Source organism: Phaseolus vulgaris, chromosome 3 (assembly GCF_000499845.2).
Source record: "Phaseolus vulgaris cultivar G19833 chromosome 3, P. vulgaris v2.0, whole genome shotgun sequence".
In the NCBI taxonomy this organism is placed as follows: domain Eukaryota; kingdom Viridiplantae; phylum Streptophyta; class Magnoliopsida; order Fabales; family Fabaceae; genus Phaseolus; species Phaseolus vulgaris.
In genome coordinates this window covers 2,469,382-2,611,734 of record NC_023757.2, presented here as the reverse complement: position 1 = coordinate 2,611,734, position 142,353 = coordinate 2,469,382, and the positions used below count along the sequence as shown (strand labels likewise).

The 142,353-nt window shown below is 31.2% G+C and overlaps 15 protein-coding genes across 30 annotated transcripts; 6 read left to right on the top strand and 9 right to left on the bottom strand.

The window, feature by feature from the left end:
- Nucleotides 1-6,837: 6,837 nt before the first annotated feature.
- LOC137806238 (SUPPRESSOR OF GAMMA RESPONSE 1) lies at nt 6,838-11,112 on the bottom strand. The gene is made up of 7 exons (XM_068606243.1): nt 11,080-11,112; nt 10,904-10,973; nt 10,032-10,173; nt 8,813-8,999; nt 8,252-8,733; nt 7,159-7,536; nt 6,838-7,078 (listed from the first exon to the last, which is right to left on the bottom strand). The coding sequence occupies exons 2-7, from the start codon at nt 10,909-10,911 to the stop codon at nt 7,025-7,027; spliced, it is 1,251 nt and encodes a 416-aa protein (XP_068462344.1). The 5' UTR covers nt 10,912-10,973; nt 11,080-11,112; the 3' UTR covers nt 6,838-7,024.
- Nucleotides 11,113-16,159: 5,047 nt separating this feature from the next.
- LOC137805751 (pectinesterase PPME1-like) lies at nt 16,160-18,624 on the bottom strand. Its single transcript, XM_068605677.1, has 4 exons — nt 18,130-18,624; nt 17,024-17,230; nt 16,699-16,940; nt 16,160-16,325 (listed from the first exon to the last, which is right to left on the bottom strand). The coding sequence occupies exons 1-4, from the start codon at nt 18,622-18,624 to the stop codon at nt 16,160-16,162; spliced, it is 1,110 nt and encodes a 369-aa protein (XP_068461778.1).
- A 2,803-nt stretch (nt 18,625-21,427) lies between these two features.
- Nucleotides 21,428-25,885, bottom strand: LOC137806237 (probable lipid-A-disaccharide synthase, mitochondrial). Of its 6 annotated transcripts, none has more exons than XR_011080319.1 (9): nt 25,507-25,885; nt 24,787-24,886; nt 24,031-24,136; nt 23,717-23,940; nt 23,351-23,429; nt 22,792-23,030; nt 22,182-22,408; nt 21,767-22,043; nt 21,428-21,649 (listed from the first exon to the last, which is right to left on the bottom strand). XR_011080319.1 is itself a non-coding variant. In XM_068606241.1 (8 exons), exons 1-8 carry the CDS (start codon nt 25,776-25,778, stop codon nt 21,848-21,850), a joined length of 1,443 nt encoding a protein of 480 aa, XP_068462342.1. In that variant the 5' UTR covers nt 25,779-25,885; the 3' UTR covers nt 21,428-21,847. The 6 variants fall into 6 exon arrangements, 2 of the variants coding, with proteins under 2 accessions (XP_068462342.1, XP_068462343.1); XR_011080320.1 differs by having other exon boundaries at nt 21,778-22,043; XR_011080321.1 differs by having other exon boundaries at nt 25,481-25,867.
- A 4,501-nt stretch (nt 25,886-30,386) lies between these two features.
- Nucleotides 30,387-35,090, bottom strand: LOC137806236 (transcription factor bHLH30-like). Of its 4 annotated transcripts, none has more exons than XM_068606240.1 (4): nt 34,385-34,877; nt 33,517-34,162; nt 31,183-31,681; nt 30,387-30,703 (listed from the first exon to the last, which is right to left on the bottom strand). In XM_068606240.1, the coding sequence occupies exons 2-3, from the start codon at nt 34,108-34,110 to the stop codon at nt 31,193-31,195; spliced, it is 1,083 nt and encodes a 360-aa protein (XP_068462341.1). In that variant the 5' UTR covers nt 34,111-34,162; nt 34,385-34,877; the 3' UTR covers nt 30,387-30,703; nt 31,183-31,192. The 4 variants fall into 4 exon arrangements, with proteins under 4 accessions (XP_068462341.1, XP_068462339.1, XP_068462338.1 ...); XM_068606238.1 differs by lacking the exon at nt 30,387-30,703 and adding an exon at nt 31,040-31,127 and having other exon boundaries at nt 31,158-31,681; nt 34,385-34,876; XM_068606237.1 differs by lacking the exon at nt 30,387-30,703 and having other exon boundaries at nt 31,040-31,681; nt 34,385-35,090.
- A 22,413-nt stretch (nt 35,091-57,503) lies between these two features.
- On the bottom strand, nt 57,504-59,164 carry LOC137806235 (aspartyl protease family protein 2). The gene has a single exon (XM_068606236.1). It carries the CDS (start codon nt 59,024-59,026, stop codon nt 57,686-57,688), a length of 1,341 nt encoding a protein of 446 aa, XP_068462337.1. The 5' UTR covers nt 59,027-59,164; the 3' UTR covers nt 57,504-57,685.
- A 3,150-nt stretch (nt 59,165-62,314) lies between these two features.
- LOC137806234 (CRS2-associated factor 1, chloroplastic-like) lies at nt 62,315-65,796 on the top strand. The gene is made up of 5 exons (XM_068606235.1): nt 62,315-63,114; nt 63,969-64,096; nt 64,248-64,473; nt 64,558-64,685; nt 64,814-65,796. Exons 1-5 carry the CDS (start codon nt 62,337-62,339, stop codon nt 65,519-65,521), a joined length of 1,968 nt encoding a protein of 655 aa, XP_068462336.1. The 5' UTR covers nt 62,315-62,336; the 3' UTR covers nt 65,522-65,796.
- Nucleotides 65,797-69,769: 3,973 nt separating this feature from the next.
- On the top strand, nt 69,770-74,047 carry LOC137806233 (protein MOS2-like). Of its 2 annotated transcripts, XM_068606233.1 has the most exons (4): nt 69,777-69,859; nt 69,978-71,515; nt 71,734-71,814; nt 73,102-74,047. In XM_068606233.1, the coding sequence occupies exon 2, from the start codon at nt 70,054-70,056 to the stop codon at nt 71,458-71,460; it is 1,407 nt and encodes a 468-aa protein (XP_068462334.1). In that variant the 5' UTR covers nt 69,777-69,859; nt 69,978-70,053; the 3' UTR covers nt 71,461-71,515; nt 71,734-71,814; nt 73,102-74,047. The 2 variants fall into 2 exon arrangements, with proteins under 2 accessions (XP_068462335.1, XP_068462334.1); XM_068606234.1 differs by lacking the exon at nt 71,734-71,814 and having other exon boundaries at nt 69,770-69,859.
- Nucleotides 74,048-75,544: 1,497 nt separating this feature from the next.
- Nucleotides 75,545-79,893, top strand: LOC137806232 (uncharacterized). Its single transcript, XM_068606232.1, has 7 exons — nt 75,545-75,751; nt 76,246-76,308; nt 76,397-76,476; nt 78,172-78,280; nt 78,540-78,699; nt 79,081-79,244; nt 79,393-79,893. Exons 1-7 carry the CDS (start codon nt 75,749-75,751, stop codon nt 79,750-79,752), a joined length of 939 nt encoding a protein of 312 aa, XP_068462333.1. The 5' UTR covers nt 75,545-75,748; the 3' UTR covers nt 79,753-79,893.
- Nucleotides 79,894-81,230: 1,337 nt separating this feature from the next.
- LOC137806244 (uncharacterized protein At1g26090, chloroplastic) lies at nt 81,231-85,569 on the top strand. The gene is made up of 7 exons (XM_068606249.1): nt 81,231-81,476; nt 83,194-83,337; nt 83,434-83,508; nt 83,625-83,815; nt 83,895-84,066; nt 84,147-84,566; nt 85,194-85,569. Exons 1-7 carry the CDS (start codon nt 81,291-81,293, stop codon nt 85,323-85,325), a joined length of 1,320 nt encoding a protein of 439 aa, XP_068462350.1. The 5' UTR covers nt 81,231-81,290; the 3' UTR covers nt 85,326-85,569.
- Nucleotides 85,570-85,684: 115 nt separating this feature from the next.
- Nucleotides 85,685-92,107, bottom strand: LOC137806243 (protein CHUP1, chloroplastic). The gene is made up of 9 exons (XM_068606248.1): nt 91,358-92,107; nt 91,163-91,230; nt 90,191-90,928; nt 88,326-89,702; nt 88,095-88,226; nt 87,325-87,506; nt 86,753-86,864; nt 86,296-86,439; nt 85,685-86,026 (listed from the first exon to the last, which is right to left on the bottom strand). Exons 1-9 carry the CDS (start codon nt 91,440-91,442, stop codon nt 85,925-85,927), a joined length of 2,940 nt encoding a protein of 979 aa, XP_068462349.1. The 5' UTR covers nt 91,443-92,107; the 3' UTR covers nt 85,685-85,924.
- A 6,463-nt stretch (nt 92,108-98,570) lies between these two features.
- LOC137806231 (uncharacterized) lies at nt 98,571-103,815 on the bottom strand. Of its 4 annotated transcripts, none has more exons than XM_068606231.1 (11): nt 103,369-103,815; nt 103,218-103,298; nt 102,954-103,115; nt 102,354-102,439; nt 101,722-101,810; nt 101,507-101,610; nt 101,316-101,418; nt 101,167-101,242; nt 100,956-101,061; nt 99,957-100,488; nt 98,571-99,055 (listed from the first exon to the last, which is right to left on the bottom strand). In XM_068606231.1, exons 1-11 carry the CDS (start codon nt 103,571-103,573, stop codon nt 98,962-98,964), a joined length of 1,638 nt encoding a protein of 545 aa, XP_068462332.1. In that variant the 5' UTR covers nt 103,574-103,815; the 3' UTR covers nt 98,571-98,961. The 4 variants fall into 4 exon arrangements, with proteins under 4 accessions (XP_068462332.1, XP_068462330.1, XP_068462331.1 ...); XM_068606229.1 differs by having other exon boundaries at nt 102,945-103,115; nt 103,369-103,812; XM_068606230.1 differs by having other exon boundaries at nt 102,354-102,442; nt 103,369-103,806.
- A 1,691-nt stretch (nt 103,816-105,506) lies between these two features.
- On the bottom strand, nt 105,507-108,175 carry LOC137806230 (probable transmembrane ascorbate ferrireductase 4). Its single transcript, XM_068606227.1, has 4 exons — nt 107,987-108,175; nt 107,852-107,903; nt 107,376-107,572; nt 105,507-105,859 (listed from the first exon to the last, which is right to left on the bottom strand). The coding sequence occupies exons 1-4, from the start codon at nt 108,131-108,133 to the stop codon at nt 105,533-105,535; spliced, it is 723 nt and encodes a 240-aa protein (XP_068462328.1). The 5' UTR covers nt 108,134-108,175; the 3' UTR covers nt 105,507-105,532.
- Nucleotides 108,176-112,941: 4,766 nt separating this feature from the next.
- Nucleotides 112,942-115,799, top strand: LOC137805750 (clavaminate synthase-like protein At3g21360). Its single transcript, XM_068605676.1, has 3 exons — nt 112,942-113,439; nt 114,118-114,374; nt 115,232-115,799. The coding sequence occupies exons 1-3, from the start codon at nt 113,074-113,076 to the stop codon at nt 115,575-115,577; spliced, it is 969 nt and encodes a 322-aa protein (XP_068461777.1). The 5' UTR covers nt 112,942-113,073; the 3' UTR covers nt 115,578-115,799.
- Nucleotides 115,800-116,741: 942 nt separating this feature from the next.
- On the bottom strand, nt 116,742-123,184 carry LOC137806229 (protein decapping 5-like). Of its 4 annotated transcripts, none has more exons than XM_068606225.1 (9): nt 122,813-123,164; nt 120,593-120,693; nt 120,182-120,253; nt 119,333-120,104; nt 119,046-119,227; nt 118,142-118,213; nt 117,453-117,644; nt 117,235-117,345; nt 116,742-117,163 (listed from the first exon to the last, which is right to left on the bottom strand). In XM_068606225.1, exons 1-9 carry the CDS (start codon nt 122,958-122,960, stop codon nt 117,011-117,013), a joined length of 1,803 nt encoding a protein of 600 aa, XP_068462326.1. In that variant the 5' UTR covers nt 122,961-123,164; the 3' UTR covers nt 116,742-117,010. The 4 variants fall into 4 exon arrangements, with proteins under 4 accessions (XP_068462326.1, XP_068462327.1, XP_068462324.1 ...); XM_068606226.1 differs by having other exon boundaries at nt 117,453-117,641; XM_068606223.1 differs by having other exon boundaries at nt 117,453-117,641; nt 119,046-120,104; nt 122,813-123,184.
- A 10,658-nt stretch (nt 123,185-133,842) lies between these two features.
- LOC137806228 (protein decapping 5-like) lies at nt 133,843-139,836 on the top strand. Its single transcript, XM_068606221.1, has 8 exons — nt 133,843-134,293; nt 135,992-136,092; nt 136,429-136,500; nt 136,579-137,553; nt 138,617-138,688; nt 138,928-139,116; nt 139,225-139,335; nt 139,411-139,836. The coding sequence occupies exons 1-8, from the start codon at nt 134,146-134,148 to the stop codon at nt 139,570-139,572; spliced, it is 1,830 nt and encodes a 609-aa protein (XP_068462322.1). The 5' UTR covers nt 133,843-134,145; the 3' UTR covers nt 139,573-139,836.
- Nucleotides 139,837-142,353: the final 2,517 nt, after the last annotated feature.

The following is a 142,353-nucleotide window of genomic DNA, read 5'->3' as shown; positions in this document are numbered from 1 at the left end:
AATACAAAAAATTTAAAGATATATTAGTGGATAAAATATAGTTGCTTAATTATATTATGTTCGTTTTTATTCTTTTAACATAATATTATGCTGAAATAGCTAACACAGAAAGATTAAAGATATATTAATTGATAACATTTTGTTACTCAATTTTGGTGTGATAGTTTTTATTCTTTGCATATAAGCTCTTAACTAACACATGAAGATTAAATAAAATATTATTATGAGGATAAAAGATAAGTGGGAGGATATCAGCCAAAAAACTCTATAAAGAGAGGATGACCCCCAAAAACTAAAACAATTCATATTCTATCAATACTTACTACACTCATATTTTATGGTCCCACTGACTGAGCGTGCGAGTATTTTCTATAGGTGGAGCCTCCCTCATTCATTCGTAACTTCCAAACATCAAGAGTTGATGTTATAGGTAGATCGTCTCGATAACCACCTCCAATCATCCAAACTCAGATTAATGAAAAATAAGATAAATAGATTATGAAGCATCATTTCCATCTAAAATGACTTAAAGATTGGATGTAGATCCTTACCCAATGATCATGTTAACCAATAACCTTTTTCTTTCTCTTTGATTGTATGTATCTATGGGACAAAGTTTGCTTCTTTTTTAAATATCATGATGACAATTAAAAATGATGTTACATAGAACAATTAGGAAAAGTTAACATTTATGACGAATTCAGATGCTGCTATTTTAAAAAATTCATAATTTTGCTAACTATTACAACCACCAATAAATATTGAATACATATTTTCTAAAATTAATTTAAAAACGAGTAAAATCAACTTTAATAAATTAACTTATTGACAGAAACAAGGACAGTTAAAACTGTCAATAAACAACACACCTAACTCATTAACTCGTGTAAAAATTCAATTTTTTTTATAAGGATATAATACTTAATTAAGTTATGAAATTGATCAAAAGACAGTATTATTTATTATTATCCAAATGTAACTCTTTGACATAAAAAATTAAAATTAAGAGGTAACTCTCGGGATAAATTATGTCTATTCCTTAACAATACCTTTTAAGATAAATGCTATAACTACAAGTATAATATATCTTAAGCAAGAGAGTATTAATTAAATTTAGGAATTATGTTTTCTGATTCATTTAAAGTTGTATGGAGCACAATTTGGGTTGGGGTTGTGGGGGAAATCTGAAATCATAGAAACTCTATCATTTTCAATAGGAGGGTGGCTGACGCGTCAGAAGTGTGTGCGTTGGTGCAAGCAAATGTGTGGTCTTGAATTTCTGCAAAATGTCGTTCTACCTCGTTCTCCTTCTCTAACTGGTGCTTGGAACCTTTGGAATGTATGAGAATGGTTTCTTGAAGTATGTTAAGTTTTTAGTAAGATTCGTGTTTTGGGTTGGTTAATTTGGTAGCTTTAGGTTAGAAGTTGTTCTTTGTATATTTTGTATAAGGATTGAACCACCCCTGAAGTGGTTTGCATTTATTTTATTTATTTTTTATTGCGGATAAAAAAAATCTATTAATAATAATAATAATAATTTAAATATTTATTTTTAAAAATAATATATCAGTTGCACTGAATTTAGTCTATCCGAGAAATAATTGGAATCCATGTTAAAATATATAAAAATATAATATTCTTAAACAGAAATTCATTAATTAAAAATGTTATTGAATCGTGATACCATGCCCACGTGCGCACCTTTATTTTGGTAAACCCCACCACGTAGGTTTGTTTTCTTTCAAAATTGAAACACAACGTAACACATTGTTCCCCATTTCTCCACACTTTTTCATGCTATTATGCTACTTCCATACATCCCCCTCTCCTCATTTCAATCTTAACTTTTTTTTGTCCAATTCAACTTTTTTCTACTCTCCAATATTTGGATGCGAGAAAATAACACATGAGTTTTCATATGTGAAATATATATCCAACTTCACTAATTAATATATATATATATATATAATCTTTATTTTATATTGTAAATTGCATAATTTGAATATTGTTTTATTAAGATTAAGGGAAGTATGATTCCAAGATTGTTTTGTCTATTTATGTATATATTCAATGCATGTAATGAGAAATAATAGGTGAGAATCATTTATTTTTTTCTTGAGATGGTATTAGAATCTGTCTTAACGAGGTTTGATGGGCCTATCATATCGTTCGTTATCGGACAATTCATAAATATATAGTCTCAAGATATACATACATCGCAGATGAGTGTGTGTTAGAGATCTCACATCAACTAGAGATAAGGTCAACTCATAGTATCTAAGTGGTGCAAACTTCACCTTACAACCAATTTTGTAAAGTTCAATTAAGCTTGAAGTCTACTTCTCTAACCGTGTAAAATTTAGATACCGTTTTGGAAGAAATCACTTATGAATTTGAGAAAATGATTAAATATCTTAGTTTTTGTAATAAAAAGTATGTGAATCACCTAATAATTATTAGGGTGAAATTGATGAATGTTCACGAGACAAAAATTAAAAGAAATAGTGACTAATATCACTGAAAATCCATTCAAGATGAATTAGTATATTTGTAATGAAGTATATTAGTAGAGAATGTAAATCATTAAGTAGAAACTAATTTTACAGATAAAAATTATTAATTGTTATAGTGACTAAATTAAATATAATTTTAAAGACTAAAAATTATTTGTTTCTAAATTAGTTTCTATTATTGATAAATAGTTTTTAAATTGGTATTTAATTAGTTACCAAATTTAGAAACTATTTATCAATAATAAAAATTAATTTAAAAACCAATAACGTTTTTAGTCTTTAAAATGGTCTTTAATTTATTCAGTATAATAATTAATTATTTTTTGTTTTTAAAGTCGATTTTTATTTTATGATTTTTTTTAGTGAATTGTATTGATGAATTGGAATGTTGATAATAAGTTACACTTTTATTTGTAGTATACGCCTCATTGTCCTAGTTTGAATTTTTTTCAATAATAAATACCAATTTTCTTTATTTAGTGTTTAACTTGTATTTTTTTTTTCTTACCAGAATTTTGATTTTGTCCCATGTTTTGGATTACTTTCTTTTAAATTTATTTTATGTTTAATCTTATAACAATTGGTGAATTTTGAAGTGTTGGATGTTAAAATTCATAATAATGTCTAATATAAAAATCTCTTTTTTGGTAAATTTTTTTTATTGATGATCAGAACACTACCTGAAACTTTTGAATGTAATCAGAAAAATTAGTATAAAATTTATCAGAATTTAAATTTGAGAAAAAAATAGCAATGTATTAATATTTTAATAAATTAATGATATTGGTGGGAGTCTATATATGGGATTTCTTAAAAGATATTATCTTAATAATTTATAGAAATTATTAATTTTATAAACTAAAAAAATCAAATTAAAATGTTATTTTAGTTAAATTATTAAATTATCAAATAAAGCTTCGATGATTTTAACTGTACAAAGAAGTTTGGCGTTAATTTGATTGAATCTATAATTAATTAATAGAAGATTAGTATATAATTAATTAATAGAAAATTAGTATATAATTAATTAATAGAAAATTAGTATAATTAATTTAGGTTACACTTGGGAGCACAAACAAATTTGATGAGAAAAGAATGACATAAGCTTCTATCGTTTTTGCCAATGATAATATGATACGACTCAGCCTGCAATAATAATACCAATGGTGAAGATGATTTTATTTGGCAACACAACATTTTTTTTCCTATAATTAATCATGTCAAATAAGATCATTACAAATAAGAAATTTCTATATAAAAACTTTTAAGAGAAAAATAAATAAAAAATCACAACTTAAAATTAGTTCACTACAAAATCATCAAGTAGAAATCAATTTTTAGAAACCAAAATAATTAGTTGTAATAGTAACTAAATTAGATATTATTTTAGAAACTAAAACAAAATTTGGTTTCTAAATTAGTTTTTATTATTGTTAAATAGTTTCTAAATTGGTATCTAATTAACAACCAAGGTTTTAATTACCAATTATTTAGTTTCTAAATTTGGTAGAAAAATCTTTGTTGCTAATTAGATACCAATTTAAAAACTATTTAACAGTAACATAAACTAATTTAGAAACAAATTTTTTTTTTCTAAAATGGTTTCTAATTTAGTTACTATTGCAACTAATTATTTTGGTTTCTAAAAATTGGTTTTTATTTGATGAATTTTTTGTGGTTATTTACTATTTTTTTTTAAATTACATAAGAAACTTTTATAAATTAATTTTAAAATATGAAAAAATTTATTTTAAATTTTATTTATCTTTTAAAAGGGTTTTGGAAATAAACTTGTCTAAATATACTATTACAAAAATAACTCATATTAATTGAGTCCATGATATGTATGTGTATTATCACTTTTGTTAGTGGTAAATGCAGGTGATTGGAATCAAGAATATTCTATTTTTTATGCGGATAAAACTTACTCTATCACGATATGTACTTGTATTGTTTTACATTTTTTTTATAGTGATTTGAGATTTTTTATCTTCTAAAGTATATTGCTCTTTTAACAAACTTTAGCTATTAAATTAGTTCTTTTAATATTTAAAATATCATTATCTTGATCTTTTCATCATCTTTTTTTATCATATTCGTCCACCAAAAATCTAAAATATCACCACATCTATTTTTAAGCTATTCAAAAGCAAAGTGGTGACACGAACCTTTATTAAAAATCTAATTTAGAGATGAATAAAATATTTAAGTGATTAATTATCATGTAGACATGTGTAGTAGCATTTAAAACTTTAATTTTAAATAAGAATTAATTTAATTATGCATTTAATTTTGAAGGACTAAATTAATCTTTAATAAAATTGAACCGTTTATAATTATTTTTAGCTTTTATTCCCATACATAATTTTTTAAACATACTTTCTTTTTTGTTGATAGAAAGTAAAGAAATTACAGAATTGAACCCTCACTCACATCTTATTTATTTGATGATCTTCTCTTGTGATTTAAAATACATTTTAACAGATAAAATGTGTTCCAAAAAGTGTAATTGTGTTGCTAATATTCCTTTTCCAAAGATACACACTATGGTAAAAGCCCTAAACCCTAACATTGTGTTACCTCATTTTAATGATCATAAAGAACATATTTTTCTGTGACCCTTTCTCAAGTTCTGAGAGAATTGAAGTTTCTAGGGATTGAACTATAACTTTACCTGCACTTTATTATACAATCTTCATCTCACAGTAGGTTATGAACCTCTCTTTGTAACCAAAACAAAAGAAATGCTGTTGTGACTGACCAAGCAAAACTTTATGGAAAACTGTAGAGTAATAGGGAAGAGTGAGTAAGGTTAAGCTACAAACTTATGAGAAATGTGGCATGATTCCTTTGACTACTCTTCCATGTCTGAAATACTTTGTTGTGAATTTTGGATAAGATACAATGGATAATGCAATCTAGTTGAAAGAGTGAGCCTGGTCACTGTCAAAGCCAGAGAGGTTTTGATGTCCCTTTTTGTCTGTGCCGACTAGTGAACAGCAAAGCCAGCATTAAGCTTTGGTCCATCAGGGAATCTTTGGACAGTTCATGAACAAACCCTTGCCAAATTACAAGATTTTGGTGCCATGTTGAAGGATTGGTGTGAGTTGTAATTCATTTTGATTCGGATGTATCAGTTCCAAATGGTCAAAGTTTTCTTGTGGATGGACCTTGCATTTTCTGTATTTGTGGTTTAAAGAAAAATGAAAGCTAAAATAATCTAAAGCTACTGAAAATTAAAAAGAAAAGAAAAGACACAAGACTGTTTTTGATACACAAATGCATGAGTTAAGACAAGACAAATATAAGGCAAGCATATGACAAGTCATACTGCATTATATGTACAGTATAAAATACAGCTGCTATAACATCCCAAAACACTAGCAAAAGCAGGATCAGACTTCAGTAGAATGTTACAGGCATCCATTTTGCTTTTATTAACTTGTCACCCTTCAGCTACCCAAAATAATTCACCTATATTAGACACTCAAAAGTTGTATCTTTGACACTCATTTTTGTCAGATACTTGATGGAATAACTTAGATATAGCAAAAGCTTCAGATTAATCATGTAACTGACAGAACTTGTTTACAGCTCAAGTATTTGGAAGAGCTTATGAAAAAAAGTTGAAATGTCCAAATCCTTTTTTAGTTTATTATAATAAATCCTTTAAGATAGTTTATGAAAACAGCCACATTTTCTCTTTGATCATGAAAATTAGGTCCTTGATACTCTACAATATTTGTAATTGAGTGCCTAAAATTAGTTTGTAGAAACTTAAAATCTATTACAAATATTGTAACAATATTATTAGCTCCATAGAGCCTATAAAAATTGTAAGAACTTAGACTTAGTGCATCATGAAAAAAATAACCTCCCTTAATGTTAACATTAATTCTACTTACACTGCTTGTTTTAAACAATTATTATAGCTTTCCTTTAATTCCTGTTAATATTTGTTATTTCGAACCATAACACAGAACATCTTTAAAAATGAACCCAAAGGGTGTTCAATGCAATTAATTATCCCTAGCATTCATTTATGAAGAAATGTGGAGCATCATCAACTCTGCCACAGTAGTGACAATGCTACTGGGTTTGAAGGTGGCAAGTTTATAGAGTCGATTAGGTTAGATTTGTACCACTGTTTTTTGAGCCTATCCATGTTGCATGTCCTTGGGTGGATGTTTAGCTAGGATGCAACACTCAAATGTTTTGAATTTGTGACCATCAATAACGTACTTTATAACATTTAATGGTTAAAATGCATAATCTCTCTTACAATAACTCCAACAAGCAAAACAAGGTATAATTACAGCACCAGTTGATCAAAGTATCAAGCAGTAAAGTTCATTGTCTTTCATAACAGTCCAATTAGACATCGAGTAACAATTGAGTTTAACCCTTCAGCCAAAAAAGGAAAAAGTTTTAGCCCATAATTAAGATAGGACGCTTAACAACAAAATGCAGTTACAAAAGCACTGTTTCCCTAGCTGAGGTGAAGAACCAGATTAGTTCACTGCCTTGTATCCCCAGGAAATAAAGCTGTCCTGTGAACCAAATTCCTACAAAAACAAGATAAAACGTTAGAATGACATTAGAATTATTTCAATTTCACCCAATAGTTTTGGGAACACGGAAATACCAGCTGACTTAGTCGAAACTCTGAAGAGGTATCATTCTCTATATTTGCAGGATCATTGACAAGATTTTGACACTCTTCAATATCCTTCTTCAGACATTCTGGTCCTAGCTGAGCATAAACAGAAAGACCAGGATTGTTCTTATGATCTTCATGTTTTCCATCTCTACTGGGAGACTGGCTGTGGAGGAGATCGTCACACAAAGACAGAGCATCAACCAGTTGTTGTGAATCCAACAGATTCTGTGACTCACTGTCCCACCATTTTTGGCCTTCCTCAGCATTACTTTCTTTATTATCCACCCCTTCATTATGCTGAGATTCAGTTGCAAGTTCTTGGTAATCCTCTTGAATTTCATATAAACAATCCATCTGAGACAGCTTTGGAATGAACAAAAAGAACACAAAAGAAAGGAAAAATCAACTTCAGTAAGTGGTATGTCATAATTTCACTAAACTACATCATAGCAGGTGCTACCTGGTAAAACAAATACCATAACTGCATGACACAGAGTAATAGAAGTTTAGCTATATGGTTAATTTAATTCCGGGACACTAAGAAGAGTGTAACTAACCAGCATGTACTTGCTGAGATAGAATCCACGACGTATAGTAGATGTAATAACACTACATAATTGAGCATCAATCTTTATCCATTGTTCATGATGTTCTCTAGGAACGAATTCAACAATTGTAGTGAGATGAGATTTGTAGCCCAACCCACTTGACCATAACCCGATTTTGGAAGCCCAACCCACGGAGAAGACAACTTGGGCGACGGTTGGACAGTTTTATAATTATGACAATTATATTCTTTCTCAATTTCTCTATTCTCAACATGATACCAAAGCACTACCATCCTCTATGATCTATTTGGTCACTAACAGGAAAACAAATATTAAACTTTGTGCATGTAAAGAATTGCTACCGAGTACAAATATCTACCTACATTTTAAAATTGTACATTCATCATCTTACTATTTTATACATATCCTCTACCGATAACAAAAGCAAAACAAACAATAACAGTAGTGTTCATGGAAAAGTATTAATAGGTAACAAATATTTGATAAGAGAATATGGTTGAAGGTTTTACCTGTGGAATTTCATGCGTTTCTTGTCCTTGGTCTAGATCTGCACTCTGCCTTTCATTGCAAAGAGCATCAAGAGTCACTAAGTTGGGAGTGTTTGGAACCACCTCCACAATTGTTGATTCGATTGCTTCAGGAACATCTTGGTCATCTTTATCACCCAATTTGACTTGTTGTTGGTAAAACACTTTAGAGAAAATGTACTCCCCATCATGTTCATCTTCTTTTGTTCCTAGGTGATATTCATGCATAACCCAATTAGTTTTTTCAACTTTTCCTCCTCTTCCGTTGTTTTCATACAGAACCATAATCTTTTTCCAGCCTTTTTGAGCCCCATTGAAGACAATCGGTTTAGTCCTTCCAGTCTTGTGCCAGCGGGCATCACCAAAATCTTGACTTGTTATTTTTCTACGCTTTCGGTTGCCAGTGTTGTAAGCCTTGATTGCTCTATGGAAAAAGTAGGAAGCACTTCCATCTTGCATAATACCTAAAATTTTCATCATAGCTTATTGTATTGATTGAAAAGTAATTGAGAATTCAAAATTTGGAAAACTTACACTACCAACCAGGTAAATTTTGAGGATGAGTATAGCAAATTCCATTATCTTCTTCAAGATTAGTAATAAATTCATCAATGAAAGGATGAGGTTTAGAATCTTCTACCCCGACTTTTGCAAGCAAGTGCCAGATTATCTCTTGATCAGATGGATCAAATTTGACACCTTTCGGTAAGCCAGGCCACTCTTGTGCTACCTATCACGAGACAAAAATTCAGATGTCAAAGCATTCATACTGAATTGTTAGACTTACACTAGATTAATGGACGAACCTTGTTATGTTTTTTAAGTTTTAACTTTCAACTAAATGCTAAATCAAATTTTAGGACATCCTTCTAGGAATTCAAACATGTAGAATGAAAAGTGAAAAGAACAAAAAGAAAATACTCTAGTAACAAAGATTGGTAAGGACATTTAGTTCATGAGTTGGGAAATTCCAGCCCAACTCAACCCTCGGATGTATAGATCACATTACAACATTTCATTACATACTACTAAATGAAAAGAAACCTACTAAGCACCACAAAATGCATACTTTATAATCATCCAAATGCTCTATTTTCAATCTTCTGATACAGGTTTCAAGCTGTCACTCACTCATTCTATGCGCAATATTGACCTAATACATTGCCCTATTTCAATCCTCAGAGATGTTGGCTTCATACACTCAATCATAACCTATGATTTTTTGCATGATAACCATGACCATTTTAGTGCAGAATAAGTACACTGAGCATTTCTACATCCAGCAATGATATTCAACATAAAAGATGAAATAGCATCAGATAAGCATATCTCATACCCAAAAGTAATAGACTTACGCTGCAATAGTTTGAAACTGAAAATAAGGGCAAAGAACTTACACTTTATCTTACAAAAGAGAACACTAATGTTACTCCTAATGAGATTAACATGGAACAAAAGTTGCTATGTACATCTAAATTTATATTTAGTTCAGTTAAAACAGCAACTCCAATATTACGTAGTTACAATTTATTGAAGTCTCGACAGCGGAATAAGTGTACCACCACTCCATTTTTGTTACATAAAAATATTTAAATTGATCTTACTGAATCAGTACAAAGTACAAGCAAAACATGCATAAATATGATGAAAATGGAGTCCAGATAAATAGATGCAATGTCTAACAAAAGAAAATGTACTGAGCTACTGATGATATGAAATCAGGAAATAAACAGTTAAATTTTAATAAAGAAACTGCACATACATCACTGTTGTCAATATCATGTTGACAATTTGGGCAAGGCTTGGTAGGATTGCTGTTCCATATAATCGTCTTAGGATCACACGTTCCTGATGCACATTTTATTTTGGTCGCAATCCTACTTTTGTCCACCAACCACGAAGGTCTGCATAACCAAGGGCATTCTCAAGACAAAATGTTAATTATTTGGCTGTGACAGCATAACTGTATAAAGCCATTGTGTGGATTTAAGCATTTAATTAATATCAGAACTCAACACATGCTACTAGTTCCTTTTAAGTTTAGAAAAAACAAACAGATACTAGTTCATGACCTCTTTATTCCAACTTGGTGAAGTTAAATCAAATAATAAGGTCGACATCAAAACTGTAAAGAAAACCCAAAAAAAGAAAGATAAACTTTTAATTGCTTCCATGATCATCCAATTGCATTTCAATCTTAAAACTATTACCAAGGTAGTTAGGGAAGAACCCAACACTGAAAATCAACCAAAATATGAAGAAAAAGGATAACTTTCTTCACATAACCTCACTTAAAACCTTCCAATTTTAGAACAGTAAACTACAGAGAGACAAACCCACCAACCAGAAACTCAACTATTACACAAAAAGCTTTGATTTTTCGCATAAAATGAACCCATGTACGAACTTCCACTTCTTTTTCCTTCATAGAACAAGGAGCACCACAGAGATGAAGCAACACACCCAGAACACAAAAAAGACATAATTTTTCTTATGATACTAAGTAACCCTATTTAGATCATAATAATGGCATTGCTGCAAAAAACAAGTTTGTACTATGATGTTCCAGAAGGAAAATCCTAAAGAAAAACAGAGTAAAAAATCGAACTTGATAAGCAAGAGAAGGTTACATACCCAGCCATAGGAGAGTGGTTGATGATTCAGTTCAAAAGCCTTCTTTTTTCTGCTTTTCTAGAGTCTAAAACTGCAAACAAACCGCGTAATTTAATATGAAATAAATAATATAAAAAGTGATTTAATAGTTTTTCCTCTCTTCATTGAAGTTTCTTTAAAATTTGAAAGTTCTGTACCAGTGAATGTGAATTGTCTTAGAATATTAAATTACATTAATAAAAAAAAAGGACAATGATTATTAAAGTAGTGAATGAACTAGTTGTTGTTGCCATTGACTGACTTCTCATATGCCTACGTGTTGTCTCCGAGTATTTGGGTTTTGAATATGATTGGCGTATAAAGAATACAAATTAAGAAATAAAAATAAAATAAAAAATCTCCTTATTTATCTATACCATTTACATAGGATTCTCTTTATAATGTTTATTTCTATAGACATTTTTTTTTATAATTTTATTTTTTATATTTTATAACTATTTTTTATACTTTTTAACTATCTTTATCTTTGTAAACATAATTAACTTTATTAATTTTACAATCTATGAATATGCTTCCTATGAACAAATAACATTATAAATATTAATAAAAAGTGTCTTACTACTATTTTCTATATATACATTCTTTTATCAACTTAATATAAATTTTAATAATTATATTTTTTATTATTTTAAAATGTAGATACATACCTAGTCGTATATCTTTCTACTAGTTTTACTCTTAAGTCATTACACTACTATTTTATAAGTTTTTTGAAAATTTTATTATTTAAGATTTTTTTTTTAATTTTATTCTATTTTATGCTTTTTATATATTTTACTAGTTCATGTAATTTTTTAAATAACACTATTTCATTCTTTTATTTAGTTTTACAACATATTAGCAAAACACATGCATTATTGCACATGTGTATTCAAATTTTTATTATATTAAAATATATACAATTTTATTATTTTTTAACTTTATTATTTTTTATAACTAATTAATTAAAAATATAATACAATATAAAAATAGAGGTTATTTAGATTTTTGAAATAAAGAAGAATTATTCAATTATTTATTTTATTAAATTAATAAATAAATTATTTTTTTATTCATTAAAAGGTAAAAACGTTCATCTAAAAATAAATATAAATATTTTTATAATTTTTTAGATTTTTTTTTCATTTTGTTGGTACTTTCTTTTATATATGTAGCTATTTTAGTTTATAAAAATATTACTTAAAAGGTAAATTTTGTTGACATCAAATAGAAGAATCCTTTTTGTTAATACTATAGATTATATCAAATAATTATATAAATAAAATGGTTCACTATAAATATTTAGAATTTGATCATTAAAAAGATGATACATCTTTTTCTTCTAGTTAATCGTTCTTCAAAACTATGTTGGTATTAGAAATCTTCACCAAGTATTGAGGGACTTGAAGTCCTCTTTCACAAATTATGCATTGCACCATAACTATTTATATACCTCATGGTTTTAGTACTTCTTTATAGCCACAATCATTCAAGGTTGAAGTTCAAGAACCTTCCAAGAATGAACTAAGCTCCAAGAAACACTAGTGTGGCTTCTCCGAGGTTAGAGACAACTGAAACCTTCTGAGCGATCTTCTTGGGTGCCATTAAAGTTCTAAAATGAAAAGTTTGGCATAAGAGAGAACATGGAAGTAAAAATTTTCACAAGAAGGCAAGCCAACAATGAAAACCTTAGGCTATACGAAAGGTTTTATGAGAAAGAAATTTGAAAACAAAAAATATTGTTTATGCTTCCCTATCGTGCATGTTGAAGTGATGTTGTGCAATGTTAAATGGCATGTGACATTTGTACCTTGTTTGTTATTCATTTGCATGTAGTTGAACTCTTTTTTTTACAGTCTTCTTCTAACTCTTCTTCTAAGGATGAGATCTCAATATCACCATGGGTAATAATCTGTCACAAGGGATAATGTGTGTACTTCACGTACATTTCCATCTTATCTTTCAAAAAAGGAAAGTCTTCTCCTAAAAACTGATGAGGGCCTCTTAAGGCTCCCAAGATGCTAAGAAAAGTCCATTCCAAGCATGTAAGAACACAAGACGTAAAGGAGAGAAACAAGATTCCAAGAAGGTGGGTCTTGGAATATTATTGAATATTTTTTGTTATTTTTTTGTATGGTTTTGTTACGGAAATGTGGAGAAGTAATCCTATCTAGGTTAGGTGAAAATTGGAGGTGGTTTGGTGGTGGGAAAAGGGGAATGGTTGAATATTCTAAGTATTATGCTTGATGGAAAAAATTAGAGAGTTCTTTGGTGTTTTGGTGAGTGTAAGTGGATGATGTATATGGTCGAATGGTGTTTATGCTTTTGGGATGTATCTTAATGGCTAAAGGAAAGAAGGGTTGAAGCTCAACATGATTACACAACAAAAGGAGTAAGGAAAAGTGAAGTATTTTCTTACCAAAATGTACACACTCTAGGGTAGGGTAGCTATAATTCTTGAAGGTCTCTTGAGACTCTTTTTGGAAGCTCTAAGAAAACAAGAGGAAAGAAGGCTCTTGGTAAAATTCAACTAAGCTCACCATTCTCACAAAAGAACTTCACTCATAAGATTTCAAACTAAAGTGTATTATATTATCAAATGTGTGTTTTACATGAAGAGGCTCTTTTATAGCATAAGGAGTTGTACAATGCAAGCCTTAAAGGAAAGTGTGGGACTTCTCCTAACACATGATCTCTTTAGGGTTGCCATATTCTACCCTAGGCTAGACTAATCCCAGAAAACAAACATGAAAAACTATGAAGAAAGTTGTCAAAAAGGCTATTCTAACCTATGCCTCTTTTAATATTATTTTTTTGTCATGCAGGAGGTTTTCTTCTATGTTTATTACACTTTTGTATTCTTCAATTTGTCTTTTTGAGATTACTTCTCTAGTTTCTTCTTTGATTGAAGACTTAATTTTTGGTTCTCATAAAAAACACAATAGGCCTAAAGAGGGAAACACCTTCAGCAATCAGATATGGTTGTTGGATTGAACGTTTACCACTAGACCAAAAACTATAACTTATAGTCAGGGTGCAATTCTTTCTACATAAGAGTGTAACAACTCATGTGTCATATTCGATTATGATTTGTTTTACCTGACATTCGTCACGAGACAATTAATGTCACTTGTAATAGAGGATACTTTGTGAAAAATTACCAAAAGTTTTTTAAAATAAAATTCAACATTTCCTTCTTATATTTTTCCAGTTTTCATAAAAAGAATGAAATAAAGCAATTGTATTATAACACAAAGTGCGTATGGGCACAACATTTATTGCATGCATGTAGAGGTTCACATACTCTCCATATATAAAACTAGGAAAAGGAAATACTTAAAAACCACTAAGACAATTAAGAACAAACTTCATCTAATACAAGTGATAGACAATAGACGATCTAACTAAACTTAATACAATTATATGTTCTCTAATAGATAATTTTTTGTTCTCTTAATCAAACAATCATGATTTATAATCAATATATCAAAATAAAAAAATGAAAATAAGGTAACATAGTTCTATATAAAGACATAATTAGGCATATTACAAAGTAAACATATAATTTAGTAGGCATGGTTAAAATGTGTGTATATACATATGCACACATACTTTTCAACTAAATTATTTAACATAATAAATTTGAAATATATTTTTTAAATTATTAATTATCATGATGAGTCTTGAATTTTCTTACTGATTTAAATTTTCATCAACATTATAATTTTGAAAAAATATTTATTATCATATTGAATTTTAGACTTGTTTGATAATTACAATTTTCATTTGCATAAATATTTTAAAAATTATTTATTATCAAGTTGAGTCTTAGACTTGCTGATGATTAATATTTTCATGTACATAATATTTTTAAAATTATTGATTATTATTGTGTTGTGTCTCAAACTTCTTTTGCATTTTGTATTGCACCAAAATAAACATACAAACTTAGAGGTTAGGTATGCTCATTTTGTAATATTTAGGAAGTGTGGATCAAATTTTTTCAAAGGTATGTTCTTGAACATTGTTATATATGTCTTATGATATCCACGTGTTGGAGTCGTCTTCAATTTGAAATTATGTCTTACCATCAATGCTTGTGTCTAATGTTTTCGATAGACTTTTGTCTAATCTTCTTATGCTTACATATAATGTTTCGATGGATATGTGTCTGTCATCTTGCATAAGTGTCTAGCACTTGTTTGTATACTTTGCTTGATTTTTATGCTTTGCATCTAACACTTCTTTCAAGTTGGGTCTATCTTCATTTACTTACATCTAACACTTTTTTGTAGAGTTATAATATTTATACACATGCATCTAGCCTTTTTTTTATAGACTTCATCTAACTTTTATGCATTTATGTCTAGCATTTTTCATAGACTTTGCCTAGTCTTTATGGACTTGTGTCTAGCACTATTTCATAGATTTCATCTACTCTTTACGCATATGTGTATGTCGCTTCTTTGTAAACTTTGTCTACTCTTTTTACACTTGCATATGAACTTCGAACTTCTAGTTTCAGAGACTTGTAATTTGTAATTTGTAATTTGTTACACTCTAAGCATTTTTTTAGACATGCCAAACAAGGTATTATATTTTATTATTGGAAATCTCACATCGACTAGAGATATAAAAAAGTTACGGTTTATAAGTTGGTTCAAATTTCACCTTACTAAGTCACTTTTGTGAGATTGAGTTAAATTTAAATTTTATTTTCTTAAGATGATATTAGAGTCTATTCTAATTAAGTAATTACGTTTGTGTACGGGTGGACAAAAAATCTAAATTGCCAAATCCAATTCATAATTAACAAAGTGCATTTAATCTAGATTTAATCTATTTTAAATGGATTTAAAAAATTCAAATAAGTTTGATCCATTTTATTTGGATCTGGATTGAATTTTAAAAATTCCAATCCATGACCACATGACCACTCGATGACAAAATCAAATGGTAGAAACTCAATTGAAAACTATAAATATGTTTTTAGTACTGAATAGAACAAAAACTTTTAATGGTGATTGAATTGAAATAGCTAATTTACAAAAGACATAAATACAACATCAATATATAGAGCCTAAAATTAAAATAAATAAAAAATCTATTATTACTTGAATAACAAGACATACATGAGTATTTGAAGCAAGAGGAATGAGAAGGCTATGAGGAGGAAGGCCTACATACACCACTTGTGTATTGAACTAATCAAAGTATGTACAACCATCTACTAATTAATTAGAGTTTGGGAGTTGGAGGAGGAAGTATCCATTTTGACCCTTCTATCATACCAATACCTAGGTATGGCTTAACCTCTGACTCACTCAGTTGCTTTGCCAATGGAGAACGCCCTCTCACATCTGAACCAGGTCCTCTGTTCTTATACTCCCCAAAATAAAGAGTTCTGCACTTTGGTAAAGTAACAATTGTTTAATCACAAGTTTATAAAATTAGAAAATGATTATTTATTAAGAAGTGAACTTTAAGTATAACTCAACTTCATATAATCAATTTATAAGGTGACACTACAAAAAAATCATTAGATAGAAACTAATTTTAGAGACAAAAAGTAATTAGTTGCTATATAGTGATTAAATTAAAGACCAGACAAAAAATTATTAGGTTTCTATATTGGTATCTAAAGTTCGATATAACAACAAATTATGTTTGATCTCTAAAATTTGTTTTTATTTAATGATTTTCTTGTAGTGTGAGGTTTGCATTTATTTATATATTATGAAATATCTTAATCTGTAGTCGATGTGAGATTTTCTTACTTGTCGAATTCAGGGTGATTGTTGTCACTCCAGGCTTGTTTGTTGAAAATGTTGGCCATGTTGCAGTAAGCAAAGATGACTGTGGAATAACCAAACCAGGCTCTTCCCAAGTAAGTATCAGATCCAGTTCCAGTAAGTTCACAATGTACAAAGGAGAACCCATTGTCCTCTTGCTTATTTTTTCTTGCTTGTGCTGTTATAAAAGTAAACCCTTCATCGCCAAGAGTTCTTATTTCGCAATTCTGCATCATAAAGTAAACCCTAAAGAATTAATACCTAATATTATTATACCTATTATGAAACTATATATATTAAATGGAATTACCACATATAGTGACTTTCCACTTCCAAAAATATAATCAACATATCCTTGAATCAAACAGTCTTTGAAAAAATGTCTATTTGCATCATCCAACAATGTGTCTTGGTACCCATATAGCTCGCAGTTATAAAATGTAGCTTTGTCTCCAGAAATTCGTAATGCAACTGCTTGACCTCCTACACTGTTTTCATCAGGTCTTGGAGCAGAGTTCTAAAACATCATCAAATTCATAAACCAGAGAGTCAAACAAAAAATTGTGAAAAGTGAGATGATTTGAAAGCACAACTATAATGTTATTTTTAAAGGGGTAGTAGTTGATGAATTAGAATTGTTCATCCTAATTCAGTTAAATGTTTGGTTTTGAATTTACTTCCAAATCACCATTACAAGAAAATCATGAAATAAAAACCGATTTTAGAGATAAAAAACAATTTAGTTACTATAATAACTAAATTAGAAACCATTTTAGATACTACAAAAATTTTGGTTTCTAAATTTATATCTAATTAGCAACCAAGATTTTTGCTACCAAATTTAGAATCTAAATAATTCGTAGTTAAAACCTTGGTAACTAATTAGATATCAATTTAAAAACTATTTAACAATAATAGAAACTAATTTAGAAACCAATTTTTTTTTGTTTAATTTCTAAAATGGTCTTTAATTTAGATAGTATTACAACTAATTAATTTGTCTATTTTTTTTTTGTCTATTTTTTTTTCTCTTATTCTAACTGTACCTTGATCATTTGTTTGTTTGAAATTTGTTAGTTGATGTATTACTTTGTTGGTTAACATTATAGTTGGTTTTTGAGGTTTAGGGTTTAAGAAACACTAAAATTTATTTTTCTGTATATTATTAGTTGTCAAATAAAAAATTTAGGGTTTAGGAAACACTAAAATTTATTTTTCTGTATATTATTAGTTGTCAAATAAAAATTTAGGATTTAGTAAACACTAAAATTTATTTTTTTTATAAGTATTGAATCAATTCTGAAATGGTTTATATTTATTTATTTATTTTTATTGATAAAAAAAAAACACAACAAAAAAAACCAATCAAAACAAAAGATATGATTAAGAAAATAATGAGATTAAGAAGGAACAAACCGATATTATAATGTTGGCAGCCACAAAGTAGTCTGATAAAACAATCAATGTGGCACTATCAACAGTGCCATATTGTCTTGCCGTGCCGTCATAGGTCAAGTTTGGCATGTTCCCTGGTTTCCCATAGAAGGTCACGAAAGGTTTTGTCTTCTCAACGGTGATTTTCTCATGGTAATTTCCTGGTCCAATATACAAAATCACACGCATGGTGTTCCCTGAAGGTATGCTTCTAAGGGCATCACTTATGGTCTTGTATTCCCCACTCCCATCTTGCATTACCTTCACAACCTTGGCACCTTCTTCAGCAGCCACTAATTTAGGGTCCAAGCTACCCTTTCTTTTCCTTAAAGTCCCTACATTACTTTGAAACCATGACCCTAATTCTGTCTTATCAGAAGGCATTGGTGTATCATCATCAGGTAACACAACCTGGGTTGTCAGAAAAACTACCATCAGAGTCACCTTAATGCTACAATATACATATTTTGAGGCCATACTTTTTCTTTTGCTTTGCTTTATTCATGCATGACTCATCGTAATTTATAACAATGGGTTGCAACACCTTAAAGTGTCTCGTTTAATTTTAATTAGTTCTTTAAGAACAAACAACAACTATTCAACTTAAAGGATTCTATATTTAGGATTGGATGCTGTTTTTCATAGTTGAGGGCTTCAAAATTCACGGGATTCAACTTACACTTGAATGAGTACACTGGTTTTTAAGTTTAAGATAACTATTTCAAGGAGTTTTGGTTTCTCGTGATACACGTATATAACTTTAAATGGAACAGATTTTCTCTGCACAAAAAAAGAAGGAAAAAGTTTTGTTAATACTGCAATCAGTGAATAACACCATTTAATAACCCATTATAATAATATTATAGTATTTTAAATTAAAATGAAAATAGTTAAAATATTAATTTATTTATTTGGTAAGAGTTTATTTTTACTGTGTCACGGTCCGCACAAAAAATACACACACCATTACAAACTTGGTCTACTACATCAAACTCTTTTATGTTCAACTAAAACATAAAATATCAAAAAAATGCAAAATTTACGTTGAATGACGTAATCGTTTGACCTAAATTTTGAATTTTACATCTCGCAGCATCGATAAATTGTTATGTGAATTTTATTTAGAAGGAAATATTTATTAAAAATAAAATATTGAATAACTCGGATTAATTATCAGATGTCTATGATCATTTATATACTTAACAATTAATTTATTTAAGTGGTACGAAATTGTTTTACACACTAAACAAGGATTCAGTGTCGGAGCTAAGAATCAATAAAGAGTGAGATGATAGACAAGTAGTGTGGACCAAATTCACTCTCAACGTTACCTGAAAAATAAAATATAATAAAATTGTATTGCATCGACCAAATTGATGTAGATAAAATTATTTTTTGAATTATTTGTAAAGAATAACGAAAATTAGACTAAAACATTACTTGAAATAAAAAAATATTGACGCAGATAAAAATATTTTTTATTATTTTAAAAAGTTGTGTGGGTTGGACCAACACATAATTATGATTTTTATATTAAAATTATTTCGTAAGTGCAAAAGGTTGGGACGAACATGGTGTTAACTTTTGATTTGTGTTCTAAATGATACCATATAATTTTTTATGATAAGTAAATGTAATAGAAATAATGTAATTGTGAATGTGATTATGAGTGTTAAAATTGAATTGAAGGAGTATTATTCTTTTTTATTAATATTTGATATTTTATAATATTAAAATTATAATTTTTTTGAAAAGATTAAGAAAGAAATGAAAAAGGAGAGATAAAGACAGTTGAGTAAAGATAATAATAGGTAAAAGGAGTACGTAAAAATAAATAAAAACTAGTGAGTAAAGAAAATGTTGCAAAATTTGTAATATCACAAAAATTAAATAGCATATTTTTATAAGAATAAAATTTAAATAAATAATTATGAATTTACTATACACATTTTATAGAGGTTGTTTTAACATTTACTGTTTTATGTTAATTAATAATTTTGAAAATTGGAAAATAAGGACGGAATTAATGTTATAATATTTGAAAACAAATATAGGAAAAGAAAGGTTGAAGATAAAATTTGTTTTGCTAATGTTGTTTAATATGAAGGTTGTAATTAAATTGAAATTGAACAGTGAAACTATAAATTGACATTTTAATTTTTCGTATTGCGTTTTATAGATTCATTCTCACCTTACTGATAAGTGCTAATATTTACAAAACTTAGATAAAAAAATGTAGTCACTTTTGATCTTAATTGTTATATCAGAATAAAATATTGGATAACTTATGTTAAATATGAGATGATGCATATGATCATTTATATATTCCTACGATTATTTTTTCTGTATGACTTTAATTTATTAAATGCTTAAATTTTGAATTGATGATCGTTTATTTTAACCTTTTCACAAAAGATCATTTTTGGAATAAAAAAACTTATGGGAGTGTCACAAGAACGTAAAGAGATGCAGGAAGAAGCAACCACTAGAAATTACATCGTTGATGATAAAACCCATATAGCTAAAGGGCCACTTTGACTACTACCACTAGTAAAAAATGACCAACAAAGTTGACAGAAGAATATGAAATACCAACTGTTACCCAAGAAGTCTTAGCAGTGTTCAATTTGCTGGATGAAACTTCACAAGTCCTAATCAAATGGATTGGTTTGTCTAATCAAGAGAACACCTGGTAAACTTGGTCGTGGGTTCACCTTGAGGACAAGATGACACTGGTTGAGGGTGTTGATATTTGAACAGGTCTATATGAACAGGGTTCTAAGAGGCTAGTGACTAAGGTGATAGTGCCCTCTTCTAATGAGAGAAAAGAATATGGGCCCAAATGATGATAGCCTAAGAGCTAATGATGAGGGTGAATTAGTGGGGGAGAACATAAGAAATGGTGGAGGAGATAAGGGGGAAATTAATATAGGAGTGGGGGAAGTGACCGAAATTAGTATAGGAGTAGGGGCAGTGGGGATTGCAGAATCATGGGGATAGTTTGAAAAAATGGGAGAGTTGTTTAAGGAAATGAGAACAAATTTGAAGGTCCCAAAAAGTTGTGGAAGAAATATTAAGTGGGCTGGTTAGAGAAACTTTCATGATTGTTGTAAGGAATTCTGCTCCATTTTTTTACTACTTTTATTCTTTGACTGTCTTTGTTCCGCTATAAACAAGAAAGTTTCTTATTGGTTCATCAAAGAATTTCAAATTCTCTATCTTATCCTAGTGTTGGGTAGTATAAGCTGGTACTAACGAGTGCTTAGGAATTGAATGACACTTTTGAATCAACACTACTCGTACTCCTAAATGATAAAATCATTGAGAAGCATACATACTGCAAAATCTAGTAATTGTGGTTGGAGAGTCCAACTTATAATCCTACACTATAATCTCGTACAACCCTTGTGGGACCGGTGTTCCATACCTTACAATTTAATCTTAAAATAATGGCGCCATTTATCGGCTGTGCACGATTCCTTTGACTTGTCCAAAGCGAACACTGCGAATAGAAATGAGATAAAAACAGAAATCAGATAGAAGTCTAATTCCTTGTAAAAAAACTTAACCTTTACAATTCGAGACTGAAGTGTGAAAACCACTGATTATTTTTTCTCACATGACCCATACATAGAGCAGCAGACAGACATCCCTTTGCAGAGAAAAATCCAAAGCCAGAGAATCGCAGGAAGAGATGTCCTTAGATACTAGTCACTGGCCTCCCATGGTTTAATATAGTCCATGCTGCAATTGCACTTGGAGTGTAGTCGGCATAAGATTTCAAATTTTGTTGTGGTAGATTGTGCTTTATTCTCTCTGAAGGCAATATAAGCTTGACAAACTTTTGTGCTGCAATTACTTGTTCTTCTCGACAACCATTATCGTGTATTAAATCACTGTAATATATAATTAAAAAACATGTCAACTATTCCAACAAAAAACACTTCCCTCAGCTAATAAATTCTCAGCTTGAAGCATTTAAATTCTGTTATTTATTTTTCTTCTAATCGAAAGAATTTCAAATTCATTCTTACTTGAGCAACAAGGCTAACTTTGCCGGTTTGCAAGATTGAAAGAGTGCTTCAGGAATAATGGCCTTGTCCAAAAGAATATTGGGAAGTGATATGTACTGTATCTTAGCTTTGTACCGAACATACCATTCTGTCAAAATATGGGCACGATATGCCACAACACAGGGTAATCGTGCAAGCTGCAGCTCCACAGCAACTGTCCCAGATGTGCATAATGCAACTCTACTGGCCTACAACACAGTTCATTTAAATTAGATAGGCACAAAGTGCAGCCTTCGTGAATTATATAGGGGACGAGGAAACAGAAGGAAATGGTCAAACTCGCAATCTAGTAAACAATTTGGAAAGAATCACAGGAGAACATTTTGGAAAATCAACATTTATAATGTCATTGCAAGCTTAGATTCAACTATTATTCCACTTTACTGTTCATTAGAACTCAAGCAAGAGTCTCTAAGCATTCTACAATGGACCATAAGAACAATTTCAAGAATAGATGACTCTATCAGAAGTATAAAACCAATTTTATACTAAGGCTACTGTTATGGTAGAATGAGTTAAAAATTAAATATTTGTTTTGAAAATGGAGGTCTTATGGGACAAGGAGGCTTACACTAAAAGCATCATATCTCAGTTGTGTTGTTCCACCTGGAATCAATATAACTGGCACAGGCCATCTATGAATAGCACCAGCTATGAAATTTTCCACATGCTCATTAGGTGCTACATGAATGACTGTCATCAACTGTGGAACTGAGTCTTTCATCAGCTCCAACGTATCTGAAAAGATGGGAAGCATCCGACGAACTTCTTGCACTCTGCTTCCAGGAAGTAAGCTAATGACAGTGGCTCCTTTTCAAGTTAAAATTGACGTGATGATACAGCAAATTATGGCTTCAAACTTTCAAAGTTAAGCAAAATAGTACAAACAATATCCAGAAAACGGTTTTCATATGACTTTTCTTTTTAAACTATAACTTCTGCTCCAATATCTAGAATTTGGGGAATTATGCTAACGCAAATATCCACCAGAGCAAGAAAGCAAAATTTAAACTAACGAAATGCTAAACATGAGGTCATACAGAGTAACAAAAAGTCAGAAACAATAATTAAGCTAACTTTTCTTGAAGTTAAATATGTGAAGTTCTTGAATTTCATTTTATTAGAAGTACCTGCTGGCACTGCATACTTATTTCGGAAGTCTTCAGCATTTCCTTCAGCCCTCCATTCATGAATTGAGGAATTGTTTCTCTGGAAATATAAACTATGCAAAATTAGGGGAAAACAAATCAAGAAATCTGGACCAAATCAAAATATAATAAGGATGAAGAAGGACAAGTTTTGGTTACTACTTTAATAAGTTTTTGATGGGTCAGGATTATGGAAGAATCAGAAATCCAAAGGTCAAACAAAATTTGGCTTCGTATTGAAGAGATAAAAATAAAAAAAATGACTTAATAATCCATAAAGTCTCTAATAAAGGCATACAAGCTTCACGACAAAGCTAGTAAGAATTGCCAAATATCCCAATCTCATACCAAATTCAATTCCAGAACATCTTCCAGGACCGGATGCCCAACAGCTGTTGCATACAATCCATTCAATCTACATATTTTGTCCTCATTTGGAAGTATGCACAATAGATGATCCACGAATTCTGCTAGTCCTCTGAGTCTTGCTTCACCTCCTTTCCATGCCCAGAATGATGGTGCTACATAGTGAAAGTGTGATGGAAAATCCAACTTTTTCTGACTGTATCTAGCTGCAAAAGGCATTCCCCATTTGTATAAAACATAACTCTAAGACCACAGGTGCAGAAGTTATTCCAGTAAGGAGAGTGGGTTAGTAGTACCTCTAAGCTGTTTCAAGAACCGAAAAGAAAAGCCCTTAGAATCAACAGTTAATACAACATGAGGTTCAAATAGAACAGCTGCTTGAACAGTTTCCTTTAGTTTCACCTGAAAATTAACAGAACCACATGTAATTCACATGTGTAACAGGTAAAAATTCATATACATATGCTTCAAATGTAGTTCAAAATATAGAAAAAAATTATCAGATATCCCTAGAATAATAATAGTTGAAAATGAATCAAGGAACAACAAACATTTTCCATTATAGCTATACATTGTGTAGCATCCATGTTGAAAATGATATAGGAAAGCCACTTCATGGACACTTTGAATGTCTTATCTGTCTTTAACACTACTTTTGTTTTCTAAACTTTTATTACTGTATAAATATAAATGAAAATGTCCCAGTATGTTAACAGCCGTAGCATTTCACTATATCCAGAAATGATTCATTATTGGGGGAAATAAACCAATTCTCTTTTTCTGATTTAACATATGTGACCCTTCGGATTTGAAGCTGATTTTATATGTTACAGTAGTACTGTAGCAGTGATGTGTCCTAATTGCAGTCCGCGCGAGTAACCATTTTTTTCAGGTAGCAACTAGGTAGCGTATTCTACATCGAAAGACTTTAGCTATAGCAAATTGAACAGATTATCCAAACTTAGGTGGAAAACAAATGGAACACTCATAGCTACTGTTCTAGTTTAGAAATCACACACTAATTATAAACATCTCATAAACAAAGCACTCACTCTGATTCTATACAGATGAGGCAAAAGCTCCCAAAGTCCCATTACCGAAATATCCTCCATAGAAAACTGAGATTGCAACCCTTCACTTGCCATCTTAGCCCTGAAATTGATAAAATATTAAATTTATATCTAGGAAGCAAAATTTCATTAGAGAAGTTTTCTTTACTAAAATACACTTGTAGTCTCTCATCTTCTCTTTCTTCTATTTTATCACTCTGGTGACCTAGTTTAAACTTTTTTTACCAGAGTGTCATGAACCCAAAATATTCTTGACTGAAAATCAATTACTAATCTCTCAAAGGACCAAAAAGATCATTTAAAAATACCAACCTCTCTAAAGACATATTTCCAACACACACTGTTCTGAAAATTGAACCTCTGATCACATACTTAAAAGCACAAGATTACAGCACAATCATATCACATAATATTAGTTTACTCTAAGGTCTCCAAACTAATCATTCTCTTAGGTTTTTGTACTATTCATATTAATCTTGGCTGACATAACAAGCATTGTTGCAAATGGCGCTAAAGCATATGGTGTGACATCACTTGTCACCAAATTGACCCCTTATAAACCGATTAAAGAATCATCTTGCAACAACAAAATCATGTAAAAGTTTTCAAACCTAACAAACCATACCCAATCCCACAAAATAAAACGAGACTAAGTGTATTTCAGCTAATACTTTACATAGAATGGAAAAGAAGTTGACATGCCCTCCAACGCCAGCAAAACGAAGAGGAAAAGGGGAGAAAAGTTTAAGCGAAGCCATTAGGCGAGAAGCGATGGAATCTCCAGATACTTCACCGGCAACAAGGAAAACCCTGAGTTCTCCATCTCTGGCAGCCATGTCTATTGGAGCTTTGGATGAAGAAAACGAGAACCATTGCAGAGTCACGATCTTTGGAATTGGGTTTGGATTCCATTTCCTTCTGAATAAAGTTCTTGCTCCCAACGAAATTGGAGGAATCCAATTAGAGAGCATCATGCGGAACGCGTGTTATCTTGCCCTGATGCGCCACCGAACGAGGGACAAGCCAAACGCGGTCGTTTGATGACGGCTCTGCACTGTGTATCGACGGTCAAGGGTCTAATTCTTGCATTTATAATCGAGATTACCTTGTGCCATATAATTTTTTTATAAATTACTTTTAAGGATAATTATTTATTTCACCTATAAGGTATGTAAAGTTAACTTTTATTTTTTAATTTTCGTTTAACTTTTATTTTTGAATATTTTATATATTATTAATTTCAAATTTTCTGCAACTGTTTTATCATTTTTATTTTCTTATCATATTGTTTTTATTATTAGAAGGAAGATTGTTGTCTTTCTCATATTTAAAAATATTTAAAAGAGGAAAATTTCTATTTCGAGCTTTATGAAATTTTTTTGGAAATAAACTATGTAGCACAGATACGGATATGGACACTGACACAACACGGATACGGACACGAAGATACATATAATCTCTAAAATGTAGAATACGGGGACACAGATCTATATATTATATAATTTTAAATTATATAAATTGAAAATAAATATTTATGTGCTAAAGTATATTTGAGATTCTTTTAGGAGTATGAAGATATTTTTCATGACGGGTTCAAAAGAATTTGTTCCTTATTTTTATAATCATAATAAAAATTTATACAATAAATTTGAGTTTTTAAAAAATTATTGTATTTATATTTTTTAAAATTGTGTTAGAATTGTGCAAAAATATTAAAAAATCCAATAAATATTTTTTAAATTGAACACTTCACTGATAAGTGTCTGAGCCTCATAGTAAATAAACTATAAACTCTCGGTTGTTCAAAATTTAAGAAAGATTCACCAGAAAAAAAATTCCTTATTGTTATTAACAATTTCTTGATGAATAATATAAAAAATAATTAAGTATTGAGTGAGTAGTCTTTATAATATTGATTGATGTATATGTAAAAACTTTTGGATCTTCAATAATAAAGCTAAGTAAAAAAAAAACATATTTCACATTTATTTAAATAATGACTTTTAATTTGCAGTGAAATATTCGACAATTGCTAATTATAAGTAATTAACAACTATATTTAATTTTAATATAGATGATAATCATCATTACATGTTAGTTTGAGTTTTATTCGTGAGATTTTGTTTAAGAGTTTCTTAAATATTTTAGAATATGTAATGATGATTTTTGAAGGGTTCATAAAGAGATTAACCTTGGTTTGATAACAATGATTACACATTAAACTTTATTTAAAAAGATATAATCTTACCTATGTGTATGAATACTTTCTCAACAAACTCTACACCATTTTTTTTTTTAACTTTGAATGTAAGATATTGATGTTGAGATCCTAGATGATCTCAATCCTCTAAGTCCCTTCAGATGGTATAATACCGACAAATTATTTATGGGTTTTGATGATAACAAATAGTCTATATGATTTACTTGTTTGACTGTGAATATTTTGTATGAAAAATCTAACGTGTGTTTTGTGACAATTAGAGGGTTTATAGACCATCAAGTGGTATCATCAAGTTTCATGATAGATGGTCTAATAGACCTTAAGTGTTCTTAATCTAAATTCAAATAATAATAAGTCATGACAATCAAATGATTTCTAAATATAAATCAAATGTTTAAAACATAATCTTTAAAGTCTATAATTCTAAGTTTGGAAATGTTGTATGACAAATAGTCAAATAATTACATTCTTAAAGAAACAAACTTATATGGGTGTTTATATTTAATTGTGATTAGTTGTCATATATGCAAATATTATTTGAACTGTTTCTATAACATAACATAGAGACAAAAGCACACATTGAAGACTCTTATAAGACCTTTCTATATCAAGGTTTTAATCAAAACGACGTAGATGAAGATTCTCATAAAAAAATCATATGAAGATAAAGCAAAGATCATGTCTTAACTAAAGAAGAGTTGCAACACTCATATTACAAGTCTATATAATGACTCAAGATGAAGATGAAGAACACATAATTACATTATACAATTATTTCTATCTTCTAGTGATCTTATAGTGTTATTTGTGGGTGAGAAAAAACCTTTGCAATTCTTCACTTTGTGAAGTAAACCTAGTGAATTTAAATTATGCCCTCTCTAAAACGATCTAACCAGGAGTGATTTGTATAATCATGACAATTAGGAGTGTTTTGTGTACTCCTTGTAATCAATTTATTATTTAGTGGAACCTTTTAAGCAATTCACTTAAGAGAGAACTAGATGTAACTCATGAGTTTTGGTGAATCAGTATAAAATTTGTTGCGTTGTTTGTTATGCTTATACACCAGACGATCTAGCCTAGTTCTCTACAAGAAGAATCTAGATTTTATTCAACCCCTCTTCTAGAGTCAGTTGTTCTAGTAATTAAGTCTCGAATTTTATTGCACATCTTTATTTTTCACATTATTTCTCAAACTAATTTCTTACATAATATATATATATATATATTAATATATTTTTTAAACAATTTACTTTAATTATGATTATATGATTTAAAAGTCACATGATGTCCTGTTAAATATTTGACTGAATTATCTGAATTTCTGATTAAAAGTCAGAACCTTTACATTAGTTTATCGGAAACAAATTCTATAATTTACACTAGCTGGTAATCAAAAGATTTTCTAACATTATTATGGATTTAATGCATTAAAAAAATTATTAAATAAAAATCAATTATTATATTAGTTAAATTAAATATTATTATAAAAATTAAAACAATTATTAATATTTAAAGTAATTTCTATTATTAATAAAAAAATTAAATTAGTATCTAATAACTAACAAAGTTCTAACTACTAACTTTAAAATTAAGTGATAGTTAAAATTTTGATAATTAATTACATACTAATTTCGAAAGTAGTTTATAAATTTTATAAATAAATAAAAAATTAAATATCAATAACTTTTTAGTTTCTACAATACTATCTAATTTAGTAAATATAATAATTAATTATTTTTTATCTTTAAAATTTATTTTTATTTAATAATTTTTTTTTAGTGGGATATAATGTGTCTCTTAAAATAATTTCCCAACATTTCATAAATTTAAATCTCCTTAATATAAAAAAAATAAAAATTAAATTTCTTATCACTAAGTGAATTCAATTTGATTGATTAGTGTAAAGTTATAATGTTACCGTGTTAAAATTTTATAAATAAAAATATTAAAAAATGTTATCTATTAACTCTTTGCCATTAAATTAAAATTTTCTTCTTAAAAAATATTAGATGAGTATTTCAAATGAGACCATTATTTATCTACTATAGAAAACTGATCTCCCCACTAAAGAAAATTTTAATGTCTATTTTTTATTATAATAGAACACATCTTTCAAGCATAAACTTAACAAATTTATGTTTTTTAAATCTTAAACCACTTGTAACTTATATTTTAGAGTTAAAAGGATAAAAATTATATTAAAACTTATGGTGTAAACTAACTCACTAAAAAATGTAATAAAATGATCGAATGTAATATTTAACATTTTTATGATTCAAATATAGTGTAAAGTAGCTAGTTTTCATTCACTATAATCAAACCCTCTCAAAACAATTAATAATTTAATAAAAATTATAGAGGTCAGATATTGAAGTATAAAAATATAGAATGATAGAATTATACAATTACAAATAAAAGTCTATACTGATCTAATTTATTATTGTACAATGAATTAGTTAAAAAATGTGAGCATGCAACTTTCTTTTAAGGTTATTGCTTGAAAAAATAACTGAATATTAAACCATTGTGTCACCAAATATATTTCTATGTTTACTTTAAGTTTAAAATAATTATTATAAAGATATTTAGAGATATAAAAATATTGTAAGTAATTTTTATTTATTTTGGTTCTCCAAGAATTAAAAGAGGAGATTTTAGAATAATTTATGTATAATAACAATAATAATTTATTTTTAATTTAAATAAAATTATCGAATAAAAAAATCAGTAATTATAAAGAAATATCACTTTAATTACTAAAAAACACACACATATATATATATATATATACACACACGTGTGTGTAACTGTATAATTCTTTTGAAATTGTTTTTTAAATACATATTTTTTATTATTTTGTTTTTTAAACTCAACTAACTTGATTTTATTAATTTATTGTAGAAAAAAATATTCATAATAAAAGTATAAAATTATTAAATTTATTTATTTGATAACTATTTTTATGAGCAAGTTTTAAAATTTTAAGAATTTTTTTATTTATTTTAATAATTATTATAATAGTTAAATTTTAATTTTTATTATTATAAAAAAGTAGACAAATATATGTGTTTCTATTAGTATATATAAATAAAAAAATTATATTAATTTAAGTTTTAATAAATATTGAATTTAATCATTATATTCTTATATTATTTATACAATAAAATTTAATGAAATAGTTAATATTTTAGTAGATTTTAAAAATAATATATTAAATGTCTTTTCATTTATAGAATCTATAAAAATGAGAAATGAAATAATTTTATATTAGTATAAAAATTAATGTATATAATCTATGTGATTTAAATTTGTAATTAACTTCATGAAGAATTTGGTGATGTGAAGTGAATCCTCCCATGCAGTTTGTACTGATAGTGATGATGGCATGGACAAATACAGTGTCTCCTTTTTCTGAAGTCTGAATATAGAGAGTGAAGACAAGAAAACAAACAAACATGTTGTACAAACACTTCATAGTAAAACAATGACAGCTCCTTGCAGTTGCTGCACCACACATAGTATGTGTATGTTTGAATTTAATGCAGATGCCATTTTCCTTCCCACAGAGCAATAAATGCCTCGTTTTCCATGTTAGGGTTCAATATAAGGTTTCTGTTCCCACGAAAAAGATCCTTCTCTGTTCCTTTCCCTAACCAACTCCACCCTCTTGTCTCTCTTTGGATTCAGCACAAGCAAACAAGTACATGTACAAAACCACATTATACCATTACCTCATTGCTTCATCATCACATGCAGAATAATACATAAAATAATAATAATATACAAAGATATTTATGTGAGACAGTGAAAGTATATATTATATCTCTTTATTTAATGAATTGGATCGTGTTTATTGCTCCAACTTAGTTCTTAGAATTCCACTTTTCTTTTTTAAAAATACCATGTTGTTTGAAAGAGAAAAGTATTTATGAACTTGGTTAGGTTATAGAGATTCAGAATGATGAAAACCTCTTTTAAGTTAACAAAAACCAAATATGTTTGAGTCGAAAATGGAAGAAGATTCTAGTTTAGTATTAAAGAATTAGAGTGAGCATGATCCTTCTTTTTCTCCAGAGACAACATGTTTTGACATCAAAACCTTAGAGACAACATGTTTTGACATCAAAACCTTAGTAACAAAAGTGTGGTGTTACCTAGGAACAATTATAAAGATCTTTGTTCAAGGAAATTGATGTTGTTAGTCCTTTGGCGCTTAACATTCGCAGAAGCTGATTCATCACCAGCAGCAGTCTTCTCCATCACTGCCTTGAGTGTTTCTTGTATTGAGGTAATACAATATTGTCGTTGCTGCTGCTGTTGCTGCATGCTTTGTTCTTCATTGGTGTTTGGAGTTCCTTCGTCTCCAGCAATGACTAACACGTTCTTCACACGCCCACCAACCGAGGTTATCTCAGCCTTGAGGGTTCTGAGCTTCAAGGCCTTCAACGTTTTGATGAGGTCTGGTAAGAGATCTGACCTATCTTCACAGCACATTGAGGCTTTGATCACAAACTTTCCATCCTCGTTAGCTGCATCTACTGTCAACTCGTCTGCCTCGGTTGGCACTGCACTGGTTTCCGCTATGTGGGAGGTTTGGCGCTTCAGCTCCTTCACGTGCTGAATCACTTCCGCTAGCAGCGAAGCTTTATCTGTCTGCAAAAACAACATCATAAAACTTGTCAAAACAACATGCAACTGCACAAAGCAATAACACATATTTTGTTGCTCGCAATCCTTATACAGAACAATAAACCATGAAATATTAGTGACATCATATGATTTCATTTCCAAATTGTTGTAAAGTTATAATAAAGAAGTCTTTTTATTGACAAGAAAAAATGCTGCAGACACTCATCAGCATAAATTTATTCTGATGCATTCTTAAGATAAAGAATTACATAGACGTAATTATTAAGAGTCTTACTAACATCTACTTTTCTGATGCATGAAACTTATTTTAACTGGTTTTTTTGGTTAAAAATCAGAGCTAAAGTGTATAGAAAATTGTGGTTATGATAAAGTATATAATGGTAACAACATATTTTAGTTTTGTTATGAGAAAGAAAAGATATAACAAATGTAGTTTACTTTAGGAGTGTTCCAATTCTCTTATAAAACAAAAAAGACATACACTTGAAGAAAACTTAGACTGCCTAGTATGTCATAACTAGCTAAAAAAACAACTTAAAATTCAAAATCCAACTCCATTACCCTATCAACCACTATTGATTACATACCTACTTTAGTAACAATGTTTTAAAGAGAGGTATTAGTACTAACATTCTGTGATGATTGATAAGAAAGGTTGGAAGTTGTGCATTGTTTGTTTGAAATGAGGTTGAGGGGGTTGTGTGGAAGTTGGTAGGTAGGGGTGTAGCTTGATGATGATTATGAAATGGAAGTAGTGGGGGTATTATTTTGAATGGTGGAAGTGGCATGCAGCATGTGTAGATAGAGAGAAAGATGAGATAGATAGGTATATAGAATAGTGTGTGGATGCATGTGTGTGTGACTGAAAAGGGTGCTACTTTGTCTCTCTGCCTTTATTTCTTTTTCATTATCGACCTGAGTTTGACTCATCAACAATGTCCGGCAACAATTTTCCATCTCTACCTTTTTCAACTGCTGCTTGGTTCCTCTTTATGCCATCAACAACCCCACCTTATTGCTAATACCTTTCTTTCATCTTTAATCACTTTTTCTGCTAATAAACTCCTTGGAACTACCACACATGTCATACAAAAACAAAACATATATGCAATGCTTCTTCTTTCAAACTTGTCTTTTGTTAATTAAAAATCATTATTATGTAAGTATTACAAAGAAAATGTTGCTATCACTCCTCCTTTAGTCAAAAGAAGAACTGGGAAAGCCAAAGAAAGAAGCTTAGTAAGAGAAACAAACAAGACCGTTTGCATGCACCCTATTTGCTACATGTGATTTTGGTTAGTTTTACGTTAACCACAAAGTATTCTCTTAATTCAAAGAAAGACTTACAACCAACCATTCTCTTTGTTTAAAAACCTGAATCAAGAAAACACAAAAATAAAAGGCACCATGTTGAAAATTCTCCTATTTTATAAACAAAGCCATGTTAGGGTGATCTCATAAGAGGTTTTCTGTTGTCTTTTTTAATTAGGAATAACATGATTAATCACAAAATCGCAATAATGTTTGAAAATATGGGTTCGGATACAATTTTAGTGCATGTGTTATGGAGAAAAAACTATTTTTTTTCCTATAAAATAAGTGAATCAAATATGCACTTACATATGTGATTTATGTGAGCAAATAGTTTATGCATGATGCTGTGTGAAAGGTCTTAGAAGGTGAAACAATCACATTATATATAATAAATTTGTTTATTGTATGATAACTATTTTAGAATCTATATTAGTTAATTAACAATGGTTTATTAATTAATTGTAATGAAGATTTTATATATTGAAACTATAGATAAATTAAACTCATTATATATATATACTTACTTTGGTAGTGTTGGGAAGTAAACTACGAAGCTTGGCAAGATGGTTGTTGATTCTCTCTCTACGTCTTCTTTCTGCTTCACTGTGACTCTTTGATGCAGCAAGAGCCTTGGCCTCCATGATTTCTTGAGCAGTCATTTTTCCTAGCTCGGCTTGGAGTCCAAAGGGTGCTGCTGAACCGGGTTGAACCATGGGTCCAAGGGTGTCAGAAATGATCCTTAGATGGTGGTGATCAGAAGAAGGGTATGCAAATTGAAGAGAAGGGACCCTTCTGCTGAAGAAGCTTGAATAGGGTGAAGGTGTGGGAGGAACTATGAAGGCTTGGTCATGATGGTCTCGGACCGGGTTGGTGTTGTTGTTGTAGTGAACCGGACCCGGGTTGAACGAGTGAACCGGAGGCATGGACCATGGTTGCATAGTAATTTCAGGGAACATTAACCCTCTTGAACCCCCGAAGATGTCAGTGTTTTGTTGCTGCTGCTGCTGCTGCATCTGTTCTTGAAAAAGAAGGTGCTCTTGGTAGGTTTGAATGTTGTTGTTATTGTTGTTGATTGGTTGAGAAGAACTCTGTCCTTGATCATCTAATTCCTTTTTCATCTCCCTCTCTATGATATGTGTAGTTTTGAGATGTGTAATCCAAACTCCAAAGCTTTATATGTGATGGAGTCAAAAGAGAGCTCAAATGTCAGAAAGGTTAGGGTATTTTCTGTTTTGACTACAAAAAAGGGAGCTAGAAGAGCTGAAAGGCAAAAGGGTATCCAGAAGAATATTTCATATCTGTTTTCATTTGCACAAGGAATAAAAATGAAATGGGCAATGACAAGGAGAAATAGCAAGAAGGAACTATAACTAAACTATAAAAGACACAAACCTGAATTCCTTTGATGCAAAATGACTGACTGTGGTTCTGTCTTGTGATTGTATCACATGTTGTCTTTGTCTTGTGGGGGTGGTGAAAGAAAAGGGCAAAGGGTTTTGAAGCTTTAATTCTGTGTCCCCTCTCTCTCAAATCTCTTTCACTTGGTAGGTTTATACTTGTGCCAAGTATATGTTATAATGACCCCTTTTATCCTTTACCTTCAATAGAGCTTTGTGTCTTTTTGGACTTATTTTTGCTCTTCACTCTAAAATATATAGAGCCTGTTTGAGTACTGCTACTCCCCTTTCCTTTCTTCTTACGGCATCAACTTTATCTATATCATTCCATGTAGCTTTCAGGGCTGTCTCTCCAGTGACATCTTTCTAACACACCAAAAAATACAATATAATGCTTTATAGCCATAAAATCTATACTATAATCTCATAAAGTAACACTAATTTTTTGTTGCTTCTCATTGGTTCAAAGTGTATAATTGCACTATCTGTGTGTGTGAGAAAGAGATGGGAAACACAAGCAAGAACAACAGAGTGAACACAACACAGTTTGTCGACCGACCAAGGACCAGAAAGGCTGAATACTTATCATCATGATAAAAAAAGCTTAGCTTAACCTTTTCTCTCTTTCCATTTCTTTAATTTTCACTTACTACTTCATTTTTATAACATATATTTATCTAATAATGATATGTTCAGAACCTGTTCCAATTGTGAATATATCAGTTCTGATATTTATTACATTTTTCCCTCTTTTGGGGGGTGATTTTTATAGTTTGCACTTTCCCTTTTGGCGTTTGCATTCCTTGGTGAAGCCCCACGTTGTTCCATAGTCTTTACCTATGTGACTATGTCCACGCCACCCTTTCTTTCTGCTTCCCAAAGACCATGTAATGATTGTGTCTTGGAACACACTCTACCCCTCTCTTCTCTCTCCTTGCTTCTCCTAATAAGTGTCTTGGTTTCAGTTGAAACTAGGTGTGTAGTGTGTATGTTTATGCATATTTATATTTGTGGTTCTCATTACCCTATCCTTTTGGGGCTATATAGGAAACTTGTGCATATTCATGATCTTTATTTTTCTAGTAGTGGAGTGAAGGTGGTCCACGACTAAGGACAGCACAGGAACATAAAATAAAGCATAGTTTTTAGGTTAATGCTTCCAATTTCTTTTGCCTTTTGATGTGGAAACTTGCAATAGGAGACTAGTGGATCACCATTACCTTCATTTTACGTGGGCATGCAGTAATGTGTTTCTTCAACATCGATAACCAAACTTCATGTTTAATCTCAATTCAGTTTAGGATCAGGGCATTATAATCATAGCAACTCATCATTTTCAACATGAACTATGCTGAAAATATTCGTATTATTCATATTATTTCATCCAGGTTTTTTATCAGCAAAAAATAATAAATAGAATAAAAATATTTCAAGAATACTTCAATTCTTATATAAACATCGTTCGTCTAAGTTCCTTATCTAAACAGAAACATATGAAACACACAAACAGAATTAACATCTTAAAAGAACTCCTGTAAAACTCCATCTCGCAAAAAATTATCTAGCAATTTGACATATTTCATGCATACAGAGGCTCAAGACACCAATCGGAATACAAAAAACTTACTCCGTAGATTTTGGATAGCACACATGACCATACCTTCAGCTGCACCATTGTGAAAATTTTAATGTGGTCTATCATACCGTTTTTTGAAATTTTCATATTCCTATGATTCCACAACTCGGCTACCATAACTCGGCTACCATTGCTACCCGGACACAATCTCACATTTAATTAACAATTTTATTCACTCCACTAATATTAAAATTTAAAAAATGCGTTTTTGGCTCTAATGGCTCACTTTTCCCTTCAATGTGCTAATCATCATCAACTTGCAAAACCATATACCACCGTGTCATCTTCTATATAGTAATTTTTCCTTCTCAAGAAAACCCAACAAAAGAAATCGTTATTCTATAAATATGCAAAATTGACACATATTTTTCTATGTTTGTTGTTATGTGAAAAAGTAGATGTGATGTGTATATAAACACACACATCAAATCTGATGCAAAATGCATATTCTCTTAGAACAAACATTTAAAAATGTGCAGGACCATAATATACATGGCAACTTCTGTATTTTAATTTATCACCATGACGTTGTGAGCTAGAAAGGATAGCAAATCGATATGGATTTGTAATTATGTAATGCCATTTTTTGTTTATTGGAAAAAAGGCAAAAGATAATCTAAAATTCTTATGAAAAGAATAGTTATAAAAATGTCACTTTGGGATGGTTGGTTAGATATTGTCCACTGAAAAATGCTACAACTTGAAAAGAACACACAACACAAGGAAATAATAGATGTTTCCAATTACTTTTGACAAGTGGCACAGTTTTCGAAAGTCCTATAGTATAGTAGTGTTACTTTTGTTTTGTTTTTGTTGTGTCTCTTAACTTTTGTTTTTTCAATATACTAGTTTCATTCACAGCTCTTCTTGATCTTGTTCTCTGCTAAATACACTCACTGTTTACCCTATGTTGCAGCAGTAGGTGTTGTTTGGTTCTCCCTGGTTGGTCCAAAAGAGGTTCCCATAATATGGTTTATGGTTGGTATGTTTTTAGGAGTTGAAAATGGTAAAAAAATGAAGGAGGGTAATTTATTAGCCCTGTCTTAAAAGGCAAGTCTTATACCTTCACCGGCAAAGTCTGCAAGGTAATTACACAGTTCCCATCAACAGTTTGGCCTTCAGAAGTAAAAGTAAAATGTAAATCATTAAAGCCTACACACTTATACCTTTCCCTACTCAATGTTAAAGAACTGTTACTGGTTTTGGATATCACTCATCATACATTTACACCACCAACAAACATCTACTATTTTCTTCTCATGTTATTTTAATTGTATTTTTTTAATAATCATGTAATGTTTTCAAGTGATTGTTTGAATATCAAATATATTTTTTCAAAATTGAATAAAAATTAATTTTAAAAATCAATTTTTTACTCATTATATTGACTAAATTACAAACCATTTTATAAATTAAAAATATTTATTGATATCTTAAGTTGTTTATATTATTAAAAAAAACTTATAAAATAGTTTTTAAATTGGTATCTAACCATTAGCTATCAAGTTTCTAATTACTAACTACTTTATATTATAAATTAGTTTCTGTTAGTCTTTTAAAGATTAATTTAAAATCTAAATACTAGTAGTTAAAATTTTGGTAACTAAGATATTAATTTAAAAATTATTTTATAATTTTTTATTAATAATAGAAACTACTTTAGATATCAATAATTTTTTAGTATCTAATTTAGTCAATATAGTGACTAATTATTTTTTGTCTCTAAATTTAATTGTTATTTAATGATTTTCTTGTAGTGTCTGGTCAAATATAAAAGAGGAAATATAAGGTTGTCAAGTGATTTGAGTTTTTCTTTTTAAAAATATAGGAGGAAGTGTACTTTTGTTTAATTTCTTTGATTTTGAAGGAGAAAATATATTTTAATTCATTAATCTAGTTACTGATAGGGATGACAAAGCGGGACGGGCTCACCTTTTCAACCCGCTGACCCGCTTTAGCCCACCCCGCGTAACCCACAACCTGCGTGGACCAGCAGCGGGACGGGGCGGGCTGGCCTGTTAGCCCGCAAAAAAAAAAAGTTAACTTGGCAACAGTGAAATGAAGTGGAAACTTTGAGTGAAAAAAAAATTAGGTTTTCATTTCAACATTCAAAACACAAACACTGCAAGTGTTGTTCAAAAAACGCACACAACGCACCTTCGACTCCACGCTGCTTCGCCCGCGACTCCGCGTGTTACTGCTGCGTTGCTGCCGCCCCACACCACTCCGTTGTCGCACCGCACACTGTTGTTGCCGCTTCACGCTGCCGCACCGCATCGCTGCTACTGCCACCCCCGCGCTACTCCGATGCCGCACCGCTACTGCCTCCATTCAATTTCTAAAAAAAAAAAGGAATGCGGGTCAACCCTTATGCAGGGCGGGATGGAAAATCCAACCCGCATTATGCGGTCCAAGTGCGGAGCGGGCCTATGCAGGGTGGGTTGGCCCGCTTTGCCATCCCTAGTTACTGAACATTGTAAAAGTATTTGAGGGATCTGTAAATAAGTTTAATGATGCTTTTTAGATAGGTAGGAAATAATCAAATTTTGAAGATGATTACTCATATTTGGTAACAAATGAAGTTAAGTATATATGATGAAGAACTACTATTCGAGGATATTCTATCAGTCCTGGATAATGTTCCAACAAGACAACCTCAAACCAAATAATTAAGATATGTTATCCACAAGAGCATATAATTGGAGATCAAATCAAGGAAGTAAGGAACAAATCATCTTTATCAACAAGACAACCTCAAACCATATAATTTAGTCACTTTGCTGATAAAAAAAGAAAAGAAAAGTAAGGAACAAATCATCTTTTAAAAACCAAGCATCTTATGGTGCATTACAAGAAAATCATGAAATAGAAACCAATTTTAGAGACCAAATATAATTAGTTGCTATAGTGACTAAATTAGAGACCATTTTAAATACTAAATTTTTTTATTAGTTTCTATTATTGTTAAATAGTTTTAAAATTGGTATATAATTAGCTACTGAGGTTTTTGCTACCAAATTTAGAATATAAATATCTAATTTAGTCACTATAGCAACTAATTTTTTTTGTCTCTAAAATTAGTTTCTATTTCATGATTTTCTTGTAGTGGTAGAAGAACTCAACTAATTTATCAAAAATTATATTTGAACCTTAGTCCCTCGTCCAAAAGGAAAACACATCTTTAGAACCATATGAGTTTACATAAAGAAGTTAGACAAATAAGTAGAATGGTAAAAAATAAGGAACAAATTTTACTATAAAACCTTTTCACATGTAGCTAGGTTAGAAGCTATTAAAACCCTCCTTATTTTTTTTCCTCAAAAGAACATTAAACTATATCAAATAAATGTTAAAAGTATTTTTCTAAGTGATTTTATTGAGAAAATTTTGTAAAACAACAACTTGATTTTGGATCCATGTCATACAAAATATGTTTATAAACTTAAAAAGACTTTGTAAGGTTTAAAACAAGGAAGGGTTGAATTGTGATTTTATTTTTTTGCAAGTAATATTTGCTAATACTATGTGAGGTCATGGTGTTGACCAAGAAGTTTTAATGAATTCAATATGTCATGAAGATTTGAAGTTGTGTGTGTGTTTAGGTAGATTTTGTTGTATATTTTTGCATTACATTATGATTCAAGTCACTTGAAAAGTTATCTCCATGAAAAATTTTGTTTTCTAAATTTGTTGTATTTTTTAATCAGTTGATTCATATTTTATTTAGTTAAATTACTTAAACTAAAGTCTGCTGATTATAGTAAGTGTTTTTAACATATTGATTTACCGTATCAACCAATTGAAACTACTTAAAATTTTTAAAAATTTAAAAATGTTTTGTTTTCTATTTTATCTTTTCTGTTAAGTGAAATCAAGTTATTTCGCTAAAAGAACTGATTTAAAATTTGTTGATTTCTTCAATTAAAAGAAAACATTAAGTTATTTTAAAATATCAATTAAATGTTAACTAATCAAATTTAATTTGATACATTTGTTGTCATTAAATGATCAAATCATTTTTACAATCATTCTTACCACTGATTTTTTTCAAACTTGGATGTGATATTGATTTCTTGAAAGAATTTATCACAAACACAAAACAAAATTGAAATTGGCTAAGATATCAATTTATGTGCATATAATGTTGAAGTAAACTCAAAGAACAATGAAATAAAATTTGCAATAATAATTATTAGTTACACTATTAAGAAACACATATTAAAGGACACAAAGAAAGATAAACACACTAGTGTAAAAATGCTTTTAGAGAGCGGTTTTTTAGGACCTTTGGCGTCGGTTTTAAAATTGTAGTTTATGAGCAAGTCGTCTATAGTTTTGACAATTTGCAATGTGTCGAACTCTGAGTATTTTATATCCACGACATGCCCTGATTAACAGAAGAAGAAAAACTTGTTAATAGACATTTAAGTGTTATGTGCAGGTAAGTTGATAACGTAATTACCCGTCAACTATTTGCTTGAGATATGTGGATGTCTTCTTGTGCAGGAAATAGAACCACACAGTAGTGCTATCAATTACGAATAACACAAGTAACTGTCAGTGAATCCTGCATCATCCACGAAAAGAGTTAGTAAAACTTTAAAAAATGAAATACTAGTAATTGACAACTTATATTAACTTAACTTAATCATTAATATAAGGGGTAAAATATATTTGTTTTCCCTCTAAAATCAAAGAGTTGGTGATATATGATTGAGTATGAACTTTCTGAGTTCCAATTGAATTAATTAATTGGGGATTCAAGAATCCATAGACATCTTGTTTCCCCACTTTAATAGAAACTCCAGACAAATACCTCTTCTATGACACCATAGTACGACATTAATCCAAGTACAAGATTTTCATCTTTTGAAATGGAAAATTGCATTGACTCAACCTCAAGAGTCATCAAACTTGAGAAACTCGTCATCAAATTTCTTTCATTAAATAGAATCAGTTGGATGGCGGTACGTGCCATCACATTTCCTCTCATCTGCATGTCATCTGATATTTTTAGCATCTTTTGGGTTTGCAAACAAACATTTCATCCTTGGAATGATCGGAAGATGCCACACAACCTTCAATGGGGATCCATGTTTTTCCATATCTTCAATATTATCATTGTCTTTTTGTTTAAACTTGTAAAGTGATAACCCACATTTCGAAGAATGTTTTAAGAATTCAAACTCTTTCCTGTATAATATACAATCATTAGGACATGCATGTATCTTTTTATACTCCATAACCATCAGACAAAGAATTTTTTTGGCCTCATAATTATGATTAGGTAGAGTGTTTTCCTCTGAAAGCATTTCAATCAACAACTGAAACAATTTTGTGAAGCTTTTATTAGTTCATCCATTTATTGCCTTCAATTTAATCAATCTTAACAACGCTGACAACGTTGACAATGGAGTATTTGCATCGCTTGACATACTTCTGTATCCATACACTTATGCAAAAGACTCAGCTCCAACATCACAAATCATGTCCTCCAATCAATCATCATGTATTGCATCATACATGATGGACTGAATATATTTTTGGGATATAGACGCACTTGGTAAATGTAATTCACCATGTCATATCTAATCTTGATCCATATGCATGTTCTGTAATGATCTATTAATAAAAGTTTATCAAATTTGGATCTCTCAATCTAAAATCTAACAATTTGTCGAGGGTCAAACATCCAGACTCAATGCAAACATGTATTAAAGATTTATTAAACATAAATAAATTTTTTATTTATTAAACAAATATTACAATTCGATACTCGGTCGATTCATTTACAAGTACAAACTACTCTTATATTAGACTATAAAATAGTTACATGTTAATTAAAAATAAAAGTAACAACTAACTAAGAACATTATATATACACAAGACTACTAAACACTAGACAACATAGCAGTGAGTCATCACACAATCTGCCATTACGCAATGTCTATTACTATCCAATGACATCTTTAATTGTTACACAATCCTATTAACAAACATCTTCTATAACCATCAAGCATTACATTCTAAAAATAACTCAAAATGCACCAACATCCACATTTATACCTCTAATAAGCTTACAAGGCAATTCATTAATTAGACTAACTTTGACATTTATTAAAAATAAATGAAAATAATTTATAGAAATGCTATAAGTCGGTTTCGTAACTCCAAATAAGTTACTTCATGCACGTCCCTTTAACATAGTTCATGATGGTAGCCTTTTAAGTTTTCTTTATTATACAGTACCTTTTGTGGTCAGGCATGACCCAAGGTGAGAGAGAGTGAAGGGTTGTGTTTTAGGGCACATTGTGGTCACAGGTCAGAGGCATGTCTACTTTGGTCCCATTTCTGGCTCTCTTTTTTTCGATGTTTCTGTAATATTCCCTCCATAGATGCATTTTCTTTTTGTTTTATCTTTATGTGTGTTTAGAATTTAGTTTTGAAAGAACCTTATTCAAACATTTCATGATAGCTGCACCACCACTATCAATACCTTAACCCACGAGAAGAGACCCTTTTGGTGCTCTTCATCATTACATCAATCCTACCTTATCATGACGTGTGCCCTCTTCAATTTTATTGCCTATGAACAACTTAGGAAAATGTTTGCTTTTTATTATTTTCATTAAGGTTGTGTTTGGACTTGTGAGGAAATGTGTGAGAATTTAAAAGAGTGAATGTGTGAGAATTTAAAAGAGTGAATGTTTGAGAATTTCTCTACTAAAAACTTGAAAACAAATACAATGTGTAATATAATATATTATAGTTATAGTAATTTTCTAGTTAATAGGCTATTAGTAGCCGACTCAATGTGTTAAATTCAAGAAAGGGATGAATTGGTTCTAAAAACTCTTTCAGAAGAATTTTCACCTTCTTGGAATTCTTTTTCAAGACCTAAAAGAATGAAAATTAGAATGCACTTTCAAACGCAATCAAATTTGATACAAGAAAAAGAGTGTAACAATATAAAGAATAAATGGCAAACGAAATAAAACACACAAGAATTTAAATGGTTTAAATCTTCTTGATCCTACTCTAGTCTCAATAATTCAACCTGGGAAATGTTGGTTCCTCGAATATTCTAAAAAATTATTACAACAATCAACTATTGAATACTTCAAGAGGATATACAACACTCTTGATATTAAGAGTATACACAACACTATCAAATCTCACCCCTTGAGGATCTATGACTTTATCAACTCTTAATCTCCAAATTATAAACCTGCACAACCATATAAATCAAAGTAAATTACAAAAATAGAAAATGTTACCACACAACAAAAGTAATTCGCAAAATTAACACTTGATTACAACGTTATTGAAATTTTTGGACTGCACAAATGAACAAATGAGTGTATGAAAATGTTACAGCTCTTTGATTTCTTGATATTAAGAGTATATACAACACTATCAAATCTGACACCTTAAGAGGATCTATGGCTTTATGAACTCTTAATCTCCAAATTACTAAGTTGATTATGTTTTTAATAAATAGGATCGACAACGTGTTATAGTGAAGTAAATAAGTTGGAATCTCACTTTTAAGTAGGTAAGAAAAACGACATAGAAATAGAAAAGATCTAAAACATGTTAATTTATTTATGGGATCATTATATCTCATGTAGATTTGTTTATATAGTTGATTGAAAGATTATAAGAAATGTAATACGAAGTGGGTGTGTGTTTTTTAGTCTTAAAAGAGTGTGTGCTGTGTATACTTATGTATGGAGGAATATTTATGTATATATTGATTGATATAAGAATAGTGGAGAGAGAGGTTTTGTGTTAGGTAGAAAGAGTGTGTTCCGTACGATAAGTTGGTGTGAAATCGCACATTCTCTTTGGTTTGGTGTTTTATATTATGGACACGGATGCGAATGAGAATCCAAGATAGATATGTTACCCTATAGACTAATCTTTTTAGTTTTTATTCAATTTGGCACTAACAAAACATCAAAGCAAAAGGGAAATCCATAGTACCCACTTTAGATACTTGACCTAATGTGAAACAATAACAAAAATATATGTTTATGCAGCATCAGCAAAAACAATAATAGTAAATAATAATAATAATAATATTTTTGTAGTGATGTAACTTCCCTTACATTACATGGTTTAATATTGGTTTTCAGTCATCTCGGTTTCGATTTAACATTTTTTCGATCTTTTAAGGTGAATATTTGTAATGATACTATGACGTTCAAGTGAGTTAGGGATCAGATTGTAAGTAATATGGATACCATATTCATTATTTTTTATTTGAGGGGACTCATAATTTTATAGTCACAAATTTAGGCATTAAGGTGTATTATGTGTTTCAATGTGGTTTAATAAAGTTCAATTGTCTCTTTCGTTGTTTTCGCATAAACAATAATTGTTTTAAGAAACACGGTGTGAAATTGATCAGAAAGTCAAATAGCTGTATTTTCACGTGTGCATGGATATTCGATCTTTCAGTAATACAATAATAATAATGGTAATGATAATGATAATGTTAATGATAATAATAATAATAATGATTATCGTAAAAATATTTTTTTTTTATAATATATAGATAGAGGTGAAAACTAAAATTAGGAATGAATATGAATAAACTTAGAAGCACTTTTAAAAAGGAATAATAAAGGAACAATTAAATAAGTTAAATATGAAGATACGAAAATACTATCAATCAATGAAGTTCTATAAATTATATATATATATATATATGAGTGTGTGTGTGTAAAAGTTAATTTTAACTTATAAAAAAAGTTAATTATTTTTTTAAGAAGTCCTTGTAGAAAATATTCATAAAAATGTCTTACTTTTTGGTATTTATAATCACAATTTAATATTCTCTTAAAGATATGACGGGTTTCTATTTGATTTATAATCATTTGAAAGAAAAAATATACTTTATTTGAAGTGGATTCCTCTCACCATTTTTATATCTTCTGTGGTAGGCAAAAAGTTAGGAAGAGAGACTATGTGAAATCCTATCGCAATCCTTCAAACTATTGGGTGAATTTGTTTGTGTTTAATTTTTAAAAAAATTATAAGTATGTCTTTGTTTTCTTACGTGTTTTTCTAATTTTTTTGTTTTAAAAAATTACTTATTTTTAATAATTAAATTCTATATATGTCTTTATATAGGTGATTATTTTAAAAATAGTTATTTTAAATTTCAGCAAGTTGGTCGATTATCTAATGACTTATAATTAATTGAAGATTTTTAGGAAAGTTTTATGATTCAGGTCAAGCCATACTTCATAAACAGTTATTTTAATTATTAATTAAGCATGAGCTTACATTTAAACTATGTTGATTATGAGGGGGTTTGGGAGGTAAATAAAGTATTAAATTTTGATTTTAGACCAATTAGTAGAAACACTTCAACTAATTAGACTATAATGTGTACATATTATAGTGTTAAAATTAAAACCATCAATTTTATGGTATTGTGAACTCTTGCCTATTTATATAATTTTTATTTGTTTTAATTATACGTGTTATGGATATGAAAAACATTAATATAATTGTTTCAATTAATATTTACACCAAGATGTAAGATTATGTTATATAATGCATCTTTTTGTTGGACGATAATATAATATGATTTTTTATAAACAAAAAATATACAAACTGTAGGTATAACATAGAGTGAGATTAGACAAAAAAATATTTATAATCTATTGGGCCATTTATTTTGTGGGCTGAAAAGATAGCTGGGCTGCGGGCCAATGTTATCCACTAACTGTTTCTTCCTACACCTCCATACCTTCTTATCTCACCTCCATAAATTTTCGAATTTCCAAAAATGCCCCTTTACAATATTTCAGATTACGTAATTCGGAAATCATTTTTCAAATTTGTAATTATCTTTTGGATTACATAATCTGAAAGTCTTTTTTCCGATGCATGATTACTTTCCAGATTACTTAATCCGAAAACTACTCTATGGGTGACACAAAAAGGAAAAAAATGTATTTTCTTATTGTGTATGGAGCTATGTAGCACAGATACGGATACGGACATGGTATAATCTCTAAAATGTAGGATACGGGGACACGGATCTATATATTATATAATTTTGAATTATATAAATTGAAAATAAATATTTATGTGCAAAAGTACGTTCCAGATTCTTTTGGGAGCAAGAAGATATTTTTCATGACTGGTTCAAAAGAATTTGTTCTTATTTTAATAATCATAATAAAAATTTATACAATAAATTTGAGTTTTTAGAAAGTTATTGTATTTATACATTTTAAAATTGTGTTAAAACCGTGCTAGAATTTTTAAAAATCCAACAAATATTTTTTTGAATTGAACACTTCACCGATAAGTATCCTACGAGTGTCGACACGAATACATGTGTTCGATACGGATACGTCATTTAAGAAGTGTCTGAGCCTCATAGGTATGAAGGTGGCAGAAGAAGATATGGAGGTGCAGGAAGAAAGAGTCTATTCACTATTGTACTTATAAGTTGTCATATTGGAGTGGTAAAGTTAGTGAACCTGTGTGCATCAAAGTGGTACCATAGGTTATGTATTTCAATTTATCAGTGGGTGTTTCTTCCTACGTCTCTACATTTTTCTTCTTGCACCCCTATATTCTTCAAAATTACCAAAATTACCCTTTAAAGTTTTGGATGTTTCTGGAATAGTGATTATGTAAACAAAGAGTATTTCCATAATAGAAAAACCGGAAGAAAAAAAAATCATTATGAAACATCTTTTTTTGGAACACATTTGTTTTTTATTTCTGGATTGGTAAATCTGAAATTCATAAAACATTTTCTGAAAAATATGTTCTGGAAATATTTCGGAAAGAACAATTCAAAACTCATTTTTTAAAGGAGACAAAACAGTCTTCTTTGAAAATGAGGGGGTGCAGGGAGAAATTTCTGGAGGTGCAGGAAAAAGTTGCCTTTATCAGTTTGTCAGGTCCGTTCTGTTTACTCTTTCAATTTAATGGATCATGGTAGGAAAACTCACTCCTATTTTAAAATAAAAAATATAATATTTAAGTTATTATGTATCCTTTTTAAATTTAATTACTTCTAAAAATTGAAATATATGTTTCATATTATCCTTTATTTATTTTTATAGTTCTTTAATTATATAATGCAGATTATTTATTATCTTTTATTTATTTTAGTTGTTCCTTCATTACTCTCTCAAATTATAATCATAAAAGTAGCACATACATAACTTGTACGAGTAGATATATATTGAAGAGAATGAGTATCTAATCACCAATATTTAAATCCAAAAAGTTATAAGTATCAACTCACATTGGAGACCTTATATTACAAAAAATTTAACAGATTGAATTTGTTATTCTTCTTATTTATACATCACTCAATTTTATCATCTATATTTAATATGGAACTCTGACTCATATTTCAATTTTTAACATAACTTGTTAAGAATGAGCTATATTGTGTGTTTGCTCGAATTTGCAAAGTCTTCAACTTGGAAGGTTTATTTAATTATGAAGTTGAGAAAAAAGTTCTTGAAAATCCTTTTGTATCTATAAAGATTATTCACTTCAAATTTTAATCTTTAAGGCTTCATTTATTATATGCATGAAGGTAGAGATGCATTAAATATGTTCTATACAACATTAAATTCTTATATGCTATATTAGGTCTTGATCAAAGAGATTTCAACCAAACTTAAGTAAAGCATAGACCGTATAAGGCAAATAACATGTCCAGAATTGACATGAGACACGTCAGAATGTGCATTATGAAGCAACTTTAGTATGTTCTTCAAGAGATCTTTGACATTGACTTGTGTTTTGTAAGATCTTCTTGGTAGACATAAAGTTGAGAACATTCTCTATAACATAAAATAACTTCATAAAGACTTTCTTTAAGTACAATGTTAGCTTAAAATACTATGTTCATGCATATCAATTGATGAGAACTTCACTTAGCATACGAAACCAAAAAAACGTATGTTTTATATTGTATATCAAATGAAGCAGACTGCGTCTCAAATGAGTTGTCTTTTAGAAAACTTATATTATCATAAAAACATTTATGATTCGTTGTTTAACGGCACTTAATAAAATTTCAAAAAAATATTGAATCATATACTAATAATATATAAATAACAAAAATAAAAAAAACTTTATAAAAAAAAAATGAGAGATTGCCTATCCCACTTTACTTTAATAATAGAATTTAATTGTCATGGATTGCTAACTTAAATATAATATTATAAATACCAAATACTAAAGTAATTATTAAAAGTCAATATTTTATTAATAATCAATATAAATGTATACAAGTTGTTCACTAAGTTTTAAAATTACTACACAAATAATATAACATTTTTTAAACAAAATGAAATTTTTCAACATTTCCTTTTTTTTTATGTATCTACAATATCAAACTACTCTAAGATAAATTATAGATTTTGATATAGCATGATATGAAATTTTAATTAAATTAAATTATCCCTTACGTATCATTTTTGTTAACATGTGTGTTTTAGTCTAGTACTTTCATATTTTTTCATGTGATGACAGATGATTGTCAGTCTACTTAAGATGTCAAGTTGCATAATGATGTCTCACATAAAAGCTTTTTATAAAAAAAATGAAATTATTCCAAATATATATATATATATATATATATATATATATATTCACACTCAAACCATAGGACATTATATGAAACTTTCTAACACTATTTTATATTAATTTTGGGGTGATAGTAGGACTTGAGTATTGGATTAGAGACACAAGATCATATAGGGACATGAGATAAGTTACATGTGAGAAGTTCTGATCCCATGCCAACAACTGCAATAACTTATCTCTTTCTTCTCAATTTGCAATAAATATAGTTGGAAACTATTTTTTTTAAAGCACAAAGATTGTTAGAAATAATCTTTTTAAATAAAATTTTATAGATACACATATAGAAAGTAAAAAAAAATGACTTTATTTATAAGTTAAAATTAATTTATACATAAATATGAAAATTGTTGAAATAAGTTTACACTTTTATGAAAGAAAAAATAAGAAGAAAATGTGAAAATTTTCATACTACTTTTCTAATCTTTTATTTTTTTTTAAATAGTTATAAAAAGAGTCGTATAAATATATAAAAAAAAAATGGTGGGAACAAGCATAGAAACCTCAGGTATATGTGCAAATTATTGATTGTGATGTCTCTTTTTGCACACACTTTTTCCTTTTCCATTTGTGTGCTTTACCTTTCATTACATAGGGCACCATTTATGCCCTTCAATCTCTGCAAGAACCCCTTTATTACTCAACATGCTTTGGAGGCCCCTTTTTGTGTCCCACAGTTGTGGCCATTAATGCAATGAAGGGTTGTCCTACCCCAACTTATTAGGGTCAATAGTGAGCTTCCAAGACTATGAGATTTTCTAAATGGAAAATGATTTTTTCACAATTTTTTTAAGTTAATGTAATGAGTTTAAAAATAAATATATATAACAAAAATAAATTTATAATCAAATAATATAAAAAAATATTAAAATAATAATATTAAAAATTGTAATATGATTGTATAAAAAATTGAATATTATATATATCATTAACCCTTTCCAAGTTATGCTTATGCTTTTTGTTGCATACACCACATGCTTTTGCTTTACAACCCCATTTTACTTCCCTTGCTTTCATTCTTCCAAAACCATGTTTTAAGGATAATTATATTTATACATTTTACTATATCTATATATTAAATATTAAATGTTTATTTTTATTATATTATATATTATATATCTTGTAAATTTAGAAATTATTTTTCTTTCTAAGAGTATATAAGAAGTTGATGAATATTTTAAGTGTTGATGAAACATTTTCTTATAAATAATGGCTTGATGTAAAAAAAACAAATTTTCTAATTAATAAAAGGTAAAAGCTAAGTTTTTCGTTTTTCTTTATACGAATGCTTACTTTTAGTATATCCTTAACTTACATTTCTTGTTATCACTAAATTCTATATTTTATCACTCAATTTTTATTATTATTTTGTAAATTTTATCATTAAACTTTTTTTTATGCATATTGTTGTCATATTTTAAAATTTCATATATTTTACTTTTTTTAGGTTTTTTCTTCATATTTTACGATCATGATTTCCAATTTTCACTATCAAGATGACTATAAAACTATGTTTCACAAGCAACATAGTTTTCACTATCAATTTTCAATTTTTACACAAGCAATATAGTTTTGAACTTTCAAGTTTAAGGGTGCATTTGTTTCAAAGTGCAGAAAGGCGTAGAAACACTGTTTAGAGTGAAATAAGAATGAATCCACATAATAAAAACAAAAATGCACATGAATCGAAAAAAAATTTCCTACCAAAACTTTCTTCGCAAATGTGCGAAGAAAGTTTAATATTTATATATATTTTAATTAATTAACCTTAATTTATTTTTTTACCCTTTTTATTTTAAACTTAAATTATTATTATTTTATTTAATATATAATTCAAATTCAAATATAAAAATTATAATCAAAATTATAAAAAATAATTATTATAAAAACATAATTAATCATATTATATATAATAAATTATAAATATAAATAATAATAATAATAATAAAAATAAATATATTTTTTAATAATTAAAAAATAAATTTATATAATAATTATATTAATTAAGAAAAGGAAAGATAAAAATAATAAAATTATTTAATATAAAAATAAATTTTTATCAAATATTTATAATTATAAATATTTTAATGATATTTTAATTAAAAATAATTATAATTTATAAATAAATATTTCACATTAATTTTTAACTATTTTTAAATATAAGGATAAATATGTAAACTTGCATTTTTATCAATTAAAAAATATATGATTTCAGTCACATCCATCACATCATTCGCAAACTTTTATAAACTTTTCCCACACTTTCCACTTTATTTACCTTAATCCAAACACCCTAACTTTCTTTACACTTTTCCCTCAAATCATCTCAAATTCACTCTCTCTTTTCCACTCTCTAATCCAAACAAAGCATAAGTGAATATTGAGGAAGAGAAACTTTGACATTTTTCTCCTTTCTTGAATTAACAACTACTTTGGAAGTTCTTTTCTGAAAACAACAAAAAAATTCAAAAAAAGAAAAGCAAAGCTAGGATTTGTTTGGTTTGGAAGAATTTGTTTTGGAAGCATGAGAGTGTGATTATAAATAGAGAAGACCGTTGACAACCACTTGCATGGAGCATTTATGTGAACGCACGTTGAGTAACTAAAAAATGAGATTCTGGACACAATCTGATTTTTTTTCAGTTCAGTGCATGTGAAAGAGAAGGAAGCAATAAGCTGCTACCACTTTCTTATTTGCATTTATTAACTGCTACTCACCCAACTATGCCATCTCGTGAATCAAATCATTATCATCCATTCTTATTTTATCAAATTTACTCATTCATTTTAGAAAAAAAAAGAAGTTAAAAGAGATTTTTGAAAACAAACACATCTTACTATGATTCATGTATTGCTTTTGAAATATCAATTTGTGAAATTTTTAATTATAAACTCATTTATTTATGTTACTTTATCACTCGTCGAGTTAATCTCACTTGGATGGAGGACCATTTATGAAGCAACACATTGGGTCATTAACAAGGTAGGTTAAGATGATAAAAGAAGATTAATTCTCAAAGAAAAAAGTTTTTACTTACTTTTGGGAGTAGAATACTATGACTTTCTTTTTTCTTCTTAGTCTTGTAAAAATGTATAGGTGTACATATTTCTTTATAAATTGTAGGATTTTGTAGAGACGTATTGAACTTCCATTTGAGCTAGCCTTAGACATCCCAGTGTGGAAGTGGGATAATATTTCCATGTAGTTTGTCACACACTTGTCACGTATAGTGAAGAAACATGACTCTGTGTGAGTAAGTGTACCCTCCAACATAGTATTCAATAGGGATCTTCATCACTTTTAGTTTTGGCATATGCTTCAAAAAGCTTTAAGGACCAAACTTTGACTCGGATCAACGTATCATCCATAGGTTGATGGAAAATTAGAGAGAATTATCCAATCTTTAGACAATTTTCTTAGAACTTGTTTGTTTAATCATTTGGGCAATTAGGATTAAATCTTTTCTATGGTAAAATTCATCTATAATAAGAGTCATCAAGCAAGCATAGGTATGATTCCTTAGGAAACATTATATGGGAGAAAATGTAGGACACCTTTATGTTGGTTTCAGGATGGTAAGAATGTGTTGATTGGACCAGACTTAATACAACAAACTAATGAGAAAATTAAGATGACTAAGGAAAGGTTGAAAATATCTTTGAGTATGACAAAAATCCTATACCAATCAAAGAAGAATACTTTTAGATTTCTCTATTAGTGAGTATGTTTTTCTCAGAGTTACATCATTCACTGTTGTAAGAAGAACAATCAAATGAAAGAAGTTGACTCCCAAGTTCATAATACCATATCAGATTCTCAAGATAATAAGTCATGTTGCATATGAACTTGGTTTTCCTCCTCCTTTAGCCAAATATCTTTCATGCATTGTAACTAAGGAAATATGTACATAATTTTAGTCATATCTTAAAATCTGATTTAGTGCAAGGAAAAGAAAATTCTTCTTTTGAAGTAAAGCCAGTTAGAATTTTAGATTTTGAAGTAATGTAACTTCGTGGTAGAATATAAACATGGTCAAAGTGTTCACAAATATCTATATAACTACATATATAGAATAACTAAAAAAATACATAATGGATAAAGGATCAGAAAATGCAATAGATTTCTTTAACCAAGTCAAATAATGGATAATTACTTAAAATGATAAATGAACTTCTCTCATTGTCTCATATGTTATCATTTTGATGAAAAATATCTATATTGATTAGATAATACTGATTTTTAAAATTAAGTCTGAAATGAATATGAATATATACATATTTATCTTGTTCTTATACTCGTCTCAATACTCATCATCTTCGTACTCGTCTATATTTTATTGTACATATTAGATAACTTAAATACATATATATTAATTTTTCTTTGCTCTTTAATTTTGTAACTTTTTTTTATATGATAACATTTAATTATTTTTATTATTTTTTTATAATTATTTGTTATATTTCATTATTATTTGTTATTCTGATTTGATATATATACAATCATAATTTTTTGACATTAAAAAAATAAATATTATTTTAATTATAAAATCTTTTATAATATCATATTTTTTTATAAAATATTATTTAATTAATATTTGTAACAATAAAAAATTAATAGATCTACATGGAGATGGTAATATAATAAAAATAAACTTTTCCTTTGAAAATAAACGAAAGAATGAAAACTCGCACCGTACCATTCCGTTATCAATTGCCTATATCTATCCGCCGTGCAAAAACTAAATCTCCGTAACCAACATTTCTCCACAACTTCCATTTTAGTTTTTGCGAACATATACTATAAAAAATATGTTAATAAATTTATAAAGAAATTATATATTTTTTTAAAATTAAAAATTAAAACCACAAAAGTCTTCACAATTTTTTCATTAATTACAAAATAATATTTAAAATCAATTCAATTCAGAGTTCATTTCCTGTCCCTTTACGTACAAGCAAATCATGTTCTTCCGCATCGTACAACGTTCATGTGATCATACACGATACACCTTCACTTATTTAATTTTTTTTATCACTAGAAATAAATAAATAAAAATTAAGGAAGCAAGAAAAAATTAATATGCTAATGCTTTAAGTAGTAGTGGATGAAGAAGTATATTGACACTTAGATCAATTTATCTAGATAGAAAAGGTATGTGTATCGATTAAAAACAAAAACACAAACACTAAAGTTACAGGGATATTATAAATTGAAACAGAAATTACAAATTAAAAGAATAAGTTAGCTTTAGAAGATAATGTAAAATATATTTTAAAATATTTTCATAAAAAAAAATTGATAGATGATTTAGAGGAATTATCTAATGGTCTAAAATAACTTTTAAAAAAATAACATAAATTTGTGGTGTAATAGCTTAAACAAATATACATTTGATTTTTATAATGATTTACGGATTAAGTCAAGTTATTTTAAATTTTTTTAAAGAATTTCATTAATCAAATTGATTATAGGTTTTTTTTAAGTCCCTTATAAATCACAACAAGTACATAAAATTCTTTTGGTTATCTCTTAATCTTTTCTTGAGATAAAGAACACATTGTTAAGTCATTGGACGATTTAGTCACCTCTAGACAATCTAATATTTCACTAAAAGGTCATATGTGGATAAGGAAGTATTAAATTTTATAAGTTGTTGATTCTGTTACTCTATTTTTTGTTTTGATAGAGCCTATATATACATTGTATTCTCTTCTCATTTTAATATATGAAAAACTACAATTATTTCTTTCGTCTTATCTTTTACTCTCTTTCTCACTTTTCCACCGTATATGCGTGTTATATCATAACGGTGCCATCTGTCACAAAGGTTAAGACACACAAGGATAGGTTGTTGCATTGCTGTAGTGTGGGTCATGGAAATCATATTACAATAGGAAGTTTATGAGATTTTCATAATAACAAAAACTATCAGACATGTTATAGGCTCTAACAAAGTTATATTTCATGTGCAGTTTAAGTTAAATGTGCTAGACGATCTACATTATTAACATGTTAGATGATCTCATAGTCTTAAATGTGTTAGACGTTTTTGTCTCCATCTACCCATTAAACCGTCTATTCAATCTAGTTTCTCTGAACTTAATTTTGAAAATTATATATAAGCTCTTAAACATTTATTTATCCAAAATGAGATTTGTATCAATCTGTTTAATCATTTTAAAAACAAAGATTTGCCTCAACGTTTTAAAAACATGTTTGGAAAGTTTTCGAAATAATCAATTTGATATGCTTTTATTAATGTATATTTCAAATATTTTTGAATTATTTTCTTAAGAAGATTCAATGTTCAAGATGTGCAAAATCCATTATTTCAAAATATTTATTTCTAAGTGTTTACTACCAAAACGGTGAACTTATGCAGAAGTGAATTCATGCAGATATCAAGTCTTGTTATTTTGTTTTTCAACATTCATCTTTATTAAAGCTTTACAAAGGATTCAAAGTTGATAATACATCCTCTTGAGTGATCAAGAGTTGATAAGGTTGATATCCTCTTGTGTTTGATATCCTTTAAAGAGTTTCCAAGGGTTGATTTTTCGTGTTTTTGAGTTTGTAATTGTTGAGTGCTTTGTACAAACTTACTAAACATAGTGGAATCAGTTATTCTAATGTTGAATAACTGAGACTGGATGTTGGATCTGAACTAATATAAAAATGCTTGTTCAAACTTTTTTTCCTTTATCTTCTTTTATTATGGTTGCTTCTCAATCTTATTCCAAATCTAATTCCATCTTGTTTAAAATTGAAAATATTTAAAAAAAAAACTTGAAGAAAACAAAATATTTGTGAAAAAGTTTCAGATCCAATTTATCTAGCTAAACCACTCATTCTTTTCTAACATATTAAAAAATATGAATACAAAAGCCAAAGTACTAATACATGTTGCTAAAATTATGAATAAAATTATTGTATAAATATTGAAGCTTATTATAATAGTATGTGATAGTTGTGAACAAAAAAAAAATCATTGCCTTTACTCAATGAGAGAAAAATCATTATGAAATTGTTGTTTAAAGCTAAGATTATGGTCTTTTAACTTCATATACCACAATTTTTTTAATCATTTTATAAGGTAAAAAATGGTGTGGATCATGAGAATTTGACTTATCATGATATAAATATTTTCATAGAGGAAACATAAACATTAATCTAAAGAGTTTGACATTCTTAGATATCATAATAAAGTTAATTAATTATTTGACCTTAATTAATAATATTCATTTCACTTGTAACATACATACACTTTCCTCAAAATCATCAAACTTCCACGGACCCAACTCAAATCATATATTAAATAATTTATATTTTTTAATACAAGTCACCTATTCTAGGGTTTGTCATCATACAACCTTCAACCACATTTTACAAATACAACAAATATAGTAAAAATAAAATAATAATGAATTAATCATTTAATAGAATAGAAAATATAAATACGAGTTTATAGCTTTTAATTTTATAACAAAAACAAGAAATTTATTTTTTAATAACTCCGACACGAATTTATTTTATTTATTTAATTTTAATTGTTCTTTTTTCAGCCATTCCATTTCTTTTAATTCCTTTACCTAAATAGTTGGAAAAACAAACAAATAAACTTTTAGGATTTGAAAATTGTCATTAGGAACCTAGTGATTTGAAAGAATAAAGAAGTAATGGTGAGGTATGACTAATTGTTATATTTAAAAAAAACTAGAAAAATCTAGAATTTTTTATAGCTTAGCCACATTATATGTCATGAAACTCTTTAGTCATTTTCACACATGTATGCTTTCATGTAGTTGTTTTAAATGACAAACAAAATTTAATTGAATGAGTAAAGACATGAATTGAGGGAACATTACCTGATAAGTATAAATGAATTACAAATTGTAAAGATAGTAAGTAAATATAAATTTATTTTTTAATGATTATAATGGTTAGTCATTTCGAAGTTTCTTCTTATAGTTTGATTGTAGATATGATATAATTTTTGTATTAAATTATGTGCTTGCATAAGAGATTGAGAAAAAAGATAAAATATTTGTTTGACTATAAATTCTTTTTTAAAAATGTCCAATTTTCTAGAATAATTTTTATGTTTGGTTTTATTTAATTGTATATTAGTTTTTTTTATTATAATTTTACTCTTTTTTTTTTGTTAAGGTTTTTAAAAAAAAAATCTCACTAAAAAAAAGAGCATTTGAGTGAGACAATTCAAAGAGTCGTGATCATACAACAATACTTAGTTACTAAAGTTACAACATAAAAGTTCAGTTTATAGAAACACTACACTATACTTTTAATACTTAAGTATTTTTTTAGTGTTTAGTGTACGTGGTACATTACTTAATATTCAAGTTCTCAACTAGTGGTACATTACTTAATAATGTTTTATTTAAATCTTCCTTAGAATTGTTTTCGCTTAGATTATGATTAAATTAAATTCTTAAATCATTAGATTAATTAAATTATCAAAATTATTAGATTAAGATTATAATAAATTATATGAAAAAGTTAACAAAATCAATACCTAGCATTAATATGTAACATTTCTTTATATTTAAATTATTTCTATATTTATAATTATTTTTATTTAAATTTTGTCATTATTATCTCTTCTCTTCTTCTTTTTTTCAAATTCTGAATTTCTCAACAATCTGGTATACTTGACAATGTATTTTCAAAGTTATTAAATAGAAATATCATAATTATTTGTTTTAAGTTAAAAAAATTAAAATACTTAACTCTTACATAAAAGACGTCATTATTTCATTTTCTATTAAAAAAAACTACACAACAAAAATATCAGATAAATAATAAATAAACCAAAAAGAATTTCCAAAATATAAAATATAATAAAATACAGATCATTACAACCTTCGTCCACCGAGAGATTGTTGACAGCAACAATCCAAACAAACTCAAATGCCCCAAAAAAAATACACGTGGCAAAAGTAACAAATCCGTATGATTTAAAATAAATAACCCGGTTCGTTTTACAGTTTCAGTTTTCATGTTTAGCGAACCGCACACCCGTGACGCGAAAACCCGACCCGCGACCGGTCCAAGTCGAATTCAAACAAATACCCTTGCTGCATCAAGTTCCCAATCACAGAAAAACCAGAACCCGGTCGAACCGGCTGAACCGCGAGGCACTTTACTCCCTCCACCGGCTCAATAAAATAATTCCCTGCCGGCGGCGACAGCACCGATTTTCCGGCGAGGACGAATCTCAGCTTCGGCAGCCTCGGCCTTGCCACGCCGGAGACGTTAACACAAAGGTCGAACCCGAGCGCAGCGGCTTCCTCCGCCGCAGGAAGCCTCACGCGCCGCCGGAACGCGGCCAGAACCTGCTTATAAGCTGGCTCCGCTAGAAAAGAGAGCGTGGTGCCGGAGTCCACGACGGTGCCACCGTTTCCGTTCTCGTCGATGCCCCAAACGGAAGGGTTTATCGGTAACCTGACGCCGTCGACGGAGACACTCTGAATGGTGATGTAGTAAAACGAGGGAGATAGAGGGTTAGTCACTAACGGCGTGTAGCTGAACAACTTCCGCGAAACGACATCGTGTGAGGAGGCACCGATGGTGAGGTAGCTTTTGGGGGGCGGGGATAGGGTGTAGTCGAGTAGACAGTAAGAGAAGGTGTTCCCGAATTTGCGGCCAAGTTGGGAAGAAAACGAAATGGGCCCACGGCCCAGTCCCATTACGCCCTGCGCACCGTTGAAGCTGGAACCTGTTACGCTGGGACCTGAGTTTTTAAACCCGCACCCGAATGCCAGGTTTTTAATTTTCTCTTGTTTCTTGGAGCTGGTGTTGAACGTCGTCGTTTCCTTGGAGAAGAAGCCCGTTGTGGTGGACCCGTCCGCGTAGGAATATTCGTAGCGGCAGGGTGTGTGGAGTTTGGTGCGGTTGTTGCAGTGTGTGGGGGTGGGGTGAGGAACCAATCGACAGAGCGAGTCGTAGCAGTGGTAAGGGGAGAAGCTTCTGGAATGTCGGGGCAGAAATGCGGATCCGGGACGGTTGGTGGAGCAGTTACGACAGGCGGAGCATTTCACCCAGACGAGGTCGCTGCCGGTGTCGACTACCAGGAGGAGGCGCTGCGGCGGGGATCCGATGCGGAGGTCCGCAAAGTACTGTCCGGAGCCCATGGCAGCGCCGGAAGTGAGCGGGGACTGGGGAGAAGTGCGCCGGCCGGAGAGGCGGTGGAGGTCGGCGGCGAGGATGTTGGAGACGTTGGATAGTGTTGTTCGAGGGAGTAACGGTAACTTGAGGTACTCAGTGGACGAATGTGTGAGGGTGAGAATGATGAAGAAGAAGACGAAGGAGAGGAAAGAGTTGTGTGAAGAAGAAGAAGACATTGTTGAACGAGAGAGAGCACAGAGAGAGAGAGAGCGATAATGGTGAGGTTGAAGAAGAATGGGAGAAGAAAGAGAAATCAGAAGACGATCGATGCTACGCGTTTTGGGGTGTCGAGGATATTCATACGTACGTATTACATCACTATTTATTTTTCTTAACGTCAAAAAGTTTATATCAGATACGTCATTCTACGTATTTTTATTTTTATTTACATTTTAGAAAATATGTTAAGCGAAACCTTTTCTTGTGATAAATATAAATGTGGATCATATAGTTATGTCACAAGGTCAAGACTAAAAATTAGGTAATAATATTTTTCTGTCTTTTTAATATTCGTACTTTGCATGTAATTTGTTTGTTTAATATCCTATTCAATGTGTATATTACTGAAAAGTAGAAAAAGTCAGAAGATAGGTAAAAGTTGAGAGAAAATTTAAAATGATCTTATATTATGTGTTTTGAAATGTTTTATAATTTAAAATATGCACATAAAAAGAGAAGAAAGAAAATTATATATAATATTAAGTATTTGAAAAGCTAAATAATGAAGTTGAAGAAGGTTGATAATGTGATTGAATGTGCGAAAACCGAATGGTGAATTTTTGTGTGGTGTTTGGGCATTCTTGGGTGCATGATCATTGTCTTTGTGCCAACTTTGCATCCAATAGGTATCAGCCACGTTGTATTTCCAGCTGTTTTTACTTTTATTCTTCTTACGATGTTGGTTTTGTGTCATCTTCACTTTCCTTTTGGCACAGATGCTGCATGTGTTCATTGACTGTCACAATGTTGTCTTTTGCTTTATATTGCCTATTTTTTAATGATACTGTCTCACATGAGATTAACACTGTTATCAAGGACATGTAGTTTTGTCTTCACTCAAAACTGGGTTACGGGGAGCAACGAACATGTCCAATACTTCATCTAATTACGGATCATATTTTATCACCAGTTGTCATAGTCATTGCCATAGCCATTAATGGCCTTTGATTTTTCAGGTTACTATTTATCAATATGAAAAAACATTACGTAAGATATACACGTTTATGAATAATTCACTTTTGCACTCAAAAAGGAACGTTTGTTGCAACCTTTCTTTTTTCCTCTTTATGCCTGTTGCCTTTAATATCTCTTAATAGTTGTGTTTTATGTAATTTTAATATTTCTAACCGTGTTTAGATCATGATGAAAACTATTTATCTGAATGAAAAAAGTAAGAAGAAATCTTGTTATTTCTAATATTGTGGGATGATATGAGTACATCGGTTTGTGGGAGGAGAGTGCGTAGTGCGAAGAAAGTTAAAGAAATACAACTAACAAACTTTGAAAATACAAATTTGTTCTCACTTTATTTGTTTGTGCATGTTTACGATTTATTTGTTCGCAGAAATTTTTGCACCGTGCCATACATGCGAGATTCCTGAACATATTCAGAGAATCGTTTTACCAGTTCAGCATTTGAATCGTAGGTTAAAAACGAGTTAATGCACAATTTGTGTTGTATCTTTGGTTGTTCCTTCTTGTTTGAGCTTGAGTTGGTATATTTGGTTTGCTTGTGAGTTAGTGTTGTTGGGTTTGCTAGTGTGTAGAGTTGGGTCTGTGTTTTCATTGATTCGTTGGTGAGTTGAGTTCCTCTAGGTTGTGTGAAGTGCAGTGCGGTGGTAGGCGTGGTGGTAAGTTTTAATGGATGAAAAGAAGAAGGAAGTGTTACGTGATGTGTTTTGAATGTTGTGTTAGATGGTTTGTGTTAGATGGTTTGTTTTTTCTTTCGTTTTTGTTAGGATAAACTGTTAGTTGATTCGTTGTAATTTTACATTGAATTTTAAGGTTTTGAGTAATAAAAGTTTTGTTTTTTAATTTTTTGGTAAAAATTTATTTTAATCCTCTAGTTGTTTTGAAATCTGTTTTTTTAAAGGTTGTTTTCAAAATGTTAGATGGTTCAATTATTTTTTCTAATTTTGATTTTTTTTAGTTTGCACTCTTTTAATTAATCTCGCATGATTCAAGAAATAAAAGATAAAAATCTCATAAGTAGATGCATGAAGACAAATGAAGGTATTAAACACATTAATATACACATGTTTTGTTGGTAAGATTTGGTTAAATTTGATTAATGCATATTTAGTTAAGTTTAACTTGTGTGAGAATTGAATGATGACAATCTCTAGAACACCTATGAAGAATTCATTGATGAAAGATCTTGAAAATCGCTTTACTTTTATTTATCTTAAAACATCTGTTATATTTTCCTACTGCAGAATCAGAACCCCTTTTACTTTATTATTATTGCTAATTTTTATTGTTTATAAATAGGTTTTGAATCCTATTTCACTAGATTCACAATTAGATTCGTTAGGAGACGAATTTGGGTCATTCTGACCACATCTATAATAACATCTCTATAACATTAGATAGTCTATAAGTGCTTTAGACTATCTTTGACTAATAAACAACAACTATTAAATTTGGCGTCGTTGTCAAGGATTCCAATTTGAATTTGGTTATCTGTTTTCTTCTTTATTTGCATAATTTTATTATGTATCTGCATAATTTTTATTCTTATTTTTCTCTGCATATCTAACTTTGTTTTTTAATTCTAATTGTATAGTTTTTCAATTTTCTTTTTCAAAATAGACAGTCTAATTGTATCTAATAATAATAATATAATAATAATAATAATAAATCATAGAAAATAAATAAAGCTTATTTTTCAAAAAGAATTAATGTTTTTAACCAGAAGATAGGTTGACGTTACTTTCTTACTAATATAACATTTTTATCGTAGAGATTACGCAAAGGGAATGTTAATTAAAATTGAAGAGCAATATCGATTTTTTAGATTTTAGGGTTTAGATTTTTTATTATATTTTATTTATTTTACCAACTTGTACACAAAGGAATAAAAAGTATAATTTTTTTATTATATATAATTTTAAATTTTAATGCATGATTATTATGATACTATTCCTTTTAGTTTTTTTTTTATCGGCAATACTATTCCTTTTAGTTGATAGAACTAAAGTGTTTTGATATGAAAAAACTTATATTTTTATAAATATTTGTATTATTAATTTTAAAATTTATTTTTATTCACATTTTTACATTATTTCAATTGTTTAATTTTATTCTGTCTACTAATTTGATATGTTTAATAAAATATTGATCTGAAAATGCATAAAAACAATATACAAAACAAAATTACATAATTAACAATATTATTAAAAAAAACTCAGAAGATTTATTTCCGAAAACACCCTTCGTGGTTGAGTTTTATGAAGGATTTATGGCAATGCAGAATGGTGAGAAGAAATGGATGTGTTTCTGAAGGTGGCAATCCAAATACCCATATTTTCCCCACCCGTTGACCATAACCCGACCCGTGAACGTTCTTCCACGGAGCTACGTTTCTCGCGTTGGAACAACGCCAACGCAGAGAAGTTCAACCAGCGCCGCCGAACCATCCATGAAATCGAAGAGGAAATCTGCCGTACTCGCCGCTACACCGTCGCCGATAACATCATTAACACTGCCACCACCGCCGCCGTTTCCTCCACTTCCGAAACTTTCAAATCTCTCGGAACCCCCTCCGCTCCGTCTCAACCTTCAATCCCGGGAAAAAAGTCGAAATACTCCAAACCTCCGCCGAAACCTAAACCCTTGCTCGATTGGCATCCCGTGGTTTCTCGAGTAGAAAGACTTGAGTTTCGACCGGGGCCGGATAACGTGAAAATTGGTGAGGGCGGAGTGTCTTACGTCGTCGATGGCGCACCGTTCGACTTCAGGTTCAGTTATACGGAGACTCCGAAAGCGAATCCAGTGAAATTGCGCGAGCCGTACGCGCCGTTCGGTCCGCCCACCTTGCCGCGGCCGTGGACCGGGCGGAACCCGGTGCCGCCAAGCAAGACGACGGTGACCGACTTCCACTTGCTCTCTCCGCCGCTGTCGGATGAGGAGGGAGCTGAACCGGTCCGTTTGGTCGTTCCGATTTGGGAGTCGAGGGAGCAGGTGTTGGGAGAACCCTTGACTGAGAATGAGATCAATCGCATGGTTAAGAGGGCGGGGAAATCTTCGCGCCAACTACATATTGGTATTTTCTTTTATTTATTACTGCTGGTTTTTGTTTTTAATTTTATAATATAATTTAATTTTATGTCTGTGTAAAATTTATCAACCAGTTAGAAATCAAGTTGCCGTTTTACCATTATCAGATTGAATAGCAGTTTAAGCATGAAAATATCTTTATGAACAATTAGATATAATTTTTTCAAAAGTTTCACATTATTTTAGATTTTTTCCTTTGATAACAAATATGGTAATTTGATTGTTATTGGTGTATGTATGCGAATCCTTATGGAGGCTTGTGTTTATCAGCTCATTTTGCAGTTTATATTAATTTGTTTTTAAAAAAATGTAAGAGTCTTATGAACAACAATCCTTAGATGCAATTCTGCAAGTGTTTGTATTATAAGTCTATTCAAATAAATTTCTTCATAATTACTTATTAGAGAAAATAATTGTGCATCTTTCATGAGTTACAGTTCATGGCAGAAGTTTTATAAAACTATAAGTTCTTAAGTTGATTTTAGTTCATGATCGAAACTCAATTTATTTTGATTTTTCGTTTTTCTCTGGTAAGTGCTTACAGGAAAGCTTATTCAAGAAGAGTCATTTATTACAATAAAATGTGATATTTAAAGTTGGTTTGATGCTGTGGTAAAATCTTAATTTTGATTATAGGACAATATCAAAAACACTTGAAAAGAAATTAAACCTAAGCTTTGTGCTTTCGAGAAAGGTTACTTGTAAAAGATTATTTGAACACTGAACGAGGAGTGGAAAATAGTGTATGCTGGATGAGACTGAGGGGGTCACTTTTATGCATTTAATGGTTATTGGAAATGGAAATTTACTTTTGTCTATGCACTCAAATTTCTGATTTAGGCAGGGATGGTTTGACACATAACATGTTGGAAAACATACATACATATTGGATGCGGTGCAGCGTGTGCAAGATAAAATGCAGAGGAGTGTGTACCGTTGACATGGATAATGTGTGCCAGCAGTTAGAGGTTTGTTTCTTCTGCTTGTAATCTCTTATAATTTGCTTAGTGCTCTTACCATTTATATGTGTATGTATAAATGTGTCTTTTATGCTTTGAGAATCCACTGGAAATAAGGAACTCATTTTGTGTGCTGTGTCATGTTGTCTGGTTTTGCCAGGAAAGGACTGGGGGAAAAATCATTCACCGACATTTTGGCACAGTGTACCTTTTCAGGGGGAGAAACTACAACTATGAAACGCGTCCACGATTTCCTCTTATGCGGTGGAGACCAGTGTCTCCAGTATATCCTAAGTTGATTAAACGAGTTCCAGAAGGTTTAACACTTGCCGAAGCAACTGAAATGCGTCAAAAGGGAAGGCTCTTGATGCCCATCTGCAAGCTAGGTAGATTGTTTTGGACATTCATTACAGTTTAACAATTCTTTTTCTTTCTTCAAACTGACATGTCCCATCATTTTATCGTTGCAGCAAAAAATGGTGTATATTCAGACCTTGTGACTAATGTCAGAGAGGCATTTGAACATTGTGACCTTGTGCGAATAAATTGCCAAGAACTAAATACAAGTGACTATAAAAAGATTGGAGCAAAACTAAAGGTATAACAATGTTCGCTTACACTTTGAATTCTATGTTGAAGATACTATGCATTAACTTATGTACTGCAAATTTTTCAATGATGCTATAACTAACATCTTTTTCTTCCATACATGTTCATTGACTCTAGGATCTTGTTCCATGCTTATTGCTTTCATTTGAAGATGATCACATACTTTTGTGGAGAGGACCAAATTGGAGGACCACTTTACCAAATTCCAGAGATGATGACAAGGAAGCCACTAAAATTAATGTTGACAGTGGAAATTCCAATAAACTGCCTACAGATGCCCGAAAATTGTCAGCAGAGTGTCTACAGAAGAATACAGCTGAGCATCTATGCAATGAACCTCTTGACATGAGCATTTTATCTAATTCAGATGATTTGAGTTTGCACAAAGCTGATCCTTGTTTCACAGAAAATAGCAATCTACACATGTCTGTTGTTTCTGATGCTGCTTCACTCCCTATGAAAACGTGTGAAGTTGAAATCACAGAAGATGTCATGGCCATTTCTTGCATGCCGGAAATGGTACCGGAAACTTATAAAAACTCTGCCAGTACTGTAGCAGATCCTCATTCGGACAAGTTGCTTGATGGTTCAGAAGCAGCAGATGACAGTGAGCCATCAAGGTGTGCACCTTGTACAGAAGGAGTTTTACTGTTGTTGGACCAAGCTGTTGAGAAAGGCCATGCTCTTGTTTTAGATGATAAATTTTTGGATGATGACTACATTTATCAAACCACTATGGCTTTTGCTAAATCAACTCCATCCGAGCCTCTTTATAAACTAAACTACCAGACAGGTTATGATTGTGACAGGCAAGATTTGACGTAGGAGTCAGAATCCTTGTAAGTTTTAACTCAAATTTCTATTTGTATTAGTCTTCTCTTTTCTGTGACACTGGAGTAGGTTATCTATTTCCATTTGTTTGGCAGAAATTTTCTTGCAATTATTTTTATGCATTGTGTACAGTTTATAAAGTGTTAGTGTCATGCACCGGTTTGATCCGTAGTTATACTCTAGAGTCACTCAGGTGAGCAAGCACTATTTGCAATATATCTGTTTTGCCCATATTACTATATTCTATAAGAATTTCTTCATGGCTGTAATGTATGTTCGATTTTACTCTATTAATCTCGATGCCATAAAATTTTAGAGAAGATGGCATGTATTTATGTAACTAATACCAACTCAAGATACATTTGGTTCCAGAAGGAGGGATTGAATGGAGTCTTGGACTGTTTTTCGCAGCGGATGAGATAGAGACTGTCTAGTGGGTTGTTTTGTTGCTTGACTTGCTTGCTTCCTTGAGGTTTATTTTGTTTTTATTTTCTATTTTTAGATTACTTTCTATTTTCTCCAAAATATTAGAGTTTTTGCAAAAACACCATAAAAATTGCATTTTGTAGCTTATATTTTGCTTGAATAGTCTAACTAGTGCTTTAATCATTTCTAGGGATATTCTTTGATTTGGACTTTGACCTTAGAAGCTTAGGTACGTTGAAGACTGGAAATCCAAGTTAAAAAGCAAACAAAATGTAGAAAACCGTAAAAAGCAAACAAAATGTAGAAAACCGGCATTAGACGATAGAAGTCTTGGTCAAAAGGTACTAGACGATCTCACCCAATTGTGAAGTCTTGAAAATCTATAAATAGAAGTGTAGTTTAGAAGTAAAACAATCATCAAAGATATATAGTTAGTAGTTAGTCATAGTTAGGTGCGATAGTAGTTAGGGTCACGCTTCAATCTTACAACTTTTAGTTTTCTGTTTAGGGATTAACTTTTAGATGTATAGTTTCTTCTTCTCCTTCCTTTTTGCATTTTCTCAGTTTATCTTCTGAAACAAATTTGATTATGGAAATGGGAACAGGATTTGAAAACCATGTTAGAGGAAAACTTTGTTTTAGTGTTTTTTCTTCAAAATCTTTTTATTGTCTAAAACTTATTGATTTTTAGGATGTTATTGTTATGTTTTAAACATATTTAAAGACTCTAATTTATTCACTGTTTTTACTTTTAAGTAAAGTCAATTGTTGAATTGATTTTTTAATCCATTAAAAACAACAAAACAGTTGAAAAATTATTTTTTTGTGAGATTTATACAAATATCTTGAAAATAATTTATTACTTCTTCTGTCCACAAATAGCTTATTTGTGTTGGTGGACCTAGATTAGCACAAATAGCTGAATTAATATTGTATTAGTTAGATATTTGGTATATCTTAGTTATGTTAATCCTAGTTTTATGAAAGATGATTTGAGTATAGTACTATTATTTTTTATGAAAAAGGCAACAAAAAGAGAGGTATTTTGAAAATACCTCATTTTGGTTGTATGTTTCATCATTGTTCTTTCCTCTTACCTGCATTCGAACTCGGTGTGGTTAGAAACAGTCTTGCAACTGTTACCATCCAAACCAAGAATGCAAGTAATCTTGATAGACACTTTTAAAAACAAATAGTCACTAAAATTTTGAAAAAAATCCCATACTATATTTTACCTGTCCTATCTACAAATTAATTAGAACTTTTACTTATTAACATGGATAAGATTGCATTCTTTAAAAGATAATTAACTTTTTATATTATAATTTAATAATAAAATTATGACACTTATAACTGCAACACAATCTATTTGTATGATTTTATTTTATTTTATTTTTAACTATAAAAGAATAATATGATTCATAAAGTTGATATTGAAATATGTGATGATGACCTGCACAAGTATGCAAATGTCACATGTTATTCAAATTATTTCTTTTAAAGTTTCTTTGTTATACTTGATTAATCTGTTGTCTATATATCCAATTCCTTGTTTTCAATTCATCTTTTTTTTCATAGCTATTTAAATTTTTTAAACATATAAAATTAATAAGTTTAAGATTTAATAGTTTACAAATTAAATGTACAAAAACTTATATATTATGTATATAAACTACTAAAGTTGTAGAAAACCCATAATTTTTTATTTTTTTTAGTATAAATGTAATATTTTATTTTGTGTCATGTTTTTACTAATTTATATATATATATATATATAATAAAATTACTGTGTTATCTAATCAATTTATTATTTTTGTAGTAGTTATTGATCTTGTTTAGATTTGCTTAACAATTTATTTATGTACCTTGATTTAAATTTAATTATTAATTGTCATTGGTTTATTAATTCAGAGTGATTTCATTACATTTGTTAAAAAAAATAATTTTTTTACTTAGAAGATGTTTCAAAATTATCAAGTCATAATGTTATAGAAGGGTTGTATGTGTAGTATTCTTTATCTTTTTCACATAATAATTATAATTTTTTTTCTATTTAATACTACTGGAAAGAATAAATGATTATATATAATATCTAATTATATTTTATTTTAATAAAATTAATTTAAACTTTAGTTTGTTTTTTACATACTAATTTTTCTATATTTGTACAATTTCATTTCATAATTATGTAATAAAATGTAGTAATTTTCTAAACTTAAGTTATGTAATAAAAAACAAGTGATTATCTTGGTTCAATTAAGTGGACATCTGCATATAGATTTTGAACCATTTTGATTCATGTGTTCAATCCCAATCAATTATATAAATTTTGTTTGTTATTTTCACTCAATATAATTGCATTTCATTTGGTATGTACTAAGGTGTTAATGGAAGCAAAAGCCACCACCTAAGGAATGTTTTTGATTTAAAGTTATGGAGTAAGAAATAAGTTGTTACCTCTATTCAATTATGTAGACACTTGTGTATGTGTTTTTGAACAAATCTTGATTCATCATAATGACCAACAACTCTACCAGTTTTGTTTGTTATCTTCATTTAATACATTTGCATTTCATTTGGTTTTGTACTAGGGGTGTTAATAAAAGCAAAAGTCACCAACTAAGCAAAAGTCACATTTTTTTTTGTTATTTTCACTCAATACATTTGAATTTCATTTGGTTGTGTACTAAGGTGTTAATGGCTACAAAAGCCACCAAATTAAGAATGTTCTAAATTAAAGTATGCATTAATAAATAAGTGGTTACCTTGATTCAATTATGTGGTCACTTGTGTATGAGTGTTTGAACAATCCTGACTCGTGTACAATATCCAACAACTAAACCAATTTTATTTGTTATATATGCTCAATACATTTGCATTTGTTCTGGTTCTGTAGTAAAGGGTGAATGGAAGCAAAAATCACTAACTAAGGAATGTTTTAAATTTAAAGTTATGCAGTAAGAAATAAGTGGTTACCTTGGTTCAATTATGTGGGCACCTGAATATGGGTTTTTGAACAATCCTCACTTGTGTAAATCTCCAACAACTTCACCAATTTTGTTTGTTATCTTCACGCACTACATTTGCATTTTATTTGATTTTGTAGATTAAACGAAAGCAAAGTCATCAACTTAAGAATGTTTTGAACTTAAGTTATACCCTAAAAAATGAGTGGTTAACTTAGTTCAATTATGTAGACACCTAAATATAATTTGTTTAACATTAGTAGCTGGTGTCTATAATTTTATTCAACTCCGTGAATTTTATTTCTGAATATATTTGCATTTCATTTGTTTTATAATCATTATCATTAAATTAAATTTTAAAATATTAAAATTACCCTTTCACTTTAGATAATATAAGAAAAAAATGTTATTAGAATAGAGATTCTGTAATCAAAATAGAAAATCTAAAAAAAAAAAAAAATCATTTCAAAATATCATTTCCATAACACATTTTTTTTAATTTTCGAATTGTAAATCCTAATAAAATGTGTTCCAAAAATTATGTTCCAAAAATATTTTGAAAAAAACAATCCATAAATTATTTTTAAAAAGAATAAAACAGTTTTCTTAAAAATAATGGAGTGAAGGAAAACATTTGTTAGAGTAGAGGAATAAACACAAACATGAGATGTCCTTACCACATCACCATCCATCATTTACAATATTACCCTTTGCCACATCACCATCTGTCATTTACAATATTACCCTTTGCCACATCACCATCCACCATTTACAATATTACCCTTTGCCACATCATCAATCGTAGCCACGTGTCAACAATTTGTAAGAAAATAAGAAGTCTCAAGAAAACATTTTCCATTCCCTTATTCTCAAAATTTACCTTCTCCTTCTCACTCTCTCGCTCTCCTTCTTCTTCTCTCGCTCAACTGCATGCAATCTGGTAGGGTTTCTGGTTTTCGCTTTCATTTTATTTACTTTGATTAACAATGAAATACAAATTTCTAGGATTAGTTGTGATTCCAGATTATGATTTTGTTGAAACAATTTTTTGAAACCAGGATCAGGGAAGAAACAAGAGTTCGTTGTCACGGTTCTGCATAATATTGGGATTGTGACTGTTTTTTTTCTTTTCCAATGAAACTTTCCTTCTCTGTCCCTTCATCGAAACCCCAATCGAAGCCCAAACCGGTCAATACCTTCGACGACACTTCTGGAACCCAAAACGACGGTGGCGGATCCAAACACCTCATCACTGAATTCGATCCTTCCAAACCCGCTCCCTCCCTCGCCCCCAAAACCCAAATTCCGCCAATCCAAAACCAATGGAAACCCTTCAAGAAGATGAAGAACCTTCACCTCCCCACCGCCGACCCCGAATCCGAAGCCCTCACATTCGAACTCCATGCTGCTGACGACCAACCCGACTCCGACGTCTCCTATGGCCTCAACCTCCGCACCGACAAGAAAAGTGAGCAAAACAATGGTACCGCACTTCCGCCGCCGTCGCGCCGCGTTCCGGCGGAGAGCACGATGCTGCAGAAGCTGAAGGACGACCTGCTGAGGCTACCGGAGGACAAGGGGTTCGACGAATTTAAGGATGTCCCCGTCGAGGGTTTTGGCGCTGCGCTGCTAGCTGGGTACGGGTGGAAGGAAGGGATGGGGATTGGGAAGAACGCGAAGGAGGACGTTAAGGTTGTGGAGATCAAAAGGCGAACTGCTAAGGAAGGATTGGGGTTTGTTGGTGATGCTCCTGCTGCTCTGGTTCGGAGCAACAATGACAAGGACAAGGAGAAGAATGAGAAGAAGGATAAGGTTGTTAGGATTGTTGGGGGAAGAGATGCTGGGCTGAAGGGTAGTGTTGTGTCTAGGATTGAGGATTATTATCTTGTTTTGGAGCTATCCAGGAGTGGAGAGAAGGTGAAGGTGAAGGTGGGCGATGTTGCTGAATTGGGTTCTAAGGAGGAAGAGAGATGTCTGAGGAAATTGAAGGAGTTGAAGATTCAGCGTGAGGATAGAGGGCCGAAGAGGAAGCAAGACAGGAATGAGGTGGAGGAGAATAGAGTGGATGTTAGTCGGAGAGAGGAGAGGAAAGGGGTGGGTCGCAGGGATGTGATTGAGAAGAGAACGGATGGTGGTAGGAGAGAGGAGAGGAGAGTGGTGGATCATAGGAAGGTTTCTTGGCTTACTAGTCACATTCGGGTGAGGGTGATTAGCAGGGATTTGAAAGGAGGACTATTGTATTTGAAGAAGGGGGAGGTTCTGGATGTTGTTGGGCCTACCACTTGTGATGTATCTATGGATGAAAGCAGGGAGATTGTTCAAGGGGTGTCCCAAGAATTTCTGGAGACTGCTATTCCGAAACGTGGGGGACCTGTGCTTGTGTTGGCTGGTAAATACAAGGGTGTATTTGGGAGTCTGGTGGAGAGGGATTTGGACCGGGAAATGGCCATTGTTAGGGATGCTGATACCCATGAGCTGCTCAATGTGAAGCTTGAACAAATTGCGGAGTATTTAGGGGACCCAAGCTTGTTGGGACATTGATCTGTTGCATCTGATGCTGCATATGACGGTTCCATTGGGATCAACTGATTTGCAAGTATGCATCTTTGAAATCTTTGATTTTCTTCTTCTTTAATACCATATGATAATTTAAGGATGACGATCCATTTAAAGTTAAACCTTTTGGTTTAAATGTTGTCTTTCATTTCATATGTTGATTGAACTAATACTTATGAATACAAGTTAGCTTTGTAACTGTATTAGTCTGTTCAATAATATTCTATGTAATGTTAGATTTCATGTTAAAACCAATAGGTATTAAGCGAAGTTGTCCAACAGACGCCATACTCCCAAGAATTGATATAGGCAATGTGAAACTTTCCAACAAGTAAAAAGGTGTGGCATCTTGTATTTTAGACAATTGTGATGAACTCTGTTTACTTTCGGTTTGATTTATCTCAATCTGTAAAAGCTGCAGTACAAGTATGACTTATGTCAGTTGCAGTTATAGTATATTCTAACTGATTAGTGAGAACCTTTGAGGTTTCTCTGTAGGTTGAATCCATTGTTTGATTATCGTGGAGTAAATGCCATTGAGATTGTTTATTAAGAGTTTTCTTGTCCTTTTATATCAATATTAATTATTTTTGGTATGTGGAATAAACTCTTTGTAGATATCAAGTTGGTGCTTGCATGGCTATTTGATGTTATTTTCTCATCTATTATCAAAATTTATTATATGTATTGTGTTTTGTATTTTATTTCCTGAAGTTTCACAATCGATCTTATGAATAAACTCTTCCACGATAAAAATAAATAAATTCCGTATAGCTAGCTGCATGTCGTGACCCTGTTTGCTTTAGTTTAACATATTATTACTTTGGTTTTCAAACTTTGTGATTGATGAGTTTCATTAAGCCTTATAGGTTATAAGTCTTCAATTTAAGTTTAGTTACAGGTTTTCTATTATTTAGAGTTCTTTTTATTTGTTAATTTTTATCCATGAGCGTGCATTTTTGTGTGGGAGAAGATAAAATCATACCTGTGTGGTGTAGCTCAAGTCAGAAAATTATATTTATGATCATTTATGCATGAGTCAATGATTTAAGGAAATAGTAATTTAGTTTCATAGTTCAAATCAGGGAACATGTTGAACTAAAGCTAGAGAAATAAAATTTGAACGCTTGAGAAAAACATTTTCTCCGACTCAAGGCAGTGAGACTATAACAAAAAATTATAAAATGATTCAAGCAACCAACACTAGCCATTGTTCTTTTTCTCCCACCATCTCACTATTGCTTTTTTCTTTTTCTGATTTGCTGATGCTGATTCCTTTTTATTATTCTTCAGTCCTGAAATAACCTCCATAGGGCCTGTTACACAGTACAATCATCTTTAAAACGACTATACAATCATGGTCATGAGTATTTCAACTATACAATCTTTATTTGGTAATTGGGTTGTTGAGTAATAGTGTAGGGTTCTTATGTGGTGTTGTGGGTTTTGTTTACTGAACTGGGTTTTCTACTTGCTAGTACGGGTTTCACGATTGGAGTGTGTTCAGTGTAATAATTTGTTGTTGATTGATGATCTCATGTTATGTTTGATTTGGTATATTGTGTGAATTGCTATGGATTATGTGACTTGGATCTTGTGGCTGATATTAGAGCATGAAATTTGTAGGTTGTCATATGAATGAGACTTCAAGCTGGTCGGAGTCTCTTTAATGCACAAGACAGAGATCAATATTCAGCTTTAAGATTCATTTTCTAATCTTAAAATCTATATATCTGGTTATTAGAGATTCTTATGGGAAACGTATTAAACTTCTCAACTTCTCAAGTGTAGTTTGAAGCTTAAAAATTTGGGAACCCGAGGTTTTGCAGAGCAGATAGCCCTACCAATTGGGGTAACCAATAGAACATGAACACACATACATCCACACAGAGGTAGTGATTCAAATGGGTCAGTAATACCACATGATTTATGATAAATGACAAGCAAAGATGAGGTTCCTCCAAAACAATCTTGCAAAGGAATGTTCTCTGATCATAAAGGAAGGTGATTGCTTCGGTTTTAATTTCAAACGCAGAGCTACAAAGCTACCTGTCAGAGTTAATATGTAATTCATTGTGTTTCTGAAATAAATAAAAGGGTTTCACCAAATTTAAACTCTTCAAAATCTTCTCCGGGACTATGGGAGGAAAGAACAAGATTGTTGAGCCTGAAGATGAACATGAAACACAAGATTCTGCAACAGAATTATAAAATACTTCATTCAGCTGATGGCCACTGTAGAGGTCATCCTGATCCAAGATGTGAGCTGTGTTTGTATCTTAAAGGTGTTGCTGAGGCTCGGGATGTTCCTTCTTACGTGAAGGATCATCCTTTTGGGCAACCTGCTGTTACATCTGCTCATCCTCACTGGGAATTTTACCCTGAGTCAAACAATCTCTTCTCACAAAAAGGGCACCAAAGATAGTTTAAGGAATGTGGGAATCGAGCACTTAATCTTTTTGTGTTCTCCATTACTTCAATAATATTAAGTACTAACATTTTGTGGCAATATTATTGTTAAGGTTTGCCTGAGACTTTCAAATTTTATGTATGTTAACATAGTTTTGCATTATTTCTTGAAGTATATAAGAAACAAAAACTGGCTATATTTTTTTGAAAAAAGAAAAAAAATGCAAATTACATACTTGTTTTAAATTTAAACATTTGGTCGGATTTTAGAGAATGCAACATAATCTTTCTTGATGAAAAATACAGCATTTTTCAAGGATGATAAAAGCTTATAAAGTCTTCAACCAAATATTCTAACCTGAAACTCCTCAATTTCTGTCTGAAAATATGCAGCATGCTTAACTTAAGACATAATCAACTAATAGAAACCTGCTTATAGAACATTGATTTATGAATATTTATTTTACATCACATCTAATCGACTCAAATTACATAACATTGATTTATTTATGATTATTTATTCGCATGCTTAAATATACTTTTATAGATTTTGAATGTGTTTGTTGCTTTTTTTAAAACTAATCATTTTTGTTACTTTGGGTTTGAAAAATGAGAAACCCAAATTTAAAGAAAAGGGAGGAGATCTATGGAAAAAGGAGAAAAAAAACAAAGAAAAAATGTAAATTGAATCAAAGACCAAAATTTTACATCAATTAAATTGAATAAATAATATAAATATAAAAATAATTTAGTAAAAATTATAAATTATTTATTAAATATTTGCACGGTATTATTAATAAGTGATGTAAAAAATATTTTTAAAACAATCCAATTCAAAGCATTTAAAATTTATAATTAAAACAAATAGATAATGAAGTATAAGAGTGGTGGCATTGGTAGTTGTTGAGTTGTTGGTGTATGCATATGAACAAGGTAAATGGAGAAAAGAAAATGAAAAATGTGAAATATGATAAAGTATTTTAATGAATTAAATTTTTTTTTTTAAGTTCGTATTGTATATATTGCTTTATTTTAATTTCTGTTAGGCTTAATTATAACATTTACTTTGTATATTTTAAAAATTTCACAGATTTGGTTCTTAATTTTTTTTTCGTAATTGTAGTTCCTCAATTTCTTGTTATGCAATTTTGATCTTTTAACTCTTAATTATTGTTAAGTTTTTAGTTAAATTATTTATAGTTTTTTTTTCCTTTGAACATAACAGGGTGAGACTAAGGAAAAATACATTATACATAACAGGGTGAGACTAAGGAAAAATACATTATACATAACAGGGAGAAGTAATGTAATTAAATAATGATTTAATATATTTTCTAAACAGATAATTGATAAAATAATATTCCTTTCATGACGCTGTGAGTGAAATTGAGGAAACACATTATTTTACATGATTGAAAATAATAATAATAGTATGATTTATTATTATATTTAATTTAATTATGATTTTTTTATAAATTATCAAAATTACTTATAATTAAAAATTAAAAATAAAAGTTATATAAATAAATTTAGGACTAAAATAATATATAAATTAAAAATTAAGAAATTAAAATTGTTGAAAAAAATGATACTTCGTTCTAAAAAATAAGCAATACTAAAATTTCTTTACAAATTACATTAATAGAATGACGCTATTTTTAGAATAGTTTTTCTACTTGGAAAAGAATTGTTACTTAATCGGGTCAGGCACATTACCCGACCCGAAAGATTCGGTCAATATTATTTATAAACAATTACATCTTAGAGCGATAAGGTTTTTTTGATCAAAATTATTTTCTTGTCAGTGAAGAATCTTAGATTCAGCGGGAAAAAGCTTCATAATCTCTGAAGAAGATAAACAACAATGGTGCGAGTTTTGTTATTTTTAATTTGTTTTTTAGGTTTTATAGTTATATGATCGTCTTTAGGGGTTTGTTCTATTCCGTGCTTCTTAATTTCTGGATTCAATTATGTATCTTCTGTTTGGATTAGGCTGTTTTATTTTGTATTCTTGTTTGTTGCGTTGATAATCTTTATTAGCAGTAATTCAATCTGTATATTGACAATCCTCCGGTCAAATTTTGTAAAAGGAAGAAAGGATAGGCATATTGATAACTGTAAGCTAATGGAACATGTTTGTGGCTAATTTTGTATGTGTATTAATGTTTGATAGAACTGCTTTTCTTGAGGAAGCCATGGATTATGCTCTCGTAAGACATTGATTGGTTGTGGCTTAGTGGTTGTCTGTTTTAATTATGTTTCTTGGCTTAAGAGGGATTCTTGGTGCTTCTTATGAATTGGCCTATTTGGTGTCTGTTAATTTCCTGGTATACTGAGTTTGCTCTGATTGGATTGTTACAGTCTTCGTTTGCGGCTGCTAGAGCAGACAACTTTTACTATCCTCCAGAATGGGAACCGAGTCAGGTATGTTTAAATAAAAGGTGTCATTAAGCTCTCCTGTAACTCAACATTGTCTAGTATCAAGAGACTAATGCACTTTCTTCCTTTCCAGGGTTCACTGAACAAGTTTCATGGTCAGCATGCCTTGCGGGAGAGGGCGAGAAAACTAGATCAGGGTATCCTGATTATAAGGTAATCAGAAGTAACTACAGAAACCATTAGGAACATTAACTGTTTGCCTTTGTTGAATAAGGGATCTCAATAATATGTCCCACTACATTATCTTACTTGAAGTTCTATAGTCTGGAAAATGGAATGATAAATGAATGTGAATGACAAGGCTATGTAGTATTTGATGTATATTTTTTATCAATCACATGAACAAACTGCGTGCAATCAGGGGTAAAAATAACAAAATTGAAAGTATTTTTGATAGATGCTATGAATTATGAGCATATTCTAATGAAGCCTTGTGATTGAACTGAATCTGTATAAAATAATAAATGCTTGAACTTGTTCATTCAGATTTATAATTTCTTGTTTATGTAAGTGCTTTTTTTCAGAATAGCTTGTCTGTACAAAAATCAAAAGGTTATAAAATTGTGAGATCCCTTCTAGATCAGAAAGGGAACCAGGGAAGGCTGGTGTTATTGTAACATGGCTTCTGATATGAACTTGGGTATGATGGGATGCCAAAATCCCATATTGAGTAGTATGGGATGCTTGGTGGAGTATTTAAGTGGTTTGTTTTCTCCCCTTATGAGCTAGCTTTTAAGGGTGGATTCTCCAAGTGTTTAGGTACTTATCAATTTGTATGTCCTACTAAGTGATTTTATGCCTAACTCAACATCACCAAAATTGCTTGTAAGATGAGTATTGCATCCCATTTATATATTAGAATTTAACTTTATTTCTAGTTGACGTGGGATCTCCAATACATCCCCTCATCCCGAGGAATGAACATCTCGAGCGTGAACATCTAATAGGAGCCCAATAGCAGTGATACAACAACCCCAATGAACTTGATTAGGACAGGCTTTGGTATCATATTAGTAAGTGAGTTTAAGCCTAACTCTTCTTCATAAAAACCTCTTACAGAGGTTTGACCTCGCTTATATCGCTTATATACTGTAATTTGGCCTTCTTTCTAATTAGTATCGGATCTCAACATACCCCTTCATGTCCAGAACTGGACATCTCGAGTGTGAGACCAAATATTTGTTGGTGGTCTGATATGGGCCCGATAGCAGGTGACCCAATAGGTCCAGCAAAACTTGTTAAGATAGGCTTGGATACCATATTAAGAAGTCGATTTTAAGCCTAACTCAACCCTACAATATTGGCTTGTAAGGTGAGATTTGTCCCCACTTGTATATTGTAACTGATTTATAAGATGATGATTGTACTCTACTTATATATTTTAATTTGACCTTATTCCTAGTTGATGTGGAATTTCTAATACATACTCTCACATTGAGAAATGAACATATCGAACGTGGGATTAGATATTTGTGGGTGATCTAAAAGGAATCCAATAAAGTGGCACAACAATCCCAATGAACTTAACTAGAATAATCTTTGAATAGCTCAAATACCATATTCACAAGTGGGTTTAAGTCTAATTTATCCTCACAAAACCGGCTTGTAAGGTGAATTTTGCTCCTTACTTATACTGTAATTTGACTTTATCTCTAGTTGATGTGAATTTCTAATAGTATGATAAATCCAAGATACCTAAACTGGTCGGGTGTATATGGAAGCTAGAAAACATTGTTGTGGCATGTCTCATTCATCTAACTGTTTTTAAATTGGTTTTCTTAAGATATTATATTGATATTGTTTTTCTTTAAGATTTAGTTTGACATTATCTAGCTAAACTACTTGCAGATTTGAGATGCCTTATAATATATGGTGTGGAGGATGCAATTCAATGATTGCAAAGGGAGTTCGGTTCAATGCAGAGAAGAAACAAGTTGGGAATTATTACTCAACAAAGGTATATTAAGGTTGACTGCAAATACATCTGAATTTAAATTATTTTTTCAGTAGATGTGATTAATTGTATCATTTTGGTATTTAAAGGGTGGACCTGATATAACTTACAAATAGTTATATTTTGTTTAGTTTGCCAATATTATGTGGGTGTTGATTGCCTTATACCATTTTGTTTGCTTATACATTATTTTGTCCCTCATCTAATAATGCTCCACCTAAGTTTTTTGTTGACTATCTAATAAATGTTTTTGGTCCTTCAGATATGGAGCTTCGCTATGAAGTCTGCTTGCTGCAAACATGAGATCGTCATTCAGACTGATCCTAAGAATTGTGAATATGTCATTATTAGTGGGGCCCAGAAAAAAACTGAAGATTTTGATATTGAAGATGCCGAAACTTTTGAATTGCCTGCCGATGAAGGTGTATATTACAGTATTAGTGAAAACTTCTTAGCCGTATATGTTTTCTTCAAACTGAAGATTTTGATATTGAGGATGCCAAAACTTTTGAATTACATGCCGATGAAGGTGTGTATTACAGGATTAGTGAAAACTGCAGTATGTGTTTTCTTCTTCTAGCCTGAATGTGTTAGTGCATGCAATCACCAGCTTTGATTTAGAAGCAGGGGGAGCATTCTATCAGACCCTAGTGGCCAAAGGCTGTCTTAATGGATTGAATGTTTTCTCTTTTAAATCTAGTGCTATACCCTTATTTTCCTTTTGCCTTTGACCATGTGTAGCGAACTGAAGTGTTGTGGTTAAAGTTAGCTAACTGTCTTCATATTTTTTACTTTTCTTTTAGAGAGGGGTAAGCTTGCAGATCCATTTTACCGCCTTGAACACCAGGAAGAAGACTTGAAGAAAAAGAAGGAATCTGAACCTGTGCTTGTACGTCTCCAGAGGCAGTCTGATACCAGGCACACAGATGACTATGCTCTCAATAAGACTCTACGGGCCCGGCTTAGAGTATAGTCCTTGGCTCATGATATTTGATGTAGTTTATGTTTCTATTTCTTTTCCCATTTAACCCTCGAGTATATTGTTTCTTTTGTAAATAATATTGCCACTGCTCTAAAGAAAAGAAATGTTTGTTAAGACTTGTCCATTTTTTCAGAGTCAGAAGAAAAGAGTTGCTGAAGAAGAGAATGCTTCCAAGAAAAGAGGCCTTGGCATAAGACTACTACCAGCTACTGAAGAAGATTTTGCCAAAGCAAAAAGAGTGAAGTTTCCAACTAAGTTTGACAAGAATAGGAAGGACAAGAGGGCACTGATCAATGCCGAATCCATCTTCTCTGGAGTGTCTAGCTATTCTGTGTCTGATAAGAGAAAACAAGAGCTAGAATCAAAAAGAAGAAAAATTTGTGCAACTTCAGCCTCCAGCCTTCTAGCTGGTGGCTTTAAGCCATCATCATGGTCACAGGCTGCTATGCTATCAGGCAAGATAAAGGGAGCTTCGATGACTGCAAGACGCTAGAAAGCTAAAACACGTCTGTAATATTGGACTTGGCAAAGGGCATTCAAACTTTGTACATAACAGTTGCTTGTGTTAATTTTGAACTATGTTTTCTGTTGTAAAACATATATGAAAATGTTAAGAGAAACATATTTTTCATCATTCCCTCCCCATCAACAGACTAAGAAAGAATAGTTTGATATTTTATATAATTTTGTTTGATTTAAAAAGAAAAATAAATATTATTGTTTATTTTTTACATTTAATTAAAGAAAATCGCCTCAAGACAAATGTCGTAGAGCTTTAATATATTTCTTATGCCTAATCTTGACACACGCAAATGCTTCATCTAATGTCAACAAACACCATAACACCTTGTAATCTTATCTTTGTTTGATAAGCTTGTGCATGCGTTGTGGCAATATGGATATGAGTAGACGATTCTTCCACCTCCCATGCCATATGGGGTGGAGTTTTGGTGGTATAAATGAAGGTAATTACACTTTGCCGACTGCTTTGTAATAGGTGTGATACTGGGCTTCTTATGCATCTATATGTGTAGTCAAATACATGTAGGGTTCAAAATTGTGTCACACTCATATATAGTTCGTGATGTAGAGAAAGATTGATTGACTGTACCACCACATTGTCGTGCTCGTAGTTCACAGGATGGAGGCACAAACTCCCATCACACTAGGATCATGCATGTCCGATAAGTTTATTCACTATGTACATTATTTATTATTGACCACGATTTTAACATAATCATTAACAAATATCATTTTAATAAATGCATGATATATTTAGGCGGATCGCCAACATCTTACAAAGGATGATGACACTCCTACATGTGAGAGAATACATATTGCACTCCGATTAGCTCATGACTTGATAAGGAAACTGTTTATGATAGATGTTCTCGTTTTGCAAGCAGCAGGCCTAAAAACATAATAGTTAGATAATCATATATTATGATGTACTCTTTATATTTCACTTTTGAATTTATTAATTAATTGTATGTCTTTCTATTTTATTTAAGCTTCTTTTTGTTTTCGAACTGTATTTATTTTAAATGCGTATAAATGTGTAAAAATAAGGATTGACAATATGTATAAATGTGCAAAATCTTTGATAATAATAACTTATTCTAAATAATATACAACAATTTGCAATTTATTTTAATTTGTATAATCCAAAATTTTGTATTTCAAAATGTACTTCGGAATATCCAATTTGGATACAAATTTTGTATTATGAAATCACAATCTAAAATAAAAAAATGTTAACTTTCTAATTCTGTAAACAGAAAGACATCTTAGAATTAAAAAAAAAACCCAATAAAAAGGGATAATTTTGGTAGTTCATGGAAGTGCAGGAGGAAAACATGGGGTGGGGTGCAGGAAGAATTTGTCTTGGCAATTTGTTCATGCAGACCAGCAGGCCCAATGCCAGGGGCCCAAATTGAAACGGAAAGCATTATGACCGGTAAACCAACTCTTGTGTGTGAAGAATAGATTGATGTTGGTTAGAGTGAGAAAGAAGTGAGAAAATCCTAATCTATGGGCACGGCTTCATCCTTCTCATTCCCACTTCTCATCGGAACCTCAATTTCTCGTTCCTCAAAATCCCCTCTCGTCGTGGCGGCTTCTTCCGAGGGAGGTGCCTCTTCTTCACCAACCAAATTGCTCACTTTTCTCGGCAAAGGTGGCTCAGGCAAAACCACCGCAGCTATTCTCACCGCCCAGGTACATTCTTCATCTTTAAATTTCGTCTCACATTTCCAACTTTTTTTTTCTAAATATTTTTGTTTTCTAACGTCTCAATTTACTTAGAAAAAAGAAAAAAAAAATAGAATAATAGTTTTTTTTTTTCACTCTATCACCATATTAAAATGTTTAAAATTCGATTTTAATAAAATAAATAAGTTAGTATAATTCTTTTATGAAATTCGTTATAACGTTTCCTACTCGTGTAACGTGTTACTGTCAAAGAATTACATTTACTGATTTTTTTTTAAGTAGGGTTAAAATGCTATTAGACCAAACAATATATATTTTTGTTCATGTGCATGAGTTGATTGTTTGTTAGCAAGCTAGAGAGAAAGAATTAATTTTCTGTACTTTATCTAAATGGTTCGCATCTTCAGATTGAGAATTGCAATTCGTTTGATTGCAATGCTGGAATGTGTTTTTGCACAATCGTTTATGCGAGTTTGTGAGCCTGAAAATTGAGAAGAAAAAGGAACAAGAAACGAATTAAGGTGTGCTTGGAAAATGGAAGCGTGTCCAGTGAGCTTATTTTAAGACTTACTTTTCACACTATTTTTTATTACTTTTTGTTCTGAACATTAGTCGAGTTCTTGGATGAATCCAACAAGACAAGTTTAACGTCTTTGATAATTTAAAAGGATTTAAAATTGTGCCAAAATTGAAAATGAAATGAAAATTGTTTGGTTGAGGATTATAACAAGGAATAAGGAGGAGAGATCAAAGAAGAATGAATATAAATGAGAAAAAGAGTGAAAAAGTACTGGTGGGTCCCACAATTTTGAAAACTATTTCCACTATACGAAATACCTTAAATAATTTTCATTCTCTCTCCGTGTAATTTCTTGCCAACCAGATACTGGCCAAAAGATAAAGTACTACAACAAATTTTAGTAAAAAGATAAAGTATCAAAATTATATTTTAGCACACCATAGATTCCAATTAATATTAAAAGTGTGTTAAAACGTGTTTCCATTCCTTCTAAATGATTTCTAGTAGAAGTTATTCCTGTGCTGTTTATGCCTTTTAATAAAGTTGGATTTTAATTTTTAGCTTCTAATACTGTAAAATGTCAGTCTACACAGTAAGACTTTTTGCAATGGAAGAGCTTTCTAAATGGCTCTTATGGTTTCAATAGTAACACTTCTATGATACATTCCAATCTAGGAATATGCTCATTAATGAAGTTTATTGTGGACTATATCAGGGAACCTAATTTCTGTGTTACTGTTCCACCTTCTCTTCACATTTTCCTATTTCTTGGAGAAGCCACATAACCTAAGGTCTGTTTAGTTTGAGAAAATATTTTGTCTTCATTTCTTGTTTCCACAAACAATTGTGAAAATGTCATTTTGTTTCCTCTTTGTTTCCTATTTTCAGAGATTTGTAACGAAAACAGTTTAAAATCAGATATTATGTTTTCGATATTTCATTTATAACTTTTTAATATTGGAAGAAAAAGGAAAATTAGGTGACATTATTGTAATTATTTGTTCAAGCTGGGAACAACAGATAAAAATGTATCTCAAACTAAGCATACTCCTACTTATTTTTTCTATTTTTGTTGACGAGAACTCCAGATTCTTTCTTTTTTTCCAAAATATATACTGATAGAAGTCATAGTTATCCAAGTTCATCCGTGGAAAACTAATTAATCTACACTTTTTATTTTTATATCATGTGCCTTTATTTCAGCATTATGCTTTGGCTGGGTTGAATACATGTTTGGTAATACATAGCCAAGACACCACTGCTGACTATCTCCTCAACTGTAAGATTGGAACTTCCCATATCGCATGCAGCAAGAACCTTTCTGCTGTTAGGTTGGAAACAACCAAAGTGTGTATTTTTTTTGTCTTTCCTTCCTATCAATAAATCACATTATATACTTTTGCTTTGTGTCTAAAGAATCTGTGTATTGCTCTGTAACTTCAGATGCTTCTTGAACCTTTAAAACTTCTGAAGCAAGCAGATGCCCAACTTAATATGACTCAGGGCACACTTGGAGGGGTGGGTACGTAATTTGTTTTCAATATCATATTTTATTATATTTACAGTGGACACATATTCCCTTATTCCAGCTTTTGTAGCGGGGTTCTATCTACTTTTCTCTGTCATATAATCAGATTGTTGGAGAAGAGCTTGGCATCCTGCCTGGGATGGACTCTATCCTTTTGGTACTTGCACTTGAGAGACTTGTGGGGTTTTTGGGAATTGCTGCATCAAAGAGTCAACAGGATAAATTTGACTTGATAATATATGATGGTATCAGCAGTGAGGAAACCCTGCGAATCATAGGTGGAAGCAGTAAAGCAAGGTTATTGGAATTGACACACTCTTGAACTCACATGAACACCCTTGTCATTTTATCTTTGGTTTGATATTGTAATTTTCAGATTGTACTTGAAATATCTTCGCACCTTGGCCGAGAAAACTGAAGTTGGGAGATTGGCTGCTCCTTCACTACTGAGACTTGTGGATGAGGCCATGTTAATAAGTAGCAGCAGATCTTATTTTAATGGGAAAATGAGTTCGGAAATATGGGACACTTTGGATAAAATTCTCGAGGTAAGAGTAAACCACATTTTAACATAAACATACCTTTCACACAAAACTGTAATTTTCTTTGTTGATTGTGTGTTGCCCAGAGAGGATCTTCTGCATTCTTAAACCCACAGAAATTTGGTTGCTTCCTAGTGATGGATCCGAACAGTCCAACATCAATCAATTCTGCATTAAGATATTGGGGATGTACAATTCAGGCTGGTGCTCAGGTTTCTGGTGCTTTTGGAATCACCTCTCAGCAAGACAATTTAGAATCATTGGAAAGAGTAAAGAAAGAATTTTCTCCTTTGTCATCTGCTATCATTTCAAGATTGTTGATGAATAATCCTATAGATTGGAGCAGAGTTCTACTGGATACTGACAATGAAGATGCTAGGCATCTTCTTAATTCACTACCAAGTCAAGTTGGTGTTATGCCATCTCCAGTTAGATTTGATATAAAGAGAAGAGCGGTTACTCTCTTCATGCCAGGTTTTGACAAATCAGAGATCAAGCTATACCAAGTATGTAATGTCCTTCTGTTTTTGTGATTTTTTTAAACCATGACACTTCTTTTGAAAGAATTTAAGAGATCAAAATTAAGTCTTCATTTGCTTTAGCTTTTAGTGTACAATTGATTTTGAATTGTTGAACATTATTGACATCTTTGTTCAAATTAGTTTTAGCTACAGATTTTACATTGTAATGTATGTCAGATTGGGAAATTGATTATTACTGTAAATAGGCTTTTAATCTAATAAAGTAATATCTTGATTATGCATCCAGATTTGTTTTAAAGCTTGAACATTGTAGATGATGAGAAGAGTGTCTTACTGTCTTGTTATTCACAAAGGTTTTGGTCAACTTCCTGGTAGATAAATTATGAATTGTGTATCATAGAGGATGGAATTACGTCTTGAATTGTGCACATTTCATTAAATACCTAATGACTTTTTTTTTTAACTTCCATGTTTTGATTGAACTGGATAGCTTGAATCCTACGGTTGTATTGAATGTTTATGTTTGATAAATGTCATACGGTGTTATATTGTGCTTCTCTTAAATTCTGCTCTTTTACTATGGTGCAAGTTTAATTGAGAAGCTGATTGCTTTTTCTGTCTGTCTCTTTCTCTTAAAACTACCAAATGCAGTATAGGGGAGGATCTGAGCTGTTGGTAGAAGCAGGAGACCAAAGACGTGTCATCCCTTTGCCTCCAGAAATTCAAGGAAAGGTTGGCGGAGCCAAATTTGTGGACAGAAGTGTTGTTATTACATTGTTGTGACCTTGTTATTATTTTTTTATTTTTCTTCCTATATGCATGGTGATAATTATCAGTGTTTGGAAGAGGTTTTTTTTATGTAAAAAAGATATGGAATGGGGAGGCACCCCAATTACAGCAGAGACAATTTAAGGCATTTTTTTGCATGGCTTGCTTTCATCAGTGATCATGCAATGGAACAAGAATAGCACATAATTGCTTGTTATACATCAAATCATATATATTTGGAGAACGCTTGTTCTGTTTTTCCCGCTTTGCAATTTACTTCTTGTAATTATAGGCCTGAACTGTCCGCTCAGAATAATCTCGAGGAAATCATTGAGTTGCTCTTAGACCTAAGCATTTGATGACAGTATTGCATATTGTTCAGTTGAATTGAATTTCTTATTGTACGGAAAAAATGAAAGTTGGCAGAGGTAGGGATCTTGTTGGGGTTCAAAGTGTCAATTACAAAATGATTCTCGTATCATCATTGTGTAGCATCCAATATGTATAGGCTATGCAAATTGAAGTAAAATGAAATATACAGCTGAAAAGGCAACATATATATGAGAGACACAGCTACAAGGGAAAAAAGAAGAGAAAAGCTTCTTATGGATATTCTATGTTTCTGATTTGTTATCTTCGCCAGCCTGAGAGGTTTGGATTCGACTCCTTAGGTCTTCAAAAGCCTTCATGCTCTCTGCATCGAAGCCTCCTGCAAACTGAAAAGAGTTCCACACCATCATTAGTGTGTTATTCCGGCTGTTTATCAAATTTTCACCTTAATGCATTTCACAAACATCCATATTAAAATAGCTGTTGTAAGCATATGCAAATTAATTTATGAAACATGTTACTGGACTTGCTTTGATATCCCAAAATTATGTTTACAACTTGATTCCTGAAGTTGCTGTAAAAAAAACGTTAATTTGCAAAACCAGATTTTTTTGCAATAGAATGGTTGTGTTTAACAAGGGCCCTAGAATTTTACCTGATGGACACGGAATGCGAAACGCACGCCTTGCAGAATCAAAAACTCTCTAGCTGGTTCTTTTTCTGGACCAGATAATGCATCAAGTTCAGATGCAACACGTTTCATATACTTCCTTGCTAGTTGTACAGAAGAAAGCTTGATCTGCAATGGGAGTGTTAAACAAAGTGACCATGTTAGCTACGTCATCCTTGCAACGTTATAATGATCCGAGGCATACACTAGTGACTGGAAATTGTAAAGCTCTTCATATGACTCTATCATCCACCATGCTTCAATCTTACCTTGATGAAACCTTTAAGCATTAACTATTTGCCACAATTGATTTTCCATTTTCTAATACTGCCATGGTATTTAAAACTGAATTCTCAACAGTAAAAGAAAAAAAAAAGCAACACTTGGATGAACCAACCTCAAGTGTGAACCACAACACAGTTTATTAGTTCTAGAAGCTTACCTTGCCTACAACTCCTGAATCCATTAGCCAATTTGCTGGAATTCCAAATTCTTTGTACCGTGAAATAGCCATATCTCTCGTCCGCAAGAGTGCATATACGCTTTGCTCCACTCTGGAAAGATAATCATAGCAGACAAGAGGAAATAAGTTGATAAAAAGAAGTAATGGTGTAGCTGTAGAGAAATGCAAGAAACCTGACATAATAAACAATTATACGCCGAGGCTACAAACTCGAGTTTGCGTGATACTATATATATTATGAGTGGTTCGATAACGACTCAATAGCAAGTGGTCTGATAAGACCAACAAACAATTGTTAGGATATACTGAAAATGGTTCTGATACTATAATAAGAAGTGACTTTAAGTCTAACTCAACCTCATAAAATCAGGTTTATAAAGTGAGGTTTGTATCTGCTTATATACTATGAAATATCTTAATCTCTAATCGATGTGAGATCTCCAGCATTATTTAAACAGACTTAGCTGTATGGTCTCTGTTATTAAACTGTGAACTAGATATCCACCAATGGTAATCAAGAGAAATAATATATAGAAGAAAAGGATGCATACTTTTCAAGCAATGAATACATTTTCTTCAGAGCAGCTTCACATGGTAGATTGGGATCATCAATGAATGTGGAGACTCGGTTCTCCAGCTTCATCAAATCCTGATATTCGAAAGCTGCCTCCCTTAGTGCATCTGCTTTCCCTTCAGGCCAGTCAAAGTGTTTGAGGACGGCTCGTTCATCAACCTTGCATAAGGAATAAAATGAGATGATAAGTATTCTGTGGTGGCTGGATAAAGTCATAAAATATGGAGATTAAAAGTGAACTAAAAAGTCATTGAAGATTGGCATGCTTTTCCTAAGGAGAAGAAAATGAAGAGGTTTCCTAGTAAGGAATGGTTAAGTTTTTAGGAGATCACACAGGTGTTAACTTGTGTGTTTTTATTAAGAAGTGGACTTTAAATCTAACTCAATTTCATAAAACTGGCTTATAAGAAATGAAGAAGTTTCCGAATGGTTAAGTTTTTAGGAGATCACACAGGTGCTAACTTGTGTGTTTTTATTAAGAAGTGGACTTTAAATCTAACTCAATTTCATAAAACTGGCTTATAAGAAATGAAGAAGTTTCCGAATGGTTAAGTTTTTAGGAGATCACACAGGTGCTAACTTGTGTGTTTTTATTAAGAATTGAACTTTAAATCTAACTCAATCTCATAAAACTGGCTTATAAGGTGAGGTTTGCACCCACTTATATACTGTGAAAGACTCTAATTTTTAATCGATGTGATCTCCAACAACTTTCTCATAAAGTTACAGTTATGGATATGCAAATACCAGGAAGGACAGTTCCTCATCTAGCCAGTTCACAAAGGCCACCAAATCATTAATATCTGAGAAGGAGGCTCCTCGAACTTCATCTGCCAAGGACATGACAAAATCACCTTGTGTTTCTACGTCAGCTTTCACCTAATTGTTTCACAAAGGAGAAGTATTTGTCAAAATTGAGTTATGCCTTCAGCTGAAAAACAAGAAAAAATAGCAAAATAAATGGAAGCTTCAACATACAGCTAGGAGGAATGATGATCTATTCTCAATTTCCCCAATCATGTTGCTCCTAGCATCAGATGCATTACTTGTTGAGGAAACCAAAAGTGTTGAAGTATCTTTCTTTGCCTCTCTTTTCATCAATGACTGATAAAATTCAACTAGCTGTGGAGCTCTGTGAACTTTGTCACCATCTACTCCCCCTCTTGATAGGCTTCCTGGGGGAGGAGGAGGGGGAGGTGGTCCACCACCTGGCGGAGGCGGCGGCCGTGGAGCACCTGGAGGAGGAGGAGGAAGTGGTGGAGCAGATGGTACTCCATTGGAAGGATTTGCATTTGTGGTAGCACCACCACCACCACCACCAGATGGCTTAGGAGGAGGCCTAGGCACCCTAGTAGGCCTTTTCTCAAAGTGAGCAAGCTTCATCTTGCTAATGGTTTGATCATCAGCCTCCTTTCCATCTTCAGATTTATCATTTGGAGTGCCAGAAACAACTGGTTTCTCCTTTATTTGAGTAAGCTTTGGTGGCAAAGATATAGGAATTCCTCTTTCAGCCTTGCTCATACTCAAACCTGAATTGTCACCAAACTTCTGCACTCTTGCTTTCTCTGCTTTTTCTTTGATTTGTTTTTCCCTTGCCAAGGCCAACTTGTGGCGATCTTTATAAGCAGGGTACTTCTCATCCATCAATCCATCAACTGACTTAGACATCAATTGGAATGAAGCAGCAACAGAATTTAAGGAATCACTGGAAGGAACTCTTCTCATGTCAGTTGGAGTTTCAGGAGAATCAACAGATTCCTGATCCCTGAGTCCAAAGCTGGTGATGGAAACAGTATCTCCAGCATTCCTTATCATTAAGGATTCTAGTGGACCCTTTGGTTTAACACTCACACTCATCCTCCTTGGAGAACCTCCTGAAAAGGATCTGGCTGGTGATGAAAGAGCACTGGAATCATCTTTGCTTTTACCCCATTTCTTAAACTTCTGGATTAGGCTAGTTTTCTTGCTGAGAGTGCTATATTTGCTAGAATAGCTATCAATGGAAGCATTGTCAAAATCATCACTTCCTGGTGAAGAGGGATGGGAGAAATTGCTTTCAAGATCTGTGTCTCCTTGTCCACGTTCTGATCCAGCATATTCTAACATCAGTTGCTTAGCTTTCTCTTGTGATTTGGGGCTAAGACTCTTGCTGAGATCACGGGCTGATACTTTTCCTTGGGGTGTCTGGTAATTTCTTAGCTCATATCTCAAGCATGCATTAACCCAACGAAGGTACACAAGCTCTTCAACCTCACTGAACCTATTTATCTGCAGCCCTTCCACTTGCTTTTGCAGGTCTTCATTTGCATGCCTCAGGTTACTCACCTCCTCTTTTGCCTTGGCAACCATGTCACTCTGCAGTTAAAGCTTCTTGATATGAATCACACTCATTGCTTGTGCATGCATACTTTTTAAACATTAATACATCACAACCATGAGAGAAGTATAAATCTTTCATAACATTTGTCAAACAGAACTCAATCCAATTGATGTAGCTTACAAAAGTTATATTCTCATTGAACTATGAACTTTACGTGAGTACTTGAATTAGATAAATACTTCATAGGTTAATGTTCAGTTTGGCAGTTTATATTTGATATCACTGAAGTTGTTCAGTGCTTTCACCAATCATTTTTAGTCAAGAGTACTTAAATACTCATTTGATTGGTAACAAGGACGACAAAAATAAGATGCCAAATCATTGACTTCAAAATTTATGCTTCTAGGTGATTCAGAACTTCAAAAGTCTGCTGTTTTGGTTATAAGAAATTATTAAAATTTGGTTTCATGAATCTGTTCAACTCAATGATCAAGAAAAGAAGTCCACTCTTAGGGATTCTGACCTCTGTCATATTGGAGAGCTCAGCTGCTCTAGATTCAGCAGCATTGAGTTTAACTGTTAACTCTCGTTTTTCGTGTTGAAGTTCTTTGTTTCTTCTCTTAAGCTCCACTACTGCAACCTCTAAGTCATTCACAGCTTTCAGTTTCTTTTCAACTTGAGCATCTTTTGTAGCAGCCTCTTCTTCTTTTACCTGCAGACCCAAAACTTGTTGTTTAAGCAACAACAACTGGCCTTTTGTTTGGTTAGCCTCAAGCTGCATCTGCCTTTGTAGCTCTTTGATCTTGTTTCTAGCCACCTCAAGTTCTCTCTTGGCTGAAGCTCCTTGTGTGAGTTCTTCTTGGAGCTTTTTCCTTTCTGCCTGCAAGGAATTAATTGTGATATTAAGCATGTCTATTTCTACAGCCTTAATTTTCAGTTGCCTTTGCAACTCCACAATGTCTGATTCCTGCTCCTTCAAACCATAATACTCCAGCAATTCTCCTTCAAGTTTCACTTCCCTCTCCTCCAATTCCTTCACCAGCAGTCGCAATCTCTCAAGTTCACTTTCATTGTTTGCCATTTCAATTTCATAAACTCTGTCTTTCTCATCCCTATCAGGTGGTAATGGAAACTCAATCTCCCCTGACAGAAGATCTTCAAATTCTGGCAGAATATCATCTTCAAAGTCATTTGCTCGATTTATTATGCTGCTAATTAGCTTAACCTCCTCTTTCTCCTCTTCCTCCTCTTCCTCCTCCCTCTGCAACACATCAAACAACTTTCCTTTACATAAATGATATCAAAATGAGAAACACACAAATTTTCCAAAGAAATACTCTTAGTTGTGAACAAGAAATATTGATGTTAGCCTCCAGAAAACCCACACACAAACTAAAAGAGATACACTAAATGATAATTAAAGTGAGTTTAGTGTTCCTTTTAGTATTTGTGTGGATTTTTGGGAGGCCGATCAAATTCAGCTTGTTGAACTCACTTCTTTATCTTGGAGTGCATCAGTAAATCTTGTGACACTTTCCTCTTCTGTGCCGTCATCTTTATGCTCTGAGCCAAAATGAGGATGAAATTGAATTAGCAATCACTACGAATCATAAGCAATCATATTTCATTTCTTGACAAATGAAACTTCAAAAAAAATGTCAAAAGCAGACTTGTCTACTTGTACAAGTACCTGGTTTTGAGCTTGTGACATTCAGCTGCTTAACAGTAAAGGCTGCAAGTGAAGCAGCAACTATGAGTCCTAACCTCACTATCATGAAGCTTTAGTGATGTAAATTTCCTAATTTTTCATTTCTTCACAGCCAGCAATTTCCAGAACCACCCTCCACCCATTTCCTAAAACCACCATAACAGATTGCTCAGACCATTAGAGCCTCCAACTGGGGCAGAAGTTGGAAGAGATAAAGTCAGAAACTAAGCAAACCCCATCTCAGGAAACTTAATTTATCTGCAAATTCAGTGGTATTTCCCACACAATTGACTTTATCATCTTATCAGGTTTATGGAACTTTCTATCAGAAACAACAGCAGCCACCAATAACTAGAGGCCAGCCATTTTCCGAAGAGATTGATAAGTTCACATTTTGTGTACTATATAATATATATATAGTAATTTGTCACCAAATTTGGCTAAAGAGAATATTAACAGTTAAAAGCAGCGAGAGGGGAGGAAGAAGAGTGACAAGGACCAGTGACAGTAGTAAAATTGGAAGAAAGACATGTTCCCCCACTGTCTTTCTCTCTCATTTAAGGTGGTTAGACGTTGCTACCGTTTATATCCAAACCAAATCTTCCTATGTGTTCGAGCCACATTCAAGTATCTATGTTAGGTAGGAAAATAAATGTTTTCGGAAAGAATAAAAAGAGACCATACAATTTTTCTCAAGTTCTGAAACCATCCGTGATAGTTATTTGTAGATATAAGTTATGATTTGGTGAGCATATACATATAAATGGTAAATAAATTAGGTTGGGACGAGCTGGTTCATAGTCCGTTCGGAAAAACATGGAACAAACTCACTATTTAGATTTATTGATCGGCTTAGGTTCATTCTCCATAATTCACAAAGATTAAGTACGGGTGGAATTTGTCAACTTGCTAACTTATATAATAATAAAAATGATGTTTTTTTTATGTACCCTATTAATTCTAAGGATCAAATTTTAGAAGTCAAAATAATTGATCTAGATTCCGCAAGATAAAATAGCAGTTTCAAAAGGTTACTTCAAAAAAAAATTCTCTTCTAAATTTTCATTTCCAAAATTGACTTTTATGTTATGAAAATTAAATTTAGAAATTGAGAGGTGTAGGAAAAAATACCCTAATAAAAAATACAAAATTGTCTCCTCCAACTTTTGTTTTTTAAAAATATTAAAAATGCATTAATATTTTTTACTTTTAATAAAATTTTATTTTTTTATACAAACTGATTTACATACCCATAAATTATCTCTTAAACAAGAAAGACTAATACATTTAAATTACAACCCACGTTACTAACTCTAAAATAAAGGTTATTAAGACAATACTTTAATTAGGATTTTGTGCTATTTTTATTTTTATTTGTCATGTTAATTTTTTTTATAATTGAACGAACATTTATCTTTGTCTATGTCTATTCTTAGGCTTCCAATAATTTTCTTGTAAAAAACTAGGGGAAAATAAATAAAAATATAATTTTGTAAAGGAAAATTCTCAAAGTATACCTTTAATGGTTCTTATTCTTATGATAGGACCCACAAAGGAATTTGCTTGATGAAGGAAGGGTTTCAATTTGTCTTATTGATAGGAGTAAAAGTTTTGTAAGAAATGGTTCCTATTTTTGTAGTAGTGTGTGGACAAATGGGTCCAATGAAAAATTTAGATTTTTGAAAAAATTAAGATGGGAAAGTTAACATGGATGCTACATTTGATGAAGTAAAGGGTTAGTTGAAGTTTAGTTGGTGGAGTGAAGCATATGGAAGTTACTCTTTACATAGCAAAAGGTTTATTGTTAGTGACCCACAACACTTGTTAACCTTTTTGGCATTTCTTAAGAACATCTTTTCTAAGACTGTGTTCTGTGCTAACGATAAGGTTGGTCGCATTGCATAACACATAATTAGGATTCGTGTCTTCAAAGGATTTTTCTGCTACAAGATTCATGCATGGCCACGATAATTTTTATAATATTAGTTAGGTTTAAAGCTTACTTCTTAATATGGTATTAGATTCATTTCGAATTTAGAACCTATCATAACGAGTGTTTATTGGATTTATCAGATCACCCGTTATCTCAGACCACCCATAATATGTTATCACACGCACGAGCTGTCACTTTCAATGTGAGAGGTGTGTTGGAGATCTCACTTCAACTAAAGATGGAAACATTTCATTGTATATAAGTGGGTGCAAACCTCACATTCCATAAACTGATTTTATGGGGTTGAGTTAGGCTTAAAGTCCACTTCTTAATTAATACACACAAACATTATATTAAATTTGTCAAATACTGAAATTTAATTCTTTTGTATATGTAAGTTTGGGTGTCCACTCCACAACTTTTTTTCCCAATCTACATCTTCGTTAAATTCACATAATTATGTTTTATGGAGTTTAACTATAAAAATAATGATATTTAAATGTTATATTTTTTGTGAAATGGTAAGTTTTTTTTTCATAGTTTTTCTGTAACAATAATGATGAGATTATTGTTTAAAATTTAATATTTTATCTGTTTATAAATGTTTATCGTAGAGATGCACATCTTTCTTTGTTAAAACAAAAATTTCCAATGGTTGCGTTTAGAATAAAAAAAAATCTATCTTCTTTTTATTTTTATATTGATTTAGAAATAAATAATTTTAAAATTAAAAAGTTATTCATTAAAACCGAAGCAAAAGAAATGAAGGATTAGTACACAAAATTCATAAATTAGTTAGCTCAATACAATAAAAAAAATCACTGTAAAGCTAAAATGTAAAGGCGTTGAGCCAAATCAATTTTACTAGCTGAATGGAGAATAAAAATTAAAGAAATTAGAGGTAATAAATTGGCTTAACGAAACCAATTTTATTAAATAAATGAAAGAAACGTAAAACATGGTCTATCGAGAATATACCATTTCTTCAGTGAATTTGGGTTTACTTAACAAAATAGAGACATAATAGAATTGATTTCCTCTAAAGTTGGATTCCCTTAACTTCCATTCAAACTTCATTGCAAAGACAAATTAAGCTTGTAAGACTTGGTTTCTTAGTTCAATTCTTGATTGTTTATGGGTGTGTATAATTTTGGTCGAGTGTGAAGCCAAGATTAATTGGGTTGGACTGACTAGACATCATGTTTTAGTAGGTGAACTTAATTATTCTGTCTCCTCTATAATATCTATTTAAGAGATATTTGTGCTTGTAATAAAATTGTAACAAATAGAATGAAAACCTAATTAATTGCCCTTTGACGTAGGTTGCAGATTAGCGACCGAACCACGTTAAATCCTGTGTTGTTTATTTTCTACAGTTGATTTGTAATTGTGTGTATTGCTTCCGCGTGCGTTTTTTTCATCATTAACTAAGTTTGAGATGGATAAAGACAAGTGTTGAAGTTATATTAGGTTTCTTGAAGGTTTTTATGAGTTTCATGGAGAGAAAGTGAAGCAAGGCTTTCTTGTGTATCTCTTAAAGGAAGGCCAAATGCTATGGTTGGAAAATGTGGGCATTTTCTTGGTGGAAATTTGGTGTTGGTGTGGATAGGTAAGTTGGCTCAATCATGCTTTATGATTTTGGTAAGCTTTGAGAAGTGGAATGACAAGAAATGAAAGTTTAATAAGAACACATATATGCATTTATTTAGTGAATGAGAAAAGTAAATAGAAAGTAGATAAGACGGGGTAGTGATTACTTTATCAATTATAAAAATCAAGATGGTTAATTATGACTCGTCGAGTTTTCTCGACTTATTTTCTTGTTTGCTCCAAAAAATACAAAGAGAATGAGATATCATTTAGAAAATTTAACTAAGAAATACTCTCACAGAAATAACATATAAAGGTTATTCAAAAAGCTTTCAATTGTATACTTATTTTGAAGATGATTTACAATACTCATATATGAACTCTTTTTTATAAAGTTTTGACAATGAGCACCCAAGCCTTATTTACAAATGTGAAACTTGAATTCTCACATAAGGTATTAGCACATATCATTATTCTTATTCTAACCTAGAAACAACATTAACCATAAATACTTCCTATCAGTCACAAAATGATATCTAGTCAAAAGTCTTAAATTAATGTAATATTAGAAATCTTAAATTAATGTTTAAAAATGTATCTACATTATTTCACTTATTAGAATTCTAAATCTTAGTTACAAATTATTGTCTTACTTTCTTGGGACGCTTACTATTATCAATTTATTCAAAATATTATTGTATGAAATTTATTTTTTATATTTATTTTAGTGTTTTTTTAATTTATACTAATTTTCCTAATATTTTTTAACGAGTAATAAAAAATTTCAAATAATCTACACTAATATTATATATTTATATATTAAATTATATAAAATTATTAACTATAAATAATATAAAAAATCATAATTTAATAATTTAAATTCAATAATTTTTAATAAAAAAAATAAAAACTATAGCAAACATAAGGCAATGATCTTATTTGTTACCTTCCTAATACAAACAATATTTAGTATATAGAATATAAGTCTACTGGAGAAAGTTTTTTCATAATTATTTTTAAGTGAAAAAATAAATAAAAATAAAACATTTTTTTATAAAACTAACTATATAAACTAATTTATAGAATCACTTTATATAATTTCTTAAGGTTTAATTTTAAATTTATACACAAATTAACTTTGAAGAATTTTATTTTATTTTTCTTATCTGAAAAATGTTTACAAAGAATTTATGGAAAGAGAACCAATATATAATATACAACAGACGAAACACATTGAATGGGAGAAAAATATCATAATGGTGTACATTATTTGGTGGGTTCTACACTCATTTGTGGCCAAAATAGCATCCAAAACCATAGTGTCTCTCAAAAATAGGCCACAAGATTTCATTGTGTTTCACATTCCTTCATTCCTTTGCTATAAAGATTCTTAATTACGTACACGATACATCTATTACAAAACTAGAAATTTCACTTTAGGAACCTAATTTATCTTGTCGTCTTCATGCATGGTCCACAAGAATTTAATTTTAAACAAGACAGAATTTTACTCTCAAATCTACTACTTTAAAATAGTTAAATATATTTTTTCATTCAGATACTATAACACGATATTAATTTTTATCTTTAATCTAAATTTTAGACTTAATAAGTGTTTATAGTAAAAAAAATAGTAAAATAATCACTAATAATTTTTGTCACGTAACAAACGAATTTTTTTTTATAAATTATTATAATATTATAATATTTATGTCAACTATGAGTCAACATAAATATTTTAATATGAAAATTTGTTTGTCAAGTAAAAAAAATTGACAAAAATTCATTTTAATATCTTTTTTAATACAAGTATCAAAAAATTTAAAATTTATACTTTAAAAATAAAAGACAAAAAATATATTTAACCATTAATTACATCATGGGACCTACAAGTATAACATATTCACAGAATATCTCACCATGATAACGAAGACTAAAATGACAAAATAAGAAATTTTGAAAATTCTTTGTTGAGTAGGGAGTGAAGATTTTTCTTATGTTTTTATTCAGAACTTAAAAGTTAAAAATCAAATACTTAAGTATAAAATAGTTTCATATTTGTTACAAATATGATGGAAATCATCATCACAAAATCATTGGTTAAAAAGATAAAAAAAAGATAAATTTTGATGAAAGAAAACTTTATATTTGAAGAGTAGAATGTTAATATTTTCTTCTTTATACAACGGCATATGTGTATTTTCTCTTGTATTTTTTATAAGATTTTGTAAAGACATAAATGGACTTCCACATTGGACCTTGATTTAGACGAAAAAAATCCTAGAAACATAGATGAGAAATTTGGTTAAGAGAGGCTTTGAGGCATGAAGTCCACACCATGTGAAGAAGCCAAAAACAGATTGTTTCTTCCTGCACCTCCATATCTTCTTCTGGCACCTCCATACACAACATGAAAATACATTTTTATCCTTCTTTTGCCACCCTCATAGAATAACTTCCGGATTATGTAATCTGGAAACGCATTTGGAAAAAGACTTCCAGATTACATAATCCATAAGTTAAAAAAGACTTGCGGATTATGTAATCCGTAAAGTATCATGCATCTGAAAAAAGACTTCTGGATTATATAATCCGGAAGCTAATTACAAATTTGAAAAATGACTTCCAGATTATATAATCCGGAATATTACAGAGAGGTAGTTTTGGAAATACGAAAATCTATGGAGGTGAGAGAAGAAGGTATGGAGGTGCAGGAAGAAGCAGCCCCAAAAACAAAACAAAATAAGAGGATGATTTATTTCACTCATATTAATCTAATAGTCATTAGCTCAAGAAATGCAAGGAGGAGCTTATGCATTTATAAATAAGATCATTTGTCCTTGTAGCACTCACCTTTTGAATAAATGACAATTAATTTAGCTAAAAGCTTGTCTTTTTATCTAAAACTCATACATGGGAGTAATATTGTCCTAGTAAGAACACACTACCCCCTTCACACCCTAATCATGAAATTAAAAAGGAGGGTTAGCCTTTCAATTCTACATCTAGACATGAAGAATCACCAGATAGGAATAGGAAAAAAGAAAAACAAAGAGAAAAAAAAAGACGGAAAATGAAAAGAAAGGAAAAATATAAACATAGAGAACCTTTTAAGGAGTCTAGAGCTCGAGATATTCAGTGCTTTAAATGTTTTGGTAGATTATATTAATTTTATAAGTATTGTAATAAAGAAGAATGATTTTAAAAGACCAAGAGATTGAAACACAAAATGTTAAACTTTTATCCAAAATGACATGAAAATTTAGTGCACGATAAAGAGAGTGAATTGATAAAGTATCAGGGTTTGTCTGTTTTCACAAAGCTTCTCCCACCATGTTTTCAGGGAAATCTAACCCAGAGACCTAGGATGTGTCAGATTTATATAGTTATGGTACTGGAAAAACCAACTCCAAAATCCCTGACACTTAGCTTATGTGTGAGGTGCCCTTTTACTACGTGTTTTAATATTTAATCAAACAATAAACCAACCTTAAGTCTCAATAAGATACCAAGCACAGACAAATTGATAGAAATTTTCTAACTACATAAAACGTATAAAAGTAATAATATAAATTTCATTTCAAGTTAAGGTAACCATAGACCAGATCAGGTTCATCTAATTCATCAAGATTATCCATTAGGACAAAAACAAAAATTGAAAGCACACTCGAATAAGAACAAAAATCACTATCTCCTATATAGATGTCCAGCATTATGAAATTATTCCACAGAAAGCTTCCAAAACATAAATATAGCTATTCAGGATCCAGACAGAACTTTGAGTATATAAGACAAGACTGGCTGTGTTCCCTCCTCCCTCCCAATCCTCACGAGAGGGATAGAAAATCTTTTAGGACCACAGGAATTAAAACCACTCACATCAACAATTTTCCTTTTTGAATGTGTATATAACAACGAAGGAAGAAGCTCATCATCACCCTTAACCCTTTTTCCTCTCTCATAAAAGACCATAATACCATACAGAGCATGCTAGCCTAAAGGATTTATGGTATTAGTTTATACGTAGATATCTTAATTTACATTCTGTAGGACGTGTCCACATTCAAGCTTGGTCATCCCATTTCCATCTTCGCCCTACCTCTTCGAGAACAGCTGCCCGAGTTTGGCTTCTCCTTGCCTCGTCCTCCACCCAAGATCTGCAACATTTGAATTATTCATTAGACTCACCTCATTCCAAATACAATCAAACTTTCTAGCAGGTTCACCTGGTGAAAGTAATTTTACTTGTTTGTACGTCAAATCAATAATTTTCTAAAGTTGCAGGCTATGCTTCTAACACAAGAGGACCAACCAAGTAGTACTAGATGACTATAATTTTTTGTTCCAGAAAGATAACTCATTCTCTTCAAAAACATCAGAATATAAATGGAACCAAAGACAAGAATTACTACAGGGTAAGAGAAATAACCATAACCAGGAACATAATTGAACCAAAAGCAAACAATTGAGATGCGCAGGTAGAACCAAAGAAACCTTCCAAAGAAATAATTAAAAACCACGTAATGTAAAACAGTTTTACTGAAATTTAGGCTCTTAAAAAGAACCTGATGGACTCAATTGACCCACAGGCAGCTAACCTAAGCGATGCAATGCTATCTATGGTTACTGACATAAAAAGAAATTCATTTGTCACTTAAGTGGAATTAAGATATGATCAAGGTAGGGACGTATAGAGGTTATTCACAGAAAACCCCCATAAAAGTGAACAGTCTTGACCTAAATGTCCTCCCAAATCGTGACTGAGAACTATCAATAAATCTCAAAATATCTGGTTCAAACCAACATAGTAAACTAAATTTCCAAATATTTAGCTCAAATTACTGGGTTCCATAATGACTTTCAAAAGAAAACATTATAACCATTGAGCTACAAGCAACATGTTTATCAGAGAGCAATTTGACACCATTTAACTTACTCCCAAACCTCCCCCCTCTTTAGGCTTTTAGAAGCCTTCAAATTTTGAAATTGTCATTTCGAAAGCCATAAATAAAAATAGATACCTGTGTTTGACCCTAACAAGTGTAAGTCAGAAATTACCTAAGAATCTGAAGAGCTTCTTTTTCAGCTTCTAGAGTGGATTTGGTGTCAAGCAATGCTTCAAGCTTGAATTCTAAATCTTTAAGCAAATTTTGTACAACGTGCCTTTCGTCTACATATATGACTCTCTCGGATGCAACTTTCTGTGATATATCATCAATTTCTTTCTTTAAGCTAAGCAGCAACTGCTTCTGACAATCCAAAGCTGACTTTTCTTTTAAATACTCAATATATAACTTATCTTGATTGATCTCCTCTTCTTCCAAATTCTTTACTTCCATATGATAAAGTCTCTCTACATCTAAACCACGGTTTTTCTCATCATTAAGCTTCTCATCCCAAAACCTCTGTATGTCTCCTCGGCTAAGCAACTCAAATCTGATATCTTCTGCCTCAGCCTTCCTGGCAGAATGTTCAGCTTCTATTCTTGACAATTCAGCCGATATTGCTTCCTTCATCCTACCACTTGTCAGAGCCATTGCTGCTTGTGCTATTGTGGAAGGCATGTTTGGCTGAAATCGCTTGCTCTGTCCTGTAAACAATAAATTCACAGCAGATTCCTCCTATGATCATTCTTCATCATGGCATTCTTAAATACATAGTGATAATCTGAGACTTAAATAAAATATATAACAAGTCTTACTATTCATGCATTAATTTGGCCTATTAATCAAGGTGTAATCATAAAACAGGTAGCAGGTACTGAAAATACCAAGTTTGATTTTGTTTCTAATTTCATTATGCTTCTACAGCTACACTTTCTTCAACATTTTGACATCGACGTGACTTATTTCCATTTGTTCCCCGTTCTCATAACCTAAATTGGAATTTGAATTGAAATTTTAACTAAATGAAATATTTCTAATTTATCATGTATCTATATAAGGTTTAAATCCTTGAAAACAAGAAATTGCAGTTAGAAACATGTAAATAAACTTGATGTGATCAACAAAACAAAATAAATGCCAATGCATAGTGGAAAAGCCTCAGCGCTTATACCAAATACTGTTCTAAGTATACTCCTATCCCCTGCCAACATGTCCACATAAACTGCTGGAGAAGTAATATGCTTCACATCCATATAACCTGCTTTTTTAATTGATATCTGGACTGTAAAAAAGTAAGGTAATAAGTGCTACCAGAAGAAGGTGAAGTTTTAATAATTAACATTCAAAACTATCCAAATACCAAACTTTTGCAAACAGCATACCTGATCAGTTACCCCAGAAAAAAAATCATACTCCAACTGAGCTCTCCAGTCTATTAGATCTTGTCGTGAGATGAATCTGCAGTGCACATATTAAATTCAGTAAAACAAAATTTGATCGTGCAGCGTAGAAGTATAGAATACAAATATACCTATCAGGAAAGAAGTGCTTGTTTTCTAGACTGTCAGATCCACTATAATTGAAACTGTTGTTCCAAGATAATTTGCTGGGGATCACACCGGCTTCAGCTAAAACTTTTTTTCTCAAATTGAAAAGCAAACATTCAAATTTCTGCCCATAAGTGAAACAATATGGGTTGAAAAAAAGTTCCAACATCTTTACCCTGAATGGATCTAAAGTCCTGGTCGTCAATCTCGATATCATCAAATGCAGTGACTACAGACCCAGAAAGTGATACTATAGGAGCAATCCTGTGTTTAGGATTCCTGGAAGACAAGGAAATCCATTTTCAATGGAATGGAAGCCGGGCAGAGCTACAAATTCTAGTTCATTTCTGACTGCAAAGTTGCATGCATGATGTATCAGGAACCACTAACCTTTCCAAGGATGAATTTAACTTAACTAGCCATCTAGCAAATTCTCTTCTGGTACACAGTTCATTGGCTTCCACGTCCTCTTCAATTATCTAGACATGTCAGCAAAAACCACACTTTCAAGTCTAATAAAACTCAACCGAAGCATAAAAAATAGAACATGGTTTCAGTGCTGCATTACAAAACAGAACACACATGTGAGGCAACATATTACAAGTATGAATTCCACAAAATCAGCAGAAATTTGAGTACGCCAAAACATAATGTAACAACAGTAAATGCAAAATTTTCCAACTCCAGGAGGCAAAATAAATCAAATTATATCATCATATTCATTTATCCACATTAACATTTCTCTGGTACTTCATCTAGGTTCTTGCCAGCTTTATCTATGGTATATGCTGGTAGACAAACTTAAGAAGCAGCACAACCAAAACTAAAGCAAATAATGGAGCATTTTTTTTTCTTAACTGCAAGTAGATTGGACTAAATCAGGTAGAGAGCTAAGGTCATAAGTAAAGTGTATCCAGGTTTCCAACTAATAGTGATCCAAGAGAAGGTGATACTGAAATTGAAGTTCTACAGACCATAAACAGTCTAACACCGCATGGACAGATTACTATCTGAAAACAAACCTTCAGTGACTTTAAGACTGACAATGCTTCTTCTTGGGTAGAATCCACAGAAACCGCAATCACAACACGTTCAGGTTTTTCTACAGCTACTAATATGACAAGAAAAAAAAATAAGAAGAAGAAAGATTTATAGAAACAATCAGAGTTAGTACACCAAATTAGTCCCTAAATCTGCATGTACCCTTCAGTTTTAGTCCTGGGATATCAATCGTTGTCAACTATAGTCATTATGTTTGTAATTTCATGGACCAAAATAATGTCACCACCACTAGTATGGTAATTTCAGAAACTACAATAACGTTTTTGTAATTTCAAAAACAAATCAATCGATGCTCATCAATTCTAACCTTAAAAACAAGATACCCCCGATTTCACAAAAAAAATAGTTTATAAAATTACCAACCGTTGATCATTTTAATCATTACGTTTCTAACAGTTTCATAATTTCAATAACTAGTATGATATTTTTGTAATTTCAAAACCAAATCGGTATTCATAATTTCAAAGACTAATTCGGTCCATTACTCGCCAAAAATCGTGAACACTACGATTAAACACATAAGATCAAAAATAGGAAAAACCAAGCATTACCGTATTTACCAGTTTCCGAAAGGGTACCAGGCACATCCTCCGTGCTGGCCTCGGTCGCTGTTGAGTTGCTCCCACCAGAAACGTCAAACTCGGGAGTGTCGTTTTGATAACGCCGAGTCTCCACGTCACTCCTCATCCCTTGCAACGGCCTCGCGAATCGAAAATCAAAACCTAACCGAACACAACATTCGTAAAAAGAGAAAAAAAAAAAAAAAACTGAAGTCGAAAAACGACACATCCCAAAGCCGAAGCTTAAAGGAGAACGTAACCTACCTTTCCTGGAAGCAGCAAAAACAGCGAGTAGAAGAGCGAGTGAAGTGCCAAAGCCCACAACTGCATAAGGAAACACTGCAACTGCACACAACAGAAGTTCGCATCACATGAAACGTAGAAAGAGAATTGAACCTAACCTAACCTAACCTACCTTTGTTGCCGGTTTGGGCAGGGGCGTCCGGGAGGGCCCAACCGCGGAAGTCATCGGACTGGTCGGGGGACGGAGAGGCCCAAGAGAGGGAGGCGGAGAGGGGGCGGCGAGGGAGGGAGGAGAGGGGGCGGAGGGAATGGGGGAGAGAAGGGATGGAGGTGGGAAGGAAGAGGACGAAGGAAGGGGAGGATGTTGCAGACCACATTTTGGTGGGAATGGAGAATTAGGGTTAGGGTGGGTGTTGACTGCTGAGGGAGATTCGATCGAGGGGGAAGTTTGAAACGGTGCGTTTTGGGCGGAGGGAAGAGTGAGAGTGGAAGAAGAGGCAAAGAACGAACACAGTGGTGGTGGTAACCCACAACTGTGACACCGCCGCTAGCTAAACCCAATGGACGCAATGACGGTGGTAACCCACAGCTACAAATGAATATATTTCTTGTCTTTTTTTTTATAAACATGTGTTTTTTAGTTTTAATACTAATCTCATTTTTATTTATTTATTGTGATTTCAAATTTGTTTAAAATAATTTAATTTGGTTATTTTTGTCAATGTTATTAGTTTCACTAATGATTTGTGATAAGTATAGTGTTTTGAGTTAAGGTAAAAAATGTGTGATTATGTTTAGGTATTTTGTAAAGTGGAAAAAACATTGTTTTTAATATTGAAAAGATGAGTGTTTGCGAGTGAAAAGTGATTTGGATAATGATCCCAAATGATAATAATGAGATTTTGTATATAGTTATGAAACTAATAAATTGTTTCATATGAAAGAAAAAGTCATACTTAAGGATAATTTCTAAAAAATAAATTGTAAGATAAAAGTTTATCAAACCTTAGTTATTTTAATTAAGTGTTATAAAATAAAGTATAAAATGTGAAGATTATTTTTGTCCTAATATCATATTATGATAAACACAAGTGTTTGGTGTGACCAACCTATGCATAACATATTGCATACATTTCTTCTTCTAATATGGTAACCTTTAGACAAACAATAGAGATACATAGTTTTAAGCATTTCATAGTTTGAACTAAAATATTATAAAGTTTATTTTATATTGTAGAAAATTTCTATTTTGTTTGTCTTTTAAGAGGATTTCATGAAGACCTATCAACATCAAAATGTGAAAAGATGCCTAACACCAACAACATTTCTCAAGAGGTGGTGTCAAAATTTCACCTCAAACTCTTGTTCTTCCCATGCAATTTTTCATTTATGTGCTTAAGCTCAAGGGTTTCTTTGACAAGATCATCTTACGTTTCTGTTTCAGTTTTTAAAAGCATGAGATCCTTGATCACATTATTCAAATCCTTTTACAACATTTGGCAAGCATAAACAATTATAAAAAATTATCTTGAACTTGTGGTTAGGAAGGAAAACTCCTCACATCCTTTAATGAATTTTCTACAACTTCCAACACTTTAAGATGTGTGAGCACCAATTATTTTATTTTGCTTTTATGAGCATACAATGTCATAAAAGCAAAATAATAACACAACTACACATAACACACATTGCAAAGTAATAACACAACTACACATAACACACATTGTCTACCATCTTAATAATAACACAACTACACATAACACACATTGAAATATTCATAATATAGTAAAATGTACTTAATTCAATTTCTTATTTATGCTTAATTCAATTTCTTATTTATGCTTATAATAATCATGATTTTTTACTCAAAGATGATAGACGTAACATGAGAAAAACTTTATTTTGTCATTAGGTCATATACAACTAGGTTTTTTACCCTCTAAGCTTATATAAAAACATTTCATTAAGTCTTATATAAGAACTAATGTTATCATCTTTGTTTTAGGTCATGAGAGGATAAGAAGTTTGTTGGCATGAACTTGATACAGGTCCAAACTCAATGATTCAAAATTACATTACAAACACAAACTTGATTGTCTTTCACATGTTCCATATTACCCAACAAATAATTGTTTCAAAATATTGAAGTTTATGAAAATATCTCATATATCCAAGATAATTGTGGAGAAACACTTCTCATATCCCATCAAACCTATTTATTCACATTTTTTTTTTCTCTAACAAACTTAGTTCCTCCAACACTCAAAGTGCTTCATTGATGATCATGTTTCAAACATCACTACTCAAGCATGAATAAAGCAGTGTAATGCATTGTATTAAGAGGACAAAGTCCTAGTATTATCTGAGTACAAAAGTTTGGTTTGAAGAGTTTGATACTTAGGTGAAACAGCAGCCAAAATAACAAAGGCACTGAGAAGGGCAAGAGCCAAGCCTAAAGTATTAACCACCATGGACTCAGTGCTGTGTTTGGCCACATTTCTCATTGTTTGTAGGAATGTTATCTTCTCCAACAAACCAGTTTCTGCTGTTGCTATGGCCAATGCATAGGTGTATAGGCCAAGGAACACATGCCATGGTAAGATCCTTATCCTCACCCTACGCAATTCTCCTCGGTGCCAAAAGCTCAAGAACCCTATTAACCACTGTGTGTGAACAACAAATAATACAATATCAGATTTTATATACTTCTTTGCACCATAAAACATTTTTTGAATACATTTCATGGATTCGAGAAAGGGGTGTTCCAGAAGGTTTTGGAAAAGATAATCCAAAAGCCATTTTAAAAAAAAAGGTAAAATCGTATTTTCGAAAATGATGGCGTGCAAGAAGTGTTTTGATGGAGTGCAGAAAGAAATCCTGGTGACTATAAGTCAGCACCAAAATGCCCAATGACTTGGTACCAAAAATCAACGGCAGTTTCTTACTGCACTCCTACAATTTTCTTCCTGCACCCTCACAATGTTATGCAAAGACCAAACTGTCTCTATTATTTTTTAAAAACCCTAAAATGCACTTGAAGTCTATTTATTTTTTTGCATTCTGAATTATGAAAATCTAGAAAAAATTTGGATTGGAACTTTCGGTAAAATTTTGGATCCACCGATTTGTAATTCAAAATATGCATTTCAAGCATTCCAGATCCACCAATCCGTAACAAAAATATGCATTTTGGATTCAGAAATTCATAATTAAAAAAAAAAAACATTCAAGATCCAATCTGTAACAAAATTAGGCTTTCGGATTAAGCAATCCGAAAATCAATAATTTATGCAAAATTTGTTTCTGGAACACCCCCTCATCCGGAAAAAAAATGATTTAATGAATCTGTAACACACTCACATATCCCAATTTCCATTAACCACGGTGCTCTTTTTCAAATAAAAAGTCAAGGTCAGTTTCAAAATTTAGAAAATTGTGGAGATGCAGGAAGAAAAACGTAGGGGTGCAGAAAGAAGAAGCTGAAATAAACAAGAGAAGAAAGCCCATCTTGGAAATGTAAACAAATTGAAACTCATAATTGCTCGACAACGTTGCCGACATATTTCTAGGTGTTTGGGCATGTGTCCTCTTCCCAAACATCACAATAATTTCATGATTTTTAAATTATAAAAGATAGTATATTAGATGACAAAAAATGAATTTAAATTCACTAAAAATATTTATTAACTAAAATAGTGATTACCGTTAAAGCAAGTATATTTAAATACAAATTACTTAACTTTTATAATGCATTATCAAACTAGCTAATGTCATTACTTTTTATGATCAACAATTATGAAATATTTTCTCCAATTTAACGTATCTTCTTTTGTTTTCACTATCAACATTTCCATGTTTTGATAAAAGAAATGAAATGAAGAAAGAAAGCACTCGAATTGAAACCTTCCTTTGTTCTGAAAAGACTCAAAAGAGAGTAGGACCACAATGACATTATCAACCACCCTTTATCTTATCACCTACTTAATGCCATCGATCACATTTAAAAACCATTTCAAAATAGAAAAAAAATGTTAAAAGCTTTAAACTACCCTACAAAAGTTGATATCAACATAACTTTTCTCTAAGCAAAATAGGACAATTTCATTCTTAGTGCACCAAAATGGATAAAAGAAAGATGTAAGAAAAATTTGAAAGAGGAAGAAGTAAATGTAAAAATACCTGGGCTGCAAAGAGGGACACACAAACCAAACCCATCCATGAATGCAGGCTATAGAAATTTGCAACAATCCCATCCTTTCCCTGAAACCTTGTCCAAATCCCAAAGATCCCACAAGCTAAAGCCACTCCTTGCAGCCACAAATGCACCAATTTCTTCAACCCCCTTGATCCAGGTAACCACCTGTGCACCAAAATTGCTGCATAACACAACACAATTACTCAACCTCATAATCTCAACAAACATTCGTTAAGATAGACTTTAAATGACTTTGATACCATATTACGAAGTGGACTTTAAGCCTAACTCAACTTCATGAAGTGAGGTTTGCACCCAGTTATATACGATGAAATACTTTAGTCTCTAGTCGAGATCTCCAACAAACTCTAATGTCTCTCCCTTTTCACAAAAACTAGCACATGCTAAGGTAAGGTAGCTTGTGTTTGAGATGAAAGTAAAATTAAGCAGAGGAATATACCTTCTCCAGTTAAGAGAATGAAGCCAATGACCATGAGGAGAGGATGAAGAACCTACAAAGAGAGAAAAAGGAAGATGGTTTAACATGGTTTCTTTGAAGTGTTAATGGAGGAAGAAAGAAGGGTGTGTAGTGTACAGCATAGAGGAGGTCTTGTTGGGAGAGTGAGGGAGTGAGGAAGCTGGATTTGAAGGCAAGGGCCCAGATGAGAACAAGCACTGCCACTGCAAGCCCTGCAACTCTAGCAAACAAGAGAAGGACTGAAGGAGAATACACACTCCCCATAACAACTCACATTCTCACACTTCACTTTGCCGACACCTTTTCCGCTTTTAAAAACTTAATTTGGGTGAACTAGTTACGAGAATAATTTTTTTTTTTCAAATTCTCCCAACATAATCAACCAATATAAAATTTAAAACTCAAAATTGTTATTAGTTTTAGGTTTTGCGTAGAAATTCGAAACTGATTGGTATATATTCTGGATTTAGATATTTGGGAGGTATTTTTATATTTCATTTAAATTTTTAGATGATGTTATCCGAAAGTGAGTTATAAGTTTCGGATTTTCATATTCTGAATAGTGTGGTGAAATGACGTTGAGGATCGGAATGTCAAACTCATTATCTTCACATCCAAAAGATCATTTATGCTGTTAAGATAAAAAATTTCATGATCATAATAGTTCAGACAGTTCAGACTTGCCTATCCAGTACAGAAAGTAAAATCTTTTTGTTTAGGTGGAAATTTAAATTTATTCTGGGCAGGGAGAATCAGCCACTTTTTTTTTATGCAGAAACCAAATCTTTGGCCAAACAAGGTTTAATCGTTTTAGCTTTGTTATTATCATATTCTTAAAATTTTGCTTCTTTAGTTTGAGTGTTTTCAGTTTTTTTCATTTTTCTAAACATATGTTAATGTAATTTACTTTATTCAATTCACTGGACCGTAACACATGACATGCTACGTGCCATTATCTTTGCCATAAAGTTAACTTTAATGAATAACATCGGTGTCATTCTTGTAGAATCATTACATTAATTAAAAAAATTATATATTGACTATTTCTTAAAAAAAATAGACTAAATTGAAAATTTGAAAATTTTCGTATAGGAGGAGGGAATAAAACTACAAGAGTAATTACACTATCCGATATATATGCGATTAAATGGTGAATATTTTGCATGTGTTTGAATAGAATTTAAGCACAAGTATAATGAAAATCATATCAACTTTAAGAAAAGATTGATTTTAAAGATATAAAAAAAATAGGCATAAAATCTCTAATTAAATACGGTTTCTTATAATTATAATTGATAGAGGTGACTAGCATTTTAGAGATTTACAATTAGTAGTTATGTTTTACTTTAGAATAACTATTTTTGGTTGTTTTGGGAGAGGTTTAAGAATTGCACGAAGGGTACCAAACTCTGGGTTGAAAGTGGAAGGTTTTGTTTTAGGAATAGGACTACCGAAGAATTAGGAGATCAAAACACTCTTAATTTTTCTGTATTTAAGACTCTTTTTGTAATGGGTTAGAGTACTCCTAATACTCTTATTTATTATATTATTTGTTGTTGATAAAAAAATGTGGTTTCATTAGATATATGAATTAAGAAGATTTCGTTTAATCATTATAATCAAACATGTTATTTGTTTAACACATTAGTCAAATTGTCTAGTATGAACAAAACTATTGATGTTCGAAAGGTCTACTCTATATTGTAGTTGTACAAATCATTGTTAGAACACTAGTACAAAAACAACATATAACGACAATTTCTAACACTGTTTGATAGTCACACGTCGTCCAAATAAACACGGTGGCATTTTTGTGAATAATGTGAACCTAGTTGTGGGGAGGACCGTTGCCAATACTCAATGAGAGGGAATAAGCTACGATTATTTGGGAGATCATCACCTATTTAGGGGGCATAAACAACGGCTATAGGGGAAATTGTCACCTATTTAAAGACATGGCATCATAGGCGACAATCATAGGCGACAATTTTAGTGAACAATAGTCAACTATGGTGTTTTTAAAAATTCTCCCAAAACTCTTTTTCTTATGTGTTTACTGGTTTAGGGTTTAAGGTTTAGGGTTTAGGATTTAAAATTTTCGAGTTTTGAAAGCTCTTCTCTTCGGTTCTCTAGGTTCCTTTCGTTTGCCATTGTTATTTTGATTTGTTAGCTATTTTTTTGTTCCATTTTGTTGCTAATATTACGTTTTTTTTTTGTCTTCTTTTGTCGGTGTTGCTGCCGTTCTTGCTCATTTGCTCTTTCTTCTCCTTGTTGTTTGCACTCATCAGGGTGATTTTTAATTTTTTAATTATATTTTATTTATTTTTTATTTATTTAATGTATTTTTATAGTACAATTTTTAGATTTATAATTAGTATTGTTTTAGTTAATATTATTTTAGTTATAGAATTTATATTAATAAAATCTTATAATTAATATTATTTTAGTTATATAATTTAGATTATTAAAATTTAATAATTAATATTAGGGTTTATAATTTGAATAATAAAATTTTATAAGTAATTTTAGGATTTATAACTAATATTATTTTAGTTATATAATTAATATTATTAAAATTTAATAATTAGTATTAGTGTTTATAATTAGTATTAATAAAATTTATATTGTAATTGTAATTCAACCTTGCAATTTGAGATTTATAATTGTAAATATTACAAGAACTTTTAAAATAAAGTTGAATATCTTGAGGAAATTGTTACAAAATTTACAATGGAAAAATCAAACTTGGACACCCTTGTTAATTTCCAAAAGTGTGTAATGGATTGATCCAGAACTGGATATGTTTTTTCAAGGAAACATAAATATTTTAAAAATTATTTTCATTTTAAAGATTCATCCAGGACACATTTTATATATTTTTTTATTGTTATACATCAATTTCTTGATATTGTTAGCAAGAAAGGATCCAAACACAAAATGGGTAGTCATTTCGAGCCTATTTAATGATTGTTTGTGTTGGGCCTATCGTGTCACCCGTTATCAAGCCGCTATCAGATCACTCATAATATATAGTCCCAGAGGAGGGTGTGTTGGAGATCCCACATCGACTAGAGATTAAAGCCGCTATCGGACCACCCATAATATATAGTCCAGAGAGGTGTGTTGGAGATCTCACATTGACTAGGTGCAAACCTCAACCTCATGAGCCAGTTATGGGGTTGAGTTAGGTTTAAAGTCCAATCGTATAATTTTTTTTTGTTGTGCAAGAGGGGAACAATATGAAAATTGAAATCTTTTGTTCCTAGTCAGAAATTATTGTAGAAGAGACTTTTTTTTTGGCTGATCCTGTTGACACCAGTATTTCTGCATAACACCATTTAATGCGTCTTTCCATTTAAATGGAATAAAAAATACATCACAGGTGCAGTGTCTGCTGTCATCACTAACATCAAAATATTAGCTAAAAGTTAGAAACAAAAGATAAACACATGCCACTTGTATTATAGAAACCTAGACATGTGATGCAACATAACAATCATGATTACAATCATAACTTTATTATCATACCATACAAAACTAAACTTTTGTGCACAAAGTTTAATGACCAATCTTAATTCACTAATTTGTGAGGCTCCAAGCTACTGCAAATTGTACTATCAGAGCCTTAACAGTTGCTTGCTTCTTGCTCACTACCTTTGTTTGTCTGTTCCTTTTTCCTGAATTTAAAATAAAATATGCACCTATTGTTGTAAGTTGGATTATTCTGTTGTCTTGTGCTTCTGGCTTTCACTTTATGATTTTGATTTAGACTCTTGCATATGCATACCAAGAGCAATCTCCAAGCAGAAGATAGCACATGAATTGATTGATTATAGAGTCAGAAGAAGTTTCAAACAAAATGAAACTTTCTGGTCAAACTCTCATTTAAGCATGACAAGTGTATATGAATCTGAAGTTGAGACTTCATTTTAAGTGATGGATAGGGTGACTGATGAAATGTTGAAAATAACTAGTCTGTCCAATTGCATATTTTATAAAGGTTAAATCAGAACTTTAGAGGTCAATATGCAGTTTTTCATTATAATATCTGATTTGATTTTACAGTCTGCAGATAAAAAAACACATCTCCCGATCTTATTGTGTTATGTTTGCTTTGTATTAATCCATTATATAATATTGAGTTAGGTTTAAAAGTTCACTTCTTAATATGATATTAAAGTTATTTAGAGTCTATCTTAGCGAGAGTTTGTTGAACTTATCAAGTCATCTGCTATCGGACTATCTATAAATATATAGTCTCACGCATAAATTGTCAGTCTCGACGTGAGGAGGTGTTGAAAATAACAGATCGACTAGAAATAAGAACTTTTCATAATAAATAAATTGGTGCAAATCTAACCTTATAAGCTGATTTTATAAGGTTGAATTAGGTTTAAAGTTTACTTCATCTTAGTAGACGTGACCCAAATATATAGAAAAACATTATATGAAAAGGAATAAAAACACACTTATGATTGACTTGGATCCAAACATGAACCAACTTGTGTGATTTAGTAAGAGATTGCTTTGGCACAGGCCATCTAGCAGCAGATGCTTTCTTGCTACAGAACAACAAATTTCATTTTATAATGTCATCTCACTAACTTCAGAACTTCCAAAAGCTCAACAAATAGTTATTGAAAACACTGTTTCTAGGTTGATTTTAAAAGTAATTCTATCAATCAAATTGCAGGATTACTTGGCTTCCTCACAAGTCACAATCACAATCTGAGTTTCTCAAGCAATGTTGTGAGATAATTACTAAGAACATTGCGTGTAGGGTTTGGGTATTATAATTGATCATATCACTTCTTTTGGCTTTAATCCAATCATTATCATTCAAAGAGTTTATAAATTCCTTGTGCCGTTAGCAGTTTGGCATGTTTTGAAATAGTAGTATAGATAGCAACAAAAAAAGAAATGAAGATAATTGTAATCCCCCCATAAAAATGTCTTAGTATCAATCCAAACAATGATGCTTTTGCAATTCAGAATAACTTGCAAATTGACCATCTTCATTTCCTTGGAAAACACATGAAAAGATATAATAAGGACAATTTCAAAGCCATCTTCTTAGCATTGCAATTGTCAACACCAACCACTACTATATTATATATAGACATAAGCCTATTGAAGGTAAAACCACACAGGTTAATAAACCCTGCATAAAACTATTTGGAATTAGAGAGGTAGGAGCCATTGAGATGGAGTTTTCTTGCAAGGACTTCAAGGTGGGAAAATGTGAGGGAGAAAAAGTAGTAGATGGAGAAACCATGCCATTGGTGCTAGAACCTCCTGCACCTATCAAGAGTGACATGGAATCCTTGCTCTTGGCTCTGAAGAACAACAAAGACTGGTTTGATCAAATGATAACCAAGAACAGTGCTGTTCTCCTCAGAGGCTATGATGTCAAAAATGCTGAGGACTTCAATGAAATCGTAGAAACCTTTGAATGGGAAGACATTCGTTATGTTGGACCAGCACCTCGCACACATATTTACAAAAGGGTGTGGACTGCCAATGAAGGACCCCTTTCAGAGTTCATATACTATCACCATGAAATGGTTTTGGTAAGTCAACTATACACTCACATTAGCACCATGATGTTTCACACACTTAGCTAGTTTCTTGATATCAATATCATATAATCATATCCAAGGATCACAGAATCATTTCTAGTAAGTACTTTCAAACAGTTTTTAGTTTTTCCTTTGTTCTATTTCATGTATTCTTGTTGGCAACTCCAATTTCAGTTCATTATCAGGAAATTATTCCAACTAAAAAATCTGAGGCCTTCTTTGACCACAAGGACTAAGAAAATAGAATTTGAGATCAATATGCAGCAGCATAGAAAACCTTTTCAGTCAATGATGATTTCCATCAGTTAATCTGATTATCAATCTGTTTGACCAATAGATACAAAGGTAGTATAGAAATAAAGTTATGTATATAAAAATATCACTAATAGACAATGTTTGACAATATTCAGTGCATATTCTTCTATTCGTGATATTAAAAGTTTCTGCTTAGCTCATCCTTTGTATGTTTGCACACTATAATTGAGGCAGAAAGTGATGATGTGATGATGAGAACCTAGCACGCTGATTATTTAATAAAAATAATTAAACTGGTATTGTATCCTCTTCAAAAGCAAATGCCAATATATTTATTTATAATTTAGCTCTTAACAATCAACACTATAATTTCAATGAAAAAATGCTAATAAAATTTGTTGATTTAATCACCAGATCAAGGAATATCCCAAGAAAGTGATACTCTTTTGTGAGATACCTCCTCCTAAAGGGGGAGAGACCCCTTTTGTTCCAAGCTTCAAAGTGACAGAAAGGATGGTGAAAGAGTTCCCAGAAGAGGTGAAGGAGATGGAGGAAAAGGGTTTGAAGTATTCATTTACAGCTCGTAGTACTCAGAATGATAACTCTTCCATGAGAGGTAGAGGTTGGGAGGATGCCTTTGGGACCTCAGATCGCAAAGAAGCTGAGAAAAGGTGTTTTCTTCCTTCAAATGCCAACACACAATATTAACTAGTTTTGTACATGCATGCTTATTTGAAGGCTACAAAGGGTCTCAAAACACTTTTAAACACAATAAATGATTGCATGTTATAAGACTATTGGAAAATGCTATTGAACTGTGTATATTGAAAGACACCAATTTACAACTCTGATTTAACAAGTGCAATTTCAAAATTGTTCAATTTCAACAAAAAGTTATTTCTCTTTCCAGTTGTAATCTGGTGCAGAGTTGTCAACATATCAACACTCAAGACTATTTGAACAATGGTTAATGATACATTGACAACTTCAATTTTTTATATAACCATATTACAACTTCCAACACTATTATTTTAATATTTTTTTCATATTATTTAATTACAAATCTACCATTTATTATATATATTTTTATTTTTAAACCTGTCATATCAAAGTTGTATACAATTCCAAAGAGTTGTCAAAATAACATTTTTCTTGATCCTTTCAATCCACATGAGTGATGCATTAATAACATGTTGCATAGAAATTGGTTGAGACTACAAGATCTCAATCTATATAATAAACTCTTGTAAAGAGTGTGTTAAAAGAGAAAGTTCATGACACAATCCATATAATATTTTTTCCTTGTAGAAAATGTGCTGAAAGAGCATGATGCTACTACTTGTGTTGTTTTCATCATAAATAAAACCCAATGAAGAAAAAAGAAATAAATGAATAAGCTGCAATACTGATAGCCATGCTATCAATTATGTACGTAAGGCTTTAGTCTTGTAAAAACTTATACAGAGAATCCAATGAAAATCTGTATTTGGCTCATTGAACCTTACATGTTTTGATTGAAAAACTGCAGAGCAAAAGCTCTAGGAATGGACATGGAGTGGCTTCCTGATGGAGGGGTGAAGACAATACTTGGACCAAGAAATTTAACCAAGGTATTTGAAGGAAGGAAGGGAAGAAAAATGTGGTTTAACACAATGGTAGGGATGTATGGGAAGGAGCTTAGCTCGGCAATGATGGCTGATGGAACAGAGATTCCAGAACATGTAGTGAAAAGATGTGAAGAGATCATTGAAGAAGAGAGCATACAGTTCAAGTGGGAGAAAGGGGATGTTGTCTTCTTTGATAACTATGCATTGCTTCATGGTAGAAGGCCTTCCCTTCCTCCAAGGAAAGTCCTTGTTGCTACATGCAAGTAATTTGAGATTGTGGAATTCAAATTATATGCTAAGAGAGAAAGGGTATGGAGGAAAAAAGTGATGAATAACTTTGTCATTTCACCAATATATGGCAAGGAAAAAAATGTATGCATTATTTCTTGAATAAATAGCTCTCTCAAGAACCTACTTATAAAGCACCACCAAACTAAAGTGTATGTGAATATTAAGTTATGTTAAGTTGTATACAAAATTGTTTGAATATGTTTGCATGATTATATGTCTAAAAGTGATATATATATATATATATATATATATATATATATATAAAATCATTAAATAAAAATTAATTTAAAAAAAAAAACAATTAATTACTATTGACTAAATTACAGAAATAAATATATTTAATATTTAAACGACATTACTTATTAAATTGAAATAACCCATTGTCTATACATTTACCCTTTTAGTCTTATGGGCTGAGGTAATACTTCATATTTTCTTTTAAGTTTTTTGAAGAGGAAGAAAATTTTATTTTCCTCCCTTTGTATGACATTTTGATAACTTCCTTTTGTGTAACTAAATGACTTTATTACCTTAACCTCTCTTCTTGGGTGATAAGTTCTCACATATTTTCATGTGACTAGAAATGACGTAGCTAGTTTAATGGTTCAACATTAGGAAAAATAGTGAAAATAAGAAATATGGTGGTATTAATCAAAATATCGCTAGAGTTATCACTATTAATGTAGTATTGGTAATGTTTATATAACTAATGATGATATAATTTGTCATGATATGGAGGAAAAATGAAGATAACTATAATGGAGCCAAAAAAATTGCTATGGTTATCATAATTATTAGTTTTTTCAGGAAAAGTAAATAATTTATTCTTACGACTAAAAGTAAAAACTATCTTTTAAGTTAAAATACTGCTCTACTTACACAACTTTTTTTCAAAAACTAGTATAGAAAAGAAATAGAGATTATTAAATGAATAAAATTCTCTTATAATATAAAGTTAAGTAGTACATAAATTAATTTATTAAAAATCTTTCATAACTTCTCTAAAATATCGCTTTAAGTTGACTTAAATTAATTTTAACTTATAAGAAGTGTTTTCCGTTTCAAATTATTTTATTATCATACAAGATTTTATAGAAAATTATGGCTTGCATACATTACAAGAATCCTGCAATGTATGTATTAGTCTAAACTTCTGCTTTGTTGATATAATATATCAGCTAAAATAAAATGGTGTAACAACATATTCCCACCAGACCAAGGGATTTTGGTAGAGTAGTAACAAGAGGGTAACATGACAAGGAAAAAAATGTCCTACTTATTTGTGAAACAAACATATAACAGGAAACACAACAGTGAAGCATAATCTCTACCATAACTACGATTTTAATGGTAGGCTTCCTAGGCTCTTGTCTCCACCATGTCCATCATGACTAAACATTAACTTCCACCTACAAATTGCGACCTGGCATACCACGGCCCCTACCCCGTCCAGAATAGCCATACCCTCCTCCTCTTCCATAATAACCACCCCGAAAACGTCCACCACGGCCAGGGCCGCGACCCCCACGGCCACCACGGTGCCTCACAAAATCACCAAATGTCTGCACCATAAATCAGCACAAGAATTGAATATTGTTTCCCAAATAAAAGATCCATGAAAGATAGAACATACCTCAGTGTCAATCTTGATTTGTTCAGAGTATCTAGTCCTTCCATTCTGTGGAGCATTATCATGCACATTGGAAGAGAGTGAATCAAAGAAGTCATCCTTGTTATAAATAGGCTGTAAAAAACATGAAAGTATAGTCAAAGCCATGACAGAAAGATCAGATACAATATACTTAGGTCAAACCTGAATACATATCAAGCTGCGCACTAGATAAACATTACCTTAACGTCAAAGTTTGATAAATCTTCAATCTCTTCGTCTTGATAATCTTCATCAAAGGCATTTCCTTCCCCATCCTTTGAATGAGACTTGTTTTTACCAAGATGACCCCAAACTTCATCCTTATTGAACTTCTCATTCATCGCAATGAAATCAAAATCTTCAGTGAATTTTGTGACTGGGCGTAGACCCTGCTGCAGCAAAGCATTAATTAAACTTTTTAAGCTAATTTCAGTACGCTCTTCAGAATAAATTACAAAAACAGCTTACAACTTGCATGCAAATAATTTAACCCTACTTCCTCTTTGAAACATATACCTAAGTGATTACAAGATAAACAGTTATTGAATAACTGCTTCATTAAGCTCTCTACCCAAATGCACCCTTAATCTTATCAACAGGGAAAAAAATTAAAAAATGACAATTTGTGCGGCATATCTATTTAATGGTGTAACAACTATTTAAAAGAAAACAAAATTTAGAGGACATTTCATTGTTTACATGCTTAAAATAAGTGAAAAATGTTGTATGAAACACAAAACTAACAACAATCCAAACCACCACTCCCCACTCCACTTCAAAACAGGAAAACTTTTAAATCTCTGAACCATCCGACACATTCCCAATTTCTATTGATATACGACATTCTAAAACCCAACATATATAAATGAAAGAGTAAATTGAACATTACCCCAGTTCCTCTTCCTCTTCCACGTCCTCTATAACTATAGCCATGATGAGATTGGGTAGGAACACCACCGGGCTTAAAAAATTGCAACCAAATGTCAAAAGTCATTCTCAATCAAAAGAACATACAGTAAATAAGATAAGTCAATACAATAAAAGATCCATACTTGTGATCTTAAGTTTTAATCACTCGATGCTGATTTTATTATTTAATAGAAGCACATAGCAAACAAATTAAGAAAGGTTCATCAATCAGCAGAATTCATGTATGGCAAATGCCAATTAAAACCATAGACAAAACAGATCCAATCCTACTTCCAATTCTTTGCAAAAGAGAGAGGGGGAAGATGTTGGTCAGGAGAAAAAGGGTTTGTGGGTTATCTAAATTTCAGAGAAAATTTGTCCCACATTCCTGATTTGATCAAAGCACAGCTTGAAGGATGGGTCGAGAGCAACTTGACATGGAAGATCAAATCTCCACATAATTGGCAAGTTTGCAGCATTTGAACTGGTCAAATGTACACTCAACTTCGGCAAACTCGACTCCGCATGAAAAAGCATGCATGTATTTATTAAAGCACATTTGACAAAAATTGAAAAATACAACTTTTGCATCGGTTGAAAATTTTATATTAAGTTCTACTACAAAATTGGAGTTTAGATAAAAAGACTCCAAAAATAAATCACTTCACTTCAAACATAACCCTAACCAAAATCATCTAAAATCAAATTCACAGTCATCCAATCCAACACACTAAATATCTTAGGATAATGGGATTACTCCAGTTAAATCACAAGATTCTAGTCTCCACTATGTCACATATTGTATAAAGCATATAGGCATGTGCAAAACCATCACAAGTGTATCTCTGTCTGCATGCATAAATTCATAGATCAAAGAAGGATACCCTGTGACTGGACCGTGAAGTTACTGGCAATGGCAGAATTGGTGGTTGAATTGCAGCAGAAACTGGCAGAGATATCTCAGGAGATGATGTTGATGATACCTGAACCACTTCAACATCCTTATGAGATGCTTGTGAAGGCTGAGCAGAAGAAACTATAGTTGGTCCTTGTTGCAATAATTGACCTGGGGTTATCAGAGAAAGAGTTGATGTTTCTGCATGTATAGAAGTTGATGATCCAACAACAGCAGGAGACAACTGGGATACAGTTTGATAGGGCAAACTTAAACCTGAAATTGCATTTGGTTTACTGGAGATTGGTGGCACTAAAGCATTTATATCAGAACCAGAATTGGTCAGGGAAGTCAGTGATGGTAAGTTAGTGGCTAAACTGACTGCTGAATTTGAAACATTGGGTGCCTTGTTTGTTACTGATACTGGTAAAATTTCAGAAGCAAGTGTTGCAGAGGGTACAGGAGATAAGGCAGAAGATGCATGAGGCAAAGCAGAAGGTGCAAGAGGCAAAGCAGAAGGTGCAGTAGGCAAAGTAGAAGGTGCAGGAGGCAAAGCAGAAGGAGCAGGAGGCAAAGCAGATGGTGCAGGAGGCAAAGTAGATGGTGCTGAAGGCAATGAAGATGTTACACTAGAGATACTAGAACTCACATGCAGCAAAGATGATGGTAATTCTGGCAAATTAGAAGATACAGTAGGTATAGGACTGAAATTGGGATACTGCATTGGCTGCTGCATAGATGAAGGCATTGATAAACCAGGTGGTGGTTGAAGCAGAGATTGTTGGTGTAAATGAGGAAGCCCATTTGGGGCACCATAATATCCTTGCCAATACATTGGCATAGCAAGTCTACTACCATTTGTATTTGGAGCAGCTGGAGAAGCTCCCCATGATCCTATGTTCCCTCCAGGTTGATACAAAGGCAAGGGCCCTTGAAAATTTGACCCAGGATGTCCAAGCTGGGGGGTATGAGAGCTAAGATCAGTCACAGACCCACTTACAGCCGAAGGCAAACTTGTAGATGTGGCAACTGGGCGAGCATAGTGAGACTGTAAATGCATTTCCATGTAATTAGGATAAGATTAATTCAACTGATTCAATATACAGACAATTTTTTGTCATCAACCTGAATAATAGCTGGGTCGTTGTTGACTTGTGGGGTAGGTTGGACAGGTGGAGAAGATTTAACCTGTAAATCCTACAGAAAAAATAAGAGAGACGCCTCAGCTGATCTGTTTCTATATTATACACGCAGCAAAGTCTGAGCAAAGCCTTTATCAGGTAATTACATACACTTATAAAATAGATAAGAAAATCAGGATCAGCCTTCTAACATTCCATCTCACGGTATATGCATTCATATACTGTAGAACCAAGTTGTACAAAAGCAGTTTCTTTACAAAATAACACACAAGTTTAGGGTACCAATACTGTACAGTCAAAAAACTAGGGTACCAATACTATACAGTCAAAAAAACTAGGGTACCAATACATTGAATATATAAAAAACGACTGGTAATAATTCCACATATAATACCTTGATGTCAGTCCCACGAAAAAGTATATACTCATAAACCTTGTCACCAGGAGGAATTTGTTGGCCATCCTTTTTCCTTCCTTCTGTTCCAAAAGATCGCACTGCAATACAAAAAAATAGAATTATCACTCTGCCAGCCCAAGCCATTATACTAAACAACATATTAGATGGTAAAATCTGAAGTTGCAATAACCCACAGGGTTGCATGAAAATCTGGCACATATTGAAAGCTAATGATCAACAGTCCTGAACATTTGAAACATAAGCAAAGAACATAACCTTTATAACTTGTACATTTGCTTGATGTGTTATTTTTTCTTTTTAACAGTAATAGCTTCAACTTCCATTCCAACCAATATTTATACATATATATAGTAATTGCATCAACTTCCAGCCAATATTTATATTCCTAAATAACAAGTACGTATACTTGAGCAAACCCTACATCCACTTATTTTAGAAGGAGTACTTCAACAAGCTATAACTTTAATCTTCTTAAACGAGTGTATGTTAATGGTGTACACTTACATACATACATCATACATATATACACATGTAGAGATAGGGAGAGAGTACTCAATGAAAAAACATTTCATACTTATCAATCCCAAATAGTGGCAAGGATGGCCCAACTCCAATACCACTATAGTAGGATAGTAGATAGTGGGATGATCGCTATTCTTTGAAATTTTTATTAAAGTTGCTATTTGGTTTATTATATTATATGTTATGATTTAAATAAAAAAGACAAAAAAAAAACTACGAGCTAAACTAGACTCAAATAGGGGTCCAACAGACCAAAACAACAAAAAAGGAAAAAATACACTTTAAAAACATTTAGGCCACTGGCCAAATTCCCCCAACCTCAACCCTTTGTTTGCTGTAATCCTAAGATCCAGCAGCTATGCGCTGCATCCCATGTATTATAGAAGATTCAATCATATATAGAGGAGAGACAAATGCAGACAAGAGTGGACAAAAATCACTGATGGAAAAGGGAGCCCCAGGTCGGAAGGGGCTTTAATGACAAAATAGCCTGAGGGATGAGGTGCAGCACTCATGGAAGAGGCACTATTATGGCATGATCCCCTCTAAAACACCGGAAGGTGCCTAAAACCATCAGAAATTTTCAGATATGTTGCCAGAGAATAGTGGTTCATGTTTCAGATACACAAGGGCAGGTCAACGTTTCACACCTTGAATAATGGAAGTCAAATCATACAAATGTCTCCCAAAATAAACCTTAAACAACACCATCAAACAGGGGTTTCAAACATTAACCAATGTTTCATCCACTAAAGCCGTAAATGTGCAATTTTCTTTGCTTCAGACATGGCAGAGAGCTACACAGAACACACCATGTTGGCACACCACAACAGCTCTATAGCGCATGACACACCACAACGGGTGGCTCTATAGCACGTGACGGCTCACTAGAGCGCAATATGCCACAATGGCTCAATATGATTGTCAATTCTGGAATACAGATATGTATGTCAATTATTTTTCTCTCACTAGCATTAATACTCCAAAAACATAAAAGGGAAAAACATGAATCTTCACTTTTTAATCCAGTGCCTTAGTTTTTAGAAGCTGTGTCATTAATATATTAGTTCTGGACTATCTGATTTCGCTCCTTTTAGCATTGCACATGATTCTCACAGGCTAACAACTTAGGGATTTTTATTTACTCCCTGCATTTATCAATCATTAAGATTTCCACTAATCCCCAATACCACAACAGTACAGTCAGCAAAAGCAAGCAGCAAATAACAAACTCAAAAAGTTACAAAAGTCAAACCTAGTTCCCTGTTCAAGTGAGAGTCACATGCTAACACTCAGAGAAGAAAAATTCAGATACTCCAACAGAACAAGATTAAAACCACAAAACAAACCGAGACACATCAGTAAAAGAAGCAAGCCAGATGCTACAGGGAGAAAAAAAAAACATCAAAAGACCCTTCATAGCTTCTCAACAGAAGGCCCACAAAAGCTATCAAAAGTTCAGAACAATTCCTTCACTGTGGCAGGAATTCAAACTCGTGACAAAGCCCGCTCTTCAGGATTAAATAATTAAAATAACCAAAAGAAAGATCAAATTCAGACGGAGAATTCAGAGATCTGAAACCAAAGGAACCAAATTAAACTGAAAATGAACAAAACCCAGAAAGGATTAAGAAAATTCGTGGGAAGAAAAAGAAGTGGGTAGCAGAAGAATACCGTTTCTAAGGCCAATACTGGACTCTTCAGTGTTGATGTTGTAGAGAATGCCTTCGTATCTGATCTCACTCTTTGAGGTCAAGCTTATCAAGCTCCCAATGTAGGAATCGGCAGCGGAACTCGATCGAGAAGCGCTTTCAGACGCCATAATCAGAAGCGAATCGGATTAGGAATTGGGTTTTGGGGCTTCTGGTTAGAAGCCTCTCTAATCCAATCGGTCTCAAGGTTCAACTCTGGTGATGGGATGTGTGAGCAAGACGATGCATTAGGGTTTGAGTTTTATTCTTTGATCTTTGCTTTCAACATACACCATATAATAACTCGTTTCTAACTCAGCTCTATCAGACTCAGCAGTTACAAATTATATTATTAGAAAAAAAAACTTCTTTTTTCCAAATTTTATGTGAATATATATATACTAGTAGGATATGTATATAAATTCTTAAAATATATTAATTTTTTAATAAATATTGGTATATATGTTTTGTCTTAAATACATGAGAAAAAAATTAAATCAGAACAATTAAGAACAGTAATTAACTGTATTAATTTTATTTTAAACATAACATAAAATTACTAAACTGCATAACTTTATACGAAAAAAGTCATTAGAGATAAAATTTCAATTAAATTAATAATAATTTTTAAAATTATATCATTAAATAAGTAAAAATTAATTATACTTTGTTTATATTTAACCGCAGTATTTAACATATTTTATATAATCTTAATATTTAACATCCTTTAAAACTAAATACATAAATATACTATATTAATATTGGGTGGCCAGATAGATAATTATTGTCCTATGAACTATTGGACTCTCAAAATTATTTATAAAAGCCCAAAAACATATAAAAAGGAAAGAAATAAAATTATTAATTATATATAATAGTTTCTCTACTTACATAATATACTATATTAATTTTAGGTGCGCACAAAAATAATTATTGTCATCTATTGGACTCTCAAATCTATTTATAAAAGTAAAAAAAAAAAAACATATAAAAGGGAAAAGAATAAAATTGTTTATTATATATAATAGTTTTCCTGTTTACATGATATTTATTCACTTAGGTACTATTATAAGAAATAACAATATAATATCTATAAGGAAAAACAATAAAATAAAATAATTTATATAAGCACACATAATCAATTATATATTAAATTTTTATAATTTTAATACATATAGTAGTAATAAAACATGAATAAGTTGTTATTGTTTGAATATAACAAATTAATAAGAGAGGTAATTGATCTAGTATTTTCCTTATTTGAGTGTAGTAAAATAATATTTGATAAACTCTTAGTAGATAGATAACCAACATTGACTTTGCCATATGAATCATCACATCATTGCTTGAGCGTTTTGACTTTATGCATCTAGTCATCAACTCTGGATTCCACTTCAAATCTAAGATTATTCTTCAATTAAGATGTTGAAGATTTTTAGAGAGTTTTAGCTTTCATTGTTTATTGTTTAGTCCTTTACATAAAGTATTCACAAGGATATATTTATTTAGCTTTCATTGTTTATTGTTTAGTCCTTTACATAAAGTATTCACAAGGATATATTTATTTAGCTTTCATTGTTTATTGTTTAGTCCTTTACATAAAGTATTCACAAGGATATATTTATTTAGCTTTCATTGTTTATTGTTTAGTCCTTTACATAAAGTATTCACAAGGATATATTTATCACACAATCATACAAAAAATGAATTAAAAAGAAAATGAGTTTTGAAAACTGAAAAAATATTTTCAAAAGGTTTTATGACCTAGTTAATCGATTAAGTTTTAGTATAATCAATTAAATTATTCCTGATGAGATTCAAAAAAGGATAATCGATCATCTCTTTAATAATCGATTAAACCAAGGACTTGGGAAACACACGTTTCAGGATATTAATTTATTATAATATTTTATAATCAATTAAAATAGAAAGCGTTGTAGTATTTTTAAAAATTTAAATAAGAATTATCAAATAACATCTTGAAATAATCGATTAAATACATCAATACCACTTTTAAATTAGTGTTATTAAAACTCTCTGAGCTTTTCACTCACTCTTCTATATACAAAATACATTTGTTGAAAAAGCGAATTCTAAGTGAAAAATTTAATGTATTTCAAATAATTAAAAAGAGTTTTCAAGATTTAAGATTATAAAGGTTGTGTTGTGATGAAAAATCATTGTGTTGCTTCTAGTGTGATTAGTTGGTAACATCTATCTTTGTCATTTGTTGTTATTGTTGGAGTGTTAGTACTGAGGCAAAGGAAGAAAGAATCTTGACAAAAGGAAGGTCGAATGTTACAACTATGACAAGTTTGGTCATTATTCTTATAAGTGTTGTGTTGGTAGGGCAACAATACAAATAAGAAAGTTAAGAAGAATGATGAAGTACATTTAGTACAAGATGCTGAAAGTTCTTGTTTAAATCAAGTGTTGTTGATGATAACCACAAAATTATGATGAAGAACATTCTTCTTTCTATCTTATATCAAGTGTTCCAATCACATGATTGGAAATATAGATTCGTTGATAGATGTTGATTCCAATATCAAGAGGAGGGTGAGATTTGTTGATGATAACATCATTGCAGTAAAATAAATTGACAAGGTATTAATTACAAAGGATGAAGATAAACTATATGGTATTTAAATTAGGTATAAGAAAGAGATAAATATACATTATTCATTTTGTTTATGTTTTTATATTTTTTTTTTGTACTTGTTGTTATGTTAAGTTATTAAAATGTTATTTGTTTTCTCTTTAAATTTATGTAATAATAATTTCTTACAGTAAATGTTAGTTTTTTTACATTAATTACTTAATAGTATTATTTTCTTTAAGTGTGATTTTTATTTTTTATAATAAAAAATATTCAATAAATATTTGAACAATTATGATGTGATTAATTATATTGGTTATCCAATAAATATAAAGATGAAACCTAAATTTCATACAAGTCATATGCATAATATATTAAAGGCAAATATAACTTAAACCTATGCCTTTAAGTGAGTTTATTTCTAACTCATTCTCACAAATTTAGTTTGTAAGATTATGTATGCACCATATATATATATATGATTTGGTCATATCTTCTAATTAGTGTGAGATTTTTAACTCATAATGTTAGACTGAGGAATACATATTTGGAATGTGAGATTAAATATTTGTAGGTGATCTAAGAGGAACTCACTCCTGATAATGGGTGAAACAACAACCCAACAAATTTGATTAGGATACATACCAGATAACAAAATTTAATTAAATTGTGGGATAAAGTTATCATATGCAAAAAATTCTAAATAATTATAAACAATAAAACTTTAAAAACATTAAAGGAAAATGTAGATTATAAATTTTATAAGTAATAAAACTTTAAGAACATTAAAGGAAAATGGAAAATGTAGATTATAAATTTTATCTCCTTATTTAAGCAAAATGATAACTTTTAGATTTTAAGTGTAGATGGATTAAGTGTAGATGGATTTTAATATTTTACAGATTATTTTTTACAAGCAACATTTTATAAATTTCTTTTTCAGTTTCACCTCAATCCAAATAAATCCTAGAAAAATTTATGTTACAAATATAAAATTTAAACAATGATTTTACATATTAATTTTACTTAAAAAGTGTCTTTATTTTTTTTAGATAACCAGTCAATTTAGTATTATTTTAAATATAACTTTCAAAAAATATTTATTACAAAAGTAATTGAATTTTAATAATTATTGAAAAAGTGGGCTAGTTCGTAAGCCCGCAGACCAACCAACATGTGAGGCAGGCCATGAAAACCAACCTACATTTTGTATGCAAGGCGGGGCAATCCGACCCGCATTTTGCAGGCCTAAGCGGGACAGGCCTATGCGGGACAGGTCGACTCGCTTTGTCACTCCTACATACAACCACTATTTGTAGTAGTAGCGAATCTAAGATTAGGAACCTCTGAGAGTATTTTTTTAATAATATTTATTAATGTAGTACTGTTTCTAAGAAAAATCAACTTTAATATTTTAAGTCTTTTATGGTAGAGACTATCTCAATTGTGTACATTACAATTTTTTAAAAAAGTACTTTTTATCAAATATTATTTTCATCTCTATAACTTTTAGGTATTAAGACACCAATACTTAAATATATGATTTTTTAGAGACGTTAATTTAAATAGTTTTACTTTAGATAACACTTTAAAAGCGATGTCTAAAATGCTGTAAAACCACACCTTATTCTGCTCTCATCTCAAGTCAACAGGTATTCATTTTTTCACCACCCCTTATATTCCCCTCACTACGCACTTACATTTTCACTCTCATAGCTTGTTCATTTTCAGGTACGGAGTATAGAAGAAACTTTGCTCCAGGTTTTTCTATTTTTCTGTTTCTTTGGCACACATTGAATTCGTTTACGCTTCTCTTCTATACGTCATTCTCAGTTTTGTTTTCTTATTCTCTTCTTCCTATTATTTGTTGTTCTCGCGTTCTCTCTCATTCATTGTCATTCACTACAATTACAGGTCATTTCTCTTTCTTTGCCACACATTGAATTCGTTTACGCTTATTTAGGGTTTAAGAATATTGTTTGTTGATAGTTTATGGAAAGTTATGTAATAAATGAGGCCTCAAAACACAAACAAAATTGATTTCCCAAGACGTGAGTGATCATTATCCATAAGGACTTATACGCAGTGTATTGCGCAAGTCCCCGAGGATACAACATGAACTTCTCGAAAATTTCCAATGATCAAAACTAGCAAATTACTCTTAAAAGAGTAAAACTTAATAAATCCATAAAAAATATTTATAATAAAATAAAATAATAAATGAAGAGAGAGAAAAAGGAAAAGATGAAAAAGTGTGAGGAGGAATAAAGGTGCACGGTGGTGGGTTGAAGATAAAGAAGAGAAGAAGTGTGAGTGAGAGTTCCAGAGATCCATTTTCTGAAGCAAATGGATGTGGTATTTATAGATGGAGAATCCACAACTATCGTAGTTTCAAGCCCTAATTGAGCGGCACCATTCCATGGTCATGGCTGTCGGAAACGGAGCAACCGCCGGTGATGGAGGAAGACCCGCGTGAATGGAGGAGCCGACCACCCAAGACTCTTGCAACGTTCTGCAAACGTTCTCCGAACCACTCGAAAAAGAAGGGAAATTGAGCGTAACTCCCTTCTGTTTCTCCTTAATTTATGTGAATGTGATTTTTGGGTTCGCAACCCCCTTTGCAATATCTTCATAGTGTCGTTTGAGGTTTGATTTTCAACAAGTTCCTTATTCTTTGTATGATTATCCATTAAAGTGATGTTGCATGGTGTTTTGTTGATAGTTTATGACAAGTTTCTTATTCTTTGTATGATTTATGTTTTGTTCTGATATGTTTGCATTCACTGCAATTCATTCTATTTCTTTGGCGTTTATGGATATTGTTTTGTTGATAGTTTATGGCAAGTTTCTTATTCTATGTATGATTATCCATTAAAGTGATGTTGCATGGTGTTTTGTTGATAGTTTATGACAAGTTTCTTATTCTTTGAATGATTTTTGCTTTGCTATAAAATGTTTGCATTCATTGCAATTCTTTTTTGTTTCTTTAGGGTTTAGGGATATTGTTTTGTTGATAGTTTTTGTAAAATTCCTTTTTCTTTGTATCATTATCCATTAAAGTGATGATGCACGGTGTTTTGTTGATAGTTTATGACAAGTTTCTTATTCTTTGTATTATTTATGCTCTGCTTTGCTCTAAAATGGTTGCATTCATTGCAATTCTTTTTGTTTCTTAAGGGTTTAGGGATATTGTTTTGTTGATAGTTTATGGCAAGTTCCTTATTCTTTGTATGATTATCCATTAAAGTGATGTTGCACGGTGTTTTGTTGATAGTTTATGGCAAATTTTTTATTCTTTGTACGATTTCTACTCTACTCTGAAATGTTTGTTTTCACTGCAATTCTTTCTGTTTCTTTAGGGTCTAGGGATATAGTTTTGTTGATAGTTTATAGCAAGTTCTTTATTCTTTATATGATTATCCATTAAAGTGATGTTGCACGGTGTTTTGTTGATAGTTTATGGCGAAGTTTCTTATTAATTGTATGATTTCTGCTATGCTCTAAAATGTTTGCATTCAGTGCAATTCTTTCTGGTTCTTTAGGGTTTAATGATATTGTTTTATTGATAGTTTATGACAAGTTCCTTATTCTTTATAGGATTACCCATTAAAGTGATGGTAAACGGTGTTTTGTTGATAATTTATGGCAAGTTTCTTATTTTTTGTATGATTTTTGCTTTGCTCTGAAATGTTTGCATTCAATACAATTCTTTCTGTTTCTTTAGTGTTTAGGGATATTGTTTTGTTGATAGTTTATGGCAAGTTCTTTATTCTTTGTATGATTATCTGTTAAAGTGATGTTGCACGGTGTTTTGTTGATAATTTATGGCAAGTTTCTTATTCTTTGTATGATTTATGTTTTACTCTGAAATGTTTGCATTTATTGCAATTCATTCTATTTCTTTAGGGTTTAGGGATATTATTTTGTTGATAGTTTATGACTAGTTCCTTATTATTTATATGATTATCCATTAAAGTGATGTTGAACGATGTTTTGTTTATAGTTTATGGCAGGTTTCTCATTCTTTGTATTATTTATGCTCTGCTATAAAATGTTTGCGTTCAATGCAATTCTTTATGTTTCTTTAGGGTTTAGGGATATTGTTTTGTTGATAGTTTGTGGCAAGTTTCTTATTTTTCATATGATTTCTTATCTACTATGAAATATTTGCATTCATTGCAATTCTTTCTGTTTCTTTCGAATTTAGGGATATTGTTTTGTTGATAGTTTATGGCAAGTTCTTTATTCTTTGTATGATTATCTGTTAAAGTGATGTTGCAGGGTGTTTTATTGATGATTTATGACAAGTTTCTTATTCTTTGTATGATTTATGCTTTGTTCTGAAATGTTTGCATTCACTGCAATTTTTTTTGTTTATTTAGGGTTTAGGTATATTGTTTTGTTAATAGTTTATGGCAAGTTTCTTATTCTTTGTATGATTTATGCTCTCCTCTAAAATGTTTGCATTCACTGCAATTCTTTATGTTTCTTTAGGGTTTAATGATATTATTTTGTTGATAATTTATGGGAAGTTCCTTATTTTTTTTTGCATGATTTCTTCTTTCCTCTGAAATGTTTGCATTCAATGTAATTCTTTCCGTTTCTTTAGTGTTTAGGGATATTGTTTTGTTGATAGTTTATGGCAATTTTCTTGTTTTTTTATGATTTTTGCTCTACTTTGAAATGTTTGCATTTAGTGTACTGATATAATAACATGGATAGACTAAATAATGAAGGTAGAGAATGTATTGATATTATGGACAAAGTTATTAATATTTTGTTAAAGCGTTAAAGCAAACTTGTGGACCCCATATTACTTTTTTTTTGTTTTTTCTACTTCTTTGCCAGACATGAAATATACGTTTCGTTCTCTTATTCTCTGTTCTTCCTATTCTCTATTGATCTCCGGTTCTCTCTCATTTATCTTCCTGTTTTTGTACTCTAAATAAATTTAACATGTTACTATAATCAAGTTGTTCTTATTTACATCTTGCATAATATTATTTTGTTTTTAATTTTAATTCAAATTGGTCTATTATTGCAAGACTTTTTTTTTATTTAATAAAAGAAATCATTCGATACATGGCTCTTCCTCTTTACAGGTAATTTTCTTTGTCTCTTTTTTGTTTAATTTTTTGTTAACATGTGTATTATCATGACATCATTCTGTGTTTGACTGTTTGATAATGAAGATTATGTAAAGAAAAGTATGCATATCAGTTACATACCAGGTTTAAACCAACTAATTATCATGAAATGACTAATTTGTTAAATTTGAGGTACTTTTATGTTACATATTTAGATCTCTTTCAAACAAAATGTGAACATATTTAAAATGTTTAAATTAAAGGTTGGAAGCTTCACACATAAATTAATGGACTGACTTGTCCATCTTATCCGATGAGTAACCATTAACAAACTATTATTTTATTATGTGATGACTTAATATAATGAATGTTTAACAAATTTGAATGAACACAAGGGATTTCCAACCAAATGAACAATAACTAATTTCACTTTAAATTCATTCAGGTATTATCGATCAAGAAATAATTGTCGCTTTGATGGATACAAGGGATGACGTTGTCTCCATCAAATTTAAGAAAGTCGATTCTGGCCAAGCGGGTATGTAAGAAGGAGAAGAATGACGCCCTATGTGCGCAACTGACTCTGGTGTTAGATTGAGGTTTTTGACATCAGTGTTTCACCAAATATTGGAGGGTGTTGGTCAAACCAAAACTTTTAGATTTTAATTGTAGATGGATTAACTCTTCAATCCTACTTGATTTTAATATTTTACAAATTTATTTTTTACGGAAAATATTTTATAAATTTTTTTCTACTTTTACTTCAATCCAAACAAATCCTAAAAAAATTTATGTTACAAATATAAAATTTAAAAGATGATTTTTCAGTTTAATTTTACTTAAAAAGTCAGTCTCTTTATTGTTTTTAGATAATCAGTTAATTAAATAGTATTTTAAATATAACTTTCAAAAAATATTTATTACAAAAGTAATTGACTTTTAATAATCATTAAAAAATAATTAATTATAGATAATATAAAAAATCTTATAATTTAATATATCCACATAATGTGTAATTTTAAAAAAATGAAGTAATGTTCATACCATTATTGTATAAAGATTAATTGAGATATTTTGGGTAAAGAAATTTCTAAGAAAATACTCAAATAAGACCAAATGTAAGTTATTACATATCTCATTCACAATATCCCTTTTGTTCACAAACTACCATACATTAAACATAAAATGTAAATCATAATAACATATCTCATACAAATAGCATCCTTTTCCATTCACAAACTCATATATTGTGCATGTATAAGTGGAGAGAATAACCACTTTTGGCTACAAGTACATGAATACATCAATCTCTTATGTTCAAATAAGTAAAATATTATAACCTTTTTTCATTTGAAGCTAAGTATATTGAACCAGTAGAAACAACATGATATTTGTGGTTGAAAACTCTTTTTAAAGAGTTAATATATTGAAACAAAATTTTATTTTTTTAGTGAGTAAAAGGAAAACTGGAGCTACTTTAGTGGATATTAGATTGCTGATAAATTCACCAAATCTCTTACACAATTAAGATATTAAAAAATCAATAATAACAACTAAATTTAGAGATAAAAAATCTATATCGACTAAATTATATATTATTTTAAAGATTAAAAAAAATATTTATTTATAAAATTATTTTATTATTAATAAAAAATTATAAAATGATTTTTAAGAGAAAGTGTTGTAATAGTTAAAGTATTTTGTAACTATATTAACTATCATTACAATTATACAAAATACTTGTAAATGGTGAATGATGTATATTATTTAGTTTCTATAGTGATAAAATTCCTCTTGTTTTCTCTCCATTTCTGTTCCTATGTGTGTTGTAAAAGGGTGTATATATATAAAATGATAAATATATATAAAATGATGAATTTATTGATAGTATACATGATTATCATCATGGTGTTAGCATAAAATATTTGGATTGGGCCAATATTAATATAATATTAATATGTGTATTGATATTATTTGACTTTTTAAATTATGTATAAGAAATAGATAAATATACATTATTCATTTTGTTTATGATTTTATATTTATTTGTTTACTCCTTGTTATGCTAAATTATTAAAATACTATTTATTTTCTCTTTAAATTTATCTAATTATAATTTCTTACACTTTGTGAAGATGTATATATTAGTTTTTTTACATTAATTTCTTACTAACACTATATTTTTATGTTTTATAATAAAAATTATTCAATAAATATTTGAATGATTATGAGTGTGATTAATTATAGTGGTTATCCCATAAAGATAAAGATGAAACATAAATTTCATATTCGTTATAAATTAAAATCAAATATAACTCAAAAATATCTCTAAGTGAGTTTATGGTAACTCATCTCCACTTTAATTGGTTACGTGTGAAATTATATATTTATAGGTGGGTTAAAAAGAATTCGATTTCGATCATGGGTGACACAACAATCCAATAAATTTTATTACGATAAATTTTGAATAACTTAATATTATTTTAGTAAGTGAGAATATGACCAACTCAACTATACAAACTAACTTGTAAAACGAAGTTTACACCTCATTTATCTTATAAATTATGATTTAACAATTTTCTTTTTAATATAAGATCTCAAACACATTACAACTTACCTAGAACCTTTAATAAAATTAAAAGAATATCAAAATAAACTTAGAGAAAAAGTAATTAATGATTAATGTGTTCATCATAATCTAAATGACAATATACATGTGTGTTAATTAAAAAATAATACTGAAATAACTTAGTTTCATATTTTTCTTTTATTTTATTTACACTAGTAGAAACACAAGCGCGATTACGTTTGTTTATCCACATTTTTATCTTTTACTCAATTTTTACGAAGATAGAAATAACATACATATAGAAATAATTTTTGAATAAGTCAAAATAAAAAATAGAGTGCAGAGAGATTAAAAGTGAAAGTTATTTTATTTTACATGTAAGATTTGATGTGAAAATGTGTAAGAATATGTTCTTTTTGTTGCCTTAAACAAGGAATGAGGAGAAGAGTGGTTGAGTCATATAAAAACTGTACATTAATATTAATTTAAAAAATTAAACAATGATTTTTCAGCAGTTTAGTTCTTAAAAATCTTTAATTTTTTTTAGGTAATCAATGAATTAAATAGTATTTTAAATATAACTTTCAAAAAAATATTTATTACAAAGTAATTGATTTTTAATAATCATTAAAAAAATAATTAATTGTAGATAATGTAAAAATCTTATAATTTAATATATCCACATCCTCAACTGATGTGTAATGTTCATACCATTCTTGTATAAGATTAATTGAGATATTTTGGGTAAAGAAAATTATAAGACAATACTCAAATAAGACATCATCTCATTCACAATATCTCATTCACAATATCCCATTTTCATTCACAAACTACCATGCATTAAATATAAAATGTAAATCATAATAACATCATCATCATCACCATCACATACACATGCATCCTATCCATTCACAAAGTATTATATATTGTGCATGTAAAGTACATAATCTCATTCACATCCCATCACCTCAGACCCATTTCAAACTTTGGAACATACTGTAATAGGGGCTTCAGACAAAGGGGCCCCAAAACCCAAACCCTAACCTCATTTGCCTACGGTTATGGCGTCCGATAACGCTTCTCGATCGAATTCTGCGGCTGATACCTACATTGGGAGCTTGATAAGCCTCACTTCCAAGAGTGAAATCAGATATGAGGGCATTTTGTACAACATCAACACAGAAGAGTCCAGTATTGGCCTCAGAAATGGTATTCTTCTGCTACCCACTTTTTTTTTCTGACCAATTTCCCTTAATCCTTTCTGGGTTTTGTTTATTTTCAGTTTAATTTGGTTTCCTTGGTTTCAGATCTCTGAATTCACTGTCAAAATTTGATCTTTGTTGTTGCTGTTGTTGTTTGTCATTTTTTTATTGAATTCTGAAGGGGCTTTGTCACAGGGGTGTGAATTCCTCCACAGGGAAGTAATTTTTTGGAGTTGTGATTGTTCTTCTGTTAAGAGGTTGAGAATGGTCTTGATTGGTTTCTTTATCCCTGTAGCATCTGTGTTGCATGTTTCACTTGTCTCTTAAGCGCGTCATGTGGTTTTAATCTGTCTCTGTTGAAGTGTCTGGATTTGGCTTTCAGTGTTTGAATATGATTCTCAGATGGATGTAGGCTTATGTTTGGTTTGTAATTTTTTGATTTTGTTATTTGGCTGCTTGGCTTTGTTGATTGTTTAATTATTGCATTCCGGGCTAATGGAAAGCTTTTTGATTAATAAATGCAAGGAGTAAATAGTGAACTCATAAATTTAGTCCCTAAGTTGATTGGCGTGCAACGCTGAAAGAAGCAAAGATACTCTGGTGGTAATAGATTAATGAAAAAACTTCCAAACCTAAGGCCAAACTGAATTAAAGAATGGAATTCATATTTTTCCCTCTTATGTTTGAATTTTTAATGTTAGTGAGAGAATAATAATTGGCAATTTACATACATATCTGTATTAGTAGAGCTGTTGTGGTGTCTCACATGATCTATAACCATTGTAGCCTGTTGTGTTCCGCTTTTGTGTCATGTCGAGGGTTGTGAATCACACTCATGACCCACTATATCTGGTGCGATCTCTAGCAATTTCTGATGGTTTTTGACACCTTTCTGATGGCTTTTGTAAGCACTCAGTGTCGTGGCAATCATGGATGCTGTTGTTGACTAGCACAGCTCCCTGTGAGTGCTGTAACACATCCCTTAGGCCATTTTATGTTTTGTATTGGGATTCTAAATGTGGACTTGGGCTCTCTCACCACACTAGCTAGCTTTTAGGTACTGTTCTTATGAAATTCATATCAATTGATATCTGAGCCTGTACATAATCTTCTTCAGAGATTACAAAGTCTGGTGGAATGTTACAGCCGTATTGCCTGACTGCCACATAGGAAGTGTGGGTTTTTGATATGAGGTTTATGTGGTCTAGGTCTCTCCCACCACAATATGTGGTATTCTAATTCTAAGATTTGCATCATAGTTTACTTATTTTCTATCTATCCAAACAAACTTTAATTGCAATGATAATTGTTGTGCCCTGCATATATATATATATATCCAATGGTCACATGACCTCATAAAAATGTCACGTGCATTTATCTTTTAATCCTCATTTAAATATGATTGAATGTTCTATATTTGTTATTCTTATATCTTACAAGTGATGATACCTGATTTCTTACTTGATATGCTTCGTATGTGTGTGTATTGGTTAGGAGTTGAAGTCATGTACACATTAAGCAAGTTTATGTAGTATTTATAAAGGTTGTGCTCTTTGATTGAATTTCAAATCATCAGGAATTTTGATCAATAGATTTCATGAAACCGTGTGGGTTATTGCAGCATCGAATTTGACCATCTAAGTATGTTATTTAGTATCATAGATTCATTTAACAAAGTGATTCTTTTTTGTTCTTGGTGTTGCAGTGCGATCTTTTGGAACAGAAGGAAGGAAAAAGGATGGCCAGCAAATTCCCCCAGGTGACAAGGTTTATGAGTACATACTTTTCCGCGGTACTGACATCAAGGTACTATGCACGTAATATGCACAAGTTTTTTTTTTTTCTCCCTAAGTTGTATGTATTTGTACCTGACTTTGTTGAGAGTACCTTAGAAATAATGGCATGTAACTTGAGTGAGTTTTGTGAAACATTAATGGTATAACTTGGTTCTAGAATCTTTGATTCAATATACCAATACATTAGAAGGCTGATCCAGATTTTCTTATCTGTTTTATGAGTTAATGTGTTTAGCCTATAAGGGCTTTGTTTAGATGTTACTGCATGGAATATTGATTGAACGATGTTCATATATATTATATATAAGTCAGATAAGCTGAGACATGTCTTATTTCTTTTCTGCAGGATTTACAGGTTAAATCCTCTCCACCTGTGCAGCCTCCTCCACAAGTCAACAATGACCCAGCTATTATTCAGGTTAATGAGATTTCTTTTGTGTAAATAATGAATCAGTTAAATAATGTATTCCTAATTATATGGTATTGCATTTTGCAGTCTCACTATCCTCGTCCAGTCCCCACATCTACAACATTGCCTTCTGCTGTAAGTGGGCCTTTGACTGATCTTAGCTCTCATAACCCTCAGCTTGGACTTCCTGGGTCAAATTTTCAAGGGCCCTTGCCTTTGTATCAACCTGGAGGGAACATAGGATCATGGGGAGCTTCTCCACCTGCTCCAAATGCAAATGGTGGTAGGCTTGCCATGCCAATGTATTGGCAAGGATATTATGGTGCTCCCAATGGGCTTCCTCAATTACCGCAACAATCTTTGCTTCGACCTCCACCTGGTTTATCAATGCCTTCCTCCATGCAGCAGCCTATGCAGTATCCCAATTTTAGTCACTCATTACCTGCTGTATCTTCTAACCTACCAGAATTACCATCATCACTACTACCTGTGAGTACTACTACCCCTAGTGTAATATCTGCTTCCTTACCTCCATCTAATTTGCCCCCAGCGCCTTCTGCTTTGCCTCCTGCACCATCCACTTTGCCTCCTGCACCTTCTGCAACGCTTGCTTCTGAAATTTTGCCAGTATCAGTAACAAACAAGACACTCAATGTTTCAACTTCCCCAACCATGTTAGCTGCTAGCTTACCATCACTGACTTTGCTGACTAATTCTGGTCCAGAAATAAATGCTCTAGTGCCACCCATCAACAGCAAACCAAATGCAATTTCAGGTTCAAGCTTGGCCTATCAAACTGGATCTCAGTTGCCTCCAGCAGTTGTTGGATCATCAACTTCTATCCATACAGAAACATCAGCCCCTTCTCTGATAACCCCAGGTCAATTATTGCAGCCTGGACCATCGTTAGTTACTTCAGGTCAGCCTTCACAAGCACCTCATAAGGATGTTGAAGTGGTTCAGGTAACATCAATGTCATTTCCTGAGCCATCTCTGCCAGTTTTTGCTGATGCTCAACCGCCAATACTGCCTTTGCCAGTAACTTCACGACCCAATCACAGGGTATCATTTCTTCTCTTGATCTATTAGTTTGTTTTTTACGGTTTCTAATATGCTTGTTTGTTTCTATACAATGTCGTAAGAGGTCATAATCTCGATAATGATTTGGAATAATCTCATCCTCCAAAGGTATTTAGGGTGCTTGAATGAACATTTGTAAAGTTGATTTTAGATTATCCTGATTTTGGAGTGCATGTTTGATTGAGCATTTACAAAATTCTTTATGAATGTAATTAATTTTGTAAAATTGATTTATAAGGTAAGTGATTTTTGTTTGGATGTGCTGAACTTGAAAGCAGGTTTGGCGTAGTGAGTTTTATCAGTTCTTGTTAAACCTCGGTTTGGAGGCAAAATCAATTCTACTGAACATTAATAAAAAAATCTATATTTTACTAAAATCATGTTGGACCGGGAACAAAGCAATTCCAAAGCTGTTTACCATGAATCCTATCATACCATGTGTGAAGAAAGTGGTTTACATTTGAAAATTTAATCTAAAAAGCAAGTTTGTAGTATGATACAAAATTTTCAGCCCAATGCAGAAGTTATATATTTTCACTTCTTAGCAAAAGTGTTTTTAAAAATTAAACCAAACATTATTTTTTAAGCAAAATCACATTTTCCCAAGTTAAATATGCATTTGATAAGTTCAAACATTGTAAATGTGAAAATCATATGACACTTTCACTTTGATCTTCCGTGACAACTTGCTCTCCTCCCATCCATTAAGCTAGGCTTTGCTCTAGTGCGGAATATGGGGAAATTGTGTTCTGTAATTTAGATATACAAAATCTTCTCTGCTGATAAACTTTTCTGTATTCTTTCCATTGCTTTTGCTGAGAATTAAAGTAGGATTTGATCTGTTTTGTGTGTGGTTTTAATTGTCAGCTTCCATACATAAATTATTAATGATTGATGATTCTTTCTTAATTTGTATGCCTTGTGCTTTTATCAAATAAAATTAGCATCAAGTGACGCATGAATGCTTTATTATATTAGTTATTGTATTTAAAATTTATTCGTTTGATTGAGAAGGACTTCTGACATTTGGTTGCATTTTTTTAAGCCTGGTGGAGCTCCAACTCAAACTCATCATAACTATAGTTACAGAGGACGCGGAAGAGGAAGAGGAACTGGGGTAACAACATTCAAATTACTATTTCATTTATAAATGTAGTCATTTCTCAAGTCACTTACTATGAATATCTATAATGAAATATGCTCTATTTTTGTCTTTTTTTAAAAATAATTTTGCACCACTTGGGATTTGCTAAATAAATCTTCCGAAAAGTCATTTTACTTTTCCCCCCTTTCTTCTGATAACATTATGATTCTAATATTCAGTGGTTAATGAAGACAAATTATTAATGCTTGCAGGGCCCAGTCACAAAATTCACTGAAGATTTTGATTTCATGGCAATGAATGAGAAATTCAAAAAGGATGAAGTATGGGGTCATCTTGGTAAAAGCAAGTCTCATTCAAAAGACAAAGATGGGGAAGAAATTGCCTATGATGAAGATTACCAAGTTGAAGACAATAATGATTTATCAAACGTTGAGGTTAAGGTAATATAATCTAGTGTGCAGCTTGATATGTATCAAGTTTTCACCAAATGATTTTGGTTTTTAGTCTTTGTATTGAGTTTTTCACTTTGCTTTTCATGATTTTTGCAGCCTATGTATAACAAAGATGACTTCTTTGACTCCCTCTCTTCCAACGTGCATGATAATACTTCACGAAATGGAAGGACTAGATACTCTGAACAAGTCAAGATTGATACCGAGGTGAGATTTTTCTCTTTTCTTAGAGTTCATATTTCCGGGGACAATGTCAAATTCTTTTGCTGATTTGTGGTGCAGACGTTTGGCGATTTTGTGAGGTACCATGGAGGTCGAGGTGGCCGTGGCCCTGGCCGTGGTGGACGATTTCGTGGCGGTTATTATGGAAGAGGAGGAGGAGGATATGGCTATTCTGGACGAGGGAGGGGTCGTGGCGGCAGCATGCCTAGTCACACATTATAGGTGGCAGGTAATGTTTAGTTATGGACATGGTGGAGAGCAAGAGCTTAGGTAGCCTCCAATTAAAGTACCTTAGTTATGTTAGAGATTATGTTTCATTGTTGGGTTGTCTGTTATATGCTTGTTTAACAGAATAAGTAAGGACCTTTTCTTATTGCATGTATATGCCTCTTGTTACACCTCTACCAAAGTTACCTGGTTTGGTGGAAACATGTTTGTACACCATTTTATTTTAGCTTATATCAACAAGCACCCAAGTTCAGACAATTTTTTGCAGTATTGCAGCTTAGTCATTTGTGCTGGGATGCCAAATGATTCTTATCCCTACAATTATTATTTCTATGATTTTGGTTAATGTGTTTCTTTACTTTTACTATAAACTTAATACCATTAAACTTGTTTTTGAGAAAATCACCTAAAACTCATGATGAACTTTGGATAAATTTATTTCTATGATGCTTGTAGTTGCATAGATTTTGACAATCTTTTTCTGTGGTAGCATACAATTCAAGGGCATCACAAATAATTGCTACTATCACTATTAACTTTTGTGTGTTATTGCCTTTGATTACCTTGTGTTTTGTAACAGTGGTTGCAAGGTTTAGTTTCCAAATATAAATTTCAAAATAAATTCTGTTTTCTAAAAATAGAGACAAAATAGGTTTAAATACTTTATAGAGACAAAATAGCAATTTATTTATCTATCGTATATCTGTTTCATTTACATGAAAATTCATTCAGTAAATACTTTATAGAAAGTATAATAAAGAAGGATCAGGTCAAATATCCTTTCAATTTTATGATCCACAAATTATTTCTTAAAATCTAATTTTATGTATCAATATTAATTCAATTAATTTTTTCATAATTAAACATCTTAATTAAATTTGCCTTTTCAAAAATATATTTTTAATTTTTTTTGAAATTGTTACTTTTATGGATAAATCGATATCTATTCATAAAAAATCATCAATACATGAATTGGATTAAATTTTTATTAATGGATGAAATTAAATTGTTTTTTGTAGTTAAATTTTAGATAAGTCAACGAATTGATATATTTTTTTCTATCCTGATCTTAGATCAGTGATCTATTATTCATATTATCATGATGGAGGTTATTAATATCATCACCATTATTATTACTAGCGGGAAGCGTCGTGCCTATGGATCTGCATTTTTAATTTTTGTTTTTAATGTATATCTATATTTTATTTTTATTATTATATATCTAATATTTTATTTCGCATTTTTAATTTTTGTTTTTAATGTATATCTATATTTTATTTTTATTATTATATATCTAATATTTTATTTTTATAATTATTGTGTTTTTTATTTTTTATTTTTGCTATTAATGTTATTATTATTATGTATCAATATTTTTTATTTTTACTGATTTGACTATTCATCAAATCTATAGTAGTTTGATTTTGATTAGTATTTCAAACTAAAAGAAACTTAGGTCTTAATTAATACATTATTTTAGTGATTATAGTAATATTTAACCTTTTAAATCAAATATATAGACGATCATTGTTTTAACATAGATTGTGAAAATTATGTCATAAAAATATTTTTTTAAATGCATATTGATTGAATATTATTAAAACTCATTAAATTTAGTAAAATTATGTTTATTATGGTTTACATAGTAATTTTAAAAGACCTCTCATTAAATTATGTTCCACAATATAAAAAAAAAAATCAGATCTTCATAAATAAAAATATAAACCAAAATAAGATAATGCATAAAATAAAAAATTGAAACATTTTACATACTAATTTTGCTGTTCAAATCTGAATTAGAGTAATGATGAAAAAACATTATTTTATGATTGCGGAGGTGAAATTAGAGTAAGAGAAGTTATCACTTTCCAATTTTTTTATAATTTAATATAAAGCAAAGCAAAAAAGTTAAAAAAGTTTGAATTATAATGTAGTGCAATATTGAGAAAATATAGGTTCTATGTTATCAAATTACAAAGACGGCCACAACACCACATAATTATGATAAGCAGAAGAAAATCACAACAGATATTAAATGATCATAAAAACAATAATTAATATGTATTTAACTTTAATGCTTTATAATTAAGATATAAAAATTTGAGGTATATGTATTAGATTTGTTGCACTTTTTTGATACCCATTGAAATAGGATTCTTTCGCAACCAACTTTCTCTCAAAATTGCACAGTATTCTTCTCCCCAGAAGAAATAAATGAAATGTATTGTACATCTACATACCGTAATATATATGCATATAATTCAAATTCATGGTGGATAATGAATTGCCCAAAGAAGAAGAAAAGGAAGAAAACAAAAAGGGAACAACGCAAAAGTAGGTTTTAAGATCATATGTCATTGATTTGCAAACTCAATCTCATTATTTTGCTCAAGAAGGTCTTCGACAAATTCTTCTTCTAAAGAACTTACATCAATATCTTTTTCAGTCTTGAGTATAGGCTAGACCCTCATTAGACACAACAAAACCTTCATAATCATTAGACAACAAAACCTGCATAGTTTCTTGAAAACAAATAAACCTTGAAGAGATGCTCCTAGAACACCATAGTTTGTCGAGATTTTCTCAATCACCGATCCAAAGCCACTGCAAAAAAAAAAACCCCAAAAACTCACAAACAATCAATGAAAAGTGCAAGATTAATCAAAGAAATGAAAGTATGATTTTCCATGAAAGTGAAAAGGAAAGAAAAAAGAAAGTGAGAAGTATGGTAAAAAAAAATGTGTTATGTGTAGTGGAGAGAGAAAGTGAGAAGTA

What these genes read in the sequence shown, in the direction of transcription:
- LOC137806237 (XM_068606241.1), bottom strand. Translation starts at nt 25,778, where the DNA reads ATGATGCTCTCTAATTGGATTCCTCCAATTTCGTTGGGAGCAAGAACT. An exon ending in ATGTTCTGGAATTGAATTTG is followed by an intron (nt 23,430 to 23,716) that starts GTATGAGATTGG and finishes TTATATTTCCAG; the next exon opens with AGAAACAATTCCTCAATTCA. An exon ending in AAGTTAGCCTTGTTGCTCAA is followed by an intron (nt 22,044 to 22,181) that starts GTAAGAATGAAT and finishes TATATATTACAG; the next exon opens with TGATTTAATACACGATAATG.
- LOC137806243 (XM_068606248.1), bottom strand. Translation starts at nt 91,442, where the DNA reads ATGATAGTGAGGTTAGGACTCATAGTTGCTGCTTCACTTGCAGCCTTT. An exon ending in TGTCACAAGCTCAAAACCAG is followed by an intron (nt 91,231 to 91,357) that starts GTACTTGTACAA and finishes ATTTTGGCTCAG; the next exon opens with AGCATAAAGATGACGGCACA. An exon ending in GATCATCATTCCTCCTAGCT is followed by an intron (nt 88,227 to 88,325) that starts GTATGTTGAAGC and finishes TGAAACAATTAG; the next exon opens with GTGAAAGCTGACGTAGAAAC.
- LOC137806232 (XM_068606232.1), top strand. An exon ending in CAGAATGGGAACCGAGTCAG is followed by an intron (nt 76,309 to 76,396) that starts GTATGTTTAAAT and finishes CTTCCTTTCCAG; the next exon opens with GGTTCACTGAACAAGTTTCA. An exon ending in CAGGGTATCCTGATTATAAG is followed by an intron (nt 76,477 to 78,171) that starts GTAATCAGAAGT and finishes AACTACTTGCAG; the next exon opens with ATTTGAGATGCCTTATAATA.
- LOC137806233 (XM_068606234.1), top strand. Translation starts at nt 70,054, where the DNA reads ATGAAACTTTCCTTCTCTGTCCCTTCATCGAAACCCCAATCGAAGCCC.
- LOC137806228 (XM_068606221.1), top strand. Translation starts at nt 134,146, where the DNA reads ATGGCGTCCGATAACGCTTCTCGATCGAATTCTGCGGCTGATACCTAC. An exon ending in CAGTATTGGCCTCAGAAATG is followed by an intron (nt 134,294 to 135,991) that starts GTATTCTTCTGC and finishes TTGGTGTTGCAG; the next exon opens with TGCGATCTTTTGGAACAGAA. An exon ending in TCCGCGGTACTGACATCAAG is followed by an intron (nt 136,093 to 136,428) that starts GTACTATGCACG and finishes TCTTTTCTGCAG; the next exon opens with GATTTACAGGTTAAATCCTC.
- LOC137806244 (XM_068606249.1), top strand. Translation starts at nt 81,291, where the DNA reads ATGGGCACGGCTTCATCCTTCTCATTCCCACTTCTCATCGGAACCTCA. An exon ending in TTAGGTTGGAAACAACCAAA is followed by an intron (nt 83,338 to 83,433) that starts GTGTGTATTTTT and finishes CTGTAACTTCAG; the next exon opens with ATGCTTCTTGAACCTTTAAA. An exon ending in CTTTGGATAAAATTCTCGAG is followed by an intron (nt 84,067 to 84,146) that starts GTAAGAGTAAAC and finishes TGTGTTGCCCAG; the next exon opens with AGAGGATCTTCTGCATTCTT.
- LOC137806229 (XM_068606222.1), bottom strand. Translation starts at nt 122,960, where the DNA reads ATGGCGTCTGAAAGCGCTTCTCGATCGAGTTCCGCTGCCGATTCCTAC. An exon ending in CAGTATTGGCCTTAGAAACG is followed by an intron (nt 120,694 to 122,812) that starts GTATTCTTCTGC and finishes TTTGTATTGCAG; the next exon opens with TGCGATCTTTTGGAACAGAA. An exon ending in AAATCAAGATTGACACTGAG is followed by an intron (nt 117,164 to 117,234) that starts GTATGTTCTATC and finishes TTTATGGTGCAG; the next exon opens with ACATTTGGTGATTTTGTGAG.
- LOC137805750 (XM_068605676.1), top strand. Translation starts at nt 113,074, where the DNA reads ATGGAGTTTTCTTGCAAGGACTTCAAGGTGGGAAAATGTGAGGGAGAA. An exon ending in ATCACCATGAAATGGTTTTG is followed by an intron (nt 113,440 to 114,117) that starts GTAAGTCAACTA and finishes TTTAATCACCAG; the next exon opens with ATCAAGGAATATCCCAAGAA. An exon ending in CGCAAAGAAGCTGAGAAAAG is followed by an intron (nt 114,375 to 115,231) that starts GTGTTTTCTTCC and finishes GAAAAACTGCAG; the next exon opens with AGCAAAAGCTCTAGGAATGG.
- LOC137806234 (XM_068606235.1), top strand. Translation starts at nt 62,337, where the DNA reads ATGGATGTGTTTCTGAAGGTGGCAATCCAAATACCCATATTTTCCCCA. An exon ending in ATGTGTGCCAGCAGTTAGAG is followed by an intron (nt 64,097 to 64,247) that starts GTTTGTTTCTTC and finishes TGGTTTTGCCAG; the next exon opens with GAAAGGACTGGGGGAAAAAT. An exon ending in GATGCCCATCTGCAAGCTAG is followed by an intron (nt 64,474 to 64,557) that starts GTAGATTGTTTT and finishes TTATCGTTGCAG; the next exon opens with CAAAAAATGGTGTATATTCA.
- LOC137806231 (XM_068606228.1), bottom strand. Translation starts at nt 103,573, where the DNA reads ATGTGGTCTGCAACATCCTCCCCTTCCTTCGTCCTCTTCCTTCCCACC. An exon ending in TGCCCAAACCGGCAACAAAG is followed by an intron (nt 103,299 to 103,368) that starts GTAGGTTAGGTT and finishes TGTTGTGTGCAG; the next exon opens with TTGCAGTGTTTCCTTATGCA. An exon ending in AAGCACTTCTTTCCTGATAG is followed by an intron (nt 101,243 to 101,315) that starts GTATATTTGTAT and finishes TGTGCACTGCAG; the next exon opens with ATTCATCTCACGACAAGATC.
- LOC137806235 (XM_068606236.1), bottom strand. Translation starts at nt 59,026, where the DNA reads ATGTCTTCTTCTTCTTCACACAACTCTTTCCTCTCCTTCGTCTTCTTC.
- LOC137806238 (XM_068606243.1), bottom strand. An exon ending in TCATCCTCAAAATTTACCTG is followed by an intron (nt 8,734 to 8,812) that starts GTTGGTAGTGTA and finishes TGAAAATTTTAG; the next exon opens with GTATTATGCAAGATGGAAGT. An exon ending in AAACGCATGAAATTCCACAG is followed by an intron (nt 7,537 to 8,251) that starts GTAAAACCTTCA and finishes TTCATTCCAAAG; the next exon opens with CTGTCTCAGATGGATTGTTT.
- LOC137806230 (XM_068606227.1), bottom strand. Translation starts at nt 108,133, where the DNA reads ATGGGGAGTGTGTATTCTCCTTCAGTCCTTCTCTTGTTTGCTAGAGTT. An exon ending in CATTCTCTTAACTGGAGAAG is followed by an intron (nt 107,573 to 107,851) that starts GTATATTCCTCT and finishes TGTGTTATGCAG; the next exon opens with CAATTTTGGTGCACAGGTGG. An exon ending in TGTCCCTCTTTGCAGCCCAG is followed by an intron (nt 105,860 to 107,375) that starts GTATTTTTACAT and finishes GTTCACACACAG; the next exon opens with TGGTTAATAGGGTTCTTGAG.
- LOC137806236 (XM_068606237.1), bottom strand. Translation starts at nt 34,110, where the DNA reads ATGAAAAAGGAATTAGATGATCAAGGACAGAGTTCTTCTCAACCAATC. An exon ending in TACTTCCCAACACTACCAAA is followed by an intron (nt 31,682 to 33,516) that starts GTAAGTATATAT and finishes TTGTTTTTGCAG; the next exon opens with ACAGATAAAGCTTCGCTGCT.
- LOC137805751 (XM_068605677.1), bottom strand. Translation starts at nt 18,624, where the DNA reads ATGGCCTCAAAATATGTATATTGTAGCATTAAGGTGACTCTGATGGTA. An exon ending in CTGCCAACATTATAATATCG is followed by an intron (nt 17,231 to 18,129) that starts GTTTGTTCCTTC and finishes ATGATGTTTTAG; the next exon opens with AACTCTGCTCCAAGACCTGA. An exon ending in GTGGAAAGTCACTATATGTG is followed by an intron (nt 16,941 to 17,023) that starts GTAATTCCATTT and finishes TTTATGATGCAG; the next exon opens with AATTGCGAAATAAGAACTCT.